This window comes from Balaenoptera borealis (genome assembly GCF_965194805.1).
Source record: "Balaenoptera borealis genome assembly, chromosome: 6".
Lineage (NCBI taxonomy): Eukaryota > Metazoa > Chordata > Mammalia > Artiodactyla > Balaenopteridae > Balaenoptera > Balaenoptera borealis.
In genome coordinates this window covers 47,414,564-47,529,523 of record NC_138863.1, presented here as the reverse complement: position 1 = coordinate 47,529,523, position 114,960 = coordinate 47,414,564, and the positions used below count along the sequence as shown (strand labels likewise).

The 114,960-nt window shown below is 38.1% G+C and overlaps 1 protein-coding gene and 1 pseudogene across 3 annotated transcripts; both read left to right on the top strand.

The window, feature by feature from the left end:
* The first annotated feature begins 3,065 nt into the window (after nt 1-3,065).
* FAM171B (family with sequence similarity 171 member B) lies at nt 3,066-70,004 on the top strand. Of its 2 annotated transcripts, none has more exons than XM_082397518.1 (8): nt 3,066-3,667; nt 39,054-39,287; nt 44,180-44,272; nt 47,231-47,389; nt 56,183-56,353; nt 59,561-59,677; nt 65,018-65,135; nt 65,379-70,004. In XM_082397518.1, the coding sequence occupies exons 1-8, from the start codon at nt 3,439-3,441 to the stop codon at nt 66,721-66,723; spliced, it is 2,466 nt and encodes an 821-aa protein (XP_082253644.1). In that variant the 5' UTR covers nt 3,066-3,438; the 3' UTR covers nt 66,724-70,004. The 2 variants fall into 2 exon arrangements, with proteins under 2 accessions (XP_082253644.1, XP_082253645.1); XM_082397519.1 differs by having other exon boundaries at nt 3,264-3,667; nt 65,012-65,135.
* Nucleotides 70,005-101,704: 31,700 nt separating this feature from the next.
* LOC309630942 (thioredoxin, mitochondrial pseudogene) lies at nt 101,705-105,172 on the top strand (annotated as a pseudogene). Its single transcript has 2 exons — nt 101,705-101,716; nt 102,001-105,172. The product of its transcript is annotated as a thioredoxin, mitochondrial pseudogene (transcript).
* The last annotated feature ends 9,788 nt before the right edge of the window (nt 105,173-114,960 follow it).

Genomic DNA, 114,960 nt, shown 5'->3' with positions numbered 1-114,960 from the left:
TTGTTTACACAGTTGTTTTTGGCAGTTCTATGTGTTATAAGGTATGGATGAAATATAAATTTAAATGAAGTATATTTTTCTATGAAAACTAAGTTTAATACTAAGTGGGTGAGAAAATGGTAAAACTGGGGAAAAATTGAAAATAGAAGGATTTGGCATTCGAATTGTTTGTCAAGAGTTTTTAAGCACTCCTTCCACTTAACCGAAAACTGCAAATAATAGGGATGCATTGTAATTGTGGTTTACTACTTCAAACCCTAGGATGTGGTTAGATTTAAAAAAAATTATTGGCCCTACGTCAAAAGATTGGTAAATGAATATATATTTGCCTATTTTAAGATAAAATAAGCAGCCTAAAATATATTTTAAATATATTGATTTTTTTTTGTCTCTTGACCTACTTTTTTGATTCACCAACTATTAGCCCTGATTGCATCCAATAATATGGCTTTTGTATATTGCACAGAAATTAAGCGTAAACTATACAAGTAACGGAGCATTTAAAAACCATCTAAAACCCATCTTGATTAGCAAAGCTTATTTCTTTAAACAGTCTGTAGTATTGAAGGATTTCACGTCTACTCTCCACTGAGGGCTGTGAAATCAGCAACTTTGCCTCTGGAAGGTCAGCTTCTAATATATTAAAGATGACTTGGCCACCGTAAGGCAGGATGACAGAAATCCTGGCAGCATTCCTTTCCTTCTGATCTGCCAGTCAGGATTCTGGAACCATTTCCACTTTCTCCTTTCTTCTCTCCAGGAGCAGAGGTAAATTGGAGGAAAATGCAACAAAAACAGCTTGATGAAACTAATGAAGACTCTCTGCATTCAGCCTCCCCCCAATAATTCCTGCTCACACAGGCGAGGCAAAGCCATGATGGAATAGTGGTGTTTAGTGTGAGGGACCTCACTTTGGCATCTCTCTTCAAAAAATTATGTAGCCCACATTATGTAGTTTATTTCCATCTAAAAATCACTAAAAAACAACGCAAGCTCATGGCGAAAGTTTCAAACAGCGCTGAAAGGTAAAGTCACTTCTTATTAGTGTAGCCTTGGGCAAGACAGTTGCCTCTCTGATCTTCAGTGTTTCCATTTGCTAAACAGAATAATGAGAGCTAATTTGTAGGACTGCTTTGAGGATACGACATAATGTATGTAAAATGCCTATTATTATTATTAGTTATGGTTATATAGGCACTAGTTTCATATCCTTGACCAAAGAATAACTTTCCACTAGTGAGAAATTTGTTCTTTTCCAGCATGTTGGAAACATTGGGACGAACACACAAAAGAGTGGTGAGTGTAGAAAGGGACTGTCCAATCAGCCAAATCATCTGAATCAACTATGATGGTAAAGGATGTGACGTCACGGATCACATTTACATTATATTATGAGATGTCCCACAGACATTCCAAATACAAAGAGACTACAACTGAACAAGCCATGGCTTATCACCTATTCTGTAGTCAGTAGTACCAGCTAATCTTGACAATGTCGTAAGCAGCCACCCAAGATCTCAATCTGGCAATTTGAGTGTCATACTAGACATACCCATCTTTCTCCTTCTCTCTTCCTCACCCAAACAATCAACCAGTTTTGCTGATTCTAGCCCTACATACTGAATCTCCCACTCCTTTCTTCTCCTTTCTGGTCTCACAAGCCTTTGGTATCTCCTCACTGGCTTTTGCAAACACCACTAAACTGGCCTCCTCTCCGCCAATCTATCCCTCTTCCTCTTCCATACTGATAGCAAAGTGATCCTTTGAAAACGCAGACTGGTAGCAAGTCCCTTCCCTGATTAATTTCTTTCACTATTCCATAATCACTTGCAATGTAAATTTCAGTTTCCTTACATAGCATCCAAGGTTATTACAGGAGTTAATGTATATAAAGTGCTTGAACAGTGCCTGGACACAGTAAGTACTATAGAAGTGTTTGCCGTTATTTTTTTTTTTAATTTTATTTATTTTTGGCTGCGTTGGGTCTTTGTTGCTGTGCGCCGGCTTTCTCTAGTTGCAGAGAGTGGGGGCTACTCTTCGTTGCGGTGTGCGGGCTTCTCATTGGGTGGCTTCTCCTGTTGCGGAGCACCGGCTCCAGGTGGGCAGGCTTCAGTAGATTTGGCCTGCTGGCTCAGTAGTTGTGGCACACGGGCTTATTTGCTCCACGGCATATGGGATCTTCCCGGACCAGGGCCCGAACCCGTGTCCCCTGCATTGGCAGGGAGATTCTTAACCACTGCGGCACCAGGAAAGTCCCTGCTATTATTTTTTTAATGACCTGATCTCCACCTTCCTTTTCAATCTAAAACACTGTCACTTTGTCACAATCATTGCAGGACAATTTTCCAAGCACACTGTACTGTTACACACCTCGGCGCGTGTGCACGGGCATACATACACACACACACACAGCTATACTTTTTAGATGACCTGGTTACACCCACCTATGTGTGGAACTCTTATTCTTCTTTAAACCCCACCTTTCCTAGTGTTTCATAGCCCCCTTCCATATACCACATTGTTAATTTCTTCCAATTCAATGCAATCTCTGCATGCTGTAGTGTTTCTCCAGTGGCAGGCACCACCCTGGATTATAATTTGTTTGTATGTTCCTCTGTCCTAACAGGTAATGAGCTCCTAGAACGCAGGGATTGTATGTTGCTTATTCCAAGCACCTGACTAAATACTGGCACGTGGTAAGCACCTAGCAGGCATTTAGAAAAATATTTTTTGAGCAAATGAAAAGTATAGACTATAATTAGACAAAACGTAATTAAGAATATTTTACGATATTGAAAGAAATTCCAATTTGGGCAGAAAGAGGAATTTAATCAAAATCTGGAGAGCCGCAGTTTAATTTCTAGCTAACCAGTGATGGCCGTGATGCCCCAAAGCCCACATGGTTAAGAGATCCTGGCTTTTTTGATCCGCCGGTGCTGCGTTAAGTGTTGTGGGAGCGTAATCAATACACCACCTTCTCTTCTACTTTGCGGTCAGGTGGAGGGAATTTTATTTCACTTTCTGCAAAATTTCCTGGTGTCTCGGTGGGGGCTAGAGGATCTGAAAGTCTACCAGCCCCCAGAAAGGCTCTCCTTTTTCGTTTACCCTAGGAAGCCACCACCAGCACTGCGCCCCAGCACCCCGCCGAGCGCGCGCGTCCGGAGCAGCTGAGCCCGGGGTGATAGCGGAGACGCGGCGCCTGGCGCGGGGCTCGCCCCACCCCGCCCCGCGCGTCACGTGCGCGAGGATGCTAACTTCCCCCTCCTCCTTCCGCGGCGTCTCCTCCGCCGCCCCAGCCTCCTCCTCCTGGTAAGGGTGTGCGAGGCAGACCGAGCGAGGGGGACTGAGCGGGCGGGCGAGAGCCCGCAGCCCTGGCGCCCGCCGCCGCCGCCCGGACCTCCGCCGCAATATGCCGCCGCGGCCCTCTGGCTCTCGGCCATGGCGAGGCTCAGCCGGCGCGTCCCTTGCACCCTGCTCCTCGGCCTGGCCGCCGTGCTGCTGAAGGCGAGGCTGGTCCCTGCGGCCGCCAGAGCTGAGCTCAGCCGCTCCGACCTCAGTCTCATCCAGCAGCAGCAGCAGCAGCAGCAGCAGCAGCAACGGCAGCGGGAGGAAGCCGAGGAGGAGAGGCCAGAGGTGCCCGGGGCATCCTCTACCGTCACTGCTCCCGGTAGGTCCCGGCAGCCCGGCCCTGCCTTTCCTCCTCTGGTCTTGCTGGCCTCCTCGCCGCTTCCCTAGCCAGATGGTTTCCCATCGCCTGTCTCTACCCACCCCCACCCCCACCCCCACCCCCACCCCCACCCCCCACCTCCCACCTCCCCCGTCTCCCCAGCCTGCCTGCGTGACCAGGATTCGGGCTCTGCTTTGGTTTTGGGAATCTGCCCTTTGGGTGGTGAGCTTTCTGGGAAGCGCAGAGCACTGCAGTGAGGTGGGGAGGGGTCGGGAGGGATGGGAGTGACTGCCTGCCTGGATTGATCTTTTGCTTCTCCCTCCCTTCCTGAATTTTTCCCTCCGCCCTGGGAATGATTGTACACACACACACTTCTCAAATCCTTTTAGCCTTCTGTTCTTTATCCTTTTCTCTCCTAGAGACTGAAAAATCTTGCAGTAGACACCCACACACCCCTTTTCACCATCTCGCTCCGCCTATATATTTAAATTTAGCTCTGCAGAAAAGAAATCTTGATTTATTTTATTATTTATTTCTATCTCTTCTTATCCCGGGAATGGTTGAAGGCAGTTTGCAAGAATGCCTTCAGTATAATAAGATGAAACAAACCAAAAACGAAATAGGAGTTTGTGGCTGAAGGAAAGGGAAAAGGAGAGGGGGGTGGATGAGGTCAAGTCTGTAGAGGATGTTAGTACAGCAAAGCCTGCCCCCAGAGAGGGGATTCTCCTTTACTTGTTCGTAGAAGGTAATGAGGCAGATTCTCCACACTATTCAGCTGAGGGTGAGGAAAGCCCTTTCGGTATACGTGGCTGTAACAGTCCCTCAGTTCCTGCCTGGTTCCCCTCCATTAAAGCTACACGGGTAAGCAAAAAGCTGGATTATCCATTTTAATAGCTTCTCCCTACCCCCCACCCCCAGTCCCCTTCCCTACTGTAGAAGCTGCCTGCTCTTTGGAAAGAAAAAAAGCCATCAGTTTTTTTTGGCAAGTGGGCTTAGGTTTCTGCAAAACCAAAGTGAATTATAACATTTGTTTTCGCTTTAAAATCCTGCCTAGTAACGTTTTGCGAGATGCCGAAAATGAGATTTTAGAAAAGTAGGATTCGGTATCTTATTTTGTACTGCTTGTCATCATCAGAGAGCAATACTCAGGTACACCAGCTGCGATTCCTGACACAGCCAGAATGATTTAATTTATCAGAGTGCTCTGAGCATAGGATGAAATCACCAAAGTGTGCCGGAAAGCATGTGTTTCTGACACCCTCTCAAACCGTTTAATAACACTTGAGCGTGGCTGAAAGTCCTGAAAGATGTGCTGTGTGTGGTGGTTTTCCTACCTGGCTTTTTATAACTGAAAGTGCTAACCACAGGGTATGGGCGAGACAGCGGTTAGATATGCTGTTGGGTAAACTTAAGGAAATGAGAGATAGGAGAGTGATCGAGAGCCTGTCTTCATTATGAGAGGGATTTCATAAACTATGAAACAGAAGTCTGAGAGTGGTGATGGATTTTATGATTTGCAGTATATTTTTATTTCGATTTATCGTCTTTCAGGAATATTAGTTAAATGGGTTTTGACTACTACCATGTACATAGGTTGTGATGAGGGTTACGAATAACGGAAATAATATGAGAAACTTCTGTATCCAGCGTACGTGTGAAAATATTTGCTTTCTGATATTTGTGATGTAATATTTTTGAAAAGGGTTATTTTTTGGGAAGCTAGCAGTTTTTGTCTTATTTACCTATTAGATTAATGGAGGTAAAGGAACCACTAGCCAACAGATCACACTAGAGCCTGAAAAGTAACATAAGATGACTCTTGGATTTCCCTCAGAAACTCTAACCCTCCAAGCCAGTGGCAAACAAGAGAGCAATTCAATTGACTGCTGTTTTAGTTACAGGAGTATTTGGGTTGTATAATGAAACATAACCTATAAAAAATATACTTAAAATGTTCCTCTGAGCACATTGTGATCTCTAGATTGAATTGGTCTTCCTGCTTCAACCTTTGTTCCTCTACTGTCTGTTCTCCTCACACAGTTAGTGATCTTTTTAAAAACATTAAATAAGATCATTTCTGCCCACAGTCCTCCAATGGCTTCCCATCTCCCTCACACTAGATGCCCAGACCCTGAAAATGGCCCACAAAGGCTGAGATCCTCTGCGGCCCTCTCACTCCCGGCTCCCTCAGCTCTGACACTAACTCAGCGCTGGGGCCACACTGGCTCTTTGTTTCTTCAGTTTGCAAGTGGGCTCTGGTGTGGGGCCTTTGCACTTGTCATTTTCTCTGCCTGGAATTCTGGACCTTGGATTCTTCAGGTTTGCTCCAATCACGCTAACAGAAGCCTTTCCCGACAGCTGTATTAAATAGCCATCTGCATGCCCTTTCCTACTGATTCTCCTCCATGGCATTTACTATCCTCAGCCCTTCTTGTAAGCCTGTCTCCCCTTACTAGAATGTAAACTCTCTGAGGGCATGAACTTTGCTTTGTTCATTATTACATTGAATTATTACATATATTTCTAGTACCTAGAAGAGCACTTGCTACTCATAGGCACACATTTTTTTTTGAATTAATGAATGAATGAACAAAAATGCTGGCATCAAGGATCTCCTTTACTTTATGAGTATTTGTTATTTCACATCTTGTGAAATTCTTCACTGGAATTTAGCAGGGTCATATAAACATAAAGAAATGTTAGGTAGAAATATTTGTAAGTGGAGGTTATAAAGTATATATATTTTGGACTTTTAATTTTAGCTAATTTCAGTGTTTATCTTATGTTCACTACAGAGAACTGCTAGATACAATACTTAAGTCCACTTTTCAGGTTGTCAAGAAGATTGTTTACCCAGGTGCACTTATAATCCTCTTATGGGTATTAACATACCTTTAAATAGCTCTAGGAGGGTATTAACATACCTTTAAATAGCTCTGACTGAGCCTGAATTCATCCTTTGCCTCTGTATGGTGCTTCTGATTCTTTGGACATGTTTTGTGAAAAGCTATAGGACTTTTCTCAGGCAATATTTAGAAAACTAATAAGACTTGTTTAGTGACTGATACATGATTGAGCCTCATAACTCCATAGTAGAGAAATTGACTGCTGACTCTGGTTACTCTAGATTTTATTATTTTGAAAATTTATGTCTCTTCATATTGCTGAGAAATAAGAAGGTGAGGTTAAAAGAAGTTGAATATGAGATTTTTAAAAATCTGGATGTAAAAAAAGTAAATTTTCATTTTCTCATTAACTTCTAAAACACCATTCTCAGAGAGTAGTGAGAATAAAGACTAAGGTTGAGATCTGTTTTCTCTGGTGTCTGCAGCAGCTCTGATTTCTCCATCTGCACCAGTATTTGTTAGAAATAAATATTCGAGGGACGAGGGAAGAATTAATTTGGGGGTTGGTGGTAGCTGAGACAACCATATCATATTCAGTCTGATGGCCCATTAGATGGGAGGCGTGCTGGGGATGGGGGCAAGGGGAGCTGGAGAAAATAACGAGCTCCATTTCAAATTCTCTGTGTGAAGCACAGACACTGGGGATCTCCGTGGATTTTTATAAAAGTCTTCTGCATACAGAGAAAGCCTCTTGAGGGATAAATTTTCACAGTGTAAACATTTTTGATTGTACGTTTCACTGATCTATATTTTTAAACATTTTACCTTGAAAAATGTCAAATATATAGAAAGTAAACAGGATAGTATTAAAAAAAGCCCATACCCAGTACCCAGCTCTAACAATGATCAAATTCTGCTGTGACTATTTCACTCACACCTCCATCCATTTCCATTATGTGGGATTATTTGGGGGAGCGGGGAGGTAAAGTGTGCATGCATTAAAATGTACATACCTAAACTGTACTCTTTTTTTTTTTTTTAAGACAATAAACTATAGTTTATTGGGTGGGGAAAGTGGTGTTTGATTTACAGAGTTGCCACATTATATATATATATTTTTTTTTTTTTTCAAATTTTATTTATTTATCTATTTATTTATTTATTTTTGGCTGAGTTGGGTCTTTTGTTGCTGCGCGCTGGCTTTCTCTAGTTGCGGTGAGCGGGGGCTACTCTTCGTTGTGTTGCGCGGGCTTCTCATTGCGGTGGCTTCTCTTGTTGTGGAGCACGGGCTCTAGGCGCGTGGGCTTCAGTAGTTGTGGCACGTGGGCTCAGTAGTTGTGGCTCACGGGCTCTAGAGCGCAGGCTCAGTAGTTGTGGCGCACGGGCTTAGTTGCTCCGCGGCATGTGGGATCTTCCCAGACCAGGGCTCGAACCCGTGTCCCCTGCATTAGCAGGCGGATTCTTAACCACTGCGCCACCAGGGAAGCCCTATATATTTTTAAATATTAAAAAATATATATATATTTTAATTGACGTTAAAATTTTATTATCACTCTAGGTTTGCCTTACAAAAATATTCAAAGGTCATTTTCAAGTGAGCTTATGATTATATACATTTTGTAAGTATTGGTTTAAAAATATAAAAGTCATAAAATGAAAAAAAAGCTGTAAAAGCTACTTAATGGATGTCCATACTTCAGATTCTGGTATTAACATAAACTGTATTCTCTTGACAAATGGATATACCTGTGTAACCATTACCCATATCAAGATATAGAACATTTATATCACCTTAGAAAGTTCCCTCATGCCCCCAGGCAATCTTTGCCCCTGACCCATTGACAACTGTTCTGAGTGTTTTGTCACTGATTAATTTTGTGTTTTCTAGACCTTCATGGAATAGAACCATATAGCATGTACTTTTTTGTGTCTAGCTTCTTCAGCTCAGTCTAATTTCCATAGGTTTCATCCATGTTGTTGCATGTTCAGTAGTTTATTCCTTTTTACTGCTGAGCAGTATTCCATTGTATCAATTACTGCAGTTTGGTTTATCACTTCTGATGGATATTTGGGTTATTTCCAGTTTTAGCTATTGTAAATGAAGCTGCTACATTCTTGTACTTTTAAAGTTAAAGATTTTTTTCATATTCTATGTAGCTGGGACCTACTTAACAAAATTTAATTTAAAAATACTGAAATTCAGTATAGAATATTACTGTATACTTTTTATTAAATTCAAATAACTTGATTTAAACTTTGATTTAAGCAAACCTGATTGAAAATCTCCCATCCATGAAAGCATTTGTTTACTTTTCTTCCGTTCAGGGAATTTGAAAATCAATAGAAGTGGGACTAGACATTGGCTGTTTTATCTAAAGTACTCATGCTTTGAAGGCCGTATTCCCAGATGGGGTAATTATGATTTCTTTCCAGGATTTTAATAACCAAAGGGAGCTATTTCTTGGTGTTGATTACAGGTTGAAAAAACACATGCCATTGTGTTGATTTTCAGTCCAGTTTGTTTTAGTGGTGGTTTTTCAGTGTTCTTAATGTGCCTGAACAGAAACTACCAAATATTTTTCTGAAACAAAACTCTTCCCCCTAAGTATATAAATATTGAACTTAATTCTCTTTCAGTGTTCTGTCTGACTAGGTACTAGCTGCAGTATTGTTGTCATTCATTGACTTGGCTTAGTGTAATGTGTCTTAATTTCCTTTCCTCCAAGTTGCCTTAGCTGGGAAATGGACATAATATTTTCCATCTGCTATTGATAAAAAGTATGCTTTGGAGTAGTTACCTGGAAAATTCTAAAACTATGAGAGCTATGCATTGTAGTGAAATACATCATAGGCTTAAGAAAACAGCTTCTGTTTGCTTTGAAGATTCTGTTTGGAGATATCTCTTTAATTGCCCTTTTGTGTAAGCACAATCCACATGTCCAAGACATCAGATTCTGTGCCTCTTAAATTTTTTTTTTTTTATGACTGTCTATGTTATGAGGACTAGGCAGTATTCTTAACTACTTGTTGATAATGTCTTGGAGTATAATTAGGCGAGTTCACTTGGGCCTGAAATGAGGAATGATTTCTGGGTGCCCTTTCATGTAGGGTAGAGGGTGTCAAGGAAATGGCAATTGCTTTCCACATTAATAACGTGTCAAATCTGTGACCTAGTGAACCTAGACTGTAAAATGTCTCAGCAATGTCTTGGGCTTCTCTGAAGCCTTGAGTTGATAATAATGCCTGTTAATTTCTCCATGTTAAGCTTCTGTGTCTTGCACAAAAACCAAGATTTAAAATTAATTTTATTTATATGTGACAGAGATTTCAATTGTTATTTAATGTTTTTTTTTTCTCAAGTAGGTTTCTATATCATGACACTTGAGGGTCTAATTTAAAATTAAACATTTGCCAGTATTATCAGTTATTGTACTTAGTTTAATTTTGTTCCTATTCAGTAGAGAAACGGCACTTAGAAACTATATAGTTTTAATCCACTTGTTAGTTCTGCTAAAATGTAGAACACATACATAGCTAAGCCATTAGCAGTTCATATCTGTAGACCTAAATACTAGTTGGGCTTTCAGTGACCACTTGATCAGTTGGAAGCTCGTAGAAATGTCCAGCCTCACCTGGGGCTCATGCTGTAAGGCCTTTGGCTTACCTCGGGGGTAAGTGCTCCAGGGATGTTGTAGATTTCCATATTCATTGTTCTTTCTAAAATAAAATAAGACCAGTGTCCATGGTTTTATTCACACCTACCTGTTCCACAACTTTTTTGTAATAGGAATGTGACACAAACAGAAACAGGATGGGTAGATGGATTATTTGTTTTTTCTAATGGGTTATCTATAACCAGGAGTTGAATAGAAGCTGCAAAGGTCCTGGATTTTGTGACCCATTCCACCCTTGCCTGTCTCCCCCCACTGCCAGTGTTTTTGAAAATGATAGAAGTTAAGCTGTCAAAATATGGCTCTATATAGTTAAATGGATTATGTTTCTTCAAAACTTTAAACATGCTGCTAATGTTTTCATATTTGTATGAGTAGGATTTGTATATAAATGTCTGGGTGACTGAGACAGGATTACCAAAAGAATATCCATTTACTGTAAAAATGAAGTAGAGGAAGGCCACACTTTTTGCGTAAGGGGAAAAATGTCACCAAGAATAATGGGTATAGTAGGATTTATTTAACTATTTTACTAAGTAAAATGAACCATGCATGGATCAATAAGTGTGTCATGAAGCACAGATTATGATTAATTCAGTTTGTGTACCTGAAGTTAAAAAAAATCTATCTGGTCACTTATTTTTAAATGAATTGGTGTATTCCAAATATTTGCATTTAAAAACAAATAACTTCTCCTCATAAAATAAGTACTTTCCAAAATATAGTTTACAATATTTTTGTGCTGTTAGATTCTGGACTTTTAGCAGAAAAGCTATGATTTAATAATTCCCCAAATTCCAGTGTTTCTTTAAAGTAATCAGAATTTAAGTCTCATTCATAATCATGTGCAAGAAAAGTATCTCTGTACTAATGTATGAAACAACTAATCTGACCTTCTAATGCTATTTATAATGAAATGATATCTAATATCAATTAAAATATGCAGTAATTTTAAAAAACCAAAAGTTTTCACTTCATAGATTAAAATAAGACTTGGAATCATAGGCTCTTGGAATTGGGATGAGATAGAAATGACCTTCTCCTAAGTGCTTTGCTCTGGCAGTGTTTTAAAAGTATATAACAAGCTGGAACACATCTACATCTTTTTTTTTTTTTTTTAATCTGGTAATTTGTAAATTTTCTTTTTTTTTTAAGACGGTTATTTTATTTTTTATTGAAGTATCATTGATTTACAATGTTATATTAATTTCAGTTGTACAACATAATGATTCACAATTCTTAAAGGTTATTATACTCCATTTATAATAATTATTAAATATTGGCTATATTCTCTGTGCTGTACAATATATCCTTGTAGCTTATTTATCTCATACATAGTAGTTTGTACCTCTTAATCCCCTACCCCTGTCTTCCCCCCACCCCTGTAAACACTAGTTTGTTCTCTATATCTGAAGTACTATTTGTTTTATTTTTATTTTAAAATTTTTATTGAAGTATAGTTGCTTTACAATGTTGTGTTAGTTTCTCGTGTACAGCAAGCTGATTCATTTATACATACATATGTATCTTGAATATATATATTTTTTCTTTTTCAGATTTTTTTCTATTATAGGTTCTTAACAAGATATTGAATATAGTTCCAGTGCTATGCAGTAGGTCCTTGTTGTTTACATGTTACTCCTAAATTTCTATATATGTTATTCCCAAATTTCTAATTTATCCCTCCCCCCACCTTTCCCCTTTTGTAACCATGTTTGTTTTCTATGTCTGTGAGTCTATTTCTGTTTTGTAAATAAGTTCATTGTATCATTTTTTTAGATTCCACATATAAGTGATATACGATATTTGTCTTTCTGACTTACTTCACTTAGTATGATAATCTCTAGGTGCCACATTCACATCTTAAAAGAAATTGTGGTGGGCTTCCCTGGTGGCGCGGTGGTTGAGAATCTGCCTGCCAGTGCAGGGGACACGGGTTCGAGCCCTGGTCTGGGAGGATCCCACATGCCGCGGGGCAACTAGGCCCGTGAGCCACAACTACTGAGCCTGCGCGTCTGGAGCTTGTGCTCCGCAACAAGAGAGGCCGCGATAGTGAGAGGCCCGCACACCGTGATGAAGAGTGGCCCCCGCTTGCCACAACTGGAGAAAGCCCTCGCACAGAAACAAAGACCCAACACAGCCATAAATAAATAAATTAATTAAAAAAAAAAAAATTGTGGTACCACCTGGCAGTTACAAATTCTGATAAAGCTGTTACTTAAGGATAATTTGATGATTTTCTTCATAAGATAAGTGAGCTTTTTAATAGTTTTTCCCTACCAATGGATTCAATTTTGTGAATCAGAATAGTCAAAAGAATGTGTCTTTTTAAATTGCTTTTGTGCCATAGTATTTCAAATAGGAAAGAAGTCTTGTGAATCCGTAAAGCTTGGTGAATATAGGATGTCAAGGTGTAGAAGGTGAAGACTTTGGAGGCTCATGAGAAAAGAAGAGAGAGGTAATATAATTCACTGTGACAAGTTTGAGGGGAGGTCAAGTAAGTTCATGGGGAGAGAAAGTACTCACAAATGGTGAATCTTCTTCTCCCCTGTTTGTGTAAGGGACTGACTGTCCCTTATACCCTATATGGCAGAGGTTCTAGGGAACCAGTGGAAGGGTGTAGAGGGTTTATGAGCACCCTGAAATTAATTATACAGTCTCAGTTATCTAGTGTTGAGATCATCTGTAAGATTTTCAAAAGAATCCTTGACCCCCCAAAAGGTTAAGAAAACCTGCCATGGTTGATTAGGCCTTTGTAAGTGGACTCAATAAGAAAAGAACAAAGGTAATGTTCAGACTCAAATAACATTTTTGTGTTTTCTTAACATGTGAGGTTTCTGTTTTTGTGTACATGTGATGGGTAAAATTAGTAAGCGTGACAGCAACATAACCAATCCTGCCAGAAGGCCTTAACCCTTGAAGAAACTGATTGCGTGGGATGCACGTACCTTGGTCGATTCTTTCAACCTTTGGCTTTTCCATTCTGTTTGTAGAATGTCTACCAAAATGGAATAATTATCTTTTGATAAACCACATGACTTTGAATTGTTTTATATCCAGGTTTCATTATATATATCCCATTATACCTAGTGGGATATCTTATACCTGAAAAAACCCTCTGTTCAGAATTTTTTGGCAGTCAACCCAGAAACTCTCTGCATCTTGGCTCCTGGCTCTTGCACTGAAGGAGAGGGTCACTAAGATTAAGTTAATAATCTTAATAAGGGCTCTGATTACTTTGTGAGTCACCCAGTCCCTCAGGCCTGATTATAAACTTCAATGCATTTTAGCAGATGAGGGCCTGCCCTGGTTGTTATTAGCCTTCAGAGAAGGCATTTATAAAAACCTAAGCCATTTCCCACCTGCTGAAACAAGTTATTAATCTTTGGTTTTTTAACAGTTTGGGGGTCAAAATAGTAATTTCAGGCTACTGTGATTTAAGTCTGTGATTGAACTTGCTCTTTTCATCACCAGTGCACTTCTCGACTTTCAGAATTAATATCATCTCTAAACTCATTGAAACTCATGTTTTCCTTATTTACTTTTTTTGATTCACACCTCTCCTGGTTTCACTAATAACTGACTACATTGGAAAAGCTAGATGCTAGGAAGAGTGAATAGCAGAGCGATTCCTTGTTTTGAGGAATGGCTTTATATTGCAAAATTTTTCTTTCATTTGAAAGTCCAAATGGAAAAATTTGTATTTCAACACATTCTGATGTTCCAAAGATAAATAATAGCATGTGTTGAGACTTGGAAAGCTACAGCTTCAGAGAATGGCATGGGGGCACAGACAGGGAGGTAAAAAAAGATATAAGCTCCCCCTGACAAATCCATCTTACTGTGGCCTTTGTGTTTCCTGTATGTAAGGACTGGCTCACAGACTGGAACTGTATATGGGGCCCTTCATGGATCCAGCAGCTTAGAGATGGATCTGACAAAGGAAGATGAAAATATGGTGACCCAATTTACTCCCCTTTCTTCCCTATCAATATTCTTTGTCAGTAATACAGTCTCAAGTCTGTAACTCTTAAATAATTTGCTATGCAATAATTACATTATATTGTAAAATTATACTTAAGTATTATAGGCATAAAATATCTGATACTGTAATATGTAGGTAATTAAAATATCTTTATATTCTAAAAGTAGAAAAAAAATTTTTCCATTTAATTTAACATCCTCTCTTCTCATTCTCCTCTCTCACAAGGTGATCTCATCCACTCCAGTTGCTTTAAATACCACCTATATGCTAAGACTTCCCAGCGTGCACTCCTGAATATATCCACCAATTATTTTGACATCTTTATGTGGATAGATCACAGGTATTTCAGTTTAAGCATGTGTAAGTCTGGACTCTTCATTTCTCACCAGACCTTCCAGGATAAAAAAAAAAATCCCCTTCTTATTTTTTTTTAAACTAGGGTCACCATGCTGTACATTACCTTCCAGAACTTATAACTGGCAGTTTTCACCTTTCGACCACCTTCACCATTCATCCTTCCTTATTGTTACTAAAAACCCCACTGTTATTAAAGTGCGCCTCTGGCCAATAAGGAGAGTTGAGGGTGCTGTCCTTGCCGCTTCCTCTACCTTCCTTTCCTAGTCCATCACCAAACCCACCAAATCTATCTCCTAAATATTCCTCATCTGTTAACTTCTCTTCATCTTCACTGCCCCTGCTCTAGCCCAGGTCACTCTTAACACTCTAGTTCAGGTTAGCATATTAACTGGCCTCCTTGTTCCATTCTTGGTGCTCTAAAAATCCATACTCCAATTATGGGGATCATCCCCCAACACCCTACAAATAGTGTTTATTTTTTAAGAACAAATTTTATCAGGCTTCCCATGACATTGAGAACCAGTGACCTGTAAGGGCCTGCATGCTTTCCCACCCCAGTCTCAGCTCCAGTTCTCTGTGCCTTGAGTGTGACAGGTTTTGTACCTCAGGGCCTTTGTATAGGTTGTTCCTCTGTATCTCTGCTTGCAGTACTTCCCTGATCCAACACACACACACATACACATACACATACACACACACACACACACACACATGCACACTCACTCTCTCTCTCTGCCCTGGCTAAATTCATTTAAACTCCAGGTATTAGCTTAAGTGCCACTTCGTTTAAACAGATGTTCTTTAGCTTTCCAGTCTAAGGTAGGTTCCTCTGTTAATGTGCTCTTGTAAGCACCTCCTAATTGCTCATGGTCTGTAGTTGATCTGTAGCTAGGCATCTATTCCATAATTCCATATTTGTCTTCAACTCTAGATTGGAAGCAAGATGAAGCCAGGTGCAATAACTGTTTTGGTTGGGACTGTATTCCTGTATAAATAGTTGTTGAGTGAATAAATGAATGACTGCATATAGATAAATATTTGTGCAGTTGATTATCTTCTTTCATCCCCAAGCTTGAGCGGGCTTCTCTAGAGAGTATATATATGAAAAGAATATTATATAGGGAAAAGACCATAAGACATGCAGAATGAAGTGGCCAAAGTATGCAGGTTTTATAGCAAGAGCAATTCCATGATTTGAAAAAAATATACTGAAAGAGGAACTGGTATTTATTTGAATTTAACACATCACATGTTGGTTTATATATGGGGCTAGAGATAACATAAAGATTCCTACAGTAAATGATTTCATTCGTTTTTTTTTTTTCTTTTTTTTTTTAAAACAAATCTCACTAATTGCAGAGAACACTTGGTGGGGACATAGAGAGATCACAAATGATAACAGAGTGTGATAAGTGCTTTATTCAAGGAGTATATAGGAGACTGTGGGAACACAGGTTTGAGGGGAAATAATTTGGCCTGCTTCCTGGAAGAATGCACACTTAAAGTGTGTCCCAAAGTGATATAGAAAAGCAAAAGGAAATAATTTATTATTTTTGATTTAGATCTATTTTTTTCGATTTCTTTTGTGATTAACAGTATAATTCTGTTCCTTTTATCTTTAGTATCCTCTAGAATTCTTTTTTTCTTTAATTTCTCTTTATTTCATACTTCTACCGCTCATCATTCCATGCTGTTAGAAAAAAATAACGTAGTTCTTCCACCGTTTCCTCATTTCTTGAAGACACCAGATGTGCACTCTCCTTTCTAAACAAAGGAATTGAATTCAGGACTCAAACATAAGCCCCCTTTCTATCAATTTAGGTCTGCTGTGAATTAGCAGTGACTGTGTCTTGCCTTTACATTGATATGTAGCAGAAATACTCTCCCTTGCCTTTAACAGTGGGGTATCACCACCTTGACCAAATTGTGCTGTTTTCTTAACATCTCAGTTCTCGACATGAACACAACACAGAAAGCTGTGTCTTGACGTCTCCTGTAACCTCTCTCTCCCATCTGGGCCAGCCTGTTGGCCATTTCCCCACCCTATCATGGGAACAACTTGGCTTCTCTTCTTTCCTCCTCAGTGACCCCGAATTTCATTTCCACACCCCACCAGAAGGCAGTGAGTGATTTATGATTTATTTTGTTAATGATTGTGTTTGCACCATCTGAACTGAGACTTTAAAAAAATGTAATTGCACATAGCAGTTGCCTGGTTTTCTGCTAAATCAGAAAGTATATGAAAAATAATAGATAGGAGTTTTATGTATTCATGAACTTTTTCTCCATTAAGGTTAATCTAGAGGTGTACTCATAGCAAGAGGCCATTTAGCTGAAATGACCAATGCATGAGAAAAGCTCTCACATTTACTTGAAGCTATATACATTGCGGTATTTTTGTGGCTACAATCGAAGTTTGCTCTTACCGCTTTAAAGCACCCTATCATGCGGTTTTTGCATTTTTAAAAAATCCCAGAAATTCTGTAAATCTTCCAGGCTAGGGGAACTGAGACACTGAAACAGGTGGCTTAACAGGGGGAGCATATGGGCTGACTCTGGCTGTTTTCCCCCAGGCTCTAGCCCAGTGTGTCTGCCTCTCGTTCTTAGGGTGCTTGTGTGGTATGTTGTCTTTGGGCTTTCACAAACTAGGAGGAGATTATACCACATACACTGCCAGTCAGCATATGAACTCTATTTACATGGAAGAGGCAATATATTAACCTATTTAATGAAAGACATTGTCTTAACCCAACAAATCTGTTCCCTGCTTTAGACCTTATCTATTTCTATCCCTTCCCTAATCATTTGACCTGGGGAACCCGGGATCATCACTGATTGTGTCTTCTCTCTTTCCCGCACTCACCTGTCACTCACTGGGTTCTTTTAAGTATTCATCACCGTCTTTAGTATCCATTTCTTCTGTTTCATTTTCACAGCCACTTTCTCAGTCCAGCCCATTGCCGCCCCAACCCCCATCTGTTTGGACTTATACAGTAATCTCTTAGGTCTCTCTATTTTTTACTACCTCTAATTCAAACCATACCCTTTCTACATGTATCTTCCTGAAACACTACTTTCATTTTTTATGCTTTCATTATATTATTATTTAAAATTTGAAGTCTTCTGTCAGGCTTCTACTTCCCTCCAAATTTTTATAATGAATACTTTGAAATACTGTATACTGAAAAATTCAGTTAGTGTAATGGGTATCCATATATCCTCCAAGATGCAACAGTTGTTAAAATTTGTCATTTTTGCTTTATCTCTATTATTATCTGTCTTTACACACACACACACACACACACACACACGGTATTGCGGAACCAATTGAAACTTAAATTTATACATCCTGACTTCTCATCCCTAAAAGCTTTAGCATGCTTCTCTTAAGATCTGGGGAACATTCAGTGGGCAAGTAACACTTTTTTTGAAATGGTAAAACAATTATTAAAAACTTTTAATTGAACTGTATAAAAATCAATGAAGAAAAGGTATAGAGCTTCAAGTAAAGAATGAATGAGTAAATGAATCTTATAGATTGTATGTGGAATTTTTAAGAATGTTTCACTTTGGCTTGTTATATTTGTGCAAATAACATATTACACATCCACCAGGTTGTGATAAGACTGAGTTTTGTATAAAGGTAGCATTTTAGCTACATTATGCTCCAAAATGGGAGGTTCTTCCAGGCTTTCAAGTTACTTTGTTTTTTGGTCATTTCCCACCAATCTAGGATCAATTCCCATTAATCAAATTTTTACTTGTAACTTTTATGGTGGACGTATATAGAACTGTCTGTCTGGTACCTCTCTTCCCCTTTCTTCTGCTTATGCCGCCCTTATCCATCCACATTTGATGTTGGAAATGGTAAGACGTAAAACCTGGGAGTTGTCATCAGCCATGCTGCCCACCATGTGGAGAAAGGCTATGAATGGAGATGATGAAGCCAACATACAGAGATGGAGTTCCTGGTCCCTGTCATTCTCCAGATCAGCTGGACAGTTGCCATCCCTGTGGTTTTCTTGTACAACCCTTTCTTGTATCCATCAGTTGATAAATTTCCATTTTGCCTCAGGAAACTCTGGTTGGATTTCTGTAACTTTAATCGAAAAAGTCATAACTAGCTTAATATGTTATTTCCCGAGCTAAGTCCTAGCTCCAAGGAAATTTTAAATCCTTTGACTCTTTTCCCTCCCCACTGGCACTGCCCTACCTCTTTTTTATCTCTAACTCCACCAGAAACCAACTTAGCTCTACTTTTTTCATGAAGCTTTTTCAGTCCACAATTATTTTTCTCTTACTACATCAGTCAGTCTCTATTTGGTGATTCAGTACTTGATAATATGGTGTTTAGAATTAGTCCCTAATTGTTTCTGGTGTGTTTATTTTGTCTTTCTTGCGCTTCTGAATTCCTTTAGAGCATAGATATATTCCTTCATTCGTTTTTACATTCCAGAATACCTAACACTCAGTAAGTGCTCAATAAAAGCATGGCATGTTGATTCGTAAGTGTATATTAAGAGAACTATCTAAGAACCAAGGATCTTTTGTTATTCATATTATTCATTTACTCCTCAGGCCCATCATGGTGCTAGACACGGGGTAGGTGCTCTAAAATTCATGTTAATTAAAAAATATTTGTTCTTAGATTTATCAGTTTGGGGTAAATGCTGATGATATTAAAATGAATTTGAAGATGATGATTCGAATAATACTATATGATGCTCTAAGACTGTGAACTGTCAGTCAACCATGTACAGTTCTTAAACCCAGAGTACTTTGTCAGAGCCCTTTTCTTTCCCTTTTCTATATTTTTGTTTCCTTTTACTTCTACCTTTATTTTTTATCTCTCATTAGCACTTAGTTTTGTCACTTTTTGGTCCATGATGAAAACCTCATGCCTCTCACTCCCGCTCCCCACGTTTTCTCACTTACATTTCCCCCTCACTTCACAGTACTAATTTAGATGTCCTTAGGTTTCCATAAAGGGATCTTTTTTTCTCCTCCGAATATTGCCCTCAGGCCTCTGACTCACAGAAGCAAATTTCTAAATCTACATTGCAAACAAGTACATTTAATTAATCAGTCCTCAATAATTATCAAATAAAAGTTCTTTGTCACAAAAAGCATAATAATTGAGGGCAGTCATTAAAGACTTTTTTTGGCACTTTAAAAAACTGGGCGACTAGCTGAATTGCGGTTCATGATTGTAATTTTGGAGGGGAAAGGCCTTGGTGAGTTTGAGCGGTGGAAGAAGGCCTGTGTGGCTGCCCTGGGGAGAGGGTGGGGGGATGGGGTGGAAAAGGGATGCAGGGCTCAGGTATGGTTGGTTATGGCAGCACATTGGCTTCCGTGCCCTCCTACTTGCTTCTGTGGTTGATGTCTTTACCAGAAGAGGAATCCTTCTAGGGCTGCGTGGTTTGCTGGCTAGACCATGGCCTTTGGAGTTTGAGCAACTGGAGTTCAAAATCTGCTCTGCCTCTTCTTAGGTATGCTCTTGGGCAAACTAATTAAGCTTTCTCTGAGACAGAGATAATGATACTTACCTTGCAGCTTTGTTAAGTGTTGGAGTTGATGTATGTGAAATACCTAGAGCTTAACAGATACCTATTAATTACTGCTAGTATTAGAGATGATTTTTAGTAAATTAAATATTTCAGAAATATGAATATTCTGTCTTGATTTATGATCTATGGTGGTAAGGATTGAATAAGTAGACAGAAAAGGTAACGTGTCAGTTTTACCACTTTCTAGTAAATGAGGCTGGATTTCTTTTCATTGCTTTATTGCGTTTCCTATAAATTGACTCTAAAGAGAATATGTTTATGTAGTAAGCAGTATTAAAACATATCGTGGAATAAAATTTCTGTTTTTCTTTTAAAACAACCTAGAAACAACATTGTCTTTGGAACGTTACCTCAGGCAAGCAAGCAAAATATATTTGAAAGCCAAAAATCAGAGGGAGGGTATTCATCTGTGAGCTTCATGTTTGCAGTACTATATTGATTCCTTTTGTTTTGCTGAGAAGACAAATTTGCTCTTAAGAAAGGCTGAATTCAAACAGTAGTTTTTATTATTCTTTTTTCTGTCTAGAAAATCTTAACATGAGCTGGAATATTCTCAGCGTACAAATAAGCCAACGAATACTGGCTGTGGTCCTTTGGAAAACTTTGTATGGAAAAGATAGTGTTTCTTCTTTATGGAGCAAACAGGAATGTTTTGCAGCTCGCCTCCTTTCTCTTTTTGCTAGCCTTGGCACTGTGCTGGGAAGTCAGATCTGTCCATTAAAATGGTGTGTCTTGAAACATTCTCTTTAGAAAAGAATTCTGCAAAGCAGATGAAATCTTCATTTATTTTTGAATACATGTCTCAGAGGAGTAGTAAATTATGTTTCTTTGTAGTATTCCCGTGACTACCCCACAGCAGAGAAGGGCATTGACATCCTAGTGGAGCCAGCTGATTGATTAACATATTGATTAGATCTGGAAGATTGTGTTCTGTAAAATTCAAGGCTGATTGAATTCTCGATTGGTGTGGCAGTTGCATCTAACCAGTTTAAAATTTTCTAATGTTAACAATATTCACAAGTAAAACAACATTTTAAGGAGTTTTCATTAAAAGATGGGATGAAAGAATGAAATAGAATTATTATAAACTACACATTAAGAGAAAAGGATTCAGAAATTATTTGCCATTCTTCTTTCTGTAAGTAGGAAGCAGGAGACAGTCATGAATTGTAAAGGCCAAGTAGGATTCATCAGGAGTTTACTGAAAATTCCTAGTCATGATGATACGGTTGTGTTCAAATTTAAGTAGTAAACCAGATGAAGGTTTACAAAGTTAGTAGGACAAAAATAAATCAGAGCAAGTAGTTTAGGAATTATTTTTAGTCCACTTTGAATGTACATGGAAACAAAGGATTCAGCCGTGTCAGACTGATTTTTTTTTTTTTTTCTCTGTACTTTCGGAGCCTGGCAAGTGGCAGGAAGGCATTGTCAACCCTGGACTTGTGTTAGGTTCACAGTAATAGCTTCCTGAATGGTTGGATCAGTGGATAAATGTATGCTTCTTGATGGGTTAGGTGGAATTGATTGACTGGTGTGGCAAAGGCTAATAAGGCAGCTGTGTCTAAATTGATGGCTGGCTAAATATAAGATTTGATCTCTACTGCTCAGTTCTTAACCTAAAGCAGCTTATGCTATCTTCTCAGGCATTGTCGTAAGAGAAAGAATTAGAAGCACTTAGTTTAGAAGTGGTAGTTTCTTAATCTATTAAGTCCAACAGTTAAAAATTAAATATGATATACTGAAATTCTAAGATGGAAAATTATTCAAACAGTCAAATAGAGAGATGGGCATATAGTGTAACACTCAAAGTCAATATAGCAACTGCAGGTGAACGTTTACTATGCAAAGTCTCTTTGACTTTTTGAAGGAACTTTGAAAAGTAAGGTTTTTGCTCTCAAGATACTTAACATTTAATCGATGGAGAGGGCATAAACATATGTAAATATAATTTAACGTAAGATGCCATAATATGCCCCATTAAGAGTTTCAAAGTGCTGTGGGAACCTAAGGGAAGGAGAGACAAACTTTCAATCATTAAGGGACTGATTTCCCAACTGCTTATGGCTTAATTACCTGCTTTTTCGTCACCACAGTTTTAGAGCCTACATTACAGGGGGTGGCTGGAAAGGAATAAGGAGAATGTTTTTTGTGCTGATTGTCTCTCAGTAGAAGGCCAGCTGGTAGAAGGAGGAAATAGAAACTAAGATTTTGGTTTGTGTTTTTATATTTACTCACCTGTTCACTGTAGGAATACATTTTCCCACTTCTATTCTGTTTTTATTTTTTAAAATTTCATCTTAATTATAAAAGATTTCAAACATATAGAAATATAGTCTATATAGTTTCATCACTGAAATTAATCAAATATTAGCTTTTTGCTCTATTTGTTTCAGATTTCTCTCTCCGTCTTTTTTTAGGAAATAAAAATTAAAGATCAAATCAAGCCTCACTTTCATCCCCTTTCCCTCATTATCCAGAATTCATCACTCTCCTGAAACTGGTGTTAATCTTTCTGTTTCAAAAACTGTAACCGATGAGCATACTTATTATACATATCCTTTAGCAGTTTGATTTTTTTTACTCAGTATCATGTTCATTGTTGATACATTAACATCTTGTTAATTCAGCTTAATTGCTACGTAATATTCCATTGTATAAAAAAGCCACACTGATGGGCAGTTAAATTTTATCTAGTGTTTTTTCAGTTTTCAATAAGCTTCAAGAAATATGAGAAAATTTAAAAAGCACCTATACTTTTTATTCAACATGTACAGTTATTTGTATTTGGTGCATAATAATTATTTAAATATGTATTCTGTTCTATTTATGAAGTAATACTGCTTTCAAAGCATTCAAAATGAAAGCAATTCATAAGGAAAACGATTCATGTCATACCTAGTATTGGTGTGAAGGTTGCGGTGCTAGGCTTGGAAGGGTGTTAGCAAAAGTATTTTTTAATGTGGTAAATATTGCTTTCGATGTTTGCTTAGGCCTGATACAGCATGCTTTGTGTCGAAGGATGAGACCCCCATTCGATATCTGAGACCAAAGCAAAATGCTGAATTTGTTGCATGCTTGGTAGGGAGAGCTATGTTGGTCGGGCACAGTTTTTCTCAGTAGAGCAGGAAACTGACCTTACGTGGAGGTTTTTGAGGAAGTGTTGAGTTCTGGGATTGGTGGACTTTCAGAGGTGTTGTGGGATGACACTGACGGTAGAATCTGGCTTCTCCGGTGAGGCTTTTGCTGTTTGGGTGGCAGGGCAGAGGCACAGTCGTTGGACTGGTGCTCAGGAGTGTTGGTCGCTGAGTGGTTGCCTTACAGAGGCGCGTTCACTGAGGCAACTTGTCAATATTTGATTGGTTAAAGGAGTTGCAAACCAATTCTGTGAAACTGAAGGCCCCTAACTTCGGTGCCCTTTCTCATGCTAGTCCTTCCTGATGTGTCCTTGCGTCAAGTCTGTATTCTAAAATTTAGCTACTCTTTCGACTTTAGCCTCAGTTAATTCCTCCTTGAAAATACCTCACATTCTCTCACTTAGAATTCAGATTTCCCTTTTCTGCATACCTATAATACTTTGTTCATATCATTTTTGTATGCCTTTCCTGCTAGATTTTGAACTGTTTCAGACCTGAAACTAGGTACTATTAAATAGAATAACATAAAAATTTAGCAGAGCATAGTTTCTGATACAAAGATGGTGTTGAATAAATAAAGGTTATGATATGTGCTTCACTGGATCTGGCATTTAACCTGATGCCTGGTCAATATTCAGTAACTGTTTACTCAAGTGAATTTCATCTGGATTTTTGAAAATATTGTGATGCTACCTATAGACCTTTCTTTCATACAAAATGCATACTGCTTTATCTTTTAAGATCTTTTGATTTCATGTTATTTTTTTTCACTGAAAAAAGAAATTAATGAATGATTTGTTTAGCTTGAAATTTCCAGACCAATATATTGCCTCTCTGCTAATACTGTAAACTGCATCCCATTCAGGCTGTAGTAGTCATGCTATGGTCATGCTTTAGGCACTCGTTCTTCAAACACCTGAATTTCTGTTTACTGGTCAGTATTCCTTTCAGATGTCTAATTAAAGGGAAATTACTACATTTTACTAAGTTGTCAGAGGAGCACTGGAGAAAATTCTGGTACTCATTCTGTTTAAATCTAACCACTCTCCCCACAGGGTGCGTCTCATCTGCTTAAACGAAATGCTGACAGTAAGTTTAAGACCCTTTTAAAAAAGCCATGCTGAAGCATGTATCTGGCAGGTTCTAAATAAGTTCCATTTTCTCTGTACTGATTTAGACATATTTTGCATGTAGAAGGAACAAGGAGAGAACAAGGAGAATGTCTTCTGAAAAAGGGAAAATGGATGTTTTATTAAGTCCTTTCCACTTAATTTTCCCGTGAATAGTCTATGAATTCACCAATGCCATCCCAAAACAACAAAATAGGTAGTATATGTTGGGCTCTTTGTCAGGCTATTGTTTGTCTATTTAGTTTTGTTCATAAGAAAGCTCTCTCAACCTATCAAGAAGGTGTGAAGAAAAAAAACAACAACTAACAATGATAGGAATGAAATTTAAAGTAAAAGGAAAATAGAATAAATGATTTCAAAACTTTACTGAATATTTTTCATGGTAACTCCCTGGGGAGACAGGAGCAGTCATATTGATATATCGACTACAGCAAAATAAAATATGAATACTCTTCTGTTTACACTATAAATTGGTATCATATTCTGGAAAGCAGTTTAATAATACATATCAAGAAGCTTTAAACAGTTTATACATTTTGGCCTATTATTTTTCCTCCCAAGGAAATAATTGAAAATTCAGATGGAGATATATGTACATGGATTTTAATTAAAGCATTGTTTGCAAATGCGAAAAATTAGAAATGACTAAACATACACTAATGGGAGAATAGGTAAATGAATAACAACCCATAGAATGTTCTTCACTAATGAATCTGGTAATTTTGAAAAATATTTAATAGCATGGATACATGTTCACAACACAATCTTAACTGAAGAACACAGCATATAACATTCTTTATTTATTTTCTTTTTTCTTCCTACTATAATGCATGCTCACTGTAGTAAGTCACATCACATGTTGTAGTAAGTCAGATAGTATCACCCCATGACCCAATTAATATAGTCAGTGTTAACAATTCGGTCAATTTCCTTCACACCTTACTTCATGCTTATATAAACATATACACAATTATATACGTATATACAATATGTTTTTAATTTTATAAATCTGTTTATAGATTTTAAAAGTACTGGGTAGAATCCAGTACTGTATGGAATCCAGTACTTTTAAAATCTATAAGTAACTTGGAGGGAATCCAAGTTATTTCTGAGAAATTGGATTAGGAAATATTTTTTTATTTTTCTGTATTTTCCAAATTATCCGTATAGAACATTAAAAAAACACTGAGTGAAGCCATACCTGAGTTAACCAGGTATTTTGAATGTGAGAAGGACACAGAGATAAATGATTAAAAAATAACAGGTATCAGTGATTAAAAAATACCCAAAACAACCAACAATAACTATTAGTAGACGTAGCCACCAAGGTCAGCTTTCTTTCATGTCAGTATCCCATGTCTCTGATTCTCTGGGGTGCTTGTGCAAGCCATGGAATAAATGTGCATGCCCGTTTTAAAGATAAGAAGTTTAAATTCTTTTATAGTAAAAGAAACAGAATACTTGAAGAGGATGGCTTTAGGTCATGACCCTATCCCCTTGGGATATACTTATTTTTTAGGTCAGTGGTTCTCAACCTTGGCTGTACATTAGAACCATCTGGGACCTTATGAAAATTTGATTCCCTGGACTGCATCTGCAATGATTCTGACTTAATTGGACTGGGGTGGGGCTTGGGAATATACTAAAGGTTCCCCGGGTAATTTTGATGTCTACACAGGGTTGAGAACCACTGTCCCAGGCCAAGAGAGTTGCACATGCTGGAAAAGGTAACAATAGTAACACATCATGCAAATTGATAATTTTGAGGTTTTGTTAGATTTTCATTTAATATTTCATGTATTTGTTTATTCAAGCAATCAGTCACACATTCAGAAAATAATTGAGTAGACACATGCGTGTTTACAATTCTAAATGTGTTTTTTTCCAAAGAACAATTGTTTTCTGGGATGTTCTTACTAAGACAAAGTGAACAGGCACTTTTAGAAAGATGGATGCTAAGAGTTCACATGTGACTCATTTCTTGCCTAACATTGTTAACCAGAATAATTTAATCATACAATTCTCTTAACTCAAACATCTTATGTGCACTTTTTTTGGTACTATCACTCTTTTCATTTGATTCTCTCAGGTACATATTGAAGGCAACTAATTTCTTTGTATCTCTCACAGTGACTAGTACAGATCATGCATATTGTAGGTGCATGTGTAGCATAAAATGACTGCTTAAAACCAGACTCTGGAACTTTCTTGGTTCACAGTCCTTTTAGTGCCTCAGTAATTTTTTTTTTTTGTGGCCGGACAGCAACTTCTAACAACTTAGTAGTCATTTGAAAAAAATAATACATATTTGCTAATTACTTAACGGGATGTACTTGTCTGTTACACACTGCACAACTTCTCTGACCCTGGAGTGAGACGGAACACTGCCATCCTCATTTCCTGTTCAACATTGGTTTTCATGCAGTGTTTACTTTTTAGCAGAACAATCACTGAGCACTCAACTTCACAAAGATCTCATGTCATTGATTTGAGTGTAGAATGTTGAATTATGGACTCCCAAATTAGTTTGCTTTCATGAAAATTTAAAATATCTTCTGACACCTCTGAGTTTGTTGTGTCACCTTTGGTGGCTTCGAGCATAGTTTAGGTTATTGTGGCCCCAAATCTGGGGCTTTTGATGTTTTTCTGTTATAGGCACGACAGAGGATTTGTCTACTAAGTTTTTGTTGATTATGTTGTTTGCTTTAGAAATCCAATTGCTAAGCCTATGCATACATTCTAACAGAAGACTAATCATAGTCTTTCTTTATAGCCTTAAGATGTGGAACCACTAAAAATAGACACTTAAAAAAAGCACTTGGATTCAAGGCACTGCACTAATAAGTACTTTATAGTACCATATTCTTTGATTCTATCATGTTTTTGAAATTTGAACGATCTCACAAACAATGGTAAAGAAAACTTCCCTGCTGCAGGACAGAGAGGAATAGGCTGTCTGTCCCGTTGCGTCGGGCTTAGAGATAGTGGGCTTTGGGCAGTGCTTGACTGTTCTCTTGGCAGGAGGTGGAGGATGCTGGCCATTCCAGTTGGGATGGACCCTGACCCTACCGTAAAGCCCATGCTGGAGAAACGTGCTAACGTGGGCTCCAGGAATGAGTTCTCTCTTACGCCAGGTCCCCTGGCTTGGAGTTGTGCAGCTCAAAATCATAATCATACTTTACAATTATTTGCTCTTTGGAGTATTACGTCCTTTCTGGCAACTTGGTGGGGAATATTTTGGGGGGATAATTTGAGGGAGACATTTTTAGTTTGGTAAGCTAAATCTTTTTCAGGATATTAATTATATAAATAGCAATAGCTTGATCCTCCTTTTGGCCTGGATGACATAGTCCTTTCCAGACTTCATCCATCAATTTTACTAAATTAGGGATACTTAAGGAAATTGACTCATTAAGTTGCAAAGGAGGCTAGAGTACTCTGTGTTCAGTTCAAAGAGTTCATACTTAATTCATCCCCAAGTGGGTATTGTACCCCAGCTGACACATCTAGCCCGATTTCCGTTGTTACATTCACGAGAGGGAACATTCATTGATTGTTGGCTCTCTAAAGGTCTCCTCTCCTATATACTATCATTAATATATTTGAAATACCTAAGGGAAAAATATTTACCACTCACAGATTCCTAATGGACTGCTCCTTTTAAATAGCATTTTATTAAGAAACCTAAGTCTGAGTGAAATAGATTTTGTAACAACTTTATATTTTTAAATTCTTTAATTATTTTCCCAAATGGTTTTTTTTCCCTTATAGCAGTCTCTTGTTTTCACCCATATTACTTGTTTCCATTTTTATTGTCAACTTCAATTTTGGCTCCTTGATGACCTGCTACAGAGATTTTTCCAATTAATTATTTAGAATTGGGTAATAATTGGTAGAACTTAATCTTCATTTAATTGCTTTTCTAAGGAAAAGCCACAATGGTTGCCCTAATCTTGTTTTTTAAAGTTCTTTCTCAACATCACAAGAGTGAACATATCTGTTGAAGAAGTTATTGAAGGAAGAACTGGTAAAGAATCAAAGAATCTGTACTTTGCTTAAAGTACATAACTTACGAATGTTCTCTGCACAGAAATGGTTGCTTACACATTATCTCCTTGCCCCTCCCTCCACTGCAAGGCTTATCTACCTCATATCACACATTTGCATCCTCCCTTGCAGTTATTAAGTGGTCCTGAGCTAGTAGTCTCACTTCATGATTTCAGAGTAAGGAATTCATTCATTAATTCAATCATCCATTCAAAAATAAGGATTGATATTTGAGGATACAGCAATAAAGAAAGTGAAAAATCTCAATACCTCACAGAGCTAACATTCTAGTAGGGGAAACAGAAAATGGACATAATGAGTAAATTAAACAGTATGTAAAGATGATAGTATGGAAAAGATAGTTTAGGGTGTAAGGAAAGTGATAACACAGCAGGTTTGGTTGCTCAATCCTTGCATGTCTCCAGGGGAGCCTGGAACCATGATTGTTCCTTGGCCAGCTCCTGAGACAAGGCCCTTGGAATGTTCTTTATGTTGCTAATGAATGATGATGTTTTATATGCCCAGAGCAAAGGGGCATACTCTTCCATCTTGTCAAGGCTTCTCAGGATTATTTAGCGAGTTTATGATACACACCTGGTATCTATGCTGGGGTCCTGTGTTTCAGCTACCATGGCTGGTTACGTAACAGGAACATGTCTATGTGACCAGCACCCCCAAGGCAGGCTTGGACCCTAAGATTCTGTGCAGGGAAAGCCAATCCAGACACTTCGCATGTGTCCCTGCAGCTCACAGTTAGAGAAGAATTGTGTCTTGTGTAAATTGAGCAGGAGAAGGACTTGGAAGCCCATGCCTGACCTCTCTGGGCTTGGCTGATGCGTTTTTTTTTTTTTTTTTTTTTTAATTTTTTTTAATTAATTAATTAATTTATTTATTTTTGGCTGTGTTGGGTCTTCGTTTCTGTGCGAGGGCTTTCTCTAGTTGTGGCAAGTGGGGGCCACTCCTCATCGCGGTGCGTGGGCCTCTTACTATCGCGGCCTCTCTTGTTGCGGAGCACAGGCTCCAGACGCGCAGGCTCAGTAGTTGTGGCTCACGGGCCTAGTTGCTCCGTGGCATGTGGGATCTTCCCAGACCAGGGCTCGAACCCGTGTCCCCTGCATTAGCAGGCAGATTCTCAACCACCACGCCACCAGGGAAGCCCCAATGCGTTTATTTTTCACGTTGTTTTTTACTCTTTATCCTTTTGCTGTTACAAATCTTAGTTGTGAGTATGACCTGCCAGTAAGTGGTACCTTTTGCCTTCTGCCGAATCACTGAACATGAAAGTGGTCTTGGGACCCCCGAGACATAGAGCAAGAAGGACTGGGAAGGTAGGACTCATGATAATTAAATTCACTAAATTCCCATCTTTCCTCTAAAGAGGAATATCTGCTTCTCACGTTTTCTTAGCTCAATCATTTCTGTTTTTGGTGGAGACTTCACATATTCTGTTTAACCTCATTGTTCTTTCCTCAGTCTTTAAATTTTTTTTGCTGATTTGTCTTAGGAAAAGAAATCTCACTTTTTTTCTCTCAGTCTTTTCATCTGTGATGCCACTGGGCTGTCAGTTCTTCTGTCACTCCATACTTAGCGCCTTCGTATATAGTGTACGTAATTAATGCATGCTGGGTGAAATTTGTGAGTGAATGAATAATTGTGATTCTGAGGCAGGATGAAAAATTGAGAAGACAAGATAAAAGTTAGGATGAGAAATGCCTGTGGAGTGAGCTTGGACAATATGTTTTAGGATTTTGATTTGTTTATTTATCAGACTGATTTATTTCTACGGAGGGAAGGGGCCCTTCGGGTAGGCAAGAAGGAACTGAGTCCAAGTACTAATGGTTCACTTTCTCATTTGTTCCCTATTCAGTCAACTGCAATGTGCTTGTTCTTAAGTTACAAGGACTCTTTTTTATGTCATTCATTTCATTAGTTTTGGTGAATCACACTCATTTAAGATTCTGGTCCTAATGGAGAAAATGTGCATTTTACTTGGTCTATAACATTTTTCACCTTTGGCGATCATGTCCTTATTCTGTCTCTGTAATTTCTTCTTAGATTTGACATTTTCCCTGTAATGAATATTAGTGCAATAAATTTGTTTTTCCTTCAAACAGGCACAGATTTTTTTTTCTCTTTAACTCCACAGCCAGTAAGAATTTTGGATCCAATCTGATGCTTAAGCAATGAAAAGGAGGCTTTTCTAATTTATTGAACTTTTTCTTTAATTCAGCTCCCTTTTGTTCCTTTAAAAGAAGGAGGCTGTGTGTCCATATTTGAAATGCTGTAGAGATTAAACTGTTGAAGCCATTTCCACCCTGCTTTACAGAATGTGGAATAATATGTTCCTTTCTTTCACAAGCCCCTTTGTTGTCCTCACTCTTTCCTAAACTTTCGGCCCTCCTTCCAATTAAATAGGGAAATTGTGCTGGTACCCGGGAGAAAGAATTTTAAAACTACTTTGTTCGTATTGTTTTGTAATAGTGAAAGTAAGGTTAATCTTTGATGTAATACAATTGCATTATATTTATTTAGCAAGTTTTGCTACTTATGTGTTCTCTAGTCAAAATTTCCAAGTTAAATTTTCTTAGAAGGAAGGAAAAGTCGTATTAATTTCCAAAAGGAAAAGGAATCTTAATATTTGTTTTTGTGATTATTGTAATAATGTAAAATATTTCTCATTGGCAACTGTGGGATTAAGCTCAAAATTTCACCAAATACTGGGGCTGGAAAGCTGGCTGTAATTTCAAGTGGCTTCTGTAGAAATCCTACAATTATCATTCTTTCCCTGGTTCGTGGTCACTTCTGATCACCTCTTCCTCTCTTCCTTCATTTCTTCTCTTTTTCCTGCTCTTCTCATCTTCCCTCCCTTCCTCCCCACCCCTGTTGCATTCATCTAGAATCTACATGCTAAACTCTGGCAAAACACAAGGCTGAGTTTGAAACAGTATTGGCTGTCAAGGAGATTGTTCTCACAGAAAAGACAAATGCACAGAAAGTAAAACATACACCATAATATACTATGTGCTATCAGACAACTCAGTACAGAAGAAAAGAGCCCATCTAACTAGGATAAGGCCACATTTATTTGAAGAGGGTCGTTTGACCTAAACTTTGAAGGATAGATTAGGATTTTTGATGGGTAGAGATTAAAATTAAGATTTTTTTCAGATAGAAGAAAGGAATGATGTAGCAGGAGAGTGGGTTGGTCTTGGTTAGTGACTAGTGACCCATTCATGTGATGATGTAGAGCAGGGTTCTGCAAACTTTTTCTGTAAAGTGCCAGAGAGCAAATAATTTCTTCGTAGACCATATGGCCTGTGATGTTGAAGCAAAAGCAGCCATAGGTAATCCATAAATGAGTATATTGGCAGTGTTCCAATAAAACTTTATTTACAAAAACAGGCTGCAGGTCAGAGTTAGCCTGCAGGCTGTAGTTTGCTAATCCCCATAAAAGAGTGGTTAGTGGGAAATAAGGCTGGAATGGAAGGTGGTGGCCAGATGTCAGCTTTTGAATGCTAGGCTAAAGACTTGGGAATTAATTGAAACTCTCTTTAGTGAAACCATGATGATGTCTCTACTAAAGGCTTTAAATACCTTGACATTTAAATGTGGAACCAGATGTTTTCTATTTACATCCTAAGATATCTGTATAGCTAGCTCTATACCAAGATTTCTCTGACTGAATATTTTGTATGAAAATGGTGGGTGGAGAACAAACTCTAGGCCTCTGAATGCCCCCAGTAAAGTTTGATTTGAGTCATAACATCTTTTGGGTTCTCACCATAAAGTCTCCACTGGAATGGATCAAAGAGTCAGATCATGGAAAACAGGAGAGAATGAATGGGCAGGCCCTTTAGAGATCTGAGCTCAAAATGTCAACAGTTTCCCTGTTCAAAAAATGATAATGTGAACTGATTCCAAAATAGATATGAGATCCACATTTTTTAAAAACCATTTATTGAGGCATGATTGACATGTAAAGGCTGCAGATATTTAATGTATGTAACTTAATGAGTCTGGGGATAACTATACACCTGTGAAAACATCACTACCATCAAAACCACAGACATATCCATCACCTCCCAAAGTTTCTTCCCGCTCCTATTATTATTATTATTTTGTGGTAAGAACACTTAAAGTAAGATCAATCCTCTTAGAAAATGTTAAATATATAGTACAGTATTGTTAGCAATAGGCACTGTGCTGTATACTAAATCTCTAGTATTATTTATCTTGCATAACTGAAACTTCACACCCTTTGACTATCACCTCCCCATTTCCCCCTCCTCTCAGCCCCTGGCAATTACCATTCTAATCTCTGCTTCTATGAGTTTGACTATTTAGTTTCCACATATAAGTGAGATCATACATTATCTTCTTCCTGTGTCTGGCTTATTCCACTTAGCATAATGTCCTCCAGCTCCATCCATGTTGTTGCAAGTGGCAGGATTTCCTTTTTTTTAAAAGGCTGAATAATATCTCATTGCATGTATATACCAGTTTTCTTTATCCATTCATCTGCTGATGGACGTTTAGGTTGTTTCCATATCTTGGCTATTGGGAATAATGCTGCAGTGAACATGGGAATGCAGGCATCTCTCTTTGAGACTGATACTTATAGGAATAGTTACACATGTTGATTCTGAATTTCTGCATAATTTCATAGAAGATTGTATTAGGTACTATAGAAAGTTGTTGTTTGTTTCAATATTGCCTTTTTAAAACTTCCTCTATAGTAATATCAGATAATTCTGCAGTACTGTTTTTTCACGTTTCCTTAGAATCTTCCTCAAGGTAAGAATGTATCCTATTAATGTTTGCAGCCCCATTACCTAGCTAGTGCAGATCTGGCCAAAGTCAGGCAGTCAATAAATATTTGTTGAATGAATCAATGTAGGTAAACATTTCTAATTGTTCCCAACCAATTATTTAATTTCACTATATTTTTGTGTTCTTTATTTTTTTATAGCTCTCATTTAGAATGCATAAACCTCAAAGTTTGAAAATTTTCATTGTTAAAATATTTTATTAAATTTTATCTGTGACCTGTTTATAAAAACGTTATCTACCTAGTATATTTTTAGCACTATATTCCTAGAGAGGAAAAAAGTTGTATATTAAATTATTGTAGATGCTTGAAACATAATTGAAAAGAAGTAGGCTAGTTTTTGTACTGGAGAAATCTGAGAAAGTTTCTCCATGGGTATAGTTGTAACCTACATAATAGTAACAACATAATAAGATGATGTCAGATTGTCTTGAAAAGAAGTGGAGTTGTAATTTCTCAGCCCACCCCACTCCAGATGTCGTCAAATAAATAGCTATTCTGGACTTTGATTTACCTATCTATATCCTGTAGCAAAACCATAATACAGTGTTGATTCTAATATGCTTTTTCAAGAACATTTCTTTATACCTATTTAGTAGTCTTTTGAATTTTAGTGATGCTCATTACTTAATGCTTCTAATCATGTGCTAAATAGTTAAATCTTTGCCAGCAACCTCAGACCTTGCTCATGGGTGTATATTTTATTTTTCCTTGTTTCTCTCAACATTTAGATTATATGTTTTCTTAGGGTGCAGTTGAAATCATTTGATATTGAACCATTTTTAAACCAATGGTGACATACTGAAAAGAAAATTATGTGGGCAAGACATAATGATTATAATTACATGACAGAGAAAATAATATGGACATGGAAAGCTGAAAAAATACAATGGAGAAGAGTAGGTAGATTATGGAGACAAAAGCACCTCTGGTTGAAAACCATATATTTAATCACACAATCTGCCCAGTCTAAATGCCAGAGTATTTTTGTTGGAGAAGAGAGCTAGTGAGGGGGATTATTATGGATATATATTACTTCTGGCTGCCAGTGCTGTTTGCCTGGTCAAACTTGACATCACAGAAGTCAGAGGCATCCTGTTTAAGTCAATGGCAGGTAATTCTTTATAACTTTTTATTTGAAGGAAAAAGAGTTGTTTGTGCCTCTTTAATTGCTGTAACCAGGCTTTCAGCCAAGATTTTGTTTTTTGGGTTTTGTTTTTTTTTAATGCTATTTTTGCTGCTGCTTATGTCGGGGCCAGAAAAACCAGGCTGAGAGAGGGGAGGAGCAGCTCAGAGAATCAGCAAATGAGCACTTCCTTCTCTGCATTGGCTGGGAGGAAACAAGTGAGCTAGTGAATATGATGGAAACCAAATTCCTAAGGCTTTTCAATGAGAAAGAATGTGGAGTAAAACACATGGAACTTGGAGTAAAATGAACCTGTTAATCCTGCCTGTAATTTATTAGCTGCTCAACTTTAGCCTCGATTTCCTTGCCTTAAAAGGAGGAAGTCTTGCAGATTTGTATTAGGATGAAATTGGACAACATGTGTAAAGTTTCTGGCACTGGGCCTGAGGGAGCAGCGTGTGTGTGCATGTGTGTGTATTATACAAATAACTAGTTTTTCCCATTTTCCCATTTGAGCTAGAGAGGACAGTGCTGGTCAGGCCTACAGTATGTCTTAAGTCTGTCAGGCAATCTAAGGTACAGATATAGGGGATCTCCACAGACAGAGAGGCTGTGAGTTTGATAGCCAAGATTTGACCTTTGCAAATTGTTTTTTCTGAATTTGATACTCATTTTCTCATCAAATTTATTACATTAACATTATTAGCACATGTGGAAAAAAAGCATCCATTCTGGATTAGAAAACATTTTATGAATCAAACCCAGCTTCAGAATGCCAGGAGGTTTTAGGGTGTCTTATTTTGGCAACTGTACTTTTACAAAGATGAAACATATGGAATATGCAGAGTTTTTTTTTTTTTTAATGAGTTTAGCTTAAGATCTTACTACACATTGGACTTTGTCTATAAATCCAAAGGCTCTGAGAATTTCTGAAATCTTTGGAGCAAACAAATTAATAAAAATTCCCTGTTGGGTCCCATTCCTGAAAATGCTGTTGAAGGAACCATTGTAGGTACATTTGATTTGAATAAGACCCATTACCAAATTTTAATAGGGAATGTTAATTCTCTTATCTTCTAGTTATGTGCAGTCTCCCTCTTACGTGGTTTCTCATATTTTTGGTACATTAGCCTTCCCTCCTTTGCCTTCTCTTATAAAAGATAGGGTAGCCTATTAAATAAAATATCATATATTTACAGTTGCATCCCATGTCATTTAAGGTACTTGCTTTGGAAGCAAGCAACAGAACCTGACTCTGGCTACAAGATTCGGGGGAGGGATTTTGATATAGCTCACAGATCAGCAGGAGGGACAGTACAACCCAGCTTCTGGAAGGAGAGGGACATGAAAACACTGGAAATCACAGAGGGTAGGAGTTCATAGAATCTCTCAGATGATTCAGCTCCAGCAACTGTTAGCCTCTGTGTATCTTTATTCACATTTTGAGGGCCTGACAGACGGTCTGGCCTGCATTAGTTAGATGCTTTATGCCAGTGGCTCAACAAATTTTGTCTAGGGGATTAGGGGCAGGTGACTGGGGGAATTATTTTGAATTGAGCAGCAGCTACTTGTCCTCTACACATAACTAGTTTTTTGTACTAGGTGGATCTATTCAAGGACATTGGTTTAGAAGCCCATCATGCCCTATTTACATATGGCAACCTTTTACTTTTTTGCCTAAGAGTTGTATTTCCCATTTGAATTTGAAGCCATGGTTTGGTATCAGCATGTATGTATGATTACTTTTTTTCTTTTTAGTTGATGTTGTATAAGAATTTAAGTTCTCAGTGATGATTGCAATCATACATTCCTTGAATTAACTTGAGTAATGTGACCCCAAGACTCACTATAACATGATGTAAAGATGGCTTTGGAGTCATTCATGGGTGGGGACACTTGAAGGCTGACACAGCTTCTTTTTATTTTTTTCTTTTAACATCTTTATTGGAGTATAATTGCTTTACAATATTGTGTTAGTTTCTGCTGTATGGACACAGCTTCTTAATGACTGTGAGATTTGAGGCAGTTTGCATTGCTGCCTGAATGTCTGAAATCTCACTTCTTCATCAGTAAAATGGACTTGATATTACATATTTTACAAAGGTATATTGAGATTTTTGTGATAATATACACACAACAGTTCCTTGGCAACAGGAACATGTATGTATTCCTAGCCCTTTTTCATATTTTGATTTTAAATTGTTAGCAACTTGATTTATTTTAGTGTGAAAACATAGTAGTGGGATGAATTTAAGATATGATGGGGAGGTAGTTAAATAATTTGAGGAAAGCTTGGAGTTACGGCCCAAGGCTTAGTTGACCTTTTAGTACCAGATGCTCCTGAATTTTTCTACTAAAAGTAATGATAGTAATGACTGCTCACAAATAATTTAACCTCCCACAGAGGCTTTTTATTATTAAAAATGCCGAGAAAGTAGAGGTGTGGATGAACATCAGTTATCTATATTTTGCCTTGTAATCTATTCTCCATATTTACATTTGAATATATACAAAGTTGTTCTGGAAATTAACCATTTTTCAGATATACTAATGGAACCTCATTTTAAGGTGTGACTCTACAGGAGTCATTGTTTCCCCCAGTTCTTCCCATTTGCATGCTCTAAAGTGGGACTAGAGTAGCTTTTAAGGGTATAATCAGGCAATTGTAGTGCAATAAGAGCACAAGCTTTGAGGAGAGACTGTGGCGAGTTTGTCTGGTTTCCTCCATGGCCGACTTACAAACCTTGCTAACCTGCAGTTACCAATATATGAAATGAAGACAATCGTATCTATCTAATGGGGGTGTTTTGAAGAGAAAATGGAATGATGCACTTAAAAATTAACACAATGCCTGGTTCATTAACCGCCAACACATTTTAGTTCTTATTAGAGTTAATTATTACCATGTATGAGGAAATTTACGAAAAATATGTTTGTGTCTGAATATATAAAGAATTGTGTTTGGATAACATTTAACCTCATTTTTAGATTCTTAAATGGATCAGGACTATTTTATAACTTGCTGAATGGTACCTTTCCTAGGACTGGGCAGTTACAGTGGTTCTATTTGTATTTAAAATGTCTTTGTACGGTCAAAAGCAATTTAAAGTCTAGCTTATCTTAACAAAAAATAGATAAGGTGTGACAACAGTTTTGTAGCAATATTGCAACTCAGTCATTGTTGACTAGGATTTTTTACCTGACGTGATGTTCTTGCTAAAAATTCTTATAAAAAAATGGGTTTGTTTACACAAATGCATAACAGCATAATTAATCCTTATGAGATGTTTCTTACTGATGTACTCATGTTCATGAAGTGGTCTCCAATTGTGAAGTAATAATTTTTGTTATAAATAACGATACTAACATTAGATTTGACAGCCAAACACTGTACTGAGCACATTATTTGCATTATTTTACTTTATTAGCTCAAAATAGTTGCTATCTCCTGATTTTACAGATGAGCAAATGGACCGAGAGGTGAGTAACTCACCCAGAGTCACATGTCTAGGGAATAGCAGAGATGGACCTTGACTGGCTGCAGAGCCCATTTATGGTAGAAGATAAGGCATCTTAGGAAAGGTGTTACGATACAGGCTTTGCAAAGGCATTTCCATGATGGTGAAAGTTCTTTTGTAGCCAGACATTATCATTGGTAAATGCATGAACACACTGTCAAGATCTATAAGGCTGGAGGTTTAAGTAGAAAAAGCTTTAATTCTTATTTTCTTGACTTTATTATTTTCACATGTTGTGTCTATATATTTAATGGATAATGTTTTTTTATATTTTAGAAAAAGGTTTTTTTTTTTTTGTTTAACTTAAGTATAGTTGATCTACAATATTAGTTTCAGGTATACAGTGTAGTGATTCAGTATTTTTGCAGATTATGTTCCATTATAGGTTATTACAAAGTAACGGCTATAATTCCTTATGCTATACAATACCTTCTTGTTGCTTATCTATTTTATAGATAGTAGTTTGTATCTGTTAATCCTATACACCTAATTTGTCCCTCCCCCTTCCCTCTCCCTTTTGGTTACCTTAAGTTTATTTTCTATGTCTGTGAATGTGTTTGTTTTGCATATACATTCGTGTTATTTTTTAGATTCCACATATAAGTGACATCATAGTATTTATCTTTCTGACTTATTTCACTAAGCATAATATTCTCTAGGTCCATCTGAGATTTTGTTTTGATATTTTGTAATTTGGAACTAAAACACATCCCCTGCTTTCCAGACAACAGAACAAAATAAAGGAGCTAGCCATGCACTAATGGGTTTGGTGAGGTGGCATTTTATTCTAAGACCTTTGACTGTATTTTAAATTAGTATTAAATCTATATAACTTGATAATATTAGAAAATAGTAACATAAAGTAAAAATTATTTTCCTAAAGCCAGAAACTCTTTCCATTATTCACTGTTCTCCCTTCTTCTCCTTCTAATTGGCAGAGAAAATGGAGTGATAATACTGTGCCGTATTAATAATAAATTCAAATTTATTCAGTTTTAGGAAGAATAATGAATTTGTTGGAATGTTTAACACCTCTTTCTATCCATCCATGTGTATGTATTTCCTAAATTTTTCAACAGTTTTGTACTGTTGGCTCAGGTGTCTTAAATGACATTTTAAAGTATAGTGACATGCGTTCTAGGATATAACGTGCTGCGATTTTCTTTTTCTCTTCCAGTGTCTGTATTTATGCTGAAAGTCCAGGTGAATGACATCATCAGTCGTCAGTACCTGAGTCAAGCAGTTGTAGAAGTGTTTGTAAACTACACGAAGACAAATTCCACAGTAACTAGAAACAATGGAGCAGTGTTGATAAGAGTACCCTACAAGTTAGGACTCAGCCTAACCATTATTGCTTACAAAGATGGCTATGTGTTGACACCTCTGCCTTGGAAGACTGGAAGAATGCCAAGTAAGCAGTTAAACAATGTTTTGCCTTCACTAAATGTAAATGATTTTTTCTCTTGTTCTGATAAACTGAAAATTAGACTATGTGAAGCCAATATAAGGAGGTTAGAAAGGCGTGCCAGTTTGAAGAAAACATGAAGGTCTTTTTCCTTCTACAGAAGCTTGAAGGAATCCCGAGCAACAGCTCTGCTCTGGTACAAAGCTTGTCTGCAGGTGGGGGAGAGGGGTGTGGCATGCCCAACGAAGTAGTTAGAAGCAGGATGGGCCAAAGTAAAGTAAAGGGCCAGATAATTAAAGGACATTCTCAAAAGATAAGATGAACAGTTTAGATTTACGTGATGAATAATAAAGCAGTTCTCGTAGATCCTTGAGCACATGAAAGTAAGTTGTTTAGAAACTGAATTTACAGTGTATAAAGAACAGGGCAACAGCAGGGCTAAAATGGATTCAGGGAGCCTGGCTATGAAGCTGTGGTTGTGCTGGTGGACAGTAGCCTGATGTAAGAAAGGAAATGGAAAGGAGAGGTGAGAGTACAAGAGGCATACTGGAGAAAGAATTATTAATTATTGTGGCATTCATTTCACAATATAAACATATATCAAATCATCACATTGTACACCTTAAACTTACATGATGTTAGATGTCAATTATATCTCAATAAAGCTGGAAAAAAATTGGTAGGAGTTATTATAACTAATTGAATACTGGGAAAATTGGCCATACAAGGTACCAGAATACAAGTCTGATTGACTGGAAGGATGATACATTAGGTAATCAATCTTTCTAAAAATTTTATTTTTTATTGTGGTGGTTCTTGTTGTTAGGTTTTAGATATTTTATTTAGTTTCATATTGGAAACATTTGAATTCTTGAACTATTTAAATTTAGAATGAGAAAGAAAATGAAAAATGAATTAGATAATTTAATAAGACTCATGTGAATAAAATTGTAATAAAATGACTGGAAAATCCAGATAGGGATGTATTTGAGGTGAATTCATGGTCTCAAATGCTTTAATTTTTTTTAAAGACAGAAATGAAGTACAACTATTCATTCAACAAAAGTGAGAAAAATAATGAAAGAAGAAACCAACTAAAATGGGAAAAAGGAAATAAAAAGATTGAAGTAGATTGGCATATATTAGAAAAATATAAAGAAATAATTGACAAAATGTCAGTTCTTTGAAGTAAATTATACACACATCTAGCTAATTTAAACAAAAATGAGGGAAATAAAAGATAAAAATACATAAAAGCTTTAAAAATCATAAAAATTATCAAAAAATTTGGCAATAATCTTAAAAATCCAATAAAACAAACAGTTTTGTGATAATATAAATGGTATATTGATTTTAGATGAGGTAGATTAATAACCATGGGTAAAATGTTCTGGGTAAAAATAACTTCAAAGGCTATAAGGAAAAGTGCCCCAGATCATTTTACCAAATCAGTACAGCCTTGATCCTGAGACCTAACAAAGGTAATACAAAATTAAATGCCCTCATGTGTGCATACTCTCTCTCATATACACGCACCTCTCTATTGACCAGTCATACTTATAACTCTAAATGCAAAATTCCTAAACAATACAGAAAAGAATTTCACCATTATTTAAATATAGCATACTGTCAAGACCAAGTAGGATTTTTCTTCTTTGCAGGACTATGAGGATGTCAAACTTCATTAATTTTATGTATCATATTAGTAGAACAAATTAGAACTAATATGTGATAATATCAGCAATTGCCTGAAATGTTGCCTGAAATGCATTTTATAAGTTCACCATTCATGCCTAACCGAGAACACACTCTTTAAAAACTAGGACCACAAAGATATCCTTAGGTATCTCAAAATCATACTTAACTGTAAAATATTAGAGGTGATCCTACTAAAATAACAAACTAAACACAGATGTCTATATTATTTTACATTGTAGTAGAAGTTATTATCAGAGCAAAAAGATATTAACAGATAAAAAAAGGGGATAGCTATTAGGAAGGAAGAATCAAAACCATTTTTTCTAGTTATGATCATATCCCTGGAAAACTACAAATTAGTATCGCTACAAATCAATACATGTTTTTATATACCAGAAGTAATAACCAATTAGGAAAAATAATGAAAAGAAATCCCTCTCAGAACAACAAGAACAAACAAAATATGCAGGGAAACCTACAAAAAAACCTGAAGTAACTGTGGGGAGGGAAAATAAAACTACCAAATGTTACTGATAGACCTAAAAAAAAAAAAAAAAAAAATCAACTAAAACACCAGATAACTGGAAAAATATTTTTTCTTAGCTTGAATATTGTAAAGATTTGAATTCTTCCCAGATTAATTTATAGATTTAATGCATTAACAAAACACTTGGCAAAATAACCCTTAAAGAACACATTGTCAAAATACCTGAAATCTTGTTTTAAAAGATGATTTACTAGAGGCAATTTGCCATTCCAGATAACTAAAATATATAGCTACAGAATTAAGTGATATTTTACTATGATTTGTAATGTGGTACAAATCAGATACTAGTAGGCATAAAAAATATAATCTATGATAGGAATCATAAATCATTGAGGAAAAAGCTGAATATTCAATAAGTAATATTGGGATACTTTGGTTAACTATTTGGAGTAAATTAATTTGAATCCATATTCCAAAATATATTGCTCAAAAAGTTAAAATATGGAAAATTAAATTACATTAAATTTAATAAACTATCTTATTTTTTTAGGATGGTCTTTTTAAACTGAAAAGCAATGAAAGATGTCATAAAAGGTAGATTTCCCCATAATTTTAAAAAGTAGTAAAAAATATTTGAAATAATGAGGAATGATATCCTTAATGTGTTAAGAATTCATACACATCAGTAAAAAAACCAAGGCCCTGCCTAAATAAGGTAAATGGATAAAATCATGACTTAGTTTTCAAAACAGGAAATACAAATGATTAGTAAATATGATAAAATATTTTACCTTCTTAATAATCTAAGTATGCCCCCCAAATACACATTTCTTAGATTTTTTCACTTTAGAAATATTTTTAAAAAGTGAACATACTCAATATTGACAAGCTGGGCAAGATGGCCATCCTCAAACACTGCTGGTGGGAGAAGTCGGCAGTGTTATCTGGATAACAACTTTGAAATGTGTGTGTCAGTGTCTTCGAAATCTTCATCATCATTGACTGCTGGGAATCTATCCTAAAAACAAACATATAAATAAAGTGGACAGATATCTGTGCACAAGGATGTTGAGTCAACTATTATTTTGTAATAGTGGAAATGGAAACAATCTAAATATACAATATTGTACAATGTAGTGGTTAAGTGAATCTTGATACTTTAAGAAATATGTGACCTTGAAAATGTCATGAAAGTTTCTATTGAGGGACAGAAATGCTTACAATATTATTTTAAGTGAAAAAGCAGGGTGAAAATATTCTGTATACAATATCATACTCCCTCTTTTTAAAGAAAAATCACAGGAAAAATCCAGGAAGAGCTATACTGAAATACTAATAGTGGTTGTCTCTGTGGTGGTATTGTGATGACCATCATTTTCTTCTTTCCTTTTCTGTATTTCTCAACTTTTCCAGAGTGGATATATATATCCCGTTTATAATCAGAAACATTTTTTAAAGTCAGAGGAAATCTGAATCCAAGTTTAAGTGACTTTCTGAAAGATTCTCCTCAGGTTTAATAGAAAAAGCTGTCAGGGTAGCCCTTTTTAACCTACCTGGGACTAAGAAAGTATCCAAATATGGGATACAGTCGTCTTGGGGTCCAAGCTACTACCCTAACCACCTTCTCTCCAATCTAATAAGTCTAACAATCCATCTAAATGTTAGTGTATTCTGAATTAAAATTACTTTCATTTGGTAGTCCTCTATTCCTACTTAAGAAAAAAGTATATTATTTTACATCCACCCATACATCATTGTATACTTTTAATATTTTATCCTGTCTTTTCTGTATTTCCTTTACAGCTCTTTGAAATATCTCCAGATTTTAAAAGTATTCTCATGCAAGTGTGTTTAATCCTTTCTTAAGTGATTTAGGGATAGTGTATCATTTCTGTTGATATTTACTTGCATTGCATGGAGGAGAGAGATCAGTGAGAACTTGTACTTTAGGTGATGCCTCAGAACTTATTTTTCTTTTGCAGGATTGGTCAGGTTGTTTGATTTGGTCTTGCTTATAAAACGATGGTCTTTTGTCCCTGCCTCTTGTTCCTGATCTTGAAAGAATTTAGTTATCTTTCAGGGGATCTGCACTTACTCATCGCACCAGGCATTTCAGGTGCCTACTCTTGTAGGCGGGTCCAGCTTCATCCTCCCTACTACTAAATGTTGCCTCTGGATCATTTTACGTGTTAAACTGTTTCTTCCTTTGGCAAAGCACAGTCTGTTTGGCGAACCACACTGTGAAGAAGAGCACTGCACCTTTGTATGGGAAGTTAAAAAAGAAGAGTGATGTACTCCCCACCTGAGAGAACCTTGAATCATGGGGCCAGGAAAAACGGTTTAAAAATTATTCAATATAACAAGGAAATAGGTAACGAGTATATAGAGAAAATAGCAGAGGGTTGTTTAAGCATTTAACTTGACCAAATATATCTGGGGTTAGTTAGAGAACATCATTAGTCACCTTGGTACAAACTACCGTATAAAATTTTTAAAAATTAGTAAAATAGTGATGCTGAATGGTCTCACTTTACTATGTTCCTTTTTTTCCTCCATCATATTTTACATGCATTCTTCCTTTGTTTTGAATTGCTTTTCCCATCACAGAATTTCTTTTTCCCCACATTTTTAGGACCTGCTGGAGCAGAACTATATTTGTCCCAGTTTTCCCCCCATGTCTAATAAAATATCCTAATTATGCTATATTTCACAGTATATTCATCAGTTACACTTTCACTGTTCCCGCAAAGCCAAGCAAATATATGGCTATTTGAAGACACTGTTTTAATTACTGGAAAATTAGCTGGTAAGTACACCACTTCTTACTTAGCTAGTAAGTAAAGAGACTATATTTTGACTATATTGTATAACTGTGCTTCTTCACCAGTGGATCAGTGTTGATTATAAGGTGGGAAAAATCTAAATTGATCAGGGATGATTAGTACTGACTATAAGTTGATCTGAACTGATTCTTATTTCACTACCAAACTATAGCATTTTTTTGTGTGTGTGTAGTGGGAATCATTCTCTCTTTTACCATTTTAGCCACCCCCAGTAGAACATCTGACTTGCAGAAATACTGGAAAGAGTCCCTGAACTGCTTTCCAAATCACATCTCTCACTGGGCTTTAGTGGTTGGTGAAATTGGGAAAAGGACTCAGACGTTTGGGGCTTTCTAGTTTGCAGGTCACCTTCATTCCTGCCTCTGACATTAATCTTGCTGCCTGTGTGGGAAGGATCTGAGGCTGGGGAGTTAAGTATCTGCTTGGCAGACATGATTTGCCCCACTCACATATCCCAAGGGCAAGAATACAGGAAGCGTGATTTGGGGTCTGATTCAAGCTGTGTCCTCCAGCTCTGCTTTACCAACCACGAAGATGATAGTTTTATCCTTACCTCACCTCCTCACCCCCCTTAACTAGTCCCAGCATTTTGTGACTCTTACTGCATATTATGTAAAACCTCTATAAGTGACAATAATTGGCTTTTTTGTTTCTTTTGGGAAATTAATGTTGAGAACTAAAGCATAATAAGAATGAACTGGTAAAGGCAGAAAACCTCAAAGTCCAATACAAGAGTCAAGGTAAAAAGAACTGTTTTTGAAGTTCTCTTCATCTTCAGAAGCTATCTTATTTAGTCCTAATGTATTAAAAAAAAGAAAGCCTAACGCTATCATTTGGAAAAAATTAACTAGGGCTTGATTAATCTTAGAGTAATTTACTGAGCAAGGCAGTGGAATCTCTTACTCTTGCACTGAGTTTGCCGGTGCATGGCAGGATGGGTGGATGTAGCGCTGCGTATGAAGGGTGGAAAGTAAATAGAAACTACATGTTTGCAGAGAGAAGCCACATTTTATGCTGCTGGGGCCTTAGTGAAATCAGGTTCTCCAAAGTCCTGCTTCATTTGTTTGTTTTGGTTTTCTCTTGACACATCCTACTCCTTACTGGATTCTTCAAACCCCATTACAAATTGTAATTTCTGCTGGGTTGTATGAAAAGGAGCGGCGTGAGCATATTCATGTACCACTCCTTTGCCACTGTACCAAGCAGTGGTGAGCTCTCGTCTGTCTGGGTGGCACTGCCCATGCCACGTGCCCATCTCTGTGAGAACACTGTGAGCCCTCTGGAATTCCTTTTACTGCCTCATTTCCCTAAGAGTTGACCTATTGGTGAGGCCAACCGAGAAAGGATGGATGTTTCTGATGATGTTATATCTTTCCTTAGAAAGTACACATCCTCACTTCTTAACTTCCAAAAAACGTTTATATTTTTCCTTCTAAGATTTTATCAGGAAGTTGTTCATTTTGTATAGTGAAAAATGTGTTAGGCCTGTGTGTAAATATATTTGTAGTAAAAGGAGCAGGAAAAATTGGAAACCAGGAATGTGTAAAACCTTAGAGAAGTTCAGTTAGACATTTTCTTTAGTGTACATGTTTTCAGTTGTAAAGAAGTTTGGATTTTCATCATAATTAAGCCACACATTTTAAAAGAGTAAGTAAGTTGTAGATAGTACCTGTAAGGGATCAAAAGGTATTACATTGTGCCCTCAAAGCAATTTAACAAGGATAATATAGATGTGTTGTTTTTCTTTATATCCCTTAACTGTTTATTTTCCAGGTACCATTTTTCTAGCTTCATACATAAATGATAAATAAAACAATGTAAGATAATTCTCAGTCAGTGTATAGTTTATTTTTTATTGTCATGTAACTCTTTAAAAACGGATACTTTTTTCATCCTAAGAATTTAACTGATTGTTTCTGATAATTTTTAGTTTTAATGATATGAGTTGACCCTTGATTGTTAAAGATCTGCTGATTACAGAAAAAAATCAATATTGTCCCTGGGTTCTCCATAAATTAGAGGATAGTCAATTCAAAGTTATTTACATGAGATAATATTTATAAATTGAATGCCTGGCATTTGAAAAACTTCTAATGCATGTTTAATTGCCTGATGCAGAAACCTACCCACTTAAGTATATGGTTTATCATCAAAGATACTTTCTGTTGCAAATTGCTGAAAACCCAACCCAAAACTAGCTTAAGCCCAAAGGAAGCACTTATTTATTGCTCAAATGATTGATAAGTGTAGGAATGGGACCAACTTTAGACATGGCTTGATCAGGGCTTCAGTTGAAATAATTGAGAACTAGTTTTACTCTTTCCATTTCTCAACTCTCCAGTCCTTAAATATTGTCTCATTTTCAAACGAGCTTTCATTTTTGGTCACAAGATGGCTTTTGCAACTCCCAGACATATATCTGCTCACATAAAATCTAGTGGGGAATAGCAGGTCTTTAACCCCTAGAAGTCCAAGCAAAACTCACATTGCATCTCATTAACTGTGGTTGTCACAAGTCCTATAGTTCAGCAAATCATTGTGGCCAACAGGATAATGAGATGCTTTTGATTGGTTTCAGCCCATTCTGGCATGCACCATTACCTCTACTCTTGTTGCAGAAATGAAGCCCCAAGTGAACCACATGGGTCAATGTGTGGTTCCCTAGAGTGAAACTCAAAGGGTGAAGAAATTCTGGGCAGGCGAATCAAGCACTCTCTAGGCTAAAGGTGCCTTGTGTGATCTAAAGAAAGGGGCATTTCTTATTTATTCAGATCTGAATATAAAATAATAATTATAATTAGGAGATGTCAGTAATGTTTTAGAAATAACTGGTTCACTTAGAGTAAAATGTCCTGACCAATAGTGCTCTGCTTAATATGCATTTGTTTTGTCTGTTTGCTAATGAGGTTTCCTTTTTCCAGATGCTAAATCTCAACCAAGTGTTCAGTTTTCAAAAGCCTTAATTAGACTACCCAACAGGCATCACATTAGCAACGTTACAGGCTACCTTACAGTCCTACAACAGTTTTTGAAAGTGGATAATTTTCTGTATATGACTGGAATTACTCTCAATAAGTCAGGTATTTTCTAATTTTTTATAATCTAATCTATTTATAAAAACAGTACATAAATCTCTCATCAAGTACTATTTAGTTAGATGTTTGAAATTCATTTAAGCTTTGGAGGAGACATGTCACTTTTGAAACATAAATATAGTTATTAAAGTGTTTATAGGCAGTCCCTTTGATCCAATGAAAGAAAGATTATACCAGTCTTCTGCATACATTATTTCAAATTAATGGAGAGTTTAATTTACAGGATATTTTTATCCAAAGGAGGTAAACAAGTTATGAAAATAGTAATGATTATTGTATAATTTTGCAAATTAAAAAATACATTTGAAAGTGGAAATTTGATTAAGAAGTTTACACATATATTATAATTTGACCTATTCATTCTTATCAAATTGATCAGAAGTGTCAATAATTGTTAGATATAAAAAAGTTTATAGATTAGAGTAAGCAACTGGAAATTTTTCTTTTCAAATATATTTGATATCCTCTGAGTAAAACGGTAATATTGAAAAGTATTTTTTATATTCAGCAGCACTAGTACGCTTACATAAGGCTGTCATGACCTACGTTACGAAGATGATGGAATCTTACACTTTATTTAACAATTAACTTATGAATGACACCTATAAAAACTGTATCTTCGGGCTTCCCTGGTGGCGCAGTGGTTGAGAATCTGCCTGCTAATGCAGGGGACACGGGTTCGAGCCCTGGTCTGGGAAGATCCCACATGCCGCGGAGCAGCTAGGCCCGTGAGCCACAACTACTGCGCCTGCGCGTCTGGAGCCTGTGCTCCGCAACAAGAAAGGCCACGATAGTGAGAGGCCCGCGCACCGCGATGAAGAGTGGCCCCCGCTTGCCGCAACTAGAGAAAGCCCTAGCACAGAAACGAAGACCCAACATAGCAATCAATCAATCAATCAATCAATCTTTAAAAAAAAAAAACAAAAAAAACTGTATCTTCCCTCCCTCTGTACATCCACACTTGTTCTACCATTTCTACCAGTTGTTGCAATTAACAAACTCCACTGTTTTTATTTTTATTTTTTTATTATTATTTTTTCACTTTGAGTTGCGGTGTATTTTGCTAAAACTTTAAAAACTTTACAAGGTTTGTTTTTTTTTTAACATCTTTATTGGAGTATAATTGCTTCACAATGGTTTGCTAGTTTCTGCTGCACAACAAAGTGAATCAGCTATACGTATACATATATCCCCATATCCCCTCCCTCTTATGTCTCCCTCCCACCCTCCCTATCCCACCCCTCTAGGTGGACACAAAGCACTGAGCTGATCTCCCTGTGCTATGTGGCTGCTTCCCACTAGCTATCTATTTTACATTTGGTAGTGTATATATGTCCATGCCACTCTCTCACTTTGCCCTTCCCCCCTCCATGTCCTCAGTCCATTCTCTACGTCTGTGTCTTTATTCCTGTCCTGCCCCTAGGTTCTTCAGAACCTTTTTTTTTTTTTTTTTAGATTCCACATATATGTGTTAGCATATGGTATTTGTTTTACTTTTTCTGACTTACTTCACTCTGTATGACAGTCTCTAGGTCCATCCACCTCACTACAAATAACTCAGTTTCATTCCTTTTTATGGCTGAGTAATATTCCATTGTATATATGGGCCACATCTTCTTTATCCATTCATCTGTCAATGAACACTTAGGTTGCTTCCATGTCCTGGTTATTGTAAATAGTGATGCAATGAACATTGTGGTACATGACTCTTTTTGAATTATGGTTTTCTCAGGGTATATGCCCAGTAGTGGGATTGCTGAGTCATATGGTAGTTCTATTTTTAGCTTTTTAAGGAACCTCCATACTGTTCTCCATAGTGGCTGTATCAATTTACATTCCAACCAACAGTGCAAAAGGGTTACTTTTTCTCCACACCCTCTCCAGCATTTATCATTTGTAGATTTTTTGATGATGGGCATTCTGACCGGTGTGAGCTGAAACTTAATTGTAGTTTTGATTTGCATTTCTCTCATGATTAGTGATGTTGAGCATCCTTTCATGTGTTTGTTGGCAATCTGTATATCTTCTTTGGAGAAATGTCGATTTAGATCTTCTGCCCATTTTTGGATTGGGTTTGTTGTTTTTTTGATATTGAGCTGCATGGGCTGCTTGTAAATTTTGGGGATTAATCCTTTGTCATTTGCTCCATTTGCAAATATCTTCTCCCATTCTGAGGGTTGTCTTTTCTTCTTGTTTATGGTTTCCTTTCCTGTGCAAAAGCTTTTAAGTTTCATTAGGTCCCATTTGTTTATATTTGTTTTTATTTCCATTTCTGTAGAAGGTGGGTCAAAAAGGATCTTGCTGTGATGTACGTCATAGAGTGTTCTGCCTATGTTTTCCTCTAAGAGTTTTATAGTGTCTGGCCTTACCTTTAGGTCTTTAATCCATTTTGAGTTTATTTTTGTGTATGGTGTTAGGGAGTGTTCTAATTTCATTCTTTTACATGTACCTGTCCAGTTTTCCCAGCACCACCTATTGAAGAGGCTGTCTTTTCTCCATTGTATATTCTTGCCTCCTTTATCAGAGATAAGGTGACCATATGTGCGTGGGTTTATCTCTGGGTTTTCTAGCCTGTTCCACTGATCTATATTTCTGTTTTTGTGCCAGTACCATACTGTCCTGATTACTGTAGCTGTGTAGTATAGTCTGAAGTCAGGGAGCCTGAATCCTCCAGCTCCGATATTCTTTCTCAAGATTGCTTTGGCTGTTCGGGGTCTTTTGTGTTTCCATACAAATTGTGAAATTTTTTGTTCTAGTTGTGTGAAAAATGCCATTGGTAGTTTGATAGGGATTGCATTGAATCTGTAGACTGCTTTGGGTAATATAGTCATTTTCACAATGTTGACTCTTTCAATCCAAGAACATGGTATATCTCTCCATCTGTTGGTATCGTCTTTAATTTCTTTTCATGAGTGTCTTATAGTTTTCTGCATACAGGTCTTTTGTCTACTTAGGTAGGTTTATTCCTAGGTATTTTATTCTTTTTGTTGCAGTGGTAAATGGGAGTGTTTCCTTAATTGCTCTTTCAGATTTTTCATCATTAGTGTATAGGAATGCAGGAGATTTCTGTGCATTAATTTTGTATCCTGCTACTTTACCAAATTCATTGATTAGCCTCTAGTAGTTTTCTGGTAGCATCTTTAGGATTCTCTATGTATAGTATCATGTCATCTGCAAACAGTGACAGTTTTACTTCTTCCTTTCTGATTTGTATTCCTTTCATTTCTTTTTCTTCTCTGATTGCTGTGGCTAAAACTTCCAAAACTATGTTGAATAATAGTGGTGAGAGTGGGCAACCTTGTCTTGTTCCTGATCTTAGTGGAAATGGTTTCAGTTTTTCACCATTGAGACCGATGTTGGCTCTGGGTTTGTCATATATGACCTTTATTATGTTGAGGTAAGTTCCCTCTGTGCCTACTCTCTGGAGGATTTTTATCATAAATGTGTGTTGAATTTTGTTGAAAGCTTTCTCTGCATCTATTGAGATGATCATATGGTTTTTCTCCTTCAGTTTGTTAATATGGTTTATCACATTGATTGATTTGCATATATTGAAGAATCCATGCATTCCTGGGATAAACCCCACTGGATCGTAGTGTATGATCCTTTTAATGTGCTGTTGGATTCTGTTTGCTAGTGTTTTGTAGAGGATTTTTGCATCTATGTTTATCAGTGATATTGGCCTGTAGTTTTCTTTTTTTGTGACATCTTTGTCTGGTTTTGCTATCAGGGCGATGGTGGCCTCGTAGAATGAGTTTGGGAGTGTTCCTCCCTCTGCTATATATTGGAAGAGTTTGAGAAGGACGGGTGTTAACTCTTCTATAATCTTTGATAGAATTTGCGTGTGAAGCCATCTGGTCCTGGGCTTTTGTTTGTTGGAAGATTTTTAATCACAGTTTCAATTTCAGTGCTTGTGATTGGTCTGTTCATATTTTCTATTTCTTCCTGGTTCAGTCTCGGAAGGTTGTACTTTTCTAAGAATTTGTCCATTTCTTCCAGGTTGTCCATTTTATTGGCATATAATTAGTTGCGTGCATTAATCTCTCATGATCCTTTGTATTTCTGCAGTGTCAGTTGTTACTTCTCCTTTTCATTTCTAATTCTGTTGATTTGAGTCTTTTCCCTTTTTTCCTTGATGAGTCTGGCTAATGGTTAATCAATTTTGTTTATCTTCTCAAAGAACCAGCTTTTAGTTTTATTGATCTTTGCTATTGTTTCCTTCATTTCTTTTTCATTTATTTCTGATCTGATCCTTATGATTTCTTTCCTTCTGCTAACTCTGGGTTTTTTTTGTTCTTCTTTCTCTAATTGCTTTAGGTGTAAGGTTAGGTTGTTTATTTGAGATTTTTCTTGTTTCTTGAGGTAGGATTGTATTGCTATAAACTTTCCTCTTAGAACTGCTTTTGCTCCATCCCATAGGTTTTGGGTCGTCATGTTTTCATTGTCATTTGTTTCTAGGTATTTTTTGATTTCCTCTTCAATTTCTTCAGTGATCTCTTGGTTATTTAGTAATGAATTGTTTAGCCTCCATATGTTTGTATTTTTTACAGATTTTTTCCTGTAATTGATATCTAGTCTCTTAGCGTTGTGGTCAGAAAAGATACTTGATATGATTTCAATTTTCTTAAATTTACCAAGGCTTGATTTGTGACCCAAGATATGATCTACCCTGGAGAATATCCCATGAGCACTTGAGAAGAAAGTGTATTCTGTTGTTTTTGGATGGAATGTCCTATAAATATCAGTTAAGTCCATCTTGTTTAATATATCATTTCAAGCTTGTGTTTCCTTATTTATTTTCATTTTGGATGATCTGTCCATTGGTGAAAGTGGGGTGTTAAAGTCCCCTACTATGATTGTGTTACTGTCGATTTCCCCTTTTATGGCTGTTAGCATTTGTCTTATGTATTGAAGTGCTCCTATGTTGGGTACATAAATATTTACAATTGTTATATCTTCTTCTTGGATTGATCCCTTGATCATTATGTAGTGTCCTTCTTTGTCTCAGGTAATAGTCTTTGTTTTAAAGTCGATTTTGTCTGATATGAGAATTGCTACTCCAGCTTTCTTTTGATTTCCATTTGCATGGAATATCTTTTTCCATCCCCTCACTTTCAGTCTGTATGTGTCCCTAGGTCTGAAGTGGGTCTCTTGTAGACAGCATATATACAGGTCTTGTTTTTGTATCCATTCAGCCAGTCTATGTCTTTTGGTTGGAGCATTTAATCCATTTACATTTAAGGTAATTATTGATATGTATGTTCCTATTACCGTTTTCTTAATTGTTTTGGGTTTGTTATGGTAGGTCTTTTCCTTCTCTTGTGTTTCCTCCTAGAGAAGTTCCTTTAGCATTTGTTGTAAAGCTGGTTTGTTGGTGCTGAATCCTCTTAGCTTTCTCTTGTGTGTAAAGGTTTTAATTTCTCCATCGAATCTGAATGAGATCCTTGCTGGGGAGAGTAAATTTGGTTGTAGGTTTTTCCCTTTCATCGCTTTAAATATGTCCTGCCACTCCCTTCTGGCTTGCAGAGTTTCTGCTGAAAGATCAGCTGTTAACCTTATGGGGATTCCCTTGTATGTTATTTGTTGTTTTCCCCTTGCTGCTTTTAATATTTTTTCTTTGTATTAATTTTTTGACAGTTTGATTAATATGTCTCTTGGCGCATTTCTCCTTGGATTTATTCTGTATGGGACTCTGTGCTTCCAGGACTTGAATGACTATTTCCTTTCCTATATTAGGGAAGTTTTCAACTGTAATCTCTTCAAATATTTTCTCAGTCCCTTTCTTTTTCTCTTCTTCTTCTGGGGCCCCTATAATTCGAATATTGGTGCATTTAATGTTGTCCCAGAGGTCTGTGAGACTGTCCTCAATTCTTTTCATTCTTTTTTCTTTATTCTGCTCTGTGGTAGTTATTTCCACTATTTTATCTTCCAGGTCACTTATCCATTCCTCTGCTTCAGTTATTCTGCTATTGATTGCTTCTAGAGAATTTTAAATTTCATTTATTGTATTGTTCATCATTGTTTGTTTGCTCTTTAGTTCTTCTAGGTCCCTGTTAAATGTTTCTTGTATTTTCTCCATTCTACTTCCAAGATTTTGGATCATCTTTACTCTGAATTCTTTTTCAGGTAGACTGCCTATTTCCTCATAATTTGTTTGGTCTGGTGGGTTTTTACCTTGCTCCTTCATCTGCTGTGTATTTCTGTGTCTTCTCATTTTGCTTAACTAACTGTGTTTGGGGTCTCCTTTCCACAGGCTGCAGGTTCGTAGTTCCCATTGTTTTTAGTGTCTGCCCCCCATGGGTAAGCTTGGTTCAGTGGGTTGTGTAGGCTTCGTGGTGGAGGGGACTGGTGCCTGTGTTCTGGTGGATGAGGCTGGATCTTGTCTTTCTGGGGGGCAGGACTGTGTCCGGTGGTGTGTTTTGGGGTGTCTGTGAACTTATTATGATTTTAGGTGGCATCTCTGCTAATGGGTGGGGTTGTGTTCCTGTCTGGCTAGTTGTTTGGCATGGGGAATCCAGCACTGGAGCTTGCTGGTCGTTGAGTGGAGCTGGGTCTTAGCATTAAGATGGAGATCTCTGGGAGAGCGCTTGCCGATTGATATGTGGGGCCGGGCTGGGAGGTCTCTGGTGGACCAATGTCCTGAGCTCGGCTCTCCCACCTCAGAGGCTCAGGCCTGACACCCGGCCAGAGCACCAAGACCCTGTCAGCCACACGGCCAGGTACGTGGGCAGTTTCTTGCCTTTTGGGAAGTCTGAGGTCTTCTGCCAGCGTTCAGTAGGTGTTCTGTAGGAGTTGTTCCACATGTAGATGTATTTTTGATGTATTTGTGGGGAGGAAGGTGATCTCCACGTTGTAACTCCTCTGCCATCTTGAATGTCCCCTGGCAATTATTTTTTTTTAAACTTCTATTTATTCCACTGTTTTTAAAATCAGCTCAGATAATATGTAATTTTTATGGTTTCCCTTGAGTCACATTTTTGGTCCATGTCGTTTGGGGAGTAGTCAGAAATTAGAGTAATAAGCATATAGATGTTATGGTTAGATAGGCTTTTTTTTTTTTTTTTTCTAACCTGCTGTAGCTGATGCTATTGATGCCCCAGCCAGATGACCCTGTCTTCTGTTACAAGCCTATGTTTCCTACTGCACAAATCTCTGCTTAAGGGCATTCCCTGGTCCAGGATGCAGACTTGGCCCTCACAAGGGGCAAGGTCTCAACCAATGACAGACAAACAGCACATAACGCATACACACCTGCTCATTAACACATCCTGTGTTGGCTTCCTTCTTCTGTGTTACTCCTCCATTCCCTCAGTGGTGGGTGCTTCCTCCATATTGTTATTTCAGGGTTTGCTTCTTGAGGAAGCCAATCTAAGATACCTGCCAAAGTTTTCCAGTTGTAAGTTATAGGATGCTCAAAATAAAAGCATCACAAGAATGGTACCAATATATACACTATTGCAAATGAAGCTCATGTTGCATTGGAGGGTTTTTATGAACAACACTCATTAGATTCAGTGGGAAGGAGTCATAATGTGCTCTGCCCTTCAGCATTCTTCTACTACCTGCTTTTGAGATTATTCATTAAACATTTCAATTGTCCTGAGAATGCTGCTAACATTTTCAAAGTTCTAGAGCTGTGCTGACAAATGGGAATGTTCTGCTCTGCCCAGTCTGGTAGCTGCTAAGCCACATGTGGCTGTTGAGCTCTTGACACATAACCAGTGCACTGAGAAACTATATTGCTCGTTTCATTTAAATTTAAATTGCTGCATGCTGCTTCCGGCTACTCTACTGGATTGTACAGTTCTAGAGTTCTACAAGTATGAAAATTCTTTGTGAAAGTTTCCTCCTCATTGCCTTTCAGACTCTTTTTTCCTTCTTCTTTGAGTTGGCCTTATCCCAAATGGTGGGATGCTGATTTCATCAGTTTCAGCTGCATTCACTATGTGAAGCCACCAACTGTATAGAACTGAGGGGTGGAGTTAAGAAAGCCAGCTAGCTTTATAAATAGTTTGATATAAGAGATTATAATTACTTACAGATTACATAGTACTTTTTACAGTACATTACTGACCAGTGCAACTAGTCTACAGAATATATGTATGGCATTACTTTGCTTACCTTATGGTTAGAGTTTCAGGAAGTTTACAAAGGTTAATTCTCTTATATTTAACAGAAAATTTCCAATAAGCCAGTGGTTGCCCTGTCTCTTAACTGAAGATATATACCAGATTCGGTGGCAGCGATAATAAGGATTCCTTTCCATGGCCTCCAAGGCCCTATGCTATTTCCACCTCTCTCTGACCTCCAGTCTTCTTTCTTTCTTACACGTGCCAAGATCACTTCTGATTTGGGAGCTTTGCACTGGTTTCTTATGCCTGAAAAGCTCTTCTCTGAGGTCTCTGCATGGATGGCACCTTCTCATTTGGCCACTGCTCAAATGTCTCCTCCTCAGAGAGGCAGCCTTCCTGTTGGTTTTGTAGGTTTTTAAAAACACTGAATTAGATTCCAGTGACCTTAAATCAGAGGACTCAGAGAGAATTCGATCTTTAGGCTCATACTGATTTGTCAATATTACATAAGTATAGCATTTATTTATGATATATTTTATAGTTTAAAAATCCTTAAATAGAATCCAGTATCTATTTGATATTAAAATGGATAACCCTGGGTGAAATAGAGGAACTAGATATTTTAGGCCCATATTAGTCTGTTGTTAATACACAACTACAGTTTGTGTTTTACATATGATTTTAATGAACTGTCTTCTGTTTTTAGGTTTTGAAGGCAATGAACTGACTCCTCTTGCTGCAATATGTGTGAAAATATATTCTGGAGGAAAAGAATTAAAGGTGGATGGCTCTATTCAAATTTCTCTCCCACTTCTACGTACAAAAGGTATAAGTGCAGGGGATAACATACCTGCCTGGACATTTGATATGAATACAGGTATGTGAGCTAGGTGAAAAGGTTCTGAATATTTGAATATTTTACAAATATGTTTCTATATTTTTATTAAAAATTTTCAGCTTTATTAAGGTATAATTGACAAATAAAATTTCTATATTTTATATACAATATTAAATTTTAATATACCTTATTTAAAACATTCAAATATTTATATTTGAATGTTTTATCTTTAGTAGAGTACTAAGTCAGTAATATTATAATTTTAAGCACTTTGTTAATGACCAAAAGTGGCCCTACTTTGATTAATATAATACAATTGCGGGGAAAAGGGTATCACTATTACATTTTAAGATAGCATTATTTACTCACATTACCATGTTTTTATATTTTGAGAAGAAATAAAATTTTTAAAATTATTTCTGCTCTTATGGGTTTGTTCTTGTTTTGATAGGCATTATGAAGTTATATCTAAAAGCTTGGCTAAAGCAATTGATAAATGTATGCTAATTTCATGAAAATAAATAACACTGTGTTTTAGATGTATGTGTGTATATATATGTATGTGTATTATATATATAGAGAGAGAGGGTAGAAAGAGAGATTATTTTCCAAAAAAAAATCTTTCGTACCAATTTTGTTTCCTGAGTTTAGCCTCCTAAATAACAGCTGGATGCACTTTTTCCCCCTTCTGCTTCTCTTGGTTTTCTTGTGTTTCCATGTAAATAAGGTGGAAATCTTTACCAAAAAACAAAAACAAGAAAAGATGGTCAGTCCAAAACTGGGTCCAGGGGTAGAACTGTCTTGGGTTAAGTCATGATACACAGCCTAGACAGTTTTGCAGGGCTTAATTTCTCTCTCATCTGTTTCCTGTGTTAATAACTTTCTGGAATAGGATTTCCCTTCTGAGTGTCAAGAAGGCTGTAGGTGCTCTCACTTTATACTACCCAGGTTAAAGTCCAACGGAAAGAGAAATTCTTTTCCTAGTAGCTATTACATAAGCCCTTGGATTCATTGCATTTGTAGAATGGGGTTTGCATGCCCATCTTGGAACCAATCTGTGTGGCCTGCAAATAGATTGCATAAATTTATTTAGGCTTAAGTCTTGTGTTGGAACTGGGATTGGAGCCCTAAACTAATCATGTGGACTGAGAATAGGGAGCAGTAGATCCTCAAAGGAGATTGGAATGAGGTTTCACTGTAACTGGAAGGGTAGGTAGTGAGGCACAAACACACACATGTTCACTATAGAAGATAAAAACATGGATATATTATTGTTTAAGAAAGACTGGAAACTATATAAATAACAATGGTAGTTGTAAGGGACAAACTCTTCTTCTCTCAACTCTATTCTACACTCAAAACTTCACTTCTGGTCACCAAATGTGAGGGTGTTTTTCCTGTGCCAAGCAGGACTCTTAACACGAGCTAAGTGTCCTAAAATTTCATTCAATTTAGACACTCTCTACCTGGAGTTAGTGTCAGATCCTACAGGTTAAGGGCTCGGTCCTACAGCCCCCAACTCAAGAGGCCAGTTGCAAGTCCAGCTTGTCACCCATGCTTCTGACCAGCTGGCTATAAATTGGAGGTTCCCATGACCCTCTCCTCGAGTTTGACAACTTGCTAGAACAGCTCACAGGAAGACAGACGTTTACTAACTAGATTATCAGTTTGTTATAGAAGGGTACAACTTGGTAATAGCCAGATGGAGGAGACGCATAGGGCAAGGTACGGGAGAAAGGGCCTGGAGCTTCAGTGCTCTCTCCTCTGGGTGCTTCACCCTCCCAGCACCTCCACGTGTTCACCAACTCTGCTCTCTAAACCCTGGAGTTCAGGGATTTTTATGGAGGCCTTATTATGTAGGCATGCTTGATTAAATCATTGAACACTGGTGATTGAGTTCGAGCTCCAGCCCCTCTTCCTTCTCTACAGGGGTGCGTGGGGCTGGGGATGAAAGGTCCAACCCCCTGATCACGTGTTTGGCTCCCCTGGCAACCAGGCTCCTATCCACAGGGACTTTCCCAAATTCACCTCATTAACATAAACTCAGGTGTCATTGAAAGCAGCTTGTTATGAACAACAAAAGACACTCTCCACCTTTTTGGACCTTATCACATAGGAAATTCCGAGGTTTTAGGAGCACTGTGCCAGGACTGGGGATTAAGACCACATATATATTTCTTATTATAAATCACAATGTCACAGTGGTATACTACTGTTAAACACTGGATTAAGAGCTCTAAGACCTGGATTCTGGTCTTAAACACTGGATTAAGAGCTCTAAGACCTGGATTCTGGTCCATTTACCAGCAGTGTGATTTTGAACAAATCACTTAATTTATTCTGGCCTCAATTTCCTAATTTGTTGAATGAGAGAATTGTTTTAAGACACTTTAAAGAAGAATATCTGCTTTGAGTTCTGCTTTCTGACTGTTTCTCCTGAAAAAGGCCTTTGTCTCTAATGTACCTTCCAGTGGCAGAATTTTTGAATTGATTTGTCACATATGTAATGCTTAGTTTTAATGTGACTATTTAAAAAGCAGTAGGTTGACTTATTCTGATAATTTCAAGTTTGTCTACCTTATTAAAAACAGTTTTACATGTTATAGATATACATCATTACAAGGAATCAATAAACCAAATACAACTATACACCAAACTTATAAATAGCTTTGTTATGCTGGACTTCATAAAAGATACTGGCTTTACTGAATGCTTTTTTCTGTGGATAACATTTAATTGAATCCGAATAGCATTTTTTAAAAAGTTTTTAAAAATTGAGTTCTAAAAGAGCTATGCCAGCAGTACTAGAACAAAACAGTATTTAATAAATAATAAGGCCATAAAATATAGACTATAAGTGTTTAATCAGAATCCCAGAATAGGTAACAACCACCTGTTGATAAATTTGGATTTAATTACTCACATTTTTATTAAGACATATCTCAATATGCACAATGTAGACATTATTTGGAGTCATGATTTCCCTAAATAGATCTATATCCTTAGTTTATTAGTATTGATTTTATTTCCTTTAGTCATAACAAATCAAATTATTCTATTTAATATAATATGTGCTGTATTATGATGTAATATATATATTATCCCATGATAATATATTGCCACAGTTTTCATAATCTTTGAAAAAGTCCTGCAAAGTATTCTATACATGACTATCAGCAAACTCCTATCAGCATTAAAGATATATAAACTAATTGATTAGTATTTTTTACTTGCCTTCCTTTTTAGGTGCTTGGATAAATCATGGCCGGGGAATGGTCAAGGAATATAACAATCATTTAATTTGGACATACGAGGCACCTCATTTGGGCTACTGGATAGCAGCTCCACTTCCAGGAACTAGAGGTATGGTAAAAATGAAACAAAGAGTAAATTTTAAAAAGTCCAAATAGTCATGCTGAAATTGATATTAGGAGATTCCCATTTTATTCTAAGCATTGCCACTTACTGTATGACACTGGAAAAAGCTGTTAGTCTCTTGCTCTGAGCTTTATTTTATTTTTTCCATGTGTATCAGGAAAGATTAAATTCTATGAACTCTAAGGTCCTTCATAGCTGTAATATCTGATGAATCTGAAGTATGAAGTGTATTCAAATCAAGAATTTCCTTAGTTTACTTTTTATGAATAAATTCTACCCAGATCAGTTAGAGTTTTTAGTTGCAAAAAATAGGAATAGATTTTAGATAATTAAAAAAATGTGTTAGGATATAGGGAGTTTGCAGGATCCTAGGGAAAGCTGAAGAAGCAGATCGTAAAAGGCAGGAATCCTAGAGGGCCCAGTTAGCAGACCTACTTGACTGTCTTTGGAAGACTGCTGCTTCATAACAGCTGATACTAACCCTTTGCAGTCCTTTCCTCACACTGTTCCTGATCTTTCTAGGGATGTGGAATTTAGATGGGCCCAGACTTAGGTCGTGAGCATTCTCCTTGGTGGGGCTGTGGTGGGGAGGAGGAGGGGCTGTTGAATAATAGTGTCCCCAGACTGTTTCCGAGATAAGACAAGTGATAGCTCAAATGGAGATTGGCCTGACATGTGGACGAAAACCACGAGCTGTCTGCTAGGAATGGCCTATTCATATTCTAGGAGAAATAGGTATTTCATTTTTCCTAGATTTAACATGGTATCAAATTATCTATTTACTTTGTACTTAAACACAACTCAAGATGTAGGATTTCTATCTCAAAATACTCAAACATTGCATGTTTCATCCATTAAGTCATCTTAAAAAAAGAAATACTCTAACCTACTGTAGTGTAGACTGGTTGCATCATGGACCTGCTACCACCTTCTAGGGCATCTGGTGTTCGCTGGTATAAGTTCTTGGCTTTCCCTGCTGCCAGCTCTGCTAAGTCAACTTTCCAGCAGTCAGCATCTTGTTGCTCTTGTCTCTTATCTCAGTCTGCTTTCACCTATGGGTTTTTGTCTATTTATAAAAACAAAACATCATCAAAAAATCTACAAACAAGAAATGCTGAGAGGGTGTGGAGAAAAGGGAACACTCTTGCACTGTTAGTTGGGATGTAAATTGAGACAGCTACTATGGAGAACAGTATGCAGGTTCCTTAAAAAACTAAACATAGAACTACCATATGACCCAGCAATCCCACTACTGGGCATATACCCAGAGAAAACCATAATTCAAAAAGAGTCATGTACCAAAATGTTCATTGCAGCTCTATTTACAATAGCCAGGACATGGAAGCAACCTAAGTGTCCATCAACAGATGAATGGATAAAGAAGATGTGGCACATATACAATGGAATATTACTCAGCCATAAAAAGAAATGAAATTGAGTTATTTGTAGTGAGGTGGATGGACCTAGAGTCTGTCATACAGAGTGAAGTAAGTCAGAAAGAGAAAAACGAATACCGTATGCTAACACATATATATGGAATCTAAAGAAAAAAAAAAAAAGGTTCTGAAGAACCGAGGGGCAGGACAGGAATAAAGACGCAGACATAAAGAATGGACTTGAGGACACAGGGAGGGGGGAATGGTAAACTGGGAGGAAGTGAGAGAGTGGCATGGACATATATACACTACCAAATGTAAAATAGATAGCTAGTGGGAAGCAGCTGCATAGCACAGGGAGATCAACTCAGTGCTTTGTGACCACCTAGAGGGGTGGGATAGGGAGGGTGGGAGGGAGGTGCAAGAGGGAGGGGATATGGGGATATATGTATGCATATGGCTGATTCACTTTGTTATACAGCAGAAACTAACACAGCGTTGTAAAGCAAGTGTACTCCAATCAAGATGAAAAAAATAAAACAACAAATATTAAAAAAGCAAAACAAAGCTTTCAGTGTCATTTTAGTAAAGTTTAGGAAAGTGTGAAAGCTGAATGCATATGTCACTCCTTCATCTTTAATCATGTGTCAGAGATAATTCTTTTGGTTTATCTAGTGTCTTGGTTCTCAGCTGAAAGGCAGCTGCAACCTGGCTCTTTCATGCTGTTCAGGAATAGTCCCAGTGCACACCCTGATCCAGGATGTGGATGACATTTTACATACATTTCTCTGTAGCAATTTATCTGCTAACTTTGTTATGGCTGCCTATTAATAATTTGAAGGCTTTGAGTTTTTTCTGCAATTTTAAAAATAGTTTGATATTTTCATTTTATATTTGACAACCTTTGAATTTTAAACCATGCAAGGTAACAAGACTTTTTTTCAATGAAGCTAAAATTTAGTATTTCAATAGAAGAAATATGAGCTATTAATATTAGCCATTAGGATCAAGAGGATGTTCTGTTTTTGTTTGAACTTAGTGCTTATGAGATTTATTCAGAAACCAGAGGGTGATTACTTTTGTTTTTCATGGTGCAAAATATCATGCAGTCTTGCCAGCTGTCTGACCATATCCCATTCTAGATTTGCAACTATAAAATGATGAAAAAGAACAATTAATATTTAATACTTCAACTAAATCCAAGTTATTTCATTTCTAATAAAAATGACCTAAGAGGCACTTGAGTTTTATAGAGAAGTGTGCTTTCCACTGAAAATATACCTGAAGCAACCAATTTATACAAGATGATTATGAATTATAAAAGCTGAAATAATTTTCTAAAATAGATGGAAGTTTTGTTTTAGCGTATATGTCAGGAACGATTTTGTGTGAATCAGAGTACTAACATAGAAGTGTGGGGTTCCCGTTCAGTTTGAATTAGATACCTTCTAGTGATGGTTTTGAAAAATCCATACGAGAAATATGGATAACTTGATAACTTGACTGTAGTTCTGGCTTTGACAGTAATTAACAGGGTGAGCTTGAAATAGGTACTTACCCATCTGAGTATTAGTTTTCTTTTTTCTAAATTGTGGGAGTTGGATATGAGGATCACTAATGTCCCTAAACATTTTAGGATGCAAGTGTTACCGTAAACTCAAAATTGGTCCTATAATGGGCTAGTTAGTCTCTGGTGTGCTAGAGCTACTTTAGTTATAATTTGGTTAATAATATACTAAATCTGTTTTTAAAGTAAATCTTAATATTTTTTCAAGGAATTCTAGAAATCTGTTTAAGTGCAAGAAATTAAAATCAATTGGTTTTTCACAGATTGCTATAGGTAAGTAGGTGGCTGAGTATAGAATTTATTAAACAAGTACCATTACTTTTTTTAAATATGCATTTTCAAGTATATTTGAATGAAAATATATTGTAATTTTCTACCTTTCTAACCCCTTTTGGGCATGCGCATATACACCCAGGTGCGCCCACACACACATGCAGATGTATGCTTTTTTGCTATTGTCATACATATAAGATTTGGGCCAAATGCAACAATGTCAGCCTCTTAATTCCAAAAGTGAGTTCTGTTGGAATTCTGTGGAGTGAAAATTGTTAGCATTACTCTATTGTGGAAATATATATTCAGTATTCTTTTGGAGAAGAAGTTGAATTTCACCAAGTTAATAGCCGAACTTTACTCTGTTGCAGCTCTGGATCCTGAACAAGAATCTGTAGGTAGAATTGTTACTCTTATCTCTTTTTTGTTTGAAGAAATTTCATATTGTGCGATGCTGTGCTTGGTTGCCTATTCAATATGATAAACATTTTATTATCAGTTACCATATAGGAAAGTGTGGTCAGTACTGAAGTGCCTGTTCTTCTATAAACTTGACGTTTCATTTAACAACAGTGGTGTAATATAGCTAACACTTACTGAGTGCTTATCATGTGCTAAGCACTGTTCTAAATAGTTACGCGTATTGACCCATTTAATCCTCGTAACAACCCACATGGGTGAGGTATGACAGTTATGGACTGAGACACAAGTAAATGAAGCCTGCCCGATACCTCACAGGAAGAAAGGGTGAGGCCAGGATTCCAGTTCAGGCACTCTGGCTCTAAAGTCTGAATGCATAACCACAACACTGCTTCTCCAAATCCTTTAATATTACTATTACTTTAATCAACTTAGATGATGCAAAAGTTAAAGGATCTAAAGGCCTCATGATCCTTAGTCTTTCCAGTGTCCTTGGTGAAGCTGAAAGCTTCACGCTGGACATCTTCTCATGGTCAAGATGACCAGAAAATCGGGCGTCTCATCACCTTGAATACATATTAAAATCCAGTTGATACTGATCAGTAGAGTTGTTTTTAATGCACATTTTTGAGCAAAATTAGGTCTTAGTGACGTTGAAACATTACCTCAAGATAAGTTGCATTTATTTTCATGTGGAATATTCATAGCCTGCACTGATCATCCCGGTGCTTAGTCTGCTTTTACTGCAGTTAAGCTAATTACAACAGCATTGTATATATGTGCTCTCGTGAAGAAGAATAATGGCTCACCTGTGCCGCTGCTGGGCTTAGCTTGCTGGGATCATAGCGTCATCTTGTTCTGGAGTCCAGCCTGTAATTAAAAGTTGCAACTTTTAATTCTTCAGGTCCCCCAATTTTTGCATTCTCTTTGGTCCTTTCATCCCTGCTTACTTTGGCAAATTCTATTTGAATTTATCTTTAAAATTTCTTTTTTAATCCAATGCAGCTAATCACAGTCAACACTCACTACATTCTATCTCAAAACCTCTTTGCACAAAGCTCTCGTTAGAAATATTTTCTCCCAGTTTATTCCAGCAAATATTTTGCTACCATGTGGCTTGGGCCACCATTTTTATTGCCTCCTGCAACAGTTTCCTCACTGCCTGGCTTGGAAGCCAGTGTCACACATTTTAGGTTTCGTTATAGCAGCACTTCAGCATCTTGCCGCCACTTTCTGCAATACTCAGCCATCAGTAACAAATAAACCTGTTATCTCAACAGCTAACGATAGCAAACACTTGTTTGTTGCTTTCACTTCATGACTGTTGGGCTTGACTTGGTTCAGTTCAACATTTTTTCTCGTTCCAGAACCTAGGTTGAAGGAATAGCAAAACTTTGGGATATACTATTCACATAATAGAGGGCCTTAGCAAGAGGACAGGCCATTCAGGCAGCCTCATTTAAGACGCTCACATTTCACTGGGCAGAGCAAGTCAACTGATTAAGCCCAAAGGGGGTAGGGAAAGTAATCGCCACCCACAGGGAAGCCTGCCATGGGAGGGGAGCAAATAAATACAACTGTGTATACACATATTTAATCTGCCTTGCCCAGGATAGGACACAGTTGAAAATTTGACCTAAAATAATATATTTTCTCTTTATTTGTTTGTTTTGAACCATTTAGGGTCAGGTATAAATGGAGATTCAAAGGACATAACTGCCTACCACACAGTGTTTCTTTCAGCCATATTAGGAGGAACAATAGTCATTGTCATTGGATTTTTTGCTGTACTTCTTTGTTATTGCAGGTAAGAACAATATTAATGTGTATGAACACAGAAACTATCAGATTATAGTATCATGTCAGTTCTGTGTATTACAATGTTTGTAGAAATCAATGGTTTGATCTTTAAAATATGTAGATTAAAATAAAAATGGATATATTCTTAGAGTAGCATTGCATATATAATAAACATATTATGAGATGATTTTTTAAAATGAAACCTTCTAGATAAGTTTTAAACATTTTTTTGCCTTCTCTTCTACTCTAGGGATAAGTGTGGTACTCCGCAGAAAAGAGAAAGAAATATCACTAAACTTGAGGTCCTCAAGAGAGACCAGACAACTTCAACAACTCACATAAATCACATCAGTTCAGTCAAAGTTGCATTAAAAACCGAGGACAAGTCACAGTTATTCAGTGCCAAAAGCTCCTCGTACAACCCTCAGAAAAAGGAACCATCAAAGGTAGAAGCAGAAGAAAGAGTTTCCATGGTAAAAACTCGGGACAGTTTAAAAATCTACAATGAAGATGTTTCATTTCTGTCAGTCAATCAAAATCATTACTCAAGAAACCCAGCTCAGTCTTTGGAGCCCAATGTAGGGTCCAAACAACCTAAACATATTAACAACAATATATCTTCATCTCTAGGTGATGCTCAAGAGGAAAAGAGGTATCTCACAGGTAATGAAGATGTGTATGGGCATTCTCACATTCCAGAACAGCTTATGCACATCTACAGCCAGCCCATTGCCATCCTTCAAACATCTGACCTCTTCTCCACTCCAGAGCAGTTACATACTGCGAAGTCAGCTACTTTGCCAAGAAAGGGACAGTTAGTCTATGGCCAATTGATGGAACCAGTAAATAGAGAGAACTTTACACAGACATTGCCCAAAATGCCAATGCATTCTCATGTACAGCCTCCAGATGCCAGGGAAGAGAATATCCCACTCGAAGGTCAACAGAGCTTGCCATCCCAAACTTCAGATTGGAGCCGGTATTCAAACAGCCTACTAGAATCTGTTTCTGTTCCTGGAACACTAAATGAAGCTGTTGTAATGACTCCCTTTTCATCAGAGCTTCAAGGAATTTCAGAACAGACCCTCCTAGAACTGTCCAAAGGAAAGCCCTCCCCCCATCCCAGAGCCTGGTTTGTGTCTCTTGATGGAAAGCCAGTCGCACAAGTGAGGCACTCCTTCATAGACCTGAAAAAGGGCAAGAGAGCCCAGAGCAACGACACGAGTCTGGACTCTGGGGTGGACATGAATGAGCACCACTCAAGTAGAAAACTAGAGAGGGAAAAAACGTTCATCAAAAGTATGCATCAGCCTAAGATCCTTTACTTAGAAGATTTAGACCTGAGCAGTAGTGAGAGTGGAACCACCGTCTGCTCCCCCGAGGACCCAGCTTTAAGGCACTTCCTAGATGGAGGGAGTGGAGCTATCATGGAGCACCCTGGGGAAGAGTCCCCAGGAAGAAAAAGCACCGTTGAAGATTTTGAAGCCAATATATCCCCCACTAAAAAAAGGGGAAGACCACCACTAGTCAAAAAAGATAGCAAGACTAACATCTGGAAGAAGCGAGAGGAACGCCCACTGATTCCCATCAATTAACACCAAGAGTGGTTGTGTCTCTGCTGTCTCGTGCTGTTTATTCTTGCTTCTTGTTGTAAACTGCCGTATGAACTTCTGCAGAAGTTGAGACTGAGCAATCTCATGGTCCCTGGACATGTCTCAAGCAGAGTAAGTAGTAAAATGGTAATTAAGTAGTGAGAGAAAGATACCAAGGAATGCTTTTTCTGGCCTATTCTTTTCATTTATTTTTGGGTGATGAATTTGAAGTATCCAAGCGTTCAGAATGTAAAATAGCTTCAAGATGTTAGTTATCCGAAAATGTTGCTCAGTCAGCAAGTTGAGTCCTGACTCTGAAGAATAACAGTGAAAAGTGTACTCCTAAAGTTGCTTCCAAAAATATTGCTTCTGCTTTGATGACTACCCCTGTGAAATGTTTAGAAATGAAACTGTATTCTTCAGGCCTCATATTCTTGTGAAATGTTACTATTATGTTCTCCACTGCCTATACTTGAAAATAACTTAATATTCTGGATTGATATTATTCTAGAGTTCAAAGGCCAAACCTTATTTTCTTTCTTTTTTAAACAGCATGTGTATTGTTATCAACCCAAAAGTAAATTCCATACTCACATAAGATGGGCAAGAAGCTACTTGGTTGTTAGAGAGGGAAATGCCAGCTCTTTGGTTGTTTTTGGATACAGCGTCACAGAATAAAAAGGTGTTAGTTTATTTAGAAATCTGAGAAATGAATGCCCTGATACTGAATTTTTATTTAAAAATTTCTTATCCCCTTCCTCATCACCAAAAGTGAAGTGAGCTTAGCTGTCAAGGAAAACTTTTTACCAATCTAAAAAAAAAAAAACCCAAACATTCCTCCCCCTCCCCAATTTTTAGTTTAAAACTCACTGATACATGTAGGCTAAAATCAGTTTTAAGATATTTCTTCTATTAAAAAAAATTCAGTCACTTAAACACTATTAAACTTGATTTAAAAAAATCAATGAATTGAAAGTTTCTTATGAACACCCAAAATTAAAATATGTGGAGCTAAAGGAAGTAAATATTTCAATATTTTCTGAAATGTCAAGCAGAAAAAGAAATGCCATTTCCCTGAGACTCAAAAATACCTTCATGATACTAGGTATATATCCAGATTTTTTTTTCCGGTTGACATTCATAAAAAATGTTTGGGAAAAAGTTTCAATTTCATGGGAAAAGTAAAAGATTTTTCTTAAATCACTTAAATGCTTTAAGTTATATAAATATAACATTTTTCCAAGTTTGGAAGTCATATATTCATATTCTTTTCATCATAGCAAAGAATTCAGTGTGAACACATTCAACAGCTGTTTTTAATTATGTGTTTTCAACTCTTGAATTATCATTCATATGTCCTAAAAATGAAGCTCTTTGTTAATTAAAATCAGCTCATCCCATTTTTCTTTATTTCCATAAAGACAGATGTCTGAAGCAGCTTCCCCTTTCCCTTGGGGAAAAAATGAAACTCAATTGCTTTATTTCTCATGCCCTACTAATTAACTTGGAAGCAACATAGAGACCCAAGGCACATAAACAAGTTGAAAGAACTAAAATTAGCCACATTAGCTTCAGCCAAATTATATAGATATACAACAAAAGACAACAGCTTTTTCCCCAAGACAGTAGACTTCAGCCAGTTTTTTCCTGTAACCATTTCTGAAGCATCTAACCTGTCAGATAACACTCCTACCTTTCTGTATTAACCCAAAGAATTTAAGACCTAGGCAAAAGTTTGCTATATTCTTCCGCAATCCATGGAAGAGGTAAATGTTTTGGATAATACCTAGATTTACTTTTTTTTGGGGGGGGGGGGAGTGATAAGATCCAAAATTAGAAGCGGCTTCTTATTGGTTTACACAGAAAGATGTAGTAAAAGCAGCATAAATGAAAATGATTTGGAAAAGGTTAAGGAGTTAGTGCTCTGCTGAAGTGCCTTTGATATAGACTTGCTTTATTAGAAGGATATGATAACATCTTTCTTAAATATGCATTTTCTTTGTTAGCCAAATTAAACAGATGTGCAGTTTTTATTAATTAAAAATATAGACCTCGTGTTTCACGTTGGAACAATGAATTTTGCATGCCAGTGACATCTCTTTGTGTGTTTCTTTTTTGAATCCAGTTTATATTGATACATTGTTTATGTTGGAATGAAGTTAGAAACTGTATAGTAATATATTGCACTTCAATATTTTAAGTGTATATTTTCCCCACCCTTAAAAATGTTTAATCTCTCATCTTTGGTAATGGAATACACACATTGATATAAGGGTATACCATTCAGGTATGCCACTTACTCATTCTTGTGTAAAGGAAATGAGAAGATGTATCCCCAAGGGCTTTTCTAGAAATACTTTTTTGGTTTCAGAATAAAATCTTATTTTTTTATACACTGCACATTCTGTTCTCAATTGGGAAGTATAGACAATTTATCTTTTCTAATGATCCAAAATGTGTAACTTCTCATTTGTGAGTAGTTCACAAATTTCCTGTTAAAAAGCTGAAGCCATCTACTTTTTCTTAACCCAAATGATAATAAACCTACAATATTCACAACTTTCTTAAAATTTTTAAATTGAAAACCAACAGTTTTTTGCAAATGAAAACCTTGAGAATTTTGGTCACAAATTGTTAACATTTGTGGATCCTTTATATATACTTTGGATATATCTCAAAGGCAAAATTATCCCTTAATCAACTGATGGATTCATTTACTAAAGCACAGCTATATGTATTTTTAAATACATATTATGATCTTGAATTTATAAAATCCATTTTTATGACATTTATGCAGTTGTATAGGGATTACACCCTTTTATAATACACAGTATACCACGAAGGTCACAAATATTGAGGAATAAAAGCACTTTGCTTTGGCAGTCATTTTCAGATCACTTTCTATGTGTTTGAATCTTCTGGTATCAATACATAGTATAGAGTTTTAGGGATCTGTGGGTCAAATTGTGTCCCTCAAAACTTCCCAGGAAGGTGAAGCTCAAAGTTATGTATTCATTTATAGGGAATGAATTACTCATTTCTCCATGTACTAGATTTGTAAAGAATTTGACTATGTTAATTTCCATCTCAGACCTAGAGTTGACATTTTGCTCTCATTTCCAAGTGTTTCTATCTTTTGTATTCTTTCATCAGAGGAATCTCACATTTCAGTGTACTTAGTGCCATTACTACGATATTTACTGCTGAAAACTGTTAACAATCTGAAGATTTGAAAAATGTTAAACATAGTTCAGTAAAGATAATAAAATAAATCTAAAAATGTACTTGATGCATTGTTTTATTTTGGGTAAACTATGAAACATTCCTCCCTAAACTGTTGTTTAATCTAGCAGATATTCAATTATTTTTTCTTTGTTACACTCCCTATAGTAAAATAAACATATTTGAATACCCTTTGTTTACATAATGAACTTGATTTCTCTTTGTATCTCACATTCTCCAAGGTTCACATTTTTACTACTAAAGCTGAGTATAGACAAATTATTTTTCCATTCAATGAGAATACTTTTCAAGATAATCTGATAGATATTTAGGTAGTTGCAGTTTTATATTCTAAAGGAGAAATGATACAATACACCCTCCCACAGCCCTTGCAAAAAGATTTCTTTTGACTTTAAACCAAAGACTAAATGATGACACAAAGGCTGTTTACACTTAGAGAGTTAGATCTCCTTCAAGAGCCCTTCTGCGCAGTTAATTGAACAATGCCCAAGTTCATGCAGTCTGTATCTTGGGGCTTTAGAATGTCTTTTAGAATGATTATCCTGACTTCCATGTTTTTAGACATTTTGTACAACTTATATAAATAAATATGGTACTAGAAATACCTGTGGTCAGTTCTAATGGGAATTGGGCTCTGAATCCACTCACAAACACAGTGGAGATTATGACCTTCAACACTGGTGTTGAAATAGACACTTCCATTTGGATCCCCAAGTGCAAGCCAGGCTATGGCCACCTTTGTCAGGGACTGGTCTCCATCTAGGAGAGTCTGGAGTCTTAATAGAAATGATGCAGCCCGTGGAAGAGTCATGCAGGACCCAAACTCACATGGAATTGGTTGTAACGGAAAAGAGATTTCATAAATCACAATCAGAAATTTAGCTTCCAAACAGGCTGAAGTTCATGAACTGTTCATCACATTCTCAAGGGAAATTAATATGGGAAGACAGATACATAGGAACTACAGGAAAGAAAGTGAATGGAGTTAGTAGGTATTTTTAAAAGTTTATCAAAAGTCTTCACTCATCAGTTCTTGATAATTGTGACAGCTAATCAGGGACCCTTCCTTTGACCTACATGCTGGAAAAATGTTAAACTATATGGTAGCGTTGCTTTATCTAGACTTCATAAAATCATCTTTTGGCCTTTTTATAGGTGGATTTCTTTATCATAAGCTACAGTGAGATAGCTTAATTCCAACAGTAAGCTCTCTCTAAACTGTGGAGTTAATTTCTTTTGCAAAATCAGCCCTATTGTCTTAGATTTGGATATGTTTTCTCCATCAAAATAAATATTTTTGGGGCTTCCCTGGTGGCGCAGTGGTTAAGAATCCGCCTGCCAATGCAGGGGACACGGGTTCGAGCCCTGGTCTGGGAAGAGCCCACATGCTGCAGAGCAACTAAGCCCATGTGCCACAACTACTGAGCCTGCACTCTAGAGCCCGTGAGCCACAACTACTGAAGCCCATGTGCCTAGAGCCTGTGCTCCGCTACAAGAGAAGCCACTGCAAGCCCGCGCACCGCAACGAAGAGTAGCTCCTGCTCGCCGCAACTAGAGAAAGCCCGAATGCAGCAATGAAGACCCAACGCAGCCAAAAATAAATAAATAAAATAAATTTTTATAAATAAATATTTTTACTTTGACTCGTTTTCTTATCTTTTTCCTTTATTTTGGGCCTCTAATTTGGGACTGTGCACTTCTCTCCATTGACTTAGTATTTTTTCGTTATAAAAACATTTTCAGTTTGACTAGAGAAAAATTGATTTCTAGGACTTCCCTCGTGGTGCAGTGGTTAAGAATCCGCCTGCCAATGCAAGGGACATGGGTTTGATCCCTGGTCCGGGAAGATCCCACATGCCATGGAGCAACTAAGCCCGTGCACCACAACTACTGAGGCGGAGCTCTAGAGCCCACGAGCCACAACTACTGAGCCCGTGAGCCACAACTACTGAGCCCGCGTGCTACAACTACTGAAGCCCATGTGCCTAGAGCCCATGCTCCGCAACAAGAGAAGCCACCACAATGAGAAGCCCACATCGCAACAAAGAGTAGCCCCTGCTTGCTGCAACTAGAGAAAGCCCACGTGCAGCAATGAAGACCCAATGCAGCCAAAAATAAATAAAATTAAAAAAAAAAAAAGAAAAATTGATTTCTAGACAATCACAATTTATAATGTTAAATACCAAACTTAACTCAATTATGAATGATGGAGAAACATTTTCATTAGATATATATAGAAAATTTCTTAAGGGAAAAATAACTATTCTTCTTGATAAATACTTTCTTCCTAAGATAGCTAAGCTTAAAGATCACATTTTAAAATTACCTGTGGTGTTTGTCAAAACATTGCAGTAAAACTTTTCTCCACTTTGTGTTTGCTATAGTAGGTGAATATCTGCCTGTTTCTGTTGGGAAAGTTCACGTGTTGAGAAGAAGCATATGGTATTTTTTTTAATCTTTGGTGGCAAAACTTTTCTTGGTTGAACCCTATATTCCCTGGTTTTCAAACCTACACTTGCTACAATTGTAAATAATATTCCACAGTCCGGTAGGGATACTCCAGTTTCCCAAATGATTTAGTCTTTTTTTTTCTACTTATATTCTTCAGGTTGACTAGAAGTTTCACAATTCATATGTTGACTGGTTCTAATCCCTATAGACCTTATTAAAACACTAGGCTAACTGCAGACATTCTAATTCAAAACAAACCAGATAATTACATTCCCAGGAGTCTCTGGCCTTATTACACTTGAACATCTTGGTTAAGAACATTTCCTAAATACTGTATTGAAAAGTAGAATTGTAGCTATTAAGCAATGTGCAGTAGCTATCTTAAAATAATTTTTATTTTATATATCCCCATATTTCAGTCTGGAAAATAAAGATTTTTTTTGTTTTATGTAGAAAATATTTTTAAAATAAATTTATTCAGCTTAAATTTATCTCTAATATCCAGCATTCTGAAATAAATACTATCTTGAAACCCTGAGTTCTAACTTAGATAACTTCTGAAAGACTTGTGTCCATTAAATACAGAAATGTTTAATTATTAACATGTACTTTTACATATATTGTATTCTCATTATTAATTTTTTAATTTGGTGTTTATTACTGATTATTTGGGTAACTAGGTGACTGGAGGAAGGCTTGAGAGGAGATCTGTCATTTTCTTTTGGATAGTCCAAGTTAAACGGATCAGTGTGGTATCTAGGAGATTTCCTGTGCACCTTTGAATCCATCTTGGGTTAGCTATTAGGGTCACATCAGATGTTAGATATGCAGGCAGTAGAGATTTGGAGAATTTCAGATGGTTGTTTGAAGCTACAGGTGAAGGTGAGATGGTCAAGAAAGAGTATGTACGGTGAGAAAAGACTCCCATTGATGTCATTAAATTATTTATGTAAAAAATAACTTTAAAATATAAGTAAAATATCAATTCTATTTAAGAATATTGGGTTTTACAAACAAACTGATGTGTATATAAGTTGAAAGTAAAAAAGACAGTGACTTCAGCATCTCCTTTTATATTTCATAGAGAGGACTTTCACTTTACATCTCAAGTTGAATATAATTTTAATTTTTGTAAGTAGAATCTTATTTAAAAATAAGTGGCAAATAATTTTTAAGTCAATTTCTTCATTACTAAATTTGTTCTTTTTTTCTATCTTGCATTTTCACAATGTAGATTTTCAATAAATATTTTATAAGTAAGGGAGCAAAAGTTAGGAGATCTGGGTTCAAGCCATGACACTTCACATTTCTAGTAAACTTCAGTTTCCTCATGTTACATGGCTCTGACAATGTTCAGAACAGTAATATTGTAAGACTGAAGGTGGTACAAAGGAAAAGCACAGACCTGGTAAATATTAGTTATTGACCTATGGCACTACATTTGATGAATTTACAAATTACAAGGGGTCACTTTTGTGATTCAATCCTGTTTAACCAATAGGATTATCTCCAATTAAGAGCTGATTATCACTGCACACTAACACCTATATCACTGATAGCTATTATCAGAGTGTAGCCTCCAGATGCCAGAGTTCTCCTTACAGCCACTATTGTTGTGCTTTTTCATTAGGACCATTAGGAATTGGGGAAAGAAGAGAACCACTCAAATTATTTACGGGATTTGATAAATTGGGGTACTGGTCTCATGCACAGCCTGCCTCCCATACTTCATATTGTCTCATATAACTCAATAACTGCTCAGCTATCTAGAATGATTTAGCAACAACCATCAAACAGGCATAAAAAAGAGGGTTTTTATGGACCCATTATTCAGTGATTCATGAATCAAAGGAACCTGGGTTATTTCTAAACATCCTCACCCTAGTAGTTTTCTCCTACATTTTTATTAATCTGAAATATATGTTATACAAATTAGAAGTATTTAATTATACAGTTTCCTTCAGAAACAGATTGTTTCTAGAAAACTTTTTCTTGATCTCTTCACTGATATTTTTAATGTATTCTAAAACTTGTAAAAAAAATGGACCAAAACATTGAGTAGGATCTTTCCTGGTAGCCTGAAGAATCAAGTCCATAGAAGAAGAATAAAACACGTGTGTTTTCAGTCCAGAGAATCCTCAGTTATCAGGTCAACCATCTCTTCAAAGTGTCTGTTGAGAGCAGCTTTTTTGCAGAATTGGTGCTAACTTCACCCCCACCCCCCATTTCATTAATGTAAGAGGAAGATGGGGAAGCAGAGAAGTGCCCTTTCCGGGGAGAGGTTGTCACTGAAGGGAGCTATCCCCTCACCTCACCCCCTGTGGTGGTGAAAGGAACACTTTACTGGTACTCTTCCCAGAAGTTTCAGTGGGGGACAAGAGGATCACCAGTGAAGTTTGGGGGTATCTACAATAAGGGGAACACAGACATCTCTTTCTATGATTGGATTGCTATCCTGTCCTAGTACAAGTGGGGGACAAGTACTGTGGGAGATGGCATTGTGATGCCACCAGACGAGGTGGGAATAAGAATTATTTCTTTTTTGGATTAGATCAAGATGGCAGAGAAGTGGGACATGGAGCTCACCTTCTCCCACAAATACATCAAAAATACATCTACACGTGGAAGGATTCTCACAGAACATCTACTGAATGCTGGCAAAAGACCTCAGACTTCCAAAAGGGCAAGAAAATCTTCATGAAACTGGGTAGGACAAAAGAAAAAAGAAAAAAAAAAAGAAAGGAATTGTGATGGGACCTGCACCCCTGGAAGGGAGCTGTGAAAGAGGAAAGGTTTCTGCACACTGAGAAGTTGCCTCATTGGTGGGGAGATCAGCCAGGACAGAGGGGGAGTTTTGGAGCTTCGGAGGAGGGTGCAGCAACCAGTTTGCAGAAGGCAAAGGGGAGAGAGACTTGCAGAGACGGTCTGTGCCACCGCCTGGCACCCCCCCGGCCTGAGATGCTTGCTCATCTACTGGGGTGGGTGGGGGCTGGGTGTTGAAGCTCGGGCTGTGGAGGTCAGACCTGGGGAGAGGACTGGGGTTGGTGTGTAGAGACAGCCTGAGGGGCCTGGGGTGTGGGGTGCCCCAACCAAGGGAGTACAGGAGGAAGCCTGGGCCCGCCAGAGAAGCAAGGAGAGGAGGGTGTGCAAGGAGAGGGGTGGGACCACCATAAGAGTTTCTTTCTCTGCATGTGTGTGCACTCTCAGGCAGGAGGGCACTGCCTACACAAGCTCCGGGGGTGAGTGCAAGACGCCACTGCCATCTCAGACTCCAAAGTTGGGTGCAGACTGCTGCCACTGCCAAGGGTCCTGCGAGTAGGTGTCACTTGCTGCCCCCACCTTCCCAGGGGCAGGCACAGGCCACTCACCTGCACACCCCCTATCAAGGGAATAATGGCCAGCACATGCTAAGGAAAGAGACAGCCAGCATCCAAACCAAAAACAGCCCTCATGCGAAAAAAATATTAAACCCACACAAGCTAGGCAGGGACACTCCCACATATAAATAGCCCCACAAGACTACAGTAGATAATTGTTTCTCCTAAGTTCACAGAGTAAAAGAAATATAAGCAAAATGAAGAAGCAGAGGAACCACTCCCAGATGAAAGACCAAGAAAACTCCCCTGAAGGAACAGTGAAACAGACCTGTTCAATGTAATAGACACTGATTTCAAAAAGGAGGTAATGAAAATACTGAAGAAATTAAGAAAGGCTATCAACAGAAATGTAAAAAGGAACTAGAAACTAAAAGGAGGAGCCAAGAAAAATTAGAATATTCATTTGCTGAGATGAAAGCTGAGCTAAAGGCAATGAATAGCAGAATGAATAATGCAGAAGAAAGAATAAGTGATCCGTAAGATAGAATAATGGAAATTACCCAATAAAAACAGCAGATAGAAAGCCAAATAAAAAAAAAAAAAAGAAAGCAATATAAGAGACCTATGGGATAACATAAAGCATGCCAATCTATGCGTAACAGAGATTCCAGAAAGAGAAGAAAGAGAAAAGGGGATTTAAAATGTATTTGAAGAAATTTTGGCTGAAAACGAACCAAAGGTAAAGAAGGAAACAGATATCCAGATACAGGAAGCACAGAGAGTTCCAATCAAGATGAACCCAAACAGACCTACACCTAGACATATAATAAAAATGGCAAAAGTTAAGGATAGATGACTCTAAAGGCAGCAAGAGAAAAACAAAGAGTTAATTACAAGGGAACCCCCATAAGGTTATCGGCTGATTTCTCTACAGAAACACTGCAGGCCAATAGCGAATGGCAAAATATATTTAAAGTCTTGAAAGGGAAAAATCTTCAACTTAGAATACTCTATCCAGCAAGATTATCATTTAGAATAGGATAGGAGGAGAAATAAAGAATTTCTCAGGCAAGCAAAAACTGAAAAAAATACAGCAATACTAAACCTATCCTAATAGGTTTAGTGTTGAAATATTGAAATGTCTTCTCTAAATAGAAAAGAAGCAAGAAGATATAGGAAGGAGGAAATCACCATTGGAAAGTAAATCACTTGAATAAGCCCGTATACAGATCAGGAAAAAAAAAAAAAAAAAAACCATTTGTGAAAGTAATGATAAACACAAGGAATAGCAAAAGAATTAATATAAAGAAAGTAAAAAATGACATCAAAATCATAAACTGTGGGGAAGGAGAGTACGAAAATATAGATTCTTTTTTTTTTAGAATGTGTTTGAGCCTATATGACTATCAGTCTAAAGCAAGGAGATATAGGAAGGGGTTAACATACTTGAAAAACAGGGCAACCACAAATCAAAAACATGCAATAGATTCACGAAAACCAAAAATAAGAGAACACAAGCATAAAATAAAAGGAAATCATCAAACCACAAAAAGAAACAAAGAAAAAGAAACAAAGAATAAACATAGAATCAACTGGAAAACAAGGTTTGAAATGGCAATAAATACATATGTATCAATAATTACCTTAAATGTCAATGGACTGAATGCTTCAATCAAAAGACATAGAGTGGGGAATTCCCTGGCAGTCCAGTGGTTAGGACTCTGCGCTTCCACTGCAGTGGGCATGGGTTCGCTCCCTGGTCAAGGAACTAAGATCCCACAAGCCACGTGGCACAGCCAAAAAAAAAAAAAAAAAGACAGACTGGCTTACTGAATAAAAAAAGAGCCTGCAATATGCTACCCACAAGAGACCCACCTTAGGGCAAAGGACACACATAGATGGATGTGAGGGGATGGAAAAAGATATTTCATGCAAATGGAAATGAAAATAAAGTGGGAGTTGCAATACTCATAACAGGCAAAATAGACTTTAAAACAAAGGCCATAAAGAAAAATAAAGGAAGACACTATATAATGATAAAAGGATCAATAAAAGAAGAGGATTTTATATTTGTCAACATATATGAACCTAATAGAGGAGCACCCAAATACATAAAACAAATACTAACAGACAAAAAGGGAGAAATTGATGGGAATACAATAACAGTAGGGGACTAACACCCCACTCACATCAATGGACAGATCTTCTAGATGGAAAATCAATAAGGCAACAGAGATCCTAAATGATACAATAGAACAGTTATACTTAATTGATATTTTCACAACACTACATTGAAAAAAAACCCAGAATACAAATTCTTTTCAAGTGCACATGGAACATTCTCTAGGATTGACCACATACTAGGGCACAAAACTAACCTTGACAAACTTAAGAGTATAAAATTATTTTAAGCATCTTCTCTGACCACAGTGACATGAAGCTAGAAATCAACCACAGGAAAAGAAAGGAGAAAAAACGATTACATGGAGGCTAAACAACATGCTACTAAAAAACCAGTGGGTCAGGGCCTTCCGTGGTGGTGCAGTGGTTGAGAATCTGCCTGCTGATGCAGGGGACACGGGTTCGAGCCCTGGTCTGGGAAGATCCCACATGCTGTGGAGCAACTAGGCCCGTGAGCCACAACTACTGAGCCTGCGCGTCTGGAGCCTGTGCTCTGCAACAAGAGAGGCCACGATAGTGAGAGGCCCGCGCACTGCGATGAAGAGTGGCCCCCGCTTGCCGCAACTGGAGAAAGCCCTCGCACAGAAATGAAGACCCAACACAGCCAAAAATAAATAAATAAATAATTAATTAAAAATGAATATCTGCTTTAAAAAAAACAAAAAACGAATGGGTCAAGGAGGAGATCAAAAAGGAAATTAAATAATACCTTGAGACAAGTGACAATGAAAAGACAACCATACAAAATCTATGGGATGCAGTAAAAGCAGTTCGCACAGGGAAGTTAATAGCGATACAGGCCTTCCTCAAAAAGAAGAAAAATCTCAAATAAACAACCTAAACTACCACCTTAAAGAATTAGAAAAAGAAGAACAAATAAAACCTAAATTCAGCAGAAGGAAGGAAATAATAAGATCAGAGAGGAAATAAATAAAAGAGAGAGTAAAAAAAATCGAAAAAAAAATCAAAAAAACAAAAGCTGGTTCTTTGAAAGGGTAAACAAAATTGACAAAACTCTGGCCAGGCTCACCAAGAAGAAAAGAGAGAGAATCCAAATAAACAAGATAAATGAAAATGAATAAATGAAACGAAAAAGGATAAATCTCAACTGATACCATAGAAATACAAAAACCGTCAGAGAATACTATGAACAATTATACGCCAACAAATTTGACAACCTAGAAGAAATGGACAACTTCCTAGAAACATACAGCCCACCAAAATGGAATAAAAAAGAAATAGATAATTTGAACAGACCAATCACTAGAAGTGAAACAGAATCTGTAAATGAACAAACAAACCAAAAACTCCTTACAAACAAAAGTCCAGGACAAGATGGCTTCACAGTCGAGTTATACAAAACATACAAAGAAGAATGTATACCAATCCTTCTGAAACTCTTCCAAAAGGCTGAAGAGGAGGAAACACTCCCAAAGACATTTTGTGAAGCCAGCATCACCCTGATACCAAAACCAGACAAAGATACCACTAAAAAAGGAAATTACAGACCAATATCTTTTATGAATATAGACGCAAAAATTCACAACAAAATATTAGCAAACTGAATCCAACAGCACATAAAAAAGATCATACACCACGGCCAAGTGGGATTCATCCTAAGTTCACAAGGATGGTTCAAAATATGCAAATCAATCAATGTAATACACCACATTAAAAAAGAAAAGTCAAAAACCACATGATCACCTCAATGGATGCAGAAAAAGCATTTGACAACATTCAACATCCATTTATGATAAAAACTCTTAACCAAAGTGGGTATAGAGGGAACATATCTCAACATAATAAAAGCCATTTATGACAAACCCACAGCCAATATAATACTTAATGGTGAAAGGCTGAAAGCCTTCCCACTAAAATCTGGAACAGGACAAGGATGCCCACACTCACCATTTCTATTTAACATAGTATTGGAAGTCCTAGCCATAGCAATCAGAGAAGAAAAAGAAATAAAAGATATCCAAATTGGAAGAGAAGAGGTAAAATTTTCACTATATGCCGATGACATGATACTATATATAGAAAAGCCTAAGGATTCCACACAAAAACTACTAGAGCTGATAAATGAATTCAGCAAAGTAGCAAGATAGAAGATTAACATTCAGAAATCTGTTGCATTTCTTTACACTAACAATGAAATATCAGAAAGGCAATGTAAAAAAACAACACCTTTTAAAACTGCACCAAAAACGAAACAAAACAAAAAACTAGGAATAAACCTGACCAAGGAGGTAAGACTTATATGCTGAGAACTATAAAATATTAATGAAGGAAATTAAAGAGGGTGCAAAGAAATGGAAAGATATCCCACACTCTTGGGACTAGAATTAATATTGTTAAAATGGCAATATTATCCAAAGCAATCTGTAGAGTTAATGTGATCCTTATCAAATTACCCATGACATTTTTCACAGAACTAAAACAAATAATCCCCCAATTTTTACGGAACCATAAAAGACCCAGAATTGCCAAAACAATCCTGAGAGAAAAACAACAACAACAAAGCAGGAGGCATATCTCTCCCAGACTTCAGACAATACTGCAAAGCTACAGTAATCAAAACAGTGTGGTACTGGTACAAAAACAGACATAGGATCAATGGAACACAATAGAGAACCCAGAAATAAACCCACACACTTACAGTAAATTAATCTTTGACAAAGGAGGCAAAAATATAAAATGGAAAAAAGACACTATCTTCAGCAAGTGGTGCTGGGAAAGTTGGACAGCTGCATGTAAATCAATGAAGTTAGAACACACCCTCACACCATGCACAAAAATAAATTCAAAATGGCTTAAAGACTTAAACGTAGGACATGACACCATAAAACTCCTAGAAGAGAGCATAGGCAAAATATTCTCTGACATAAATTGTATGAATGTTTTCTTAGGAATTGCTCCTAAAGCAATATAAATAAAACCAAAAACAAACAAATGGGACCTAATAAAACTTACAAGTTTTGCACAGCAAAAGAAACAATTAAAAAAAAAAAAACCTATGGGATGGGAGAAAATATTTGCAAATGATGCGACCCATGAGACTTAATCTCCAAAATATACAAACAGCTCATACAACTCAACAAAAAAAACAAAAATCCAATCGAAAAATGGGCAGAAGACCTAAAGACACATTTCCCCAAAGAAGACATACAGAGGGCCAGTAGGTACATGAAAATATGCTCAACATCACTAATTATTAGAGAAATGCAATCAAAACTGCAATGAGATACCACCTCACACTGGTCAGAATGGCCATCATTAAGAGTCTACAAATAACAAATGCTGGAGAGGGTGTGGAGAATGTAAATTGGTACAGCCACTATGGAAAACAGTATGGAGGTTCCTCAGAAAGCTAAAAATAGAGCTACCATATGATCCAGCAATCCCACTCATGGGCATAGACCTGGACAAAACTGTAATTCAAAAAGATACATGCACCCCTATGTTCATAGAAGTACTATTCACAATAGCCAAGACATGGAAGCAAGCTAAATATACATCAACATATAATGGATAAAGAAGATGTGCTACATTGGCCAGCAAGATGGTGGAGTAGAGGATGTGAGATCATCCCTTCTTACAAAAATACCAAGATCACAACTAACTGCTGAACAACCATCATCAACAACAACAACAGCAACAACAAAACGCTGGAACCTGCCAAAAAAGATACCCTACATGCAAAGACAAAGAAGAAGCCACAATGAGATGGTATGAGGGGCACAACTGTGATAAAATCAAATCCCATACCCGCTGGGTGGGCAACCCACAAACTAGAAAATATTTATACCACAGAAGTTCTCCCATAGGAGTGAAAGTCTTAAGCCCCACATCAGGCTTCCCAGCCTGGGGGTCTGGCAACAGGAGTAAGAGACCCCAGAGAAGCTGGCTTTGAAGGCCAGCTGGGTTTGATTGCAAGAATTCCATAGGACTGGGGGAAACAGAAACTCCACTCTTAGAGGGTGCACACAAGGTCCCATGCACACCAGGACTCAGAGAAAAAAGCAGTGACCTCATAAAAGACTGAGCCAGACCTACCTGCTAGTATTGGAGGGTCTCTTGTGGAGGTGGGGGGCGACTGTGGCTCATTGTGGGGACAAAGATACTGGCAATGGCAGTTCTGGTGAGTATGCATTGGCATGAGCCCTCCGGAGGCTGCCATTTCCTTCCCAAGACCTAGCTCCACCCAACAGCTTGTAGGCTCCAGTGCTGGGGTGCCTCAAGCAAAACAACCAACAGGGTGAGAACACAATCCCACCCATCATCAGACAGGCTCCTTAAAGTCTTCCTGAGCATGGCCCTACCCACCAAAGGAACAAGACCCAGCCACACCCACCAGTGGGGAGGAACTCTTCAACCAGGAAGCCTACACAAGCCTCTTAGACAGCCTCATCCACCAGAGGGCAGACAGCAGAAGCAAGAAGAATACAATCCTGCAGCCTACTGAATGCAAGCTGCAATCACAGAAAGTTAGACAAAATGAGATGGCAGAGAAATAGGTCCCAGATGAAGAAACAAGATAAAACCTGAGAAGAACAACTAAATGAAGTGGAGAAAGGCAATCTATCAGAAAAATAATTCAGAGTAATGATAGTGAAGATGATGCAAGATCTTGGAAAAAGAATGGAGGCACAGATCAAGAAGATGCAAGAAATATTTAACAAAGACCTAGAAGAACTAAAGAACAAACTAACAGAGATGAACAATATAGTAACTGAAATGAAGAATACACTAGAAGGAATCAATAGCAGAGTAACTGAGGCACAAGAATGGATAAATGAGCTGAAAGACAGAATTGTGGAAGTCACTGCCATGGAACAGAATAAAGAAAAAAGAATGAAAAGAAATGAAGACAGTCTAAAAGGGGTCCCCAACCCCTGGGCCACGGACCAGTACCAGTCCATGGCCTGTTTGGAACCAGGCTGCAAAACAGGAGGTGAGCAGCAGGCAAGTGAGTGAAGTTTCATCTGTATTTACAGCCGCTCCCCATTGCTCGTGTTACCGCCTGAGCTCCACCTCCTGTCAGATCAGTGGTGGCATTAGATTATCATAGAAGCACAAACCCTACTGTAAACAGCGCATGCAAGGGATCTAGGCTGCATGCTCCTTATGAGAATCTAATGCCTGATGATCTGAGGTGGAGCTGAGGCAGTGATGCTGGTGCTGGGGAGTGGCTGCACATACAGATTATCATTAGCAGAGAAGTTTGACTGCATAGTGACCATAATAAATCAATTGCTTGCAGACTCACATAAAAACCCTATCAGTGAGTGGCAAGTGAAAACAAGCTCAGGGCTCCCACTGATTCTGCATTATGGTGAGCTGTATAATTATTTCATTATATATTACAATGTAGTAATAATAGAAATAAAGTGCACAATAAATATAATGCACTTGAATCATCTCAAAACCATTCCCCCTGCCCTGGTCAGTGGAAAAATCGTCTTCCACGAATCCAGTCCCTGGTGCCAAAAAGGTTAGGGGCTGCTGGTCTAAGGGACCTTTGGGACAACATTAAATGCACCAATATTCACATTATAGGGGTTCCGGAAGGACAAGAGAGAGAGAAAGGACCTGAGAAAATATTTGAAGAGATAATAGCTGAAAACTTCTCTAACATGGGAAAGGAAACAGTCACTGAAATCCAGGAAGAGCAGAGTCCCATACAGGATAACCCATGGAGGAACATAGCAAGACACATAGTAAACAAACTGACAAAAATTAAAGACAAAGAAAAAATATTAAAAGCAACAAAGGAAAAGCAACAAATAACATACAAGGGAACCCACATAACGTTATCAGCTGATTTCTCAGCAGAAACTCTGCAGGCCAGAAGGGAGTGGCACAATATATTTAAAGTAATGAAAGGGAAGAACCTACAACAAAGAATACTCTACCCAGCAAGGCTCTCATTCAGATTCAGCAGAGAAATCAAAAGCATTACAGACAAGCAAAAGCTAAGAGAACTGAGCACCACCAGACCAGCTTTGCAACAAATGCTAAAGGAACTTCTTTAAGTGGGAAAGAAAAGGTCAGAACTAGAAACAAGAAAATTATGAATGGAAGAGCTCACCGGTAAAGGCAAACATAAAGTAAAGGTAGGAAATCATCTTCACAAAAATAAATCAAAACCAGCAACTGTGAGGAGAGCACAAATTCAGGATATTGGAAATTCACTTGAAATTAAAAGACCAGCAACTTAAAACAATCTTGTATATATACAGACTGCTATATCCAAACCTCATGGTAACCACAAACTGAAAATCTACAATAAATATTCACACACAAAAAGAAAAAGGAATCCAAACTCAACACTAATGTTAGTCATCAAGTCACAAGAGAAGAGAACAAAAGAGGAAGGGAAGAAAAAAGACCTACAAAAAACAATCCAAAACAATTTAGAAAATAGCAATAGGAACATACATATCGATAATTACCTTAAATGTAAATGGATTAAATGCTCCAACCAAAAGACATAGACTGGCTGAATGGATACAAAAACAAGGCCCATATATATGCTGTCTACAAGAGACCCACTTCAGATCTAGGGACACATCCAGACTGAAAGTGAGGGGATGGAAAAAGGTATCCCATGCAAATGGAAATCAAAAGAAAGCTGGAGTAGTAATACTCATATCAGACAAAGTAGACTTTAAAATAAAGACTGTTACAAGAGACAAAGAAGGACACAACATAATGGTCAAGGAATCAATCCAAGAAGATATAACAAGTGTAAATATATATGCACCCAACATAGGAGCACCCCAATATATAAGGCAAATACTCACAGCCATAAAAGGAAACATAGACAGTAATACAATAATAGTGGGGGACTTTAACACCACACTTTAATCAATGGACAGATCAACCAGGTAGAAGATCACTAAGGAAACACAGGCCTTAAATAACAAATTGGACCAGATCAACTTAATTGATATTTATAGAGTATTCCATCCAAAAAAAATTCTTCTCAAGTGCACATGGAACATTCTCCACTACTGAGCACATGCCGGGCCTCAAAGCAAGCCTCAGTACATTTAAGAAAACTGAAATATCAAGCATCTTTTCCTACTACAACACTATGATATTAGAAATCAACTACAAGAAAAAAACTGTAAAAAACACAAACATGTGGAAACTAAACAATATGCTACTAAAAAACCAATGGATCTCTGAAGAAATCAAAGAGGAAATCAAAAAATACCTAGAGACAAATGAAAACGAAAGCATGACAATCCGAAACCTATGGGACATGGCAAAAGCAGTTTGAAGAGGGAAGTTTATAGGAATACAATCTTACCTCAGGAAACAAGAAAAATCACATACAAACAACCTAACCTTACACCTAAAGTAACTAGAGGAAGAAGAACAAACAAAACCCAAAGTTAGTATTATAGAAGGAAAGAAGTCATAAAGATCAGAGCAGAAATAAAAGAAATAGAGACAAATAAAACAGTAGCAACGATCAATGAAACTAAAAGCTGGTTCTTTGAAAAGATAAACAAAATTGATAAACCTTTAGCCAGACTCATCAAGGAAAAAAGCAAGAGAGCTCAAATCAATAAGATTAGAAATGAAAAAGAAGTTACAACTGACACCACAGAAATACAAAGGATCATAAGAGAATACTACACGCAACTACATGCCAATAAAATGGACAATCTGGAAGAAATGGACAAATTCTTAGAAAGGTATAACCGTCCAAGGCTGAACCAGGAAGAAATAGAAAATATGAACAGACCAATCACAAGTACTGAAACTGAAACTGTGATAAAAAAACTCCAAACAGAAGTCCAGGACCAGACAGCTTCATAGGTGAATTCTATCAAACATTTAGAGAAGAGTTAACACCTCTCTTTCTGCAATTATTCCAAAAAATTTCAGAGGAAGGAATACTCCCAAACTCATTCTATGAGGCCACCATCATCTTGATACCAAAACCAGACAAAGATACCACAAAAAAAGAAAATTACAGGCCAATATCACTGATAAACGTAGATGTAAAAATCCTCAACAAAATACTAGCAATCCAAATCCAACAATATGTTAAAAGGATCATACTCCATGATCAAGTGGGATTTATCTCAGGGATGCAAAGATTTTGCAATATCTGCAAAGCAATCAGTGTGATACACCACATCAACAAATTTAAGAATAAAAACTATATGATCATCTCAATAGATGCAGAAAAATCTTCTGACAAAGTTCAACACCATTTATGATAAAAATTCTCCAGAATTTGGGCATAGAGGGAACATATCTCAACATAGTAAAGGCCATATATGACAAACCCACAGTTAACATCATACTCAGCACTGAAAAGCTGAAAGCATTTCCTCTAAGATCAGGAACAAGATAAGGATGTCCACTCTTGCCACTTTTATTCAACATAGTTTTGGAAGTCTAGCTATGGCAATCAGAGAAGAAAAAGAAATAAAAGTCATCTAAATTGGAAAGGAAGAAGTAAAACTGTCACTGTTTGCAGATGACATGACACTATACATAGAGAGTCCTAAAGATGCTACCAGAAAACTACTAGAGCTCATCAATGAATTCAGCAAAGTTTCAAGATACAAAATTAATACACAGAAATCTGTTGCATTTCTACACACTAACAATGAAAGATCAGAAAGAGGAATTAAAGAAAACAAAATCCTATTTACCATCACATAAAAAAAAAACAACAACCTAGGAATAAACCTACCTAAGAAGGCAAAAGACCTGTACTCTGAAAACTATAGGATGCTGATAAAAGAAATCCAAGATGCTGCAAACAGATGGAAAGATATACCATGTTCTTGTATTGGAAGAATCAATATTGTGAAAATGACTATACTACCCAAGGCAATCTAAAGATTCAATGCAGTCCCTATCAAATTACCAATGGCATTTTTCACACAACTAGAACAAAAATCTTAAACTTTGTATGGAGGCACAAAAGACCCCAAATAGCCAAATCAATCTTGAGAAAGAAAGACAGAGCTGGAGGAATCAGGGTCCCTGACTTTAGGCTATACTACAAAGCCACAGTCATCAAAACAGTATGGTACTGGCACAAAAACAGAAATACAGATCAATGGAACAGGATAGAATGTCCAGAAATAAACCCAATCACGTATGGTCAATTAATCTATGACAAAGGAGGCAAGACTATACAATGGAGGAAAGATAGTCTCATTAATAAATGGTGCTGGGAAAACTGGACAGCTACATGTAAAAAAACAAATAGAACATTCTTTAACACCATACACAAAAATAAACTCAAAATGGATTAAAGACCTAGATGTAAGACCGGATACTATAAAACTCTTAGAGGAAAACATAGGCAGGACACTCTTTGACGTAAATCACAGCAATATCTTTTCTGAGCCGTCTCCTAGAGTAATGGAAATAAAAATATACAAATGGGACCTAATTAAACTTAAAAGCTTTTGCACATCAAAGTAAAGCACAAACAAAACAAAAAGACAACCCACAAAATGGGAGAAAATATTTGCAAATGATGTGACTGACAAGGGATTAGTCTCCAAAATTTACAAACAGCTCATGTGGCTCAATATTAAAAAAACAAACAACCCAATCAAAAAATGGGCAGAAGACCTAAATAGACATTTCTCCACAAAAGACATACAGATGGCCAACAGACACATAAAAAGATGCTCAACATCACTAATTATTAGAGAAATGCAAATCAAAACTACAATGAAGTATCACCTCATTCCGGTCAGAATGGCCAACATCAAAAAGTCTACAAATAATAAATGCTGGAGAGGGTGTGGAGAAAAAGGAACCCTCCTACAGTGTTGGTGGGAATGTAAATTAGTACAGCCACTATGGAGAACAGTATGGGTGTTCCTTAAGAAACTAAAAACAGAGCTATCATATAATCCAGCAATCCCACTCCTGGACATATATCCAGAGGAGAACATGGTTTGAAAGTATACATGTGGGACCTCCCTCATGTAGTTCAGTGGTTAGGACTTCGTGCTCCCAATGCAGGGGGCCCAGGTTCAATCTGTGGTCAGGGAACTAGATCCTGCATGTCACAACTAAAAGAGCTCACACACCACAACTAAAGATCCTGCATGCCACAACAGACCCAGCACAGCCAAATAAAAAAATAAATATTTTTTTAAAAAAGAAAAGAAACATATACCCTAATGTTCACTGCAGCACTATTTATAATAGCCAAGACATGGAAGCAACCTAAATGTCCACGACAGAGGAATGGATAAAGAAGATGTGGTGTGTATATATATATATATATATATATATATATATATATATATATATATATATATATATACACACATACACAATGGAATATTACTCAGCCATTAAAAAAGAATGAAATAATGCCATTTGCAGCAATATGGATGGACCTAGAGATGATCATACTAAGTGAAGTAAGTTAGACAGAGAAAGACAAAAATCATATGATATCACTTATATGTGGTATCTAAAACAAATGATACAAACGAACTTAATTACAAAACAGAAACAGACTCACAGACATAGAAAAACACCAAGAGGAAGGAATACTCCAAAACTGATTTTACAAGGCAAGCTGATACCAAAACTAGACAAAGACACTACCAGAAAAGAAAACTACAGACCAATATCCCTTATGGATATAGATGCAAAATTGTCAATAAAATACTAGCAAACCGAATTTAGCAACACATTTAAAAGATCATTCACCATGATCAAGTGGGATTTATCCCTGGAATGTAAGGATGATTCAACATTCACAAAATCAATGTGATATCACATTAATGAAATGAATGAAAAAAAATATAATCATCTCAATAGATGCAGAAGAAAAATTTGACAAAATTCAAGATTTGTTAATGTAAAAACTCTTAAAAATTATGTATAGGGCTTCCCTGGTGGCGCAGTGGTTGAGAGTCTGCCTGCTAATGCAGGGGACACGGGTTCGTGCCCTGGTCTGGGAGGATCCCACATGCCGCGGAGCAACTGGGCCCGTGAGCCACAACTACTGAGCCTGCGCGTCTGGAGCCTGTGCTCCGCAACAAGAGAGGCCACGATGGTGAGAGGCCCGTGCACCGCGATGAAGAGTGGCCCCTGCTTGCCTCAACTAGAGAAAGCCCTAGCACAGAAACGAAGACCCAACATAGCAATCAATCATTCAATAAATAAATCTTTAAAAAAAAAAAAAAATTATGTATAGAAGAAATGTACCTCAACATAACAAAAGCCACACGTGACAAGCCAACAGCTAACATATTTAGTGGTGAAAGTAGGAAAGCCTTTCTGCAGAGATCAGGAACAAGACATGGGTGCCTACTCTCCCCTATTCAACATAGTAGAAGCCCTTGCCAGAGTAATCAGGTAAGAAATAAAAAAGGTCAGAATTTGAAAGAAAAATGTAAAATTGTGTCTATGTGCAGATGACATGATTTTTATTAGAGAAAATTCTAAGGACTCCACAGAAAAAGTGTTATCTCTACCCAGTGATTTCAGTAAAGTTGTTGGATACAACATTACCAAAAAATCATTAGCATTTCTATATAATAACAATACATAATCTGATAAAAAATAAAAAAAAGATCCCATTTAAAAGAGCATCAAAAATAATAAAATACTTAGGAATAAATTTAACCAAGAATGTGAAAACTTTACACTGAGAACTACAAGACATTGATGAAAGAAATCAAAGAAGACAAAAATTAACAAAAATTTATCCCATGTTCATGGATTGGAAGAATTAATATTGTTAAAATGTTCATACTACACAAAGCCATTTATATATTCAATACAATCCCTGTCAAGATTCCAATATTTTTTTCACAGAAATAGAACAAACAATTCTAATACTTGTATGGAATCACAAAACTCCCTGAATAGCCAAAGCAATACTAAGAAAAGACAAAGCTGGAGGCATCATGCTTCCTTATTTCAAACTATATTATAAAACTACAGTTATCAAAACAATATGGTAATGGTACAAAACCAGATACATAGACCAATTAAATAGAATTAAGAGCACAGAAATAATATTAGTCAATATTAGTTGACCATGTATATATGGTCAACTAATATTTGACAGGGGAACCAAGAATACTCAATAGAAGTTTCTTCAATAGATAGGTGTTGGGAAATCTGGATATTCACATGTAAGAAATAGAATAGACCCCTATTGTACACCATTTACAAAAATTAACACAAAATGGATTAAAATCTTAAATGTTAGATGAAAAACCATGAAGGTCCTAGAAGAAAACGTACAGAGAAAACCTCCTTGACATTAGTTTTGGCAATGATATTTTAGACATGATGTATAAAGCACAAGTAACAAAATAAAAAATAAAGAACTGGAAATACATCAAACAGCTTCTGCACTGCAAAAGAAACAATCAGCAAAATGAAAAGACATCCTATGGAATGCGAGAAAATATTTGCAACCCAAGTACATACATATCTTATTGTATTGCACTCCACTTTGTTATGCTTAGCAGATATGGATTTTTTTTACAAACTGAAGGTTTGTGGCAACCCTGTATTCAACATGATGATTAGTATTTTGTGGCAAGATATCTTTAAATTAAGGTATATACTTTTTTAGACATAATGGTATTATACACTTAATAGACTACAATATAGTGTAAACATAACTTAAAAAAAATTTTATTGGACTATAGTTGATTTACTATGATTTAATGTTGTGTTAATTTTAGGTGTACAGCAAAGTGATTCAATTATACATATACATATATCCATTCTTTTTCAGATTCTTTTCTCATATAGGTTGTCACAGAATATTGAGTAGAGTTCTCTGTGCTGTACAGTATATCCTTGTTTGTTGTCTATCATATACATAGTAGTGTGAGTATGTTCATCCTAAGCTCCTGAGTCATACTTACCCCCTGCATTTCCCTTTTGGTAACCATAAGTTTGTTTTCGATATCTGTAAGTCGGCTTCCTCTTTTGTAAATAAGTTCATTTGTATCATTTTTTAAAAAATTAGATTCCTCATATGAGTGATATTATATGATATTTGTCTTTTTCTGTCTGACTGACTTCACTTAGTATGATAATTGCATTCATGTTGCTGCAAATGGCATTATTTCATTCTTTTTTATGGCTGAGTAATATTCCATTGTATATATGTACCACATCTTCTTTATTTATTCCTTTGTCAATGGACATTTAGGTTGCTTCCATGTTTTGGCTATTGTAAATAGTGCTGCAGTGAATATTGGGGGACATGTATCCTTTTGAATCATGTTCTTCTCTAGGTATATGCCCAGGAGTGGGATTACCGGATCATAATCATAACTTTTATATGTATTGGGAAACCAAAAAATTTGTATGCTTTGCTTTATTGTGATATTTGCCTTATTGCAGTGGTCTGGAACCAAATCTGCAATATCTCTGGGTTATGCCTATATCTGATAAGGGCTTAATATCCAAAATATAAAAAGAACTTATATAACTCAATAGCAACCCCCCCCCAAAAATCCAATTTTAAAATGGGCAAAGGACATGAATTGATATTTTTCCAAATAAGATATATGAATGGCCAACAGGTACATGAAAAGATGCTCAACATTACTGAAAATTAGGGAAATGCGAATCAAAACCACAGTGAGATATCACCTCATACCTGCTAGAATGGATAACATCAAAAAAACAAGAGATAACATGGCTGGTGGGGATGGGGAAGAAAGGGAACCCTTATGCCTGTTGGAGGGATTGTAAAGTGGCCAATCCCAGCCAATGTAGAAAACAGCATGGAAGTTCCTTAAAAAACTAAAAATAGAACTACCATATGATCGAGGAATTCTATTTCTGCAAATATACTTAAAGGAAAGAAAAACACTATGTTGAAGAGATATCTGCACCTCCATGTTTATAGGAAAATTCTTTCCAATTTTCAAGACATGAAACCATCCTAAGTGTTTTGACAAATGAATGGATAAAGAGATTGCTATATATATATATGACAGAATATTAATCCAACATGAATAAAAGAGAAAATCCTGCAATTTGTGACAGCATGGATGGACATAGAGGGCATTATGCCAAATGAAACAAGTCTAAAAAAGAAAGACAAATACTGTGTCATCTCACTTATGTGTATAATAAAAAAAACCCCAAAAACAAAACTTGTAAAAAGAGATCAGACTTGTGGTTACCAGAGGTGAGAGGAGGGGAAACTGGATGAAAGGAGTCAAAAGGTACAAATTTCCAGTTATAAGATTAAAAATACTAGAGATATAATGTACACCATGATGACTAAAGTTAACCATGTTGTACCGTATATATGAAAAATGTTAAGAGAGTAAATTCTGAGTTGTCATCACAAGGCACAAAATATTTTTTCATTTTTCTTTCCTTTATTGTATCTGAGATGATGAATGTTATCAAAATTTATTGTGGTAATCATTTCACCATGTATGTAAGTCAAATCATTATGCTGTACACCTTAAACTTATACAGTGTTGTATGTCAATTATATCTCAATAAAACTGGACAAAAGACATACAAATTCCTCAACCAAATATTAAGAAACTGAATTCAACAATACATTAGAAGGATGATATACCATGATCAAGTGGGTTTATTCCAGGGGTGCAAGATTGGTTCAACATCCACAAAATCAATGTGATACATCACATTAACAAAATAAAGGGTAAAAATCATATGATCATCTCAACAGATACAGAAAAACCTTTTGATCAGATTCAACATTCTTTATGATTAAAAACTCTCAACACAGTGGATACATAGGCAACATACCTCAACATAAAGTCCATATATGACAAGCCCACAACTACCATCGTACTCATTGATGCAAAGCTGAAAGTTTTCCCTCCAAGATCAGGAATAAGACAAGGATGCCCACTCTCAACACTTTTATTCAATACAGTATTATAAGTTCTAGCCAGAGCAATTAAGCAAGAAATAAAAGGCATCCAAATCAGAAAAGAAGCAGCAAAACTGTCATAGTTTGCAAATGAAATGATATTATGTATAGAACACTCTAAGGACTCCACCAGAAAACTGTTAGAACTAATAACCAAATTGAGTAAAGTTGTAGGATACAAAATCAATATACAAAAATCAGTTGCATTTCTATACACTAATAACAATCTGTCAGAAGAAATTAAGAAAACAATCCCATTTACAATTGCATCAAAATGAATAAAATACCTAGGAATAAATTTAACCAAGGAGGTGAAAGGCCTGTATGCTGAAAACTATAAGACACTGATGAAAGAAACTGAAGATAAGGCAAATGGATTGGAAGGATATTGTTAAAATGTCCATACTACCCAAAATATTCTACAGAATCAATGCAATCCCTATAAAAATTAAATGGCATTTTTTTTTCACAGAAATAAAACTAATAACTGGAAAACTTGTATGAAACCACTAAAGACCCTGAAGAGCCAAAGCAATATTGAGAAAGAACAACAAATCTGGAGTATCACACTTCCTTATTTCAAAATATATTACAAAGCTATAGTAATAGTTATAAAGCTATAGTTTGTTATTGGAATAAAAAGAGACACATAGATAAGTGGAACAGAACAGAGAGCCCAGAAATAAACCTATGCATATATTGTCAATTAATTTATGACAAAGGAGGCAAGGATACACAATGGGGAAATAACAGTGTCTCCAATCAGTGGTGTTGGGAAAAAGAATGAAACTCGACCACTATGTTACACCATATTACACCATACACAAAAATCAACTCAAAAATGGACTAAAGTCCTGAATGTAAGACCTGAATCCATAAAATGTCTAGAAGAAACCATAGGTGGTAAGCTCCTTGACATTGATCTTGGCAATGATTTTTTTGCATTTGATACCAAAGACAAGGCAACAAAAGCAAAAATAAACAAGTGGGATTACATCAAACTAAATGCTTCTGCACACCAAAGGAAACCAGCAATAAAATGAAAAGGCAACCTATTAAAGAGGAGAAAATATTTGCAAATCATATATCTGATAAGGGGTTAATATTCGAAATATATAAAGAACTCACAAGACTCAAGAGCAAAACAAAAAATATGATTAAAAAATGGGCAGAGGATCTGAATAGACATTTTTCCAAAGAATACATACAGATGGCCAATAGGTACATGAAAAGGGACTCAACATCAATAATCATCAGGGAAAATGCAAATCAATGTCATAATGAGAGATCACCTCACACCTATTAGAATGGCTATCACCAAAAAGAGAACACGTGTTAGCAAGGATGTGGCAGAAAGGGAACCCTTGTGCACTGTTTTCAGATTAAACGAGTGCAGTCCCTATGGAAAACAGTTTGGAGGTTCCTCAAAAATAACATGTTATGGTGACTGTAGTTGATAACTCTGTATTATATAATTGAAATTTGCTGAGAGTAGAACTTAAATATTTATATATATATGTATGTGTATATGTAAATACAAATAAGTGTATATATATATGTACACATACATATATACGTATGTATTACTAGATGGGAGGAATCCTTTCACAATGTATATGTATATACATTGACAAACATATGATGTACACTTTAAATATCGATTTACTTGTTAATTATATCTCAATAAAGCTGAAAAAAATAAGAAAGTTAATCTTTAGTGAATTATGTGGAGAACTACTAGGAATTGTATAGCTAAATTCTCATACAGAATATTAAAGATATGTTCTTGCATATTCCTTTGGTCATATTTTTCTCTAGTCAACATTCTTTCCCATTAAATTATGTAATGCTCTCTCATTAAAGTCCAGGACTCCCTGGCTTCTAGGAAATCAGGTACTGTCATTTTTATACCATCCTTTAAAAATACTGAAGGCGTTTGGATAGTTAGAGAATACATGCAGATATGATGCATTTCAGATTTAATTTTTTTAAAATGCTTTAAACATCAGATAAAATACTAATTGTCTAGAGGTAATATGAGTGAATTGTCTAGAGGTAATATGAGTGAATTTACACTGGTTACAACGTAAAGTTAATATATTTTAGGGGAGGAGATTAAGATGGCAGAGTAGGAGGATGCTGAGCTTACCTTCCCCCATGACCACATCAAAAATATATCTACATATGTAGCAATTCTTACTGAAAGCAACTGGAAACTGGGAGAAAGACTCATATACAAAGAAAGCTGTAAAGAAATATCCACTTGGAGTCAGGTAGGAAGGGAAGAGAAGTGATCATGTAGGGACATGCACCTCTAGGAGGGGACACAAAAAGGGGGGATTACACAGGCTCAGATATCCTCCCTGGGGAGTGAGCAGTTTAAATATAGGGTACCCAAACCCTGGGGTACATATAGGGTACCCAAACCCTGGGGTTCAACATTAGGAAACTAGTCCCCTTGGCTAGTTTGACAACTAGTGGGATTGTCAGGGGTGCTTGAGCAACATGAACTTCATTCATAAAGAGCATACACATGCTTGCTTGCTCCCAAAACAAGGTGGAGGAAGCAGATTTAGAGTGCCTGGGACTCTGGCCAGTTTCCTGTGATGGCCCCAGTGCATGCTCTTGCCCATGTCAAGTGCTCAGTCTTGCCCCTCCTGCTCCATGATGCAGCTCCCCACTAGGGTGAAGGTTGTCACTGCTGATGAGAGCGCTCAGTTGTGAGGGACAGTGCTGTCTAGGACCTGGCAGTACATCTGAAGGGGGCAGGGGTGGCCATTGCTGGCATGCTAGGAGGCAGCAGATCAGGAGCAGTCTGGAATTCTGACTGGTGTGCTGGGACCACCCCAGCATGTGCAGTAGCATGCATTGGGTGCCCGATCCAGCCCCTCTTTCTCCAGATGTTGCTCTCTTCTGGGGCAAAGATGTCATGCTGGGATGGGGGAGAGCACACAACTAGAGGGAACAGAGCCAGCCCCTGACCCTCAGGGCTTCTGCTTCAGCACCTTGGGACCTGACCTTGTCCCCAGTAGGATGGTGTCATCCACTAAGCATAGGAGAAGTCCTGACTCACACTTGGTTCTGGCTCTAGCCCCTCCATCTCCAGCCCCACTTCCCAGCAAGGTGATAGCCACTAGCACACCCTGAGGGGAGACATGTCTCTTGCTCACTTCAGATCCAGCTCTCCCACCAAAGACACTGGGCACTTTCAGACTGTATAGGGATGTACCCACACAAGGACATCCTTTTGAGACTGGGATAGGTAACTGTTTCACCTAATCTCATGGAGAGAGAGAAGGTGGAACAAAATGAGAAGACAAAGGAGTTTGTTTCAAATAAAAGAAAAAGAAAAAAAAAAAAACCCCTGAAAAACAACTAATGAAACAGAGATAATTTACCAGATAAGGAGTTCAAAGCATTAGTAATAAGAATGCTAACTGAACCAGAGAAAAGAATAGATAAATACAGTGAGAATTTTAATAAGGAACTAGAAAATATGAAGAAGAATCAGTCAGAGCTGAAGAATACAATGACCAAAATGAAAAACACACCAGAAGGAATAAACAGCAGACTAGGTGATACAAAAAAACACATAAGTGATCTGGAAGATAGACTAGTGGAAATCACCCAATCAGAATAGCAAAAAGTAAAACAAATTTAAAAAAATGAGAACAGTTCAAGGGATATCTGAGACAATATCAAGCATACCAACACTTGCATTACAAGGGTTCCAGGAGAAGACAGAGAGAAAGGGGTTGAAAATATATATGATAAAATTATGATTGAAACGTTCCTGAACCTGAAGAAGGAAACAGATATCCAGGTACAGGAAGCAGAGAGAGACCCAAACAAGATGAACCCAAAGAAACCCATACCAAGACCTTTCATAATTAAAATGGCTAAGTTAAAGTTAAAGAGAGAATTGTAAAGGCAGCAAGAGAAATACGAGTCACATACAAGAGAACCCCAAGAAGGTATCGGCTGATTTTTCTGCAGAAATTTTGAAGGCCAGAAGGGAGTGGTATGATATATTTAAAGTGAAAAAGGGAAAATATTACAACCTAGAATACTCACCTGGCAAGATTATCATTCAGAATTGAAGGAGAGATAAAAAACATCTCAGACAAGAGAAAACTAAGAGTTCATCAATAGAAAACAGACCCTAAAAGAAAGGTTAAAGGGTTTTATCTAAGTGGAAAAGACAAGGCTACAACAAGAAGTAAGAATCTATATAAGGGGTAAAAATCCCTCTAGAAAAGGTAAATATACAGTAAAGGCTGTGATCAACTACTTAAATAAGCTAATATAAGGATTAAAAGACAAAAAAATTGAAAATCAACTATAACTACAATAAACAGTGAAGGGACAAAAATGAAGATGTAAAATATGACATAAAATCCACAAAACGGGATTAACCAAGATGGCGGAGTAGAAGGACTTGCTCTTGCTCCCTCTTGCGAGAGCACCAGAATCACAACTGGCTGCTGGAAAATCATTGACAGGAAGACCCTGTACTTCACCAAGGAGGATACCCCACGTCCAAGGACAGAGGAGAAGCCACAGTGAGACGGTAGGAGGGGCACAATCAGAGTAAAATCAAATCCCATACTGCTGGGTGGGTGACTCACAGACTGGCGAACACTTATACCACAGAAGTCCACCCACTGGAGTGAAGGTTCTGAGCCCCACGTCAGGCTTCCCAACCTGGGGGTCCGGCAACGGGAGGAGGAATTCCTAGAGAATCAGATTTTGAAGCCTAGTGGGAATTGATTGCAGGACTTCGACAGGACTGGGGGAAACAGAGACCCCACTCTTGGAGGGCACACACAAAGTAGTGTGCGCATCGGGACCCAGGGGAAGGAGCAGTGACCCTGGGGGAGACTGAACCAGACCTACCTGCTGGTGTTGGGGGGTCTCCTGCAGAGGCGGGGGGGTGGCTCTGTTTCACCATGGGGACAAGTACACTGGCAGCGGAGGTTCTGGGAAGTGCTCCTTGGCGTGAGCCTTCCCAGAGTTTGCCATTAACCCCACCAAAGAGCCCAGGTAGGCTCCAGTGTTGGGTTGCCTCAGGCAAAACAACCAACAGGGAGGGAACACAGCCCCACCCATCAACAGTCAAGTGGATTAAAGTTTTACGGAGCTCTGACAGCCACAGCAACAGTCAGCTCTACCCACCTCCAGAGCCTCCCATCAAGCCTCTTAGATAGCCTCAACCACCAGAGGGCAGACAGCAGAAGCAAGAAAAACTACAATCCTGCAGCCTGTGGACCAAAAACCACAGTTACAGAAAGATAGACAAGATGAAAAGGCAGAGGGCTATGTACCAGATGAAGGAACAAGAAAAAACCCCAGAAAAACAACTAAATGAAGTGGAGATAGGCAACCTTCCAGAGAAAGAATTCAGAATAATGAGAGTGAAGATGATCCAGGGCCTCGGAATAAGAATGGAGGCAAAGATGGAGAAGATGCAAGAAATGATTAACAAAGACCTAGAAGAATTAAAGAACAAACAAACAGAGATGACCAATACAATAACTGAAATGAAAACTACACTAGAAGGAATCAATAGCAGAATAACTGAGGCAGAAGAACGGATAAGTGACCTGGAAGACAGAATGGTGGAATTCACTGCTGCGGAACAGACTAAAGAAAAAAGAATGAAAAGAAATGAAGACAGCCTAAGAGACCTCTGGGACAACATTAAACGCAACAACATTCGCATTATAGGGGTCCCAGAAGGAGAAGAGAGAGAGAAAGGACCAGAGAAAATATTTGAAGAGATTATAGTCGAAAACTTCCCTAACATGGGAAAGGAAATAGCCACCCAAGTCCAGGAAGCGCAGAGAGTCCCATACAGGATAAACCCAAGGAGAAACATGCCGAGACACATAGTAATCAAAGTGGCAAAAATTAAAGACAAAGAAAAACTATTGAAAGCAGCGAGGGAAAAACGACACATAACATACAAGGGAACTCCCATAAGGTTAACAGCTGATTTCTCAGCAGAAACTCTGCAAGCCAGAAGGGAGTGGCATGATATACTTAAAGTGATGAAAGGGAAGAACCTACAACCAAGATTACTCTACCCGGCAAGGATCTCATTTAGATTTGATGGAGAAATCAAAAGCTTTAGAGACAAGCAAAAGCTAAGAGAATTCAGCACCACCAAACCAGCTCTACAACAAATGCTAAAGGAACTTCTCTAAGTGGGAAACACAAGAGAAGAAAAGGACCTACAAAAACAAACCCAAAACAATTAAGAAAATGTTCATAGGAACATCCATATCGATAATTACCTTAAACGTGAATGGATTAAATGCCCCAACCAAAAGACATAGACTGGCTGAATGGATACAAAAACAAGACCCATATATATGCTGTCTACAAGAGACCCACTTTAGACCTAGGGACACATACAGACTGAAAGTGAGGGGATGGAAAAAGATATTCCATGCAAATGGAAATCAAAAGAAAGCTGGAGTAGCTATACTCATATCAGATAAAATGGACTTTAAAATAAAGAATGTTACAAGAGACAAGGAAGGACACTACATAATGATCCAGGGATCAATCCAAGAAGAAGATATAACAATTATAAATATATATGCACCCAACACAGGAGCACCTCAATACATAAGGCAACTGCTAACAGCTATAAAAGAGGAAATCGACAGTAACACAATCATAGTGGGGGACTTTAACACCTCACTTAACGCCAATGGACAAATCATCCAAAATGAAAATAAATAAGGAAACAGAAGCTTTAAATGACACAATAGACCAGATAGATTTAATTGATACATATAGGACATTCCATCCAAAAACAGCAGATTACACGTTCTTCTCAAGTGCGCACGGAACATTCTCCAGGATAGATCACAATTTGGGTCACAAATCAAGCCTCAGTAAATTTAAGAAAATTGAAATCATATCAAGCATCTTTTCTGACCACAACGCTATGAGATTAGAAATGAATTACAGGGAAAAAAACGTAAAAAAGACAAACACATGGAGGCTAAACAATACGTTACTAAATAACCAAGAGATCACTGAAGAAATCAAAGAGGAAATAAAAAAATACCTAGAGACAAATGACAATAAAAACACGACGACCCAAAGCCTATGGGATGCAGCGAAAGCAGTTCTAAGAGGGAAGTTTATAGCTATACAAGCCTACCTAAAGAAACAAGAAAAATCTCAAGTAAACAATCTAACCTTACACCTAAAGAAACTAGAGAAAGAAGAACAAACAAAACCCAAAGTTAGCAGAAGGAAAGAAATCATAAAGATCAGAGCAGAAATAAATGAAATAGAAACAAAGAAAACAATAGCAAAGATCAATAAAACTAAAAGCTGGTTCTTTGAGAAGATAAACAAAATTGATAAGCCATTAGCCAGACTCATCAAGAAAAAGAGGGAGAGGACTTAAATCAATAAAATCAGAAATGAAAAAGGAGAAGTTACAACAGACACCGCAGAAATACAAAGCATCCTAAGAGACTACTACAAGCAACTTTATGCCAATAAAATGGACAACTTGGAAGAAATGGACAAATTTTTAGAAAGGTATAACCTTCCAAGACTGAACCAGGAAGAAACAGAAAATATGAACAGACCAATCACAAGTAATGAAATTGAAACTGCGATTAAAAATCGTCCAACAAACAAAAGTCCAGGACCAGATGGCTTCACAGGTGAATTCTATCAAACATTTAGAGAAGAGCTAACACCTATCCTTCTCAAACTCTTCCAAAAAATTGCAGAGGAAGGAACACCCCCAAACTCGTTCTATGAGGCCACCATCACCCTGATACCAAAACCAGACAAAGACACTACAAAAAAAGAAAATTACAGACCAATATCACTGATGAATATAGATGCAAAAATCCTCAACAAAATACTAGCAAACAGAATCCAACAACACATTAAAAGGATCATACACCACGATCAAGTGGGATTTATCCCAGGGATGCAAGGATTCTTCAATATACGCAAATCAATCAATGTGATACACCATATTACCAAATTGAAGAATAAAAACCGTATGATCATCTCAATAGATGCAGAAAAAGCTTTCGACAAAATTCAACACCCATTTATGATAAAAACTCTCCAGAAAGTGGGCATAGAGGGAACCTACCTCAACATAATAAAGGCCATATATGACAAACCCACAGCAAACATCATTCTCAATGGTGAAAAACTGAAAGCATTTCCTCTAAGATCAGGAATGAGACAAGGATGTCCACTCTCACCACTATTATTCAACATAGTTCTGGAAGTCCTAGCCATGGCAATCAGAGAAGAAAAAGAAATAAAAGGAATACAAATTGGAAAAGAAGAAGTAAAACTGCCAATGTTTGCGGATGACATGATACTATACATAGAGAATCCTAAAACTGCCACCAGAAAACTGCTAGAGCTAATTAATGAATATGGTAAAGTTGCAGGATACAAAATTAATGCACAGAAATCTCTTGCATTCCTATACACTAATGATGAAAAATCTGAAAGAGAAATTATGGAAACACTCCCATTTACCATTGCAACAAAAAGAATAAAATACCTAGGAATAAACCAAAAAAAAAAAAAAACTGGTAAATGAAAACAACATTTAAAATTGTGTTGTCATTAGAGTATACACAAAGTAATTGAAGCTGTAGGTATAGAAGTGGTTGCCTTGAGAAGACATGTATAATAAGGAAAGGAAGAAAGGAAGGAAGGAAAGAAGGAAGGAAGGAGGGGAAGAAGGAAAGCAAGAAGGAAGGAAGAGAAGGAAGGGAAGGAAAGAAGAGGTCTTCAAAAATAGGGAGATTTAAGTGGCATTTAAGTAAACCTGCCAAAGGGAGCAGTGGCAATCAAGGGACCTGAGTATTAATTAGGAATGACTGATCACGTGAGTCCCATGAGGGTAGGGATCACATCTGCTTCTCATTTCTGGAGCAGAGCACCTAGCACAGTACCTGGCCAGTAGATGCTCCATTCGCAATTGTCCAGTGTTGTCTATGGGGCAGGAAAGCTACAAATACCATTGGCTGCGGCAACTGGGTGACTGGGGATGTGTGCAAGCTGGATGGCAGGCAGTGAGTAAAGAAATGAATAGGGAACAGAAGTGCCCTTGACCGGTGGGGAGGGCCGCGCTGTGCACCCCTCTGCTCTCGCTGCAGGGAGATGGCTTAGCGACTTCTCCTGGGGAGGTTCCTGGCCTCCATAATCTGCAGGAAGCCCTCTCAGAGTCAGTGGGCGCCCCTTGCCTCCAGGGCCCTGCAGACCCCACAGCGCAGTCCTAATAACCTGACAGTAACACCCAGCCAAGCCCAGTCAATATACACCACCAGAGTCTGTACAATGACCTTTAACATCCAGGAGGGACCAGACTTTCAAGACTGAGTTGTCAACAGTGAGACACCAGTGGTTGTGGATTTCCATGCACAGTGATGTGGTCCCTGCAAGATCCTGGGGCCAAGGTTAGAGAAGGTGGTGGCCAAGCAGCATGGAAAGGTGGTGATGGCCAAGGCGGATATTGATGACCACACAGACCTCGCCATAGAGTATGAGGTATCAGCTGTGCCCACCGTGCTGGCCATCAAGAATGGGGATGTGGTGGACAAGTTTGTGGGCATCAAGGATGAGGACCAGCTGGAGGCCTTCCTGAAGAAGCTGATTGTCTGACAAGCAGGGAAGCGTCCTGACTGCCCCTGCCCACCTGGGCCCCGTGGTCCTGGGGGACCCAGATAGAACTCATAGCCCTTCTGTGCCGGCCCTTCCTACCTCCTCCCTCTGCCTGGCCCCTGTGGGTCCGTGCTTTGGAGACCAGGCCTCCAAACACAGGAGCCTCAAGTGCTCCCAACCTGGCTGACCGCCAGGGTGGCCGCCCAAGGAGCGGTGCCGCCACCGAGCTGGGACAGCCGTCTCCTCACCCACTCTCTGCTCCTTCTAGGGCTTGTTGCCGTGCTCCCAGGATGCTGGGACAGAGTCCCGGGGCCAGCCTGCAGTAACAGCTTGGTCTCCCTGCTCCCTTCTGATCTGAACCCCGGTGCCTGGCTCATCTGCCTCCTGCATTTTTCTTTCCTGCTGCTGTTTTGTAAAAAAACAAAACAAAAAAAAAAAAAAACCAGAAGAAGCAAAAAAGAAACCCAGGGCTTCCCTGGTGGTGCAGTGGTTGAGAATCTGCCTGCTAATGCAGGGGACACGGGTTTGAGCCCTGGTCTGGGAAGATCCCACATGCCGCGGAGCAACTGGGCCCGTGAGCCACAATTACTGAGCCTGCGCGTCTGGAGCCTGTGCTCCACAACAAGAGAGGCTGCGATAGTGAGAGGCCCGCGCACCGCGATGAAGAGTGGCCCCCGCTTGCCACAACTAGAGAAAACCCTCGCACAGAAACGAAGACCCAACACAGCCATAAATAAATTAATTAATTAATTACCAAAAAAAACAACCCATAGAATACAGTACCAACAGCGGACCCTAATACAATCCACGGTCGTTGGTGATAACGATGTGTCAATGTAGGTCCATTTATTGTAACAAATGTACCACTCTGGTGTGGGATGTTGATGATGGGGAAGGCTGTGCATGTGTGAGGGCAGGGGGAGTATATGAGAAGTCGCTGTACTTTCTACTCATTTTGCTAATGTTTTGTTATTTGTAATTTCTTCTTCTAAAAAAAAGAGGATATTAAAAAAAAAAAGAAATGAGTTATCAAGCCATGAAAAGACACGAAGGAACCTTAAGTGCATATTGCTAAATAAAAGAAGCCAATCTGAAAAGGCTGCATACTGAATGACTCCAACTATATGACATTCTGGGAAAGAAAGTAAAAAGATGTGATAGTCAGGGGTCAAGGGTCAAGGGTCAAGGCGGGGTGAGGAAGTGATGATTAGGTGAAACACAGGAGATATTTAAGGCAGTGAAACTATTCTGTAGGATACCGTATTGATGGATACATGACATTATTTGTCAAAACCTACGGAACTGTAGAACACAAAGAGCGAATCCTAATGCAAACTATGGACTTTAGTTAGTAATGCTATATGAATATTGGTTCATCAATTGTAATAAATTGTAACTGCACTAAGGCAAGAGAACTAAGAGAGAACTAAGAACCGCACTAAGGAGAAACTGTGAGTGGGAAAAGGAGAGGATATATGGAAACTCTCCGTACTATCTGCTCAATTTTCTTTTTTTTAATTTTATTTTACTTTATTTCTTTATTTCTTTATTTTTGGCTGTGTTGGGTCTTCGTTGCTGCACGCGGGCTTTCTCTAGTTGTGGTGAGCGGGGCCACTCTTTGTTATGGTGCACAGGCTTCTCATTGTGGTGGCTTCTCTTGTTGTGGAGCACAGGCTCTAGGCGCACAGGCTTCAGTAGTTGTGGCACGTGGGCTCAGTAGTTGTGGCTCACGGGCTCTAGAGCGCAAGCTCAGTAGTTGTGGCACATGGGCTTAGTTGCTCTGTGGCATGTGGGATCTTCCCAGACCAGGGATCAAACCCGTGTCCCCTGCATTGGCAGGAGGATTGTTAACCACTGCACCACCAGGGAAGCCCTATCTGCTCAATTTTCTGTAAACCTAAAACTGCTTTAAAAAATTGTTTATTAATTTTGTAAAAAGTGCAACCCATGGCTTGACCAGTTCTGTATATACCACTTTCTTAGGCAGTAAGTTATCTTTGCAGAGCGCCTTTGGGCAACAAGCAATGATGCAGCATAGCCCACATAGACAGAAGGGTTTTGAAGACAACAAGCCTTCAAACTCATCCCCCCACTAGAGTGTGAGCAGGAATGACAGAAGGGGGAACAGAATGTGGTGTGTGGAACCCTGGGTCCCCCTTTTAGCTACAATCAAGGAGTCACTGAGCACATGAAGGCAGCCTCGCAGGGGTAGCACCGCTCTAAGAAACAAGCGACAACTTCTGACTTGTTTTACCCAAATAACTTAAACAAGCAGATAATAACCAAGTGATTCATCCTACATGATCTTCAGTTTTCCCATTGATACAACTGACAGTATTATGCATTATAGATGCTGCTGTGTTGTTTTCAAGCCTTCCTTGAAAGCCTTAACAAAAACGTCAAAACATCCTCGCATATGATACTGATGATAAGGAAGTGGATATGTGTGATCACATATGAGATATCTTATTAAGGAAAGTGTGGGAGGGTTCTTCTTTAGAATATTTTCAAAAAGCTCTTCTAAACACTAGATATATTTTTTATTACTTTTACTGCTGTTATTCTCCTACTTGTTACCTGAAGTTTTGTCTAAGGACCGCAGGGGTTTTCTTAACCTTACAAGTAAGTTTCTGTTGAGTAGAACCTCGTCATGCTACTTGTTGCTATTGATAGAGTTTGTTAAGCCGACAGTGAAAGCAATCTGTCCTCTCAATGCATGGTAGCACTTCAATACTGGAGATTCTGTAATGAATTTTAAAATCAGAGATGAGAAGCATTTCCCCCACCCACCTGGGATTGGAAAGAGAAAATTCAGTAAGACAAAACAGGATGCAGAGCTTAAGAAGTGGGTTAGAGCCCACGAAGTTCTAAGAATCACAACTGTTGAAGAAATATTAAGCAGACCAGAAAATTAGTGAAATGAGTCCAGGTTGAGTGAGACTGAATGCTTTCCCCAAGTCCCACATGGTAACTGCCTTTTTTCTTCTGTAGGGAGAGAAAGAATTGGGAAGAGATTTCAGATTTCTAGAGATTCACTTGAATAGTTCCTACTGCACTGCTCACTGGGACAATATTCTTTTTCCTCCCCAAGGTGGCCATATGCAGCAGCAGTTCACCCCATCCATTCACTCTCATCACTTAGAATGGAGTTGTCCCCATGCAAACATCGAGCAATGGCACCGTGAGAATTGAGAGGCTCATGAAAACAAGGCTGATGGGAGCCCTGGGGTGCACCCCCAAACTAAAAGGACTCAGGTTGCAAGACCTGTCACGTAACAGTCACAGCAGGATATATTTTTGGTAATTGAAGCCTAATTTGGATTGTGTTTTTGGAAAATGATGACATTAGTTTTCTAAAAACTAGAAAATTTTTTAGGGGGGAGTGGTGGTTCTCTCCAACTCCACTTTGAAGCTAAAATGGCAAACTGTTTAGAATACAAACTTTTTCTTCCCGTGGATTTATGTAGTAGATGTTTCAAAATGACTGGCAAATACATAGAATTCATACAAAGTTAGAGGCAAAAGGGTGCTCCAGAACCCTCTGGTTGAATCTCTTCACTCTATAGTTGAGGAGAATGAGGTCCAGAGAGGCTAAGTGTTATGCCCAAGGGCACACAGCTGGCTCACAAGATGAGACTTGAATCCGGATTGCCTATGTACTGGCCAATGCTCTTCCCTCTCTACTTCCCAGCACCACAAGAGGACACCTACTGTGTCTTGCAGAATCTAGACTATTTTTTGAAAGCTTGGAACTAAACTTGTGACTAATTAGAATACAGTGTTCCACCACCTTTAAGTCACCAGCTAAAATCCACTGCTCCCCGTTGCAGCACGCCCGAGGCCTTCTGGGTAACCAAAGAAAGATTATTGTCTCAACTCAGTTCTCTGTGTCTAGGTACCCACAAAATGGAAATCACTTTACTTGAGGAAGAGCAAGAGGACAAGATGAGATGAAAAGGAAGCATGTTTAAAATGGATAAAAGGAGGCACTTTTTTCCCACTACACACAATTGAACTGGGGAACTCACTGCAGCAGGATATTAAGATCAATGGTGAAGATTTGTGTTTTAAAAGATTAGACATTTCACATGCATATCATCAACAGCGACACTCAATGGGATGGAAGTAAGATGGATGAAAGTTCTCAAGCTTCAGTGCATAAGTTGATCACCAACTGGGTCAGGTGAAAAGAAAAAAAGTTGTCGACTGGATTAAAATTTCACAGAAAGGCAGATCTGGGGGGTTCCAGTCATTGCTGCTGTGTAAGAAACCACTCCAAAGTACTGGTGTGAACCAACAGGCATTTTATTATGCACATGGATACGGTGGATCAGGAATTTGGAGAGGGCACAGCAGGGATGGCTTGTCTCTGATTCATGACATCTGGGGCCTCAGTTGGGAAGACTTGAACAACTAGGAATGACTTGAGGTTGGGGGCTGGAATCATCTGGAAGCTTCTTCACCTAACCTGGGATGACTTGAAGGTTCACTCAGCTGGGACTGTCAAGTGGAGCATCTATATGTAGGTGTCAAGAGGGAGTGTCCCAAGAAAAAGCACTTCCAAAAAACAAGTGTCCCAAGAGACCCAGGTAGAAACTACACGGCCTTTTATGACCTATCCATGGAAGTTTTAGAGCATCACTTCCAACACAGTCCATGGGTCAAAACCGTCACAAGCCCACTGAGATTCAAGAGGAGGAGACTTAGGACCTCCTACATCCCTCCCCTATGGGGAATGGCAAGATCACATTGCAGAAAAACCTGTGGGATGGGAGAGGTTTTCGCAGCCATCTTTGGAAAATGCAATCCCCCAGGGAAGTGGTGGGTGATGTGAGGTTACAAGAACACACAATCTAGTGGAAAAAACTGACATATGAACAGAGAATCACAGTACAACAAAATAAATTTCAAGGTAGTTATTTCCCCCTCTTTTACAAGAATTCTTTTTCTTTCCCTTTGATAAGAGTCATCACATTAAAATTTTTTCATTCATTGTCTGTCTTCTACTAGATTGGAATCTCCATGCATTTAGTTTCCTACTGTAACCCCTGTGCCTAAAACACTACCAAGCCCAAAATAGGCACTCAATAAATATTTGCTGAAAGAGTATATGAGTAAAGTGCTGTAATAGAGAAGTAGTGGGAGGGCTGTGGGAGTACAGGCAATAACAAAGCACTCAGCTTGACAGAAATGACATTTGAGTGGGTCTTGAATGCTCTTGAAGGATAAACAACAATTTTTCTGGTGGAAACAAAAGGGAATAAATTTTTCTCCTTAAATCTCCTCCAGAGACTTCATTAGCCAAGTTTAAGTGGGCAGATCTCATCCTAAGTGTACAGACTGCATGTAGTAGTTACAATGTTCTTGGTTGCAAGTGAAAGAAAACAGGGACTCAAATGTATTAAAAAATAAGCAGCGTATCGTACCACATAACAACAAGTCTGGAGGCCAACAGTTCAGGCAGCCTCAATGCCATCCTTCTTCACTGGGTCAACTTAGCTCCTTTGTGGTTGCAAGATGGTGCCCACAGTGGTAGGCATCACAGGCAGACAAAACAATACCCAGCAGGGGAGAGGACTACTTCTCCTTTGGAGTAAGATCTTTCCCGTAAGCCCCTGACAGACTTACCTCACACTGGCCCCCACACCACGCCTTATTGGCTAGAACTGTGTCCATGCATGTATGTAACCTAAACGCTGATAAGAAGAAGGGGAGAAACACGAGCAGTTAGACTAATCACGTGTTACTCCTTGGGGCTTGACCTGAAGCTCCTGCCTCTCCTGAAGCACAGGGCTATGCAGAAAAGGGTGGATTCCCCAACAAAACAGAACAAAACAAATAACGGGGGTTTTGTTAGGAAGGAAAAAGGGGAGATGACTCCTCGGCACATAATCAACAGTGTTTGCAACATTAGGCTTGGGGAAGGTTAATGTTCTGTTTTCTTTGTGGATGACTATTACCTAACAATTTTATTTATTCTTTTTCATGCTTTTTGCTCCTTTCCTTTCTCCTCTGCACTAGTAGTCAGTTGAATAAATCAAGCGCTGTATCAACAGGAAAGAGTGTCATGTGTACAGTGTACATACGAATCTAATTAATCAAAAATATGTTGATTAGACGTGAGTGCACTTTCAGGTAAAAACCTTGATTCAGATGCTTCTGATAGCATAGCCATGCCCAGCTGTTCACCACTTGAATCGTGCTCTTTCATGGCCTTGTGCCCGTTACTTGTGCTGATTCCTCTGTCTAGGAAGTCCTTCTCAGTTTCCTTACCTATAGTGGATACTAGTGATTGCCTCTCCAGCGTCCATTCTATCCTTCTAGTAATTTGCTTGAAGAGATGGCGAACTGCCAAACTACTTTTTTCAGACTCCCTTGCAGCTAGGGTCTTGATCTGAAATAAGTTCAGTCAATCAGGTGCACTTGTGTAAGATTTGGAGGCAGATGCAAGGAGAAGGCATCATTCTGTTGCTGTTGCTGTTGGCCAGCAAGGTTTGAGCAATAATGTTAAGAGGCATTTAATGCTGTTGGACTCAATGTCCTGTTTCAGTGTCTAGTCACCAGTTTCATGGGTGTGAAGAGCCCTTGCTGCAGCACCATCCCAACTTCTGGAACATAGCTACTGTGGTAGGCCCGTGAACTCAATAGCCCAGGGGTACCCCCCTGACTTCTGCCCCTCCAGCTCATCAATTTTGTAAGCCTCTGTTTGGTTCTCAGTATTAAATATTTCTCTGTTTGAAACACCTAGAGTGGTGTCTTCCTGTACTAAACCCTGACTCATAGATCACCTAATTCATATTCAGCCTTCCAGGCACAGCCTGGGTCTTCCCTGAGCCACCAGGTTGGGCCAGGTGCTTCCTCTGTGCTCCCACCACGTCCTGCCTGGTAAGCCCATGCCTCTTCATCTTTGCACCCCTGGCACCAGTGTTTGGCTCACAGCATGTGCAGCAATCAATATTTACCGAACTGAAGCTCCCTCTGCCAAGATACCAGACAGGTCCTGAAATCTAGTCTAAAGGGTGCCCCACCTCATGCCTGGTCTGCAAAGCCCAAAGAACAAGTGGCTCTAGACTTATACTGGATTCTAGATGAATCCAGAGCCCTCAGCTTTTCCGTACTTTAGTCCCCCACACAAGAGGCCACACCAGAATTGAAAATTTGACCTGGTTCCCAGGAAAAGGATGATAAGGAACAAGGGAAGTTGCTTATCTCAAGAGTTACCATCTGGTGGTTTTCAGGACCCTCTACTGCTGGGCCTACAACGAGGCCTGCAGTCAATGGCAGCATAGTCTTTGGAGCGAGGAAAACCCAAGTTGGAAGGTGTGTGCCGTTGTGTAGCAAGTTACTTTCTGAACCTCAGATTCTTAATCTATAAAATGGGGTTGATAACATCAACCTCACAGGATTCTTGGGGGTAAAAGAGATTATATATGTAAAATGCTTAGCACAGTGCACGCACATGGGAAATGCCCGATACCCATCAGTTACTGTTACGGCCACCATTGTTGTTGACTGTGCCATCACTGTACCACAGTTCTGTTACATATTTTTTACTTCATATACATATACTTTCCTTCAGCCCAAACAGACTCACATGCAGTTAGACTAGAACGTACTTCTCTATACTTTCTCCCGAGGTGTTCCATTTTACATCATGATGTGATTAACCCTTTTCTGCAGAAGATCCAGCTAGGCCCAAGTTTGGGGCTGTGCTGAGGAAATAACAAAACCATCTATGTCAGTGGCTCTCGACCCTAGCTGAAAATCAGGATCACCTGGAGAGCTAAAAACAAAACGGCAACAAAAATAAACAAATAAAACGAAACCAAGAAACAATGTCTGGGTCCGTCAACCAGAGATTCTGATTCAGTAGGGCCCAAGCATCAGTAGATCTTAAGGCTCCCCAGGTGATTGTAATGTGCAGCTGAGAGCCATGGCTGAGAGTGGGAAAGATTAGCGCTTCCATCGCCTCTGGGAAAGAAGAAAGAAGCTCTTACTTTTCTAGAATCGCCACCACAGTGGAGGAGGGGAGAGGACTAAAGATTACAGTTGAATGATTCCACTTATAATGTGAACAAGGCATTCTTATTATGAACCTGGATAAATGACTCATCATGTTAATCCTCTGATTAGTGTCTGGGTTTCTCATCTAGAGGTGTCTGATCTGATGAGAAGAGGAGTTATCAGAAATGCTCTAGGACATGGAAAAAGCTAGTCTGGAAATACCTGTGAGGGATTTCAAGTTGGCTTGTGGGTGTCTGTCCTGTGCCAGCCCTGTGCACACTCGCACACTTGCGGGCTGGTTGCTGATGTCAGGTGTACGCACTTTGATCCAGGGCAAGTGAAATGATCCCTGCTTTGGCATAAAATCTAGCTAATATCTAAATGCTAGAGATAGCTGGTGACAGCTGGGAGTGTGCTCAGACATAAAGTACAGGCATACCTCATTTGATTGCGCTTTGCAGACTTTGCTTTTTCACAAATTGAAGGTTTGTGACAACCCTGAGTTGTCAGATGATGGTTAGCATTTTTTAGAAATAAAGTATTTTTAAATTAAAATATGTACTTTTTTAAAAGACAGAATGCTCTTGCACACTTAATAGACTGAAGAATAGTGTAAACATAAGTTTTACAGACATTACTGGAAAACCAAAAAATCCATGTGACTCACTTTATTGTGATATTTCCTTTATTGCAGTGGTCTGGAAGCAAACCCACAATATCTCTGAGGTATGCCTGTACATCTAAAAAATGTAACTTTTTTCCCATTATTAAAGTGATACACAAAAGAAAATAGAGTGAGAAAACAGAAAAATAGCATGAACCCAGTAGAAACTAATAACAGACTTACATAGAGTTACGAGGTGCTAGACATGGTTTTAAGCTCTTCACCATATAAATTCATTTACCCCTCACTACAACTCTATGAGGGGTAACTCCACTTTACAGATGAGGAAAGAGGACCTGGAGCTGTTGTGTGACTTGTCCAAAGTGGCAGCTAGTAAAGGAAGAGCCAAGGTTTGGACTCATGCTGCATTTAACAGGGTAGGGTCAACCTCAGAGATATATATAGCTCATAAGGTAAGCTTTATCCAAGGATTCAATGCCACTTGCTAAAGTTTAAAAAGTTAATCTCAGTTGCCATTTATTCATCCATTTATTTCACAAATATTTACCAAAGGCATCTATGGGCAGCACACTGTTCCAGGCTTGATTATCAAGATACTGAAGAGTATACAGAGGCTACCTGTCCAGTCATTCCTATAGCATTGAACTCTCAAGTGTCTCAATATGTATAATCAATACAAGTATAGTAAGATTAGAAATGCAATAACTATTCTCTGATTACAAAATCCAAAACCAATACTTCAAAACTTTCAAAATGTCACAGTCTTACTAGATGGAATGTTTGGCACGATCCTCCGTATTTTCATCAATTAATAAGTACACCTTGGACAATAATTTAAGTTGAACCTCATGAATTCCACTTTGTAGCAACACGTTTAATATAACAGTAGTGTCTTCAAGTCAGAAATTTGGTGTTTTTGGATGGATGGATGGATGGATGGATGGATGGCTAGATGGAAGGATAGATGAGTGAATTAATAGCTAAGAATGCCTGGCAATGTTCCGGTTGCTTAAAAATTGCATCTTTAAAAATAATTCAGTGTTTTCCAGTTTGTTAAACAATAACTATGACTCAGAAGAAAATTGTGATTTCTGTCCTTTCCATGGACTAAATATGTAACTTCAAGGAAGCCATTATGATGCCAGTCCCATCTGATTGTTGTGAGGATCAAATGAGCTAACTGAAATGAATTATGTAGCACCCTGCCTAATACATGTTAAACAGCATATTTTAAACTGCCTTTAAAGTGAAATACTATATGCAGAAAAGCAAAAATTCAAATGATACAAAAAGCTATACAATGCAAAATACGTTTCTTTTGGCCAAGTTTTCCCGCTATTATTACTACTCTTATTAGAGATCTCCAAGCAAAAATAACATCTCCCTGTTGATTAAGAAGGGAGAGGTTTACAGACTAGGAGATAACATCCTTTGAGTCAGAACCAAGTGAAATAACACATGTATTCTGGTTAAATTCCAGCATGAGTGATTAACATTCTCCAACTTCAAATAATTTTTATTATTAGCCAACACTTGTCCATCCCCAATAATACACATGTTGCATACAGGCCACAGAATGAGGCAGCCTCTCTTGGCATGTTCACAATCTGTGCATACTTTCCACTGAGGGTTTCCCTTTCTTTTTGATTGCTATTCCATAGCTTTTCAACTCCCACTACTTTCAACCCTGGGATGTTTGCCGACACTGAGTGCCAAGTAGTTCCAAAAAAACCAAAAAAATATAAGCACCTGTAGAATCCCAGGGAATGAAAGAGGTAAAGTACATTTTAAACATATTTATTAACGGTTTTAATGTTTGTGAAGAGATTTATATTTATTTCTTTTAACTTTGAGGCTGGGATTAATACACGTATTCCTCATTATTTCTCACAAAGTCTTGTTGATAAGCAGGAGGAAGAGGGCTATTCTGCAATTTTGTCTCCCAGTCTGTGGAAGTGGGATCCAGGACACAAGAACGACTCAGCCCTAAAGTGCAGTCCTGAGTCCCTCAAGAACTCAGGCCCTCCTGCCTTTTTCCCGCCTTCTTCCAGTAGAAGGAAGGGGTGGGGGGAGCGGGAAACAATTCAAACCCTCTTTGTAAGCGTGTGAATGAATTTCAAGAATGTTAAACACCTCAGTCTTCCAACCTAATTAGAACATGTAGAAAAGAGGCATTTTTAGGACATTTAAAACTTGCAGCATAATAACCCATCTGGAGAGCGCCACAGTGCGTCCCAGTGGTCGAGGCGCCCAGCAGGTCTTCGCGCGGGCTCCCGCAGCTCCGTGCGCTCCGGATCCCCGGCGGCGCCCGGGTGCGCAGCTAAGCAGCGGGTAGCCCCCGGCGGGGGGGGGGGGGGGCCGGCCCCTGCCCATCACAGAGCCCGGAGCCAGTGTTGCTTTTCTCTGCGGGCGACTTCGAACTGCCTGGATTTTTAACCCGATAAACTGATAAAGGACTAACATGTCTGGAGTCTTCCAAAGACAGAAAGAAAATCACTTTCTTGTCGCAACAGTAAGATTTTGTTACGAAATGCAAAAGTAAAGGTTAAAGCCTGGGAGATAACCGGTCGCATATGGGGGGAGGGGGGAGGAGGTGGTAAAAACTGTGGCTGTCGCGTCCCAACTATCTCGGTTCGAATCCCGGGTTTGCCATTTGAGAGCCTACTCTCTGCTGGGCGGTCGGAATACCGCGCTGAACAAGATTATCTAGGTTGTGGCTTTCTTGGGGGAACTATCATTAGCTCGGTTCCCTTGGTATGCTTCTAAACTCTGTTTCTTCACCTATAAGAATTGTTGTAAGGATCTGAGACATCCTGTATTAAGATGAGAACGATTAACGCGCCGTCTGACACACAGTAGGGGCTCAGTAAGCATTTGTACTTCTCTCAATTTGAGCTCACCTGGTGAGGGCAGCGCAGAGAGGAGACAGGTGCCACGGTTAAGAATGATTCTTTGAGCAGTTCTTTTAAACAAGCGCTGGACTCTAAGGATGCTTAGCTGCAGATAGGAGAGCTGGTAGGTGCCCTGGAAGCTAGGGTTCATAAGCTAGAACATTACGGGAAAGTGAGCCCCGCACCAGTGGACGCCAGCAGAGAACTCAGGAGGGACTTCTAGCTAGGGTTTCCCGCTCCGGATCTCAAGAAGGCGTGATTAGCATTCGCCCCGCCCCCCATAGCTTCCCGGCCGGCGATTGGCCCACGCTCCTCGGCTGCCAGCTCCAGGCGGGGCCGGAGGGCGCCTGGGGAGAGGCTGAGCCCGCGGGGCAGTGGGCGGGGACGCGCGGAGAGCGTGGCGGGGCGGCCCACCAACCGAGCCCCAGCGCGAAGGGGCGGGGCCGGGGCGGAGCCTCCCGGCGGGCATTAGAAGCAGGTGACCCAGGCTGGGCGGGAGAGGCCAGTCAGTCCAAGGCCGTGACTCCACTGCGGCCAGCGCCGCCGCCGCCGCCGCCGCCGCCGCCGCCGCCGCCGCCGCCGCCGCCGCCGCCGCCGCCGCCGCCGCCGCCGCCGCCGCCGCGCGCAGTTCAATACCCGCCGGAGGTGGGCCAAAGGGTGCTAGAGCGCGGGGGAGGAGCGGAGCCCGGCGCGTCCCGGGAGAACCGCCACCGCCCCCAGGAGTCCGCTGGAGCGCGGATCCCCCTGCAGGGGAGGAGAAGAGCGGCGGGCGGGACGCGGCGGCGGGCGCGCACCATGCAGTCCTGTGAACAAACACTGGCAGCGATGGGGGAAAATAAGTGTCCCTGGACTTTGGACTAGATTACAGCCAGATATTCCAAAAGCATCGAGATACTGCTCTCTGCGGCCTCTGAAAACAAATGAGACCCATAACACCCTTGCATAAGC

Excerpts from the sequence above, each read along its gene's own strand:
- FAM171B (XM_082397519.1), top strand. The coding sequence starts at position 3,439 with ATGGCGAGGCTCAGCCGGCGCGTCCCTTGCACCCTGCTCCTCGGCCTG. Across the intron at positions 39,288-44,179 it reads GAAGACTGGAAGAATGCCAA|TATATTCATCAGTTACACTT; the intron begins GTAAGCAGTTAA and ends TATATTTCACAG. Across the intron at positions 44,273-47,230 it reads AATTACTGGAAAATTAGCTG|ATGCTAAATCTCAACCAAGT; the intron begins GTAAGTACACCA and ends TCCTTTTTCCAG.